At 41.1% G+C, this 105,426-nt stretch overlaps 3 protein-coding genes and 2 non-coding genes across 5 annotated transcripts; 3 read left to right on the top strand and 2 right to left on the bottom strand.

Moving 5' to 3' along the window:
- Positions 1-5,303: 5,303 nt before the first annotated feature.
- Positions 5,304-5,422, bottom strand: LOC145406239 (5S ribosomal RNA). Its single transcript, XR_013898514.1, has one exon. It is a non-coding gene; the product is annotated as a 5S ribosomal RNA (ribosomal RNA).
- Positions 5,423-22,828: 17,406 nt separating this feature from the next.
- Positions 22,829-23,485, top strand: LOC145406169 (carbohydrate sulfotransferase 3-like). Its single transcript, XM_080277366.1, has one exon. The coding sequence runs from the start codon at positions 22,829-22,831 to the stop codon at positions 23,483-23,485; it is 657 nt and encodes a 218-aa protein (XP_080133492.1).
- An 8,980-nt stretch (positions 23,486-32,465) lies between these two features.
- Positions 32,466-45,962, bottom strand: LOC145405990 (nicotinamide phosphoribosyltransferase-like). The gene is made up of 12 exons (XM_080277172.1): positions 45,882-45,962; positions 44,481-44,551; positions 43,803-43,965; positions 40,419-40,547; positions 38,795-38,914; positions 37,872-37,952; positions 37,352-37,514; positions 35,733-35,890; positions 34,523-34,637; positions 33,932-34,014; positions 33,442-33,627; positions 32,466-32,603 (listed from the first exon to the last, which is right to left on the bottom strand). Exons 1-12 carry the CDS (start codon positions 45,930-45,932, stop codon positions 32,469-32,471), a joined length of 1,455 nt encoding a protein of 484 aa, XP_080133298.1. The 5' UTR covers positions 45,933-45,962; the 3' UTR covers positions 32,466-32,468.
- A 5,404-nt stretch (positions 45,963-51,366) lies between these two features.
- On the top strand, positions 51,367-89,767 carry Exo70 (exocyst complex component 7). The gene is made up of 15 exons (XM_080277433.1): positions 51,367-51,462; positions 54,622-54,787; positions 57,164-57,357; positions 59,177-59,291; positions 64,681-64,838; positions 65,710-65,846; positions 66,874-66,983; positions 75,964-76,031; positions 76,638-76,769; positions 77,896-78,075; positions 78,765-79,002; positions 81,070-81,286; positions 85,572-85,683; positions 86,636-86,769; positions 89,079-89,767. Exons 1-15 carry the CDS (start codon positions 51,409-51,411, stop codon positions 89,179-89,181), a joined length of 2,118 nt encoding a protein of 705 aa, XP_080133559.1. The 5' UTR covers positions 51,367-51,408; the 3' UTR covers positions 89,182-89,767.
- On the top strand, positions 53,899-54,017 carry LOC145406229 (5S ribosomal RNA). The gene has a single exon (XR_013898507.1). It is a non-coding gene; the product is annotated as a 5S ribosomal RNA (ribosomal RNA).
- Positions 89,768-105,426: the final 15,659 nt, after the last annotated feature.

Raw genomic sequence — 105,426 nt, 5'->3', positions numbered from 1 at the left:
TGTGTGGGTTATGTCTTTTCTATTTTGTAATAATGGAAGTATAATTAGTACACTGGCGATCCGTTACTCTCTCTCTCTCTCTCTCTCACACACACACACACACACACACACACACACACACACACACACACACACACACACACACACACACACACACACACCTTTATACCTCCCTTATTTCTTTATTTTCTTACAGTTTATTAAGCTGAATAAAATCATATGACGGTACCAGAACTGAAATAATAAAAACGTCTTTGCACTGAGAAATTGATGAGGCAGGAGGTGAGGTAGAGGGGTAAGGCAGAGAAGTGAGGCAGGGGAGGTGAAACAGAGGGATGAGGCAGAGGAGGTGAAGTATATGGGTGAGGTAGGATAGGTGAAGCAGACTTAATGAGGCAGGGAAGATTAGGCTGGGAGTTGAGGCAGGGGAAATGAAGCAGAGGGGTAAGGCAGAGAGGGTGAGCGTAGGGTGAGGCACGGGAGATGAGGCAGAGAGGGTAGGTAGGTGGTGAGGTAGAGGGGGTAGACAGGTGGTGAGGTAGGTGTCTAAGGAAAATTTGTGAAGGTAAGAGAGGTAGAGGATTTAATATAAAATGTTAGGGTAGGTGAGACAGGATTAGGTAAGGGAATGAGGTAGATTGGTGTGGGTAGATGAGACAGGTGAGTAAGGAAAGGCAGGGTGAGGCAGGTGAATGAGGTAGGTTGGTGTGGGTAGTAGAGGTAAGTGAGCAAGGAAAGACAGGGTGAGGCAGGTGAGTAAGGAAAGGCAGGGTTAGGCAAGTGAATGAAGTGGATTGATGTGGGTAGGTGAGACAGGTGGGTAAGGCAGGAAAATGAGGAAAATTTGAGAGTCAGATAGGAGGGCAAAAAAAAAGTGTGAGTCACCGAGGAAGGCAAGGACAGGCAGGTGAGGAAGGAGGTGGCAGGTGGGTAAGGAAAACTGGTGAGGTTAGATAAGTTAGGGGAAGGCAGGCACAAAGATGGGTGAGGTAGCCTAGGTGAGTAAGGAAGATTTCTGAACCAGGTAACGTGAGGCATAATGTGAGGTAGGCAGAATGGAGTAGACAGTGGGTGATGGTGTTTGAGGCAGGCAGATGGGTGAGGCAGGTTGAGGCAGGCAGGTAGGTGAGGTAGGGTGCGCAGGCATGTGGGTGAGGCAGGATGAGGTAGCAGGTGGGTGAAGCAGGTTGAGGCAGGCAGGTGGGTGAGGCAGGATGAGGTAGCAGGTGGGTGAAGCAGGGTGAGGCAGGCAGGTGGGTGAGGCAGGGGGGAGTGCGAGGGGTTAACCATATTAGGAGGCAGTTCAGTCCTCTACCCACATCTGTGTCAAGGCTCTCACTCTTACTCTCACACGCACTCACTCTCTCACTTTCTCACACTCACTCTCACCTTCTCACACTCACTCTCACTTTCCCACACACACTCTCACTTTCTCACACACACTCTCACCTTCTCACACTCTCTCACTTTCTCACACACTCTCACCTTCTCACACTCACTCTCACTTTCTCACACTCACTCTCACCTTCTCACACTCACTCTTACTTTCTCACACACACTCTCACTTTCTCACACTCACTCACTTTCTCACACACACTCTCACTTTCTCACACTCACTCACTTTCTCACACACACTCTCACTTTCTCACACTCACTTTCTCACACACACTCTCACCTTCTCACACACACTCTCACCTTCTCACACTCTCTCTCACTTTCTCACACTCACCCTCTCACCCACACATTTACTCTCTCGCACTTTCATATCTTCACACCTACTTCCCTACAATATACTTTCTCTCTCTCTCTCTCTCTCTCTCTCTCTCTCATTAATACAGTTAGTCCGAGTACAATCTTTTTTTTTTCTTTTGATTTCTTTTAATTTTCTCTCTTTGCCAGAAGGAGGGGGGACGATTTTTTTTTCCAATCATAAGCGACCTCTATTATCTAAGGGGTAAAGATCACTCACCATTAACCCCTTCAGTACCATGACGTAATTTGCACTTTGTTTTTTGTTATACCGGAAGCCTTTTTCTTTCTTTTTTTTTTTTTCATCGTGTAAATGACCTCTTAGTGAAGGGGTTAAGTGTGTCCTGTATGTTTTAGATTTTTTGGAGAGGGGGGTGGGGGACGATGACGGTGATGGTGATGGTGGTTGTGATGATGAGGACGATGATGATGATGATGATGGTGGTTGTGATGATGAGGGCGACGGTGATGATGATGGTGGTGGTGGTGATGGTGATGATGGTGGTGGTGGTGATGATGATGAGGACGACGATGATGATGTTGGTGGTGGTGATGATGAGGACGACGACGATGATGATGATGATGATGGTGATGGTGATGGTGGTGGTGGTGGTGATGGTGATGGTGATGGTGGTGGTGGTGATGATGATGATGATGATGGTGATAAAAATGATGATGGTGGTGATGATGTCTCTACAGTATTATTACACTACAGGAAGGGGGGGGGTAATGGAAAGTCAAGCTACAAGTAAATACGAGAACAAAACAGGTATTATACATATCGCTTAGGAAATCATTTTATTTTATATTTATTCATAGGACCATTTCATTCCGTCACTAAAAAAAAAAAAGTCGAAAAACACGAAAACCATATAAGAGTTAGTATAAAACCGTCGAAGAAAATCAGTTAGAGAAAAAATAGGGGGAGGGGGAGTGGTAGGACAGATGCTTGTCTATCTAAATATTGACTTAAATAGCTGGCGTTGACAAGAAAGAGCAAAATGATTCTTTTTAATGCAAGGAAGAAGGTACCAAAGGCCAGGAGCCCGCAAACCGTACCTTCCAAGAAAAAAAACATACGACAGAGAGCCAAATTCAAGATCCGTTCATTTTGAGAAGCCTGGAAGGACAGTTTCATTTATAGGAGAGTGCATATGGATGAATTATTATTATTATTATTATTATTATTATTATTATTACTTGGTAGATTATTTATTTACCATTCAGTAAAGCCTCAACTCTAGAGAACGTTGTCGTTGAAAGCCAGACAGAAAAATACATGAGAGCAGAGCGATACATTGATGCTTACGGGTAGCCTGCATGGGTCAACACTTATGTACTGATTGCAGTTACTCGATACTACATAAAAAAAGGAACAAATACAACAGAAAAACATACAAGTGTTGAAAATTGTGTGAGGGTGAAGGATCTCAGCTACTCAGTTACTGGGACCGGCTCAAGGAACTGGGATTATACTTGCAGAAAAGTGCACGATATCGAGCCATGTCTAAGTTGAAGATACCAAAAACTTAGTGACTCAGTACTAAATAACTAGCTCCTGATTCCACTCCCTCTACACTACAACCCAACATTAACTCACGCACTGGAAGCAAGCGTGAATGAGTAGCCCTCCCAACAAGAGCTTGAGAGAGAATAAGAACTCATCTCGCATCCAGTCTGTGCCACAAACGGCCACAGAATGTTCAACTCGCTCCCGAAAGAAATCAGAGGAATCACAGACTGCTCAGTTGGCAAGTTCAAGCCCTAACACTGTGGAACATTGTCACTGAAGGCCAAGCAGGATGGGTGCATGAGAGCAACCAAGTAAAGCAACCAGGCAAGTAACTAAGTAACCCTTTCATTTACCAGGCGACCGAAATAATAGTTTTCTATGTTAAAGTTACCTTAAGATGGAATACTATTAAAAAACGGGAGACCATTTTATCCCTTCCTCGCAGTACCCTTCATGGTTAGCCTTCAGCGACAGTTTCCAGAGTGTAGAGGGTTGGGGTGGGGGAGGCGTGTACATTCCGCGTAGAGTTAGTTGGCAGGCAATGACACAGCCATCCCCACGTCATGCATGGCCCCAGACGGAGCGTGCATACCCCGTAGAGACTTCAAAAGGCGGTAGATAACGTGAAAGATAATGTGTGTGTGTGTGTGTGTGTGTGTGTGTGTGTGTGTGAGAGAGAGAGAGAGAGAGAGAGAGAGAGAGAGAGAGAGAGAGATTGTGTGCACGCGCGCTTATACTGTATATGTATTGTGTGTGCATGTGGGAGAGAGATTGTGTGCACGCGCGTATACATGTAATGTGTGTGCATGAGAGAGATTGTGTGTGTGTGTGTAAGAGCAGAGAGGGAGGAAGGGTGGGAAGGAGATTTTGTGTGCGTTTGTTTGTTTTAATTATAGCCACCCACGCCTTGCGAATAGACTGAAGGAGGGAAGTCAGTAAGGACTAAGGAGCCACATTATTGATCAGCCTCCTCCTGACGGTCATAGCTGGAGGTTGTCCCCCCCACCCCCCGTCACTCTGACACGTTAACTTATCCTCTTTCTCTCTCTCTCTCTCTCTCTCTCTCTCTCTCTCTCTCTCTCTCTCTCTCTCTCTCTCTCTCTCTCTCTCATGTATTCTTAGTGAGTGTTAACTTCATTCATTAAAAAGAGAGAGGAGGCGGGAGGGAGGGTGAAGTATTGAAGTAGTAACAGCTCAGTGTGTATTTCTCTTTAATTCTCATTTTTTTCTCTGCAATTCTTAGGTCCGTATCCTGGTCGGTTGAGGAATCTCCCAAACACCATTTCCTAAGCGATTTATTATTACATCTTACTTCCTTCTGTGTTACATAAATGCTTCCAATATCGTCATTCTCTGCATAAATAACGTAAAGAAGGATACTAACCACCCTAGGTCAAAAATAAATAGATATGGAAGCGGTGTTAGGGAGCTTCCTTAACTGAGGGTGACGAGAATGAGAAGACGAAACAAACAAAGTACAAACCTCACTGCTCAGTCTCCCTGTAGCTGTCGAAGAGGTAGGACGCGTAACCTAGCTTTTCCGTCCTTCCCCCCCCCCCCCTATTCCGTGTCTTATATGAGTGAGTATTATTATAACTGCTATACTACTGTCTATAACTTTAAACAGTTGACAACTAGGATTTCTATCATCTGAAAAAAAATCGTTAGTCAAAAATTCCTAGTTGTTACGAGATATTTTTTTTGAAGCCTTGGAATGCTTTTTTTTTTTTTTTTTTTCTAACGAGGCTTAAGGTCTCCTCTCAGGCAAAAGATTAAACACTAGACTAGAAAATGTTCCTTGTCACGAAGAAGTGCTTTGGGAAGGATGTAGAGCTGTAGCATTATCTTTTTCTGACAGAGCCTCTTGAAATAAACAGCAGAAAAGACAATAATCGCCTAATTTAAGCTACCTGTATGTCATTCATTCATTGCCAGACGCCATGTATCCCAAACGGGGTGGTCAAGGGCTTAGAGTTCATTGTTTTACAGGGAGGGGCACTAATCCTCCACCAACCCCACTTGACACGTAGGGAGAACGTTATGCCAACAGCATCTGGTGTTCCCAGGCGGTCACCCATCCAAGTACTAACCAGACCCAACGTTGCTTAACTTCGCTGATCGGACGGGAAGCGGTGTACTCAACGTGGCATGGCCGTAGCTCAGTGGCAGAACTGGACTCCTACGACTTTACATCCTTTCAATAGAACTCCTTCGTGACTAGCACAGTATTCTAGTGTTCATCTCTTGTCAATTCAGGATTCAAAATGGAGACATGGCAGTCTTACGCCTACAATGATCTTACTCTAACTTGGCCCTGATTTTCGTCCTTTTGCAGCTTATTTCACATAGTTCGGTGGCAGAAGACAGTGCTATGGCTCTACATCCTTTCGATAGCACTTCTTCGTGACTAGCATTGAATTCTAGTGTTAATTTCTTCCTACAGCTCTGTAATAGAGATGACAATATGCCAAGTTAGATTGAAGGCACTATAGTTAAAATGAAGAGTGGAAGGGTTAACTTAAAACTGCTATCTTTCCATGCATGCTTAGCTGTAACAAGGGGTTAGTCGGAGAATTTTGCGCTAGTCACTAAGTGCTTTGGAATTAATATAGAGCCCTTAAAACTGCCATCTCTCCTTGCATGCTCAGCTGGAACAAGAGATTAGAGGGAGAATTTGGCGCTAGTCACGAAGAAGTGCTATGGAATGAATAAAGAGTCGTAGTATTGTCTTCATCTGCTATTGGGCGTGGGGAAATAGCCTGCAAAATTACCAGAATCTACGCAAAGTTTAGGTGAGGGGTTAGTCACGAAGAAGTGCTATGGAAAGGATATAGAGTCATAGTATAGTCATATTCTGCCATCCATTACGGGAAGTGAAGTGTAAAATGAAGAAAATCTACACCATGTAAAATAATAAATAGGTATAATATAGAAGCGGACAAAGTAGAGGAGGGAAAATAATAAATGAATAAATTAAAGGAAGGGAGAAGAAAGAAAAAAGAAATATATGGCATAAAGACTTGAGGAAAAGAAAGAAAGGAAGGGAAAGAAAAAATGAAAACGGGAAAGGGGGACAGAATGGAAAGGAAAGAGAGAACTGGAAAGAGAACTGAAAAGCAAGAAAGAACGAGAAAGAGATATCTGGAAAGCAAGAAAGAACGGGAAGGAGAGAACTGGAAAGCAAGGAAGAACGGAAAAGAAAGAGAGAACTGGAAAGCAAGAAAGAACGGGAAAGTAGGAAAGAAAAAGAAAGAAAGAATGAATGAAAGAGCGGGAAAGAGAGGAAGAACAGGAAAGAAAGAATTAGAAATATTATGAAGTAACGTTGGACGAAAGATAGGACGGGAAAGAAAGAAAGAATGGGAAAGAAAAATAAGGAATGAATGAAAGAAAGCCTTAGAAATAAATGTTGGTGCAGTAGCTACGTGACCTGTTGATTAGCCGAGGTGGTGGTTATGCGGTAAGACGCGTGGTGCAGTCTAGAAGGACGCGGGATCGATTTCCGGCTGGGGTACGGAGTCATTTGGAGGCTTTTCGTGGCGTAAGTGGGGAAGGGACGATATCCAGGACAAGTCAAAGAGAAAAACATATAGACACTTTGAAAATCAAGATCAGGTCAAAGGGAAAAGAGTATTGACACTGAAATTCCAGATCGTCAAAGGGAAGAGTATAGACACTTTGAAAATCCAGATTAAGTCAAAGGGAAAAGAGTATAGACACTTTGAAAATCCAGATCAAGTCAAAGAGAAAAGAGTATAGACATTTTGAAAATCCAGATCAAGTCAAAGGGAAAGGAGCACAGTATAGACACTTTGAAAATCCAGATTAAGTCAAAGGGAAAAGAGTATAGACACTTTGAAAATCCAGATTAAGTCAAAGGGAAAAGAGTATAGACACTGAAAATCCAGATCAAGTCAAAGGGAAGAGTATAGACACTGAAAATCCAGATCAAGTCAAAGGGAAGAGTATAGACACTGAAAATCCAGGCCAAGTCAAAGTAATAAGAGTATAGACACTATAAATAAATAAGATTATGCGTGAAATTAACTACAGTTTATTCCATTTAATTTGGCGGAAATTTTCGTCCATTAGCATCATATTCCCGTAGTTCAACATCTTATTTCCCGTAGTTCAGTCATAAGACAATACTGCGACTCTTCATCCTTTCCATAGCGCTTCGTGTTATCTCTTGTCATGGTACAACATTCGGGATGGAGAGATTGCAGTTTTACGCAGTTAAAGTGAGCAGACTGTAGGCAGAGATTTCTCATCCTTTTGAGTATTATATTCCCTGCTTCAGTGACAATAAGACAATACTACGGCTTTACATGCTTTTCAGTAACATTGCTTTCGTGACTGCGACTCTTACGTCCTTTCCATGGCACGTCTGTGAGCGAACAGACCCATCAACAGCAGGCAAACAATTTCCCCAGTAGGGCCGTCCCGTGCAGTGAACTGTTCTCTTGCGCTGGGAAGTGTGGAGATTTGGTTTCCGGATGGACGCCGAATTTGTGTCCCCAGTTAACAGCGGCACCATAGTAGGCTCCTTGTCATCCTATTTGGTTATATGATTATCACCCAGTGTTGTAAATGGTGTCCTGGGTTGCCGGAAACCACTAGCCTGGTCGCTTAGTGCAGAGCCACCTGAAGTGGAGTGAAGAGTAATAAAAAGTGACAGGAAGAAATAGGAAGAGGCAGCACTACGTCAGATTAGTGTATGATGGTTGCCATCTACCATCACCAAGTTAGAGTGAGAAGAGTATAGTTAGCTGTTATGGAGCGGTGTGTGTGTGTGTGTGTGTGTGTGTGTGTGTGTGTGTGTGTGTGTGTGTGTGTGTGTGTGTGTGTGTGTGTGTGTGTGTGGAGTTTTAATTCGATTTTAACCAAATTTTGTGGAAAGGTTGAGGGTCCGCCCATAAGGAAACTTTATATATGTGCAGTATTAGGCTATCCCTAATCAGAGTCCGCTAACGTGTTTTTCACTTTAATCATCACCTGAGTATTTTATTCACTGTGATGAAGGATGATCTAGTAGGGAAGGTGTAAATGAAGGCTTTATCTAACCCCTCCAGTTCGCAGAGTCTCCTAAGATAAGCAAAATAATCTGGTAGTATCAGGAAATACTGCCTTTCCGAATCAGTGAAACGTTGTAAATAAATGAGCACAGATGTACACTAGCATCATTAATTAGAGGTGTCCACAGCGCATGACAGTCAGGTAGTGAAGGCAATGGTACCCCTATTTTTTCTTTCATTTTTACGGTATCGATGATTTTAACCCCACTTCGAGAAACCTGCTTTCATTGGGATGCATTATTTTCATGACTGTGACTGAGTTTCCCGGAGAGACTGTTAGCAGAGAATTATTTTGATGGTTAGTAGGTAACTATTTATCTTTTTGGAACATCACGGGCTAAATCTATTGAAAATTTCAGATGCCTTCGGAGACCTTCTGAATGATAATTTGGAGCTGTAGTTCATTCACTTCAACTAGGCAGAGATTTTCGTTCACTTCCAGCTTATTTCCCGTAGCTCAATGGCGGATAAGACAATACTACGGCCGTTTCCTTGCCACAGCACTGTTTCATGACTGGCACCATATTCTAGTGTTGATCTGTTGTTACAGGTCAACGTTCTAGATACAGACATGACACTTTTACGCCTAGTTAAAGTGTTCAGAGTACAGTGCACAAGATGTAACGTGTGGATCCAGAGGCCTCTCTCTCTCTCTCTCTCTACATATATATATATATATATATATATATATATATATATATATATATATATATATATATACTGTATTCGTGTTCTCACCAACACTCGTTTTCACTGCCTCACGTCTTTGTTTCTGTATAAATTGGCCTGATTATTCTATGCATGTAGACTCTTACTATTGAATGTTGTCACGAAATCCTCTACAAATTCAGTGTGATTTGTTACATCACTTCCTAGCACGATTGTACAGTCAGATATGAAACTCCCCTCGTCTCTCCTGCCTCTTCCATTATCGCTGACGTCATAAACACTTAAATGAACCTTGGTGAATGTACATTACTCACAGATAGATGGTCAGATGCAACTTTTTCTACTGTGGCACATTTCTGGGGTCATAGATGCATGAATGAAACGTAGTGGCCATCATCATCATTACGCTTATCATACTTGTACTATTATTATCATTATTGTTATTATTAGTGTTGTTTGTGTTATTTTTTATTATAATTATTTTTATATTTTTACGGTAGGACAATTAAAGCCTTCATTCAGGACACTGCAAACGAGAGAGAGAGAGAGAGAGAGAGAGAGAGAGAGAGAGAGAGAGAGAGAGAGAGAGAGGAAACGCGTCATTGGCATGAAAAGATTCGGTAATGATAATCTTTAATATTTTCAGAAAGGAGGGAGGAAGTGTAAAGAGAGAGGGTGGCGATGCTCAGACGGGGGTTGGCAGTGATGCGAGTAGTGTGCACCGTGCTACTGCTCACACTAGTCTACACACTCTCAGGTTAGTACACACACACACACACACACACACACACACACACACGACTTTATATACATTGCACCGGAACACGTACGCGCGCTCACAATTACGCACAAGGACACTCACACATTTGCACGCACATACAGGTACTTAACACACATACTACATACCGTACTGTCCTGTTCTGTGATATATATAAATCCTTCAAGCATCGCAGTACTCAGCACAGATAACGCACAAAAGGATACTAACCAGCCACATCCAAAAACAAATCGCTAGGGAAGTGGTGCTAGGGAGCTTCCATACCCGAAGAGATTGCGGGCCATAATTTTTCTGTTCATTCCTGCTACCTCCGGCCGATTTCACTCTTGCTCCTCTATAGACTCTTTCATCTGACGGAACTGGGCCACTCTTAACTGAATTTAACGTGAAATTCGGTAAGCCTTTGTTATCAAGTGGGAATGAGTCTTCTTGGTTATTAGTCAAATCAGCCCTCCAGTCTGACTAAACCTTGCCATCAACTGAACTGAAAGGGGTTTGGGATCTTTCTCAGATTTAAATTTAAAAAAAAGCACTAACTCGAAGAATCTCTCCCATACCAGACAAAATCTTCCAGATGTGACAAGACTAAATTAGTAGTAGTAGTAGTAGCAACAGCATTAGTAGTAGTAGTAATATTGTAGTAGTAGTAGTAGCAGCAACAGCATTAGTAGTAGCAGTAGTAGTAGTAGTTGCAACCCGAGGCTCATCTGGATGTGAACCCAGTGGAGTGCGGGCTGAAATTATCCTTCTCCTGTAGTCCACTATCCTAGTTTTGAGAGACAGTGATGGAGCTGAGGAACGTTTGTATGACCTGGCAGCGGAGCCACCCGGTCATAATGGGTGCTACCACGTGAAGGCGCTCCTCTCCAACCCCAGAATAATTCAGTAAAATAGCATCGTACTGTAGGGGTTAACCTGCCCTTCCAATATATTTCTGTGGCTTGTATTTGTAGCTGCCTTAGGAGCTTTCTGAACACCTCTTCCTTGGCGATTTATTTTGCCTGTTATATTTTGTATGTTACTGATGCAAAGTGTGTTACATTAGAAAGGCATAAGTAGAATTAGAGTATGTGTATTAATGCAAAATAAATCACTTAGGAAGAGGCGTTACGAACACTTATTAGCCATTAACCTTGTGACTTTATTATCCTTTCTGACCGTGCAGAAATGACCCTGGGAGGTGATCCACGTCCCACCCTTCATCTGGAACCTGTTCACGTCCAGGGTAAATGACATTCTCTCTCTCTCTCTCTCTCTCTCTCTCTCTCTCTCTCTCTCTCTCTCTCTCTCTCTCTCTCTCTCTCTCTCTCTCTCTCAGGTAGGACAGATATAGTATTGATTAAAGTCATTCAATACCATAATATTTTCATCCTAACTTGGCCCAGTTTTCGTCCTTCTGCATCTTATTCCACGTATCTTAGAGGCATAATAAGACAATACTACGGGTCTACATCCTTTCCATAGCACTTCTTGGTGAATCGCATCATATTCCTGGGTTAATCTGTCGCTTAACATTCACGATGGACAAAGAGCAGTATTAGGCCAAGTTAAAGTGAAAGGAGTATAGCATTCTTAGTCTAATAAAAATTGCTGGGAGAGAGTAAGCATTAAAATTAAGACAACATGGAATTTAACATATACAGGTATATGGTAGTCCGTAAAGAGCGCTGCACTAGAAACTCTCTTGTTGGTATCTCATGCATTGCGGGTACGGCTCAGTCTGCTGGTGTGGGCATGGAAGTGGCAGTGGGGTCGGGAAATAAATAAAATGTTGCAAGGTACTATGCATTTCGGGTACGGCTCAGTCTGCTGGTGTGGGTATGGGAGTGGCAATGGGGTCTTGAAATGAGTAAAGTGTTGCAGGGTAAACATTGACAACCCTGACTTAGCCATCCCCTCACCACATGACAAGCATCCCGGCGTAGTGTAAGAGGGAGGGTAATGTATGGTCAACCCTGTGTACCTGTAGTATAATTGTGTCACTTCCTCCTCCTACAGGCATGACCCTTGGAGGCGATTCACGGCACGCTGTCCATCAGGAACCCGTCAGCGTTCTAGGTGAGACAGAGAGAGAGAGTCTGTGTGTGTTGGACTGTTAGATGGTATGAAACGTGTTAAGTGTGGATGTGTATGCCTGTGAGGATTCGTGGAGCTTAAATGGTATGTTAATGAGTGTGTGGCCCATTCATCTAGGTGAACTTTGGTTAGTCTCTCCTGTTATTTTTTTTTACCCTACCTCATCCCAGTTTACTTGGGAAAAAAGGTATGGATTATGATGATGATGACGAATCAGGACTTAGATATAATAGCTTTTACCTGAAGCCCAGCATTTCTCTAATTCATTTAATATTAACATGTCACCACTCGGACACTAATACCCGTTCCCTGCAAGCAAACAGACCTCATATAACAAGCCACTCCCACAAATGCCATTACACCAGTCCTGAGTGGAACCGTCCCGGCCTGTATCAAGTATGGACGGTATTATGGTCCTTCTGTTTTATCGAGTCACTTTGGGTGTGGTTCCCTCAGGACTATGACCGCTAGCGATGCTGCCACTGGCCACATCTAGTCCAGGGAAACCAACATTCTCTTTTTTCATATGAATGGGACTCTTCAAAAAGTAGTTTATTTTATTTTTTCTCTTTTGACTTTTTTCCACACCACCCCCTAGGTAAAAGTCTAGGTGTGTGTGTGTGTGTGTGTGTGTGTGTGTGTGTGTGTGTGTGTGTGTGTGTGTGTTTAATAGAGGTTTCTCCAGTAGGAATTCACCTGGTTATGGTGGTCGCCGTCGTGTTTAGCTTGAAAAACTAATTCAGGATTGTTGACGAAACTATCGTTCCCGCGTGGAGAATAATCAAACGACTTCTTTTTTCAAGAGGAGCCTTTATGCCTGTTGCTTGTTGGGATGCAGTGTCAATCCAACAATTTCCGACGGTGTAATTCTGGTTCACCCAAGTTTCATCAAGATAAACAAATGATTGTTTGATCTGCCGCATTTTTCGAAAAAATCTCGTCCGAGCTGCAACGACATAACTCCTTTCCATAAGGAATTTGCGGCCATCAATCTGCAAACTTAAATCCAATTTGTAAGAGAACCTTGCGAAGGGACTCAATGCAGCCATTGAAAGAGATGGTTTCTTTGAGTTCTTCCCTTATTTTGTGCAATGTAGGGATGTCTTTCCTTTCGTAAAATGCCAAGACGGTTCTTATGAGTACACACTTGTCAGTCATCGAAATTCGTCACAGTTGGAAGGCGACTTTTTGTCGGTGAAGAGAATGCATGTTCTTCTGGAAAATCCTGTTTGCTACAAGCTTTATTTATTTCAGAGCAAATTCTCGTCACTGTCCTTTCACTAACGGTGGTGGCTTTGGCTGTTCGTGCAACTGATTTTGAGGGATCTGTTAATGGTCCTTTGTTTGCCTTTTCTTCTAAGAACTACTTATTCACATTGTAAATAATTTCTTTTGCATGGCTATGGAGAATACTAGAGGGAGTTGAAAGAGATGAGTTAATGGCGGGATATTGCTAATAAGTGCCCCGGGTCAGGCCGCATGACTTGCCGGCGTCGCAAAAACAGCCAAGTCTCGTGATGTGTATACAACAAAGTCACTGTTTTCATCCTCGAAAAGCGAATCATTCATGAAAACTATATCGATTTTTTGTAGGGATGAATCTATACAGGGTATCTGAAATACATTTGCAAGTTGCCAAGTGTTATGAAATTTATACAAAGTCACTGTTTTCATCCTCAAAAAGCAAATTATTCATAAGAACTATATAGCTTTTTTATAGAAATGGATCTCTACAGAGTATTTGAAATACATATACAAGTAGTTAATAGCTAAAAATATGAAATTTATTATTTGTAATTAACGATTTGGCATTTACGCATTCTTTACATTCATTAGCCGACTCGCAACAAAAGTGATTTGATAGAAATACCATAGTGCCGAAGCTATAGCGTATTAGGGTGTCTCACCTAGGGCCGCTGGACCTCAGGGAACGGGCTGTGAAATCATATATCTATGTCTATATCTATCTATCTATCTATCCATAGGTAGATAGGTAGATAGATACATAGATATATAAGTATATCATCATCAGCCATTGCAGGTCCACTGTTGTAGAAAGGCCTCCCCCAACCTTTTCCTCGAATAATGACTGAGTCAATGTCTGCAACGTTTTGCCTGCAGACTTCTCTATCTTATCTCTCCATCTCTCGTCTGGCCTTTTTCTGCTGCGCTTACAATCTCTGGGAGTCCAGTCAGTCAGCCTCTTGCTCCATTGGTCATCCCTTACTCATGCTACATGACTACCCATCTCCGTTCCTGTTCTTTTATAACTTCTATAATGTCTTTGACTTTAGTCTGCTCTCTCACCCAAGTTGATCTTTTCCTGTACCGTAAAGATATTCCCGGATTGTCCTTCCCATTACTCTGTGAAGACGAATTAGTTGTTTTTCCATCGGTTTTGTCAGTTTCCAAGTCTCAACCGTACGTCATAGCTAGAAACATACATTCGTTATACACTTTTCGTTTCATGCGTATTGGCAAGCTACATTTCATGATGTCTCTATGTTTACAGAAAACTTTTCATCCAATTGTAATGCGTCTCTACTTCGCGTCATGATAGTTTTAGTATTTACCCCAAGTAACTGTACTCCTTGACTTCTTCAAGAATTTCCTCACTGATTATGATGACGCTCTTTGGTGTATTTGGATTAAACAGTAGTTTTACTCTGGTTCATCTTTAGCCCTCTTTGGAAACTTTCTCTTTTCAGGTCACTTAACATTTCTTGCAATGTCTCTGCAGTTTCTGGGACAGTGTCATCTGGAAATCTTAAATGGTTTAGCTTTTCTCCATCTATGTTTACTCCTTTATTTTCCAAGTCTAGCTTTCTAAAAATACTTTCTAGGGATGCTGTAAGTAATTTTGGTGAAATTGTATCTCCATGGGGCACACCCGTCTCATTCTTATTTTTCTCCGAGTCTTTGTGTATTTAACGGTAGCATATCCCACTGTATATACGTTTCCAAGCAGTTTTACAGTTTACTCATTTACTCCTTGTTCTCGCAATGAATTTATAATTGCTATGTGCTCCAGTAAATCGAAAACCTTTTCACAGTAAACAAAACCCAAGCACAGTGGTTTAGTGTATTCTGTAATTTTCTCTGTTAGCCGATTCATTGCGTGTTATGATCAGTAGTCCAGTACCCACTTCGGAGTCCTGCCTGTTCGCGAGGTTGGTCTTCTAAATCTGTTGCTATTCTGTTCGTAAGGACTTTAGTGAAAAGTTTGTAAATAGTTGAAAATAAGCTAATGGATTGATAGGTACTAAGATCTTTTGAGTTGCCTTTTTTGCAAAGCAAAATAACTGTTGCATTACACCATGTTTGGGGAAACTTCTTCTGTTGTATGCACTGAGTAAACAAGTGGGCGAGCCTGCTTTGTACTTCTACTCTTGCATCCAACAGTATATAAATCAGCTTCAGTTTCATCCTCTCCTGGGGCCTTCCCTCTTTTCATAGTTTTAAGAGAAACGTTTACTTCGTCTGGTGTTACCTCGAGCATTTCACTTGTGTCAGCAGGAAAGTTAGCTGTTGGTACTGTTGTCTTTGATGCATACAGTTCTTTGTAAAATTATTCAGCTCATCACCATCCTATCACTGCATTTAATGACGTCACCGTTTTTTGTCTTTCAGTGATATAATTTGTTGCTTTCCTAGTGCCATTTTACTACGGACTTGTTTCAGACTTTTTCCTTTTTTTTAATGGTTTCTTTGATCAGATCCATGTTTCTCTTTCTTTGTTCTTACTCTCTGTCTCATGTTGATAAGCTTATTGAATTCCGCTCTTTCAGTTTCATATTTCTTTGTGTTTACTTTTATCACCTTTCATATATATGCGCGCACTTTGAGGGGAATCACCTGGTAGACGATTCTCTTTCACAGGTGTCTGCGTTGGCATGCCCAATAATTTACACACACTGAAAGCAAAATTTTTTTTTTTTTTTTTTTTTTTTTTTTTTTTTTTTGAGCGAGACTGATTTACAGTAGGAGCAGTAGTAAAGCAAAATATGGAAATGTTTTTTTCATGTTTGGGCCAGACTGTGAAATACAGTAGGAGCTGCAGCAGCTGTAGTTGTAGTAGTAGTAGTAGTATTAGGAAGAGGAGGAGCAGCAGCAGCAGCAGCAGCGGTTGTGGTGGTGGTAGTAGTAGTAGTAATAGTAGTAGCAGTAGTAATAATAACAGCAGCAGTAGTCTGGCAGTAGTAGTAGTTGTTGGAGTTCTTTTTTATTTTCTTGTAGCCCCAGGTTCATGTGAAACGTGAACCCGGGCTCAATATGACCTTGTCGTGCAGTTCACCATCCTCCAGTTATGGGATAGGTAAGTACGATTAGTTCAGGGGCGTTTGTATAAGCAGGCAGTTGAGCGACCTAATTATGTCGGTGCCACCACATGAAGGCTTCCCCTCTCCGGCACCAGTGAACCGAGAACAGTCAACAACAATCAGTCCTGTGTTTTAAGTGACAGGGGCGGCTCCGTAGCAACTCTCCCTAAGCGACTTGTTCTGCATATTACACTTCAACATTCTCCTCCGTGCTATTTCTGTAATCTTAAAATCGACGTATTTTGAGTATCATACAAGAGGATATTGAGGTGTATTGTGCAGAATAAATAGCTGTGGAAATGGTGCTACGAAGTCACTAGGAATGCAGACCCATGTCATCTTCTGTGGGTCGTGTTACAGGGATAGTTTGGGAGTTAACGACCTTCATTTTTTACTGAAGGTGCTGGAGACATGAGAGGGACGCCTTCATGCGGTGGCACTGATATAACTGGGCGTCTCCAGTGCCCCGTTATACAAACATCCCTAAACTCCCTCTTTATCCCCCGAAAGGAGGAGGATGGACTGCAGAAATGTAGCTTCTTGCCGCAGTCCACTGGGTTCACATTTAGTCGAGTCTGGGGCTGCAACTATCTAATTTGGCCTAAAATTGTCGTCTCTCCATCCTGAATACTGAATTTTTACATTAAGCAATAGAGTATGAGGCTAGTCACGAAGAAGTGCTATGGAAAAGATGTAGAACCGTAGTACTGTCTCTTTTCTGTCAATGAGTAAAGTTAAATAAGGTGCAAAATGAAGTCACGAAGAAGTGCTATGGAAAGGATGCAGAGCCGTGGTGTTTTCTTTAATCTGTCATGAGCAAAGGACGATAATCTGGGCTAAGTTAAAGTGAAAAGGGTATCGTTGGTTGGCATAAATTTAATCTTTTTTTTTCTTCTTCCTCCTCCTCTTCTTCTTGTGGACAGAGAGGCAGGATGGTGTGGGTGAGACAAAAGACAGAAGAGGACCACCGCCTCTCATCCTCGTCTTAGGAGCCTACCCACGTACCGGATCGTCCTACCTTGGTCAGTAGTATGAGTAGTAGTAATAGCAGTAGTAGTTGTAAGTGGTAGCAGTAATAATAATGGTGCTGGTAGTAGTAGCAGTTGCAACCCAGGCTCATTTTAAAGTAAACCTGATGTAGGCCTACTGCGGGTTTACCGCCCTTCGGTCCACAATCCTCCTTTCAGGGGGCTAGGGAGGTAATTGAGGAAGGTGTATATGACAATATAATCTCCAGAATATTGCTGAATTATCAATAAAAACTTTCGGTCAGTAAACCCCTCCTACAATTGCTAATTTAATTTCCTTAGAATGTCGACACACAATCAGAATTTACTCGAAACAGTATCAGCTTTCAAGATTATCGCAGAAATGTTGATGAAATCTCTTGATCATTAACTACACTCTTGATTTTGACAATCAAAAAGTGTCGCCTCCTTCTTAAATGTTGAGGTTTAGCAAGTGATTACACGACTATGATGCTAATCACGAGAGAGTGCTGTGGAAGGGATGTAGAGCTGCAGTATTGTGTTTTTCTGCTACTGAGCTGCATGACTTTAGCTGCACAAGGTCGAAAATCTGGGCAAAGGTAAGGTGAAAAGGATATAGATATTTTACCAATAACCATCGAAATCTGGCGGTAGATAGGCGTGATTATCTCGATTTGAACACTTGCGAGTTTTGACTGCAAGGAAGGTAAGAATGTCGACTTTGATAATTTTCGTAGCATCAACATCAATCGCTTTTAAAAACAAATAAATATCGTGTGAAAATAACGTTGACATAATATCAAGTACTTGCTGAACAATATTATACTTTGATTTAGTTATGAATGAGGAAAATAAATGGCATTTCGCAAACGCTTTGAAAACATGGGCGGTCTTCCATATTGTGCTTTCCTTGTTTACGGCTAAATCAAAGCATATCATTGTTCAGCAGGTATTCAGTATTAAGACCTTTTCACTCGATATTTTTTTTTTTACACGCGATTTTTCCTACTACTACGAGAGCTCTATTAATTCCTGAAAGTTTCGTCTTCCTTGTAGCCCCAAAACTTCGCAAGTGACTAAACTGGCAGCCTAACCCACCATCGCTGCAGTTTATATAATTATACTGTACAGCACTAATGGGAGGTGATGGGTGTCGATTCTCCCACCCCATATTTTTTTTTTTGTACCTTTTTTCTCCTGGTTATGGGTGTCGATTCTCCCACCCTTTTTTTTTTTTTTTTTTTTGTACCGTTTTTCTCCTGGTGGTGGGTGTCGATTCTCCCACCCCATTTTTTTTTTTCTTTTTTTTCCTGCTGGTGGATGTCGAGTCTTCCACCCCACTTTTTTTTTTTAATTTGCTATTGTTTCCTGGTTTCCGGAAAGGGTCCCCCCCCCCTTTTTGTGTTAGTAGTAGTAGTAATTGTTGTTCTTGTGATGGTGGTGAATTCAGGGTCATGCGAACGCAAACTCAGTGAGCCACAGGTTGAAGTTACCGGTGTCCTAATGGTATAAATAATGGCTGGAAGAATATCAAGCCATAATTAGCAAAATGTGCTAAGCAAAAGGCGCCAGAAAGTCTCCCAGACCAACGAAAATACAGACCTTGGACAATTTTGAGTCGAATTTGGCTTTTATTGTGGTGCTGGAGAGAGGTACCTTCATGTGGTAGCACCGATATAGCTGTGTACCTCCACCACACGGTTATACAAACGTCTTTCAACTCATCTCTATCTCCTAAAAGGAGGATGGTGGACTGCAAGAGGAGGGCTACCATGGCCTACTGTCCACTTGGTTCACGTTTCAGATGAACCTGGGGTTTCAGACAACAACTGCTACTATTGTGGTTCAGATTTTGTTGTGAATGACACATTTTCAGGGTTTTAAAAAATAAATCAACCAACACTAGCACAAGAAGCATAACTCCAACCACTAACCACATCGCCACAACTACCACCACCAGGTGCTCTACTCTCCAGCCCCCGTGGTGCCAGCTACCTGTACGAGCCTCTGGTTAACCTGCCGGTGATGCTCCGCTCTGAATACACCAGGCTCATTCCTACAGGTGAAAGATAATAAGAGACAGAGTCAGCTAGACAGTTTGGTCAGGTGCCGATTTTGGATAAGCTATAGAGGTCAAGGCATTTTAGAGTAAAATTTGTCATACAGTTTAGTTAAGATAATTCAAGGGTGATGATTTCAAAGTTGTTGTATGACATTCACTGTTTTTTGTCGTTATTACAGGACAACTTATTTACGAGTCACTGCCAGAATTGCATTTTTATGCTAAATTGCATGCATTCTATACAGATTAGGGCTCAAGCCTGATTGAATGAAGGATCCTCAAACAGAATTGGGATCAGATCAATCATAAAAACACTAATGGAATGTTTATTGAAGGGAAAGGCAATGACTTCTTTTATTTATTTATGTATTTTTTTTGTGTTATCTTTGACACTGACACATTCTGCTCTACATCGGCATATTCCAGTACTGTACAAGGCATATTTGACTTGCGACAGCCACGGCGGTGGGTCATACATGTGGTGGGAGGTATTCCTCTACTACTTCTCCTGAACAAGGTCTTCCTTGCTTAATCAACCGAATTAGCATTAGGGACATTATACACAATGCAGATGAATTTTTCCACGTGGGCAAGTGTGTCTGGTGTTAACGGGTCCTTCTCAAGTCCCTGTAATAGTTCAGGATGACGTGTGAATACTGACAGTGCTGTCCAGCTAAGTATGATGTGATGTGTGAGCCTGTCAAAGCATGAAAGGCTAACAAGGACAGCGCCATTCATCGCTGAAGTTCAAAGATACTACTATGTCATTCACTGGTATATATTTTGGTGCTTTGGCAGTTCCAGCTTTCATTATTATCTCCTTATTTATCGTAGGACTGTGGGCCATAAGCAATAACAGCACATCCGTGTCACGGGACCAAACATCAACAGTATCAAAATAAGTATCCATGCAGTGAAGAATGATCCGCGTATCTGCATCCTCATGTGTACTTCTCAGATCATTTATGTCAATATCTTTCTGGTTGCTAAGCACATCACATTTTTTGGGTTCACCAGCTGTGATGATACATTTATCTGCTGGAGCATTTGCAATCAGTTCCCGAGACAAGAAATTGGCCAGATCAGCTTTGTTCTGGCAGTCACTGAGGAAACCATCTCAGTCATTGGGTACTGGCACATCACCATGATCAGTTACCGTACGGATGACTTTGCCTTTCTTCCTTTTTATTCTTGTACTTTCTTTTATGGTGACTTGGTCATACCTGTCAAAAACAGCATCTATCCTAGAAAATTGCTGACCATACCCAAACACAGATGCATTGAATATATTCGAGAATTCTCCAAATGTTCCTGCATGAAGAATTTGAGGTTTTCCTAGTGAATGGACTGAACCTTGTCCATCAATGACAAGAGTGGCATTTTTGGGATTTTATATTCTTCACTGCAGCTTATGCCTTTCAACAATTCATCCATCAAGATATACTTTTTTCCCTTCTTTCAGACTTCCATCTATTTGTGCTAGTGATAAAGGCACAGGGGGCAGCTCATGCTAATATAATATCAAGCTCAACATTCCTTCCTGCTGAATAGCTGATCAGTAGCCTCTGCAGATCAGACCTGTCTGCTTTCACAAGTGATATTTGGGTATCATGTTTTGTAACATCATATAATTTGGCAAATATTGCAGGATTACTTCTCATCGGAACGTGGAATTTCTTATCTATGAATCCTTCTTGTGGTGGAAGGAGCCTGTCATGGGTGTAAGTCTGATCTTTGCCCAGGTTTTCAACATTTAAGAGAGTTTCTTTAAGTTCATCTGTAGCCCGGTCTTGTGTTTCAGTGCTGACAAGCTCACCAGAGGTTTCATCAGAGAAGACTCCAGAGGCACCAAGCTTCTCAATGACTGTTTTTAGCCTGAGTATCTTGTCTTCGTCTTTCCATGCTGGACTCTTTGTGAGCAGTGGCATGTCCAGGATCGATTCCAAACATCTCTGTGGTATCTTTTGAGATTTGAGACCTCAGATTAAAGGACAAGACCCATCTGGTGAGGGCAGTCAGACTTCTAGTGATTCCGAGAATTCCACCGCCACTTTTTCCAACATCATTTAATCATTCTAGACTTTGGCCAGGGGACACTTGGTTGAACTACATTTCTACAATCCTAACAACAAAGTTTCCATTCATGAATTCCTGCTCAGCTCCTGGAGGTAGCACTTGCATTTGTGTTGTGTCCACTGTGCCATATATTGCATAGTTTGTATGTCCGAAGCGCTGGAAATAAGGGAGCATCTCCGTGAAGGAACTGAGATGTAGATCCCAGATGCCATCTTTGTCGGCACGGGTAAACTTGAGGAGAATGTTGTCCATGTGTAGGGACGTAAACCAAAAGGCATAATTTGCATTCCGACACTTTTCATGTTCAAATGCCCCAAGTTGTTACAATATCATTAAATATGTGCTTATACTCGTTACATACAGTATTATGTTGTCCATGTCTTTAGTTTGTCAGTAAAATGGTTTAATACTTGTTTGAAAAGAAAAAAAACATACAAGATCCATCTAAAAATTTGATAGAATTGGCCATATTCTATATCAGTCCACGAAAACAATGCCATTATCGCTAAAATGGCACCTTTTTTAGAATGGGCTCTCCTGTGCTAATGACAAAAAATAGAGAATGTCATACAACAGATTTGGAATCAGCACCCTTGAATTATATCAAGTGTAGGTCAAATTCTGCTCTGAAATGCCGTGCATTTTTTTTTTTTTTTTTTTTAGAACGACCAATCGACATTTTTTGCACCTGACTAATTTGACCAGATTGGAACGAATGCTGGTGGAAGGTTAAGGATTAGGCAAGGCTGAAGTAACTTAATCATTAATCTGCTGAAGGTGAAGGTCGCATTCACACCTATACACACACACACACACACACACACACACACACACACACACATATATATATATATATATATATATATATATATACCTTATATATTATATTGTAGTATATTATATTATACATTAACTTCTACAAAATTAAAGTGATAGGAAACGATGGCCTAACTGTGGGTGTCGGGGTAGGGTGTGGGAGAGTGCATACAATATGATGGACATTGCAGGCTGGGTGATACTGGCACTGTGCATTTAATATTTTATATATATATATATATATATATATATATATATATATATATATATATATATATATATATATAAGTAGGAAGATGAGGAGGAGCAGGAGGCAGGGGGGAGAATGATGATATTAATGTAATTATTTAATGTTTGTATGTGCTTGCTTTTCATCTTGCAATATAGTGTAGGTAAAATTGGATGCATAATCTCTGTCTGTCTCAGAGCACGTGCAAGCGGCAGTGCAGCGGATGTTTCTATGTCAATACAGCAGTGTCAAGTACCTATTCCATCCACGCCCTGCGTCTAATATTATTATGAAGCCGCCGTTAACAGGTTTGTGTGTGGATGTGGATACGTGTGTGTGTGTGTGTGTGTGTGTGTGTGTGTTTTACTTTCACTCTAGCTATCTTGTTATAAATTTCCTTAGTACAGTCTCTCTCTCTCTCCTGTATGCTAACCTTGATATTACGCTGGTGGCACAGGTCTGAGGAAGGAACAGATGATGTCAGCCGAGAGGGCATGTGAGGTCGCCAGTCCTCGGGTCATCAAGTTGGTGAGGGCAAGGTTAGGTCAGGTCACGCCTCTGTTGCAACCCTCCGCCTGGGCAGACCTCACCAACAGGATTAAAAACAGTGAAGGCAACGGCAACAACAGTATAAACAACAGTGACAACAGTATAAGCAACCCAGGCATCAATTTCAAGATAATATACTTGGTGCGTGACCCCCGTGCCATCCTCACTTCCATCTACGAGCGAAAAGAGGACTTCATCAGGGAGCGACAGGACCCGAAAGCTCTGTGCGAGTTCCTGAACAGCGACTTGGAGGAGCTGGAGGCCTTGGGTGCGGAGCAGGAGAGGGTGAAGGTGTTGCGCTACGAGGACATGGTGGCAGATCAGAAGTCAGCGCGGGGACTCCTCGCTTTCGTTAATGTCCCCGTGACTGAAGAAGTTAGCCTGTTCTTGATCAAGCACAGAAAGAATAACACCGAGCATGTGAATCGTAACAACTATTACTCCACCTTCAAGAGGTTCAACAAGCCTGTCGAGCGGTGGCGGTGGCAGCTTCCGAAGGACATCAGGCGCCAGGTGGAGATCGAGTGTCGTAAGGTGCTCCTCCACTTCAGTTATGACCTCGACACCACACATGACAACTATTAGTCTTTACTGGAAGGACAAGGGATGGGGAGTGCAGATGCTTCCTATAACCCTGTTCTACCTTCAAAATAATAATAATAATAATAATAATGTTATGAGAGGAAATTTATTTGAACTATATATTCATTTACTTTCTCACGGGAAGGACAAAGAATAAAGAGTGTAAAGCTTCCCATTCTTGTGTTCTTCCAATAAAAAAAATGTTAGTTATGAGAAAATGTAGACAGAGCTTGTTTATCTTTTCAGGAGGGACAAAGGATGGAGAATGCTGATACTTCCCATTTGTTTGTTCTTCCTTTAAAAAGTTTGGGGGGATATTTACTTTTTTTTTCTTAATAGGAAGGACGAGGAATGGAAAGTGCTGCAGGTATACACTTCCCATATCTCTCGTTCTTCCTATAAATCGAAAGCTAAGTTACGAGAGGGTTTTGAACTCAGGTTTTCCCCACTTGTAAATATAATCTTTTTTGCAGGACGAGTAGGACAGAAGAGTATACAATCTTTTCTTATCTCTAGTTCGTCCTGTCAAATCAAACTGCTATAATTTCCTCGTAACTATAATTTTTACAAGATATATAAGAAGCAAGGGAATTTTCTGCACTGGTTTTCCCTTGCCCCTCGTACAGAAAGAAATACTTGGTTATTGCAGGGATGGAGGGGACGAGGTAGACCGAGAATGAGATGAGGGATGGGGTGGAGAGGTATATGAGAAAGGACTGTGTGAGTTACATAGACAGCTTTGTGACAGAGGATATGGTGATATGGGGGCGAATGGTTTGTAGCTACCCCTTCCGGGACTAAGGTGTCTAGCAATAAATAGACTGACATGATAGATAAATAGACCTATAGATGAACAGATGATAGACAGAAACAAACAGATAGACAGGTAGATGATAGATAGGCAAGGGATGGGAAACGCCTTCACGCTGTGACACTAAATTAACAGGGCAGCCAATTATGAAAACGTCCCTCAAATCCCTATTCCCCGAAAGGCGGATGGTGTATAGCTGTAAGGTAACTTCATCCTGCAGTCCACTGGGTTGACGTTCGGATGAGCCTGGGGTCACAACAACAAGTCATATCAACACACCGCCATGCTCAACCAAAATTATGAAATTTCATATCATATATGTAAATGTGTTGAATTTATAATCATGCTAAGACATAAGGCTATTGCTTTTCCAAGTAATGATTCCCAAGCATCAGAAGTGCCTCTTCCGCTGCAACGCTTTTGTTTGTGTCTGTATTTATGTCCGATTTATGGCAGTCTCGGATTTATTACTGTTAGGCTTATTGTTAACGCTTACAGTATGATAATCTTTATTCCAGTCCTCTTTGTTTTGTATTTTGGGTGTCAGTATTAAACTTTAAGGATGGTTTGAGGAATGATGTGTTGTATTAGCGTCAAAAATAAAGATGAATCAATGACAACGCACTGAACGAAGGTCGGAGCCATGATGGGTACCACTGACGTTCAGCATTTCAAGGTTTTACGTTTTATGCTTCATTTTATCGTCTGTTAAATATACTGCAGTACACGGAACTTAAAAATGATAATCACACTTTTTTTTTTTTTTTTAATGAAATACCTTCACATATACATTCAAAATATAACATGGCCTTCCTGTTGGTCCCCAGTGTAATATGCCTCAGGTGGATGTTTGTTTATACGTTCACTAGAGGATAAAATCTCGGAGGGCTGACATGAATATCCAGAGGAACAGGAGTGGTGTTGAAAGGTATCCGTGCAGTCAGAAGGTGACATTTACGCTGTTTCGTGGCGTTACAAAAAACACCTTTTTTTTTTTTTATGTGTCCGACACTGGGCATGGGCTTCACAGCCTGCACTCAAGGCCCAGTAGTCCTCCTACATACCATGCACCTCTACATGTCACCACTTCGGCGTTAACACCCACCGTCCATATTGAATACAGGACTGATGAATTGGTATTAACGGGGGTATTTTTACGACATGTCGGCGGGTCTTCTGGTAGATTGGTAAAGTCTGCTTTTATGAAATTCAAATCCTTAAACTTCCCTGTCCCAGCGGGGATTTGAACCTGGGTCCGGTAGGACTGCAGGCCACCTCTCTACCGATTGAGCCACCGCCTCTCTACACTAAATAATCCTGAAAATGCTTGGTCAGTTTTATATGGAAACACACACACACACACACACACACACAATGAGGTTTATATCTCCCTCAGTCTGGTGATACTTTTTTTTTACTGTCTTCTTGCAGTCTCGGGAGATTTTACCCAGTTTCGGGGACACCTTTCAGACTGGAGATGTTTTATCGTCCTCATAAAGCCTTTCATGTGTTTTATAGTCATCATTCATCTTTTCAGTGTTTAAAGCCATCGTTAAACAGATTTCTATATTCCATAATTACCCCTTTCATTGCGGGAGGCCTTTCCTGAATTGAATATAATTATCTGTTGACAGTGAAAAATACGAATGTCATTGCTGTAACTAAACAACGGGAAAGTACATATATCTTTTCAGTACTTGATATGGCGAGAGATTCGGGGGTTTGGGTGGTTTTAGGTACTGTACTCTTTTTACTTTAACTAGGCCTAAAATTGCAATCTCTCCACCTTGAATCCCGAGTTGTAACAAAACAGTCATGGTGCTAGTCACGAAGAAGTGCTGTGGAATGGATGTGCAGCACTGTCATTTTCTGTCACTGAGTTACGTGAAATTTGGAGCAAAAGGACTTAACTAAGCCTAAAATTGCAATCTCCACCTTGAATCCCGAGTTGTAACAGAACACTAGAATGGTGCTAGTCACGAAGAAGTGCTGTGGAATGGATGTACAGCCTTAGCACTCATTTTTTGTCACTGGGCTACGTGAAAAATGCAGCACGAGGACGAAAATCTGGGATAATTTAACAAGGAACTACATCGTCGTTTACCAAATGCCAAGATTCAGTTTTCTCCACATGGGCTACAAATACTGCAACAATTTTTTTTTATTTAATGTATTATTCATTTATTTATTTTTACCGTGACCTTTCGACTAATTTTGTATAAGTACTGTAAATGGACTTCGCAAAAAAATATATATATATGCTCTCTTGGAATTCGCTTATATTTCTGCCAGTGTTTCTATTTTAAGCCACTTTCGTTTGATATACTTCGTTTATATTGCAATTAGCTAATCACAACAATTACGGGTCCAGTTGATAAGCCAGTTATGTGCCCTTGGAATATTTATACTTTCACTGGCTTAATTTCTCTCTCTCTCTCTCTCTCTCTCTCTCTCTCTCTCTCTCTCTCTCTCTCTCTCTCTTTTTCAACTGCAGCAATCAGATGACGTATTTTTGATCTGGCTGTGTCCATACGATTTATTTTGACGTAGGAGATACTATTTAAAACTATAAATAGAAAGCACTGTCCTAACCCTTCAGTACCAGAGCTGTATCCCTAACTTGGTTAAAATCGTCAGGAGATAAACTTCATCGTATTTAACTACAAAAGCATTTGCACGAGGGGGGAGGATTGGGGAATGTAATAAAGACACGTTAAAGTCAGTCGAAAATTTACCCTGAGTTATTTATACCTCTTTATGGAATAATAGTCAGCATTAGACGCGGTTAACTTGCATGCCACTGTTTTGTCATGTCCCCAGTCTCATCTGAACGTGAACTCAGCAAACTGCAGGCTGAAATTACCCTGCTCCTGTAGTTCACCATCTTCCTTTCAGGGAGTAGGGATGGGACTTAGGAACATTTGTAGAACGGGGCAGCTTCACCGGACGGTCATATCGGTGCCACCATATGAGGGCGTTCCGTTGAAACTAAATTCGCGTCAGTTTTCCCACAATTTTTTCCGGGTTGGAATGTTAATCATTTCATCGCTCGCCTTTACCAAGGCACAGCGATAATGTTTATGCCAACGTGTGTGTGTGTGTGTGTGTGTGTGTGTGTTTTACCAGTATATCTCATGAACGGCTTGAGCTATCAACATGAAACCTTTCGGGTTCTTCCGGCCCTCTCGGAGTGGCGTCCCCCGGCTCCTCCAGGGAGGGGCGCCGCCCCCCAGCCCCCCGAGGGGCCACGCTTGTAACATGGCCAACAGCATATTCTGGCGGGAGTTTAACATTCGGTTCCCGAATGCTTTTCTTTCATTATTACAGTAGTTTCAGAGACGTGAAGCAGGCAAAGTTGAAGTAATACATACTAAATAACGTTGCTCCAAGAACACCCACCAAACTCATTTCATTAATCGATTTTTCGCAGTTCTTGCTTTGTTGGAATATTGATCCTTTTTATGACTTATTTCAGAGACGTGAAACAATGAAAATGGAGGTGATAGATAACGATGATTACCCCTCACACACACCACACATCAGGTGTTGTGAATGTAATTGCTTTAACAAACTTAAACATAGGCTGTTTTACAACTAAGAATAACTATAGATAGTGAGAGAGAGAACTTGTAATTAGAATGATTGATGGATAGATATACAGATAAGTATTACTTTCAGTCGATTGATTTTAATCCAGTTAAAATCTCAGTGGTGCAGAAATTGATCATCTAACCCCTCCTCTTCGAAAGTATCCCGTAACTCCTTAAGTAAGATGATAACCTTTGTTTTCTCTGTCTGTCTCTCTGTCTGTTTTTCTATCTATCTCTTTGTCTTTCTGTGTCACTGGTTTTTTTCTCTTAAGGAAAAACCCAGTATCAGTATATACAGTAGATCTTTCTGTTTTAAAAGTTTTAAGCCTTTCCTGTCTCCTCATCTCTCCTCTGTAATTCCGCTTCACTTTCCTCTTCCCTTCCCCTCTCTCCGCTCTCCCCGTCTCTCCTTTATATTTCTCCACTTCCTTCTCTTTCTTCTTCCCTCCACTCTACGCTTCCTTCGCCCTCTTTCCTCCCCCCCTCCCCCATTCTCCTCTTCTCTATAATTTCCGTGTTTCAGCTGAGACTGTTGGAGGACCCGAGGCCATCAAAATAGAATTTAAATAAAAAAGGTTAAATCTGAACATAAGGAAATACTCATTCACACGGTAGGGTTGTTAACATGTGGAATAATCTGAACATGTTATTAATATACCAAGTGTAAATATATTTGAAAAGCGTTTTGACTAACTGGAGTATACCCGTTATACGACCACATAACAAGAAGCTTGGAGCAAGAGTCACAGGCTGCCTACACCTCATCTAGAATCATCTCTCCGTAAGTCTACATGATGAATGCCATAGACACTTATGCCGGAAAAAGTTATATGGTAGTTTGTGTTTTTACAACCAGAGAGTATTACGGTTTCGTTTTGTCAGTTGATATATCACATTGTGCTAACTGTAATTCTCAATGAAATCTGCTCGTAGATGAATCAGCATTGAAAATTCCTTTGAAATATACTCGAGAGGAGAGGGTACGGAAGGCAGCCTGAACAAAGCGAGGAAGGGAAGGAAGGAGAGGGGGGGGGGCAATTACTTTGATTTATATGTGATCCTCCAGATTCAGTGGAATTTGGCTGTCTTGTGACATCAACGGCTTCCACTGGTGACTAATTTCATATTGTTGAAAAATGGCTGGCCCAAGAGTTGAATGCCCTCCCAGTATTAACCAGCCTTTTCATAGTTGTCGAAATTCCCTAGTTCTTACTGAAAATACAAATCATACTTACGACAGGTATCTTAATTTGATCGTGGAACAACTGACACGAGAAAAATGCACACACGTGAGCGGTATGACACAACACCAATGACGCATTTTAGTGTTCTTGCTACCAACAGACAGTTTTATGCAGCTCTGGAAATACTTTTCGAACAGGAGGCGTTATAGATATAGCCTTCATTAACTCCCTCGCTAGTCTTGAACTGGCTCAAATCATCTGGTGGTAGCAAGAGTAAATTCAAATTATGAGCGAGGGAAATAAGCGATGCTCCTCAGTTCTGCCATGAACTTCAGAACGATCGCCCAAACCAGTTTAACGGACGTAACATGACCGTGAAGCATTTGACTGTATGACTAAGTACTTCAAATTGGTATTACACCACCATGGCACATTCCTGCATGTGCAGCATCGGATGAACAAGCAATCCTACTCCATAACGTACAGATACTAAAGTCCATTAGCCTCCGACCGTTATTTCTTGACTGGATTCGTATACGTTTAATGTGATGTAGTGGACGGAGGTGGATCTGTGGATGGTAATAACTTTGTCCACCATGGCCCGTATTCTCGACGGTTACAGAAGTTTCCTAGCACCCTTTCCTTAGCGATTTATTTTCTATTCTACACTTAGTTGACCTGTATGTTGTCTGCGTCTTTTTAACACCAACATTAAAGTTAGAAAAGAAGAAGAAGAAGAAGAACGAGCTATATGCAAAGTAAACTGGTAAGGAAAAGGTGCAAGGTAACTTCCTTAATCGATGAAATATGGGCGTATGTCTTAGTCAAGCATCTATGGGGAGGAACAGACTAGTATTTGACTGTACGTCCTTGGTCCAAAATCCATTTGTCACCAAACTGAATGGGCTGAAGCCGTTTTCTGCCAGGATTTCTCTTGGATTTCATCTGTGTGGTATTAGTAGAGAAAGTTATTACTAATAGTTTTTTGAAGACTGTAGAGAAAGAGTTATTATCGAAAAAGTTTTTAAAGATTTTGACCACTGTACCCCATTCCAATTTAACATTTAACTTGGCCTAAAATTGCCGCCACAGCATCTTGAATACTAACTTGCGACGAAGGATTATCATTAGGATATGATGCTGGTTACAAAGTGCAATGGAAAGAACGTAGAGCTGAAACATTGTCCTCTTCAGCGACATAGCTACGTGAAATGAGCTCCCAGGTGACGAAAATCAGGACCAAGTTCAGGTAAACCTGGTTTAGGATTTCCCACTATTGAACATAAATCTGATGTTCACCGAAATGTTATTACTAATTATTTTCTTGTGATATTCCAGACTAAAGTTATTTACTCAGTTTATTCTTAATGGTTTACTTTCGATATTTCAGACTAGCTGTGACGTCATTTACTCAGTTTATTCCTAATTATTTACTTGTGGTATTTCAGACTGTGATGTCATTTTCCCAGTTTATTCCTGATGATTTACTTGTGATATTTCAGGTGACGTCATTTACACAGGGAAACAAGATTCCTGTCCTTGCCCATCTGACGCTTGCTTTTGTCACATGCCATAGTCTAGGGCAGTGGTAAGAAAGTTGAGGATGTATTGAATTTTGTAGAAGTTTATTATTACTTGTTTTATGTAGGTTGCTGTTGGATTCACTTCAGTGTTGCCTCTTGTGGTGTGATTGATATTAAGTTTAGCCAGATTACCGATTTTTGATGATTATGAAACCATCCTTGGTATTACTAATAGCCTTGTATTAACCCTATCGCGATCGGAAATAAAATATGGTATTATTGCATTCCAGCTAACCTGTGTTAATAGAGAGTGAGTCATAAGAGAGTGAGAGTTAAATATAGTCACCGTTAACCCTCTTATGTCGTATCAACTCTATACCCTGTTCACTTTAACATGGTTTAGCCATCTCTCCACGTACAATTCTGAGTTGTAACAGTAGATTAACACGAAAATATGGTGCTAGTCATGAAGAAGTGCTGTGGGAAGGATGTACAGCCGCAGTATTGGCTTTTCCTTCTCTGAGCTACGTGATCTAGGCTGCAAAAGCACTAAAACCTGGCCCAGGTTAATGTGAAACAGTATTTTTTCCCTATATATATATATATATATATATATGTTACATCGTATTTGAGGTTAATAAAAGTTGGACTGAAACATGAACAATACTTTCATACTGCTGATGGATACATGGCATGTCAGGGATATATATATATATATATATATATATATATATATATATATATATATATATATATATATATATGTATATATATATATATATATATATATATATATATATATATATATATATATATATATATATATATATATATATATATATATATATATATATATATATTTATTTATGCGAGGAAGAAGGAACCAAAGGCCATGAGCCCGCAGTAACAGTTCCCTCCAAGAGAAAAACAAAATACAAGACAGAGCCAAATTCAAGATCCGTTCATTTCGAGATGCCTGGACACATTGCGTTTGAAAGACTGGAGATCATAGGCAGCTGGAAATACAGACAGAGGGAGACAGTTCCAGAGTTGACCTGTTGCATAAATGAAGGACTGGGAGTAGCGGTTAACTCTTGCATTGGAGAGTTGGACAGAAAAGGGATGAGAGTTTGCTGCTAGACGGGTGCTACGCGCCCGTCGTAGAGGTGGAGGAATGCATGCAGAATATATATATATATATATATATATATATATATATATATATATATATATATATATATATATATATATGTGTGTGTGTGTGTGTGTGTGTGTATATATATATATATATATATATATATATATATATATATATATATATATATATATATATATATATATATATATATATACATAAGTTACATTGTATTTGAGGTTAACAAAAAATGGGTTGAAACATGAACAAAACTTTTATACTGTTGATGAATACATGGCATGCCAGGGACGAATATACGAGAGAGAGAGAGAGAGAGAGAGACGAAGTGGCAGGGGGAAATATCATAGAGGCGTTAGGAGGAGGGATGTCAGGTACACGGCAAAGACGATGAAAGAGAAGATAGTAGTAGCAGTAAGTGATATGATGAAGATTATGGTAGCCATAGGGGGTTGGGAAGAGGGCAGGTCAGATACAGGTGAAACAGATACGGTGAAACAGAAAATAGTGGTAAAGGATAATGGTATGGTGAAGGTTATGGTAGTGTAGTACGAAGAGGAGGGCAGGTCAGATACAAGGCAAAGATGGTGAAACGGAAGATAGTGACAGTAGACAGTGCTATGGTGAAGGTTAAGTCATATGGGTTAGGACAGATCAGACACGAAGCAAAGACAGTGAGAACGAAGGTAGTGATACTAGAGGGACGACAGTTTCCATCATCAGTCCTAGCGTCCGGCATCACTGCGCAGGAACTCAATGACGTCAAAATCGCTTGGCACGTTGGCTGCTCTCTCCTGAACCTCGGTAAACGTGTAGTCCTTCAGTAGCTCCCCGTCCTCGAACACCGTCACCAGTAGGTCCTGTGGGGGTAGCAAGGGGAGAGTTTTTTTTTTTTTTTTTTTTTTTTTTTTTTGAGAAAGTTCTCAGCAAATGTGGACTTTATTCACTTATCAGTTTAACCTAAGTTGGTCCTACCTAGTCCAGCCAGACCTGACCTGACCGAGCTTAACCTGATATACGGTAATTAAACCTAACCCACCACAACCAAAGCTAACTGACCTTGGCTTAACCTAACTTGACGAATTTATCAACCCTTTGCCAGATCCCCATCACCTCCACATACCATAACCAGATCAAAACATTCTTAACTCATCCACATCAGACCAGAGCTAACCTACTTTGACCTGACATAAACCAACCTGACCTAACGACTTACTATAGCCTAATTTGACCAGATGTAACCGGTGGCCTAATTTGACCGGACCTAACCCAACGTGACCTAATTTGATCAGATTAACCTAACGTGACCTGATCTGACCAGGTGTAACTTAACGTGACCTAATGTAAGCAAACGTGACTTAATTTCACAAGATGTAACCTAACGGTACCTGATTTTATCAGATGTAACCTAATCTGATCCCCTAATCTTGGCCGGATACCCGATTTGACCAGACATAATCTAACGCGACCCAATTTGACCACATGTACCCTAATTTAATCTTATTTCACCGGACCTCACCGAATTTTCCCTCTATCCTTGGCTGGATACCTTATTGGACCAGGTATAGCCTGACGTAATTTGTCCAGACACAGCCTAATTTGACTCGGCTGGACCTAGTTTGACCCAATTTGTCCAAGTTTGATCCAATCTAACGTAATTTTGAGTCAGTGACCTGATTTCACCCGCATTAACCTAACCTTGGCCGGATCTCCCTTGCCGCTCTGCACGGTGACACATTTGCCGTCTTGGTGCTGGAGTGTGAGGCGGCCCTTCTTGCTGTTCTTGCCAGTGTCCGTGATAGGCTGCTTGTACACCTCCACGCCCTCGCCGTTCACCTCCGCATAGCTCACCTTGTACGCGCACTTCTGGGTGTCTCGATCAACCTAGAAAAAAAAAAATGTTTTCAGGCTTCATTCTTATCATCATCGTCATCATTAGCATCTTCGTTCTTATACAGATCATCAGCAGCAGCAACAGTATCTTCAGTCTTCATTTTTTTCGTAAGCATCACTATTACTACCATCAACTTCTTCATTATCTACTAGTTGGGTCATTTTTTTCTCCTGAATCAGGCCAATTTTGCTCTCTTTTTTTTCCATTAAAGTTTTTTTTCATACAGGCTTTGAATGTGCCAATATGTAAAGAAATATCAAATTCCTGGATAATCAGTGTGGTCAGGATACCTACTTGTTGAAGCAAAGCGGCCCCCGCTCCGAAGAACGCACAGGTCGTACTCCAGCCGTGCTTTTTTATGTGCTCTAAGATGGCCCCTGTGAGAGAGAGTATTAATCATTATCACTGTACAACAGCTACACAAAACAATTCAGTGAGTACAATTTTAAAATCAGTGTCTTGAGCGCCAGTGAATGCCTTTGGAAGAACTGTCGCTTCTGAGGTACAAAAATCATATTATTATTATTATTGTTATTATTATTATTATTATTATTATTATTATTATTATTATTATTATTATTATTATTTTATTATTATTATTATTATTATTATTATTATTATTATTATTATTATTTTATTATTATTATTATTATTATTATTATTATTATTTTATTATTATTATTATTATTATTATTATTATTATTATTATTATTTTATTATTATTATTATTATTATTATTATTATTATTATTTTATTATTATTGTTATTATTATTATTATTATTATTATTATTATTATTATTATTATTACGTCATCCAGATGAAGGTGATAATGTTACCTATAATGATGGTAACCCTATAGTAATTATGATAGACAAGGAACGTACAGAGACTATGGTGGTTGATGCCGTCCGCTTGAATGACTCGCACACAGGGTGGCAACATCTTGTAACCTTTAGTGTTGGTCTCCGTTCCGAACGCTTTCCCCAACGCCTCCAGGGACTGTGGGAATTATATAAAAGAATTAGAACCGAAATTAACACCTCTAAGGACTGTGGGACTTAGATAAGAATTAGAGTCGGTATTAACACGTCCATTGCCACCCTGAGACCTCGTGAGCTTTGTGAGTGATGAGTAAAATCTTAACCTGTTAGCCAGAGGAAAATAAGACAACTCAGGGTTAAGCTTGATAAAATTATGTGGTGCTAAATTTCTCTTTTCTAAGAAAAAAAATTAGTTCATTGTCTGGATCATAACTTGGGGGTAAAATTGCCATCACTCTATGTTGCATGGTGGCCTATAGTAAGATATGAACACTGGATTATAAAGCTGATCATGAAGGAGTGCTATGTAAATGATGCAGAACAACAGTATTGTCATATTTTGTCTCCGACGTGCGGGAAATAACAAAAATAAGCGGCCAAAGAACGAAAGTTTCCTTCTAGTTAAAATTAATAAAATGTAGCATCCTTCGCGCCTGTATATTCATTTTTACATCACAGCATCATTGCTTTGTGTAGGTCGACTGTATATATTACTCTGTCCAAACCCAAACGATTTTATTCTTCAGTGGTAACTCCCTCCTCCTAGGTCATCTCTGAAGGTTAAATTTTCCATCACTGAGGTCCATATGTAATGTCCTCGTCTGCTCTGCGTCCTACTTACAAGCGATTCCCACATGACCTCCTTCTTACACTCCTCTATTTACAACATACATACATCGAAAACCACCTCAGTTGTTACAGTCTCCTTTGCTAACTTCCGCCAGTGTTCTTGCTTACAGCGTACCAGCACATACCCTGAGAATAATTTACTTGGAATCTCAGGAGTCAGGGCGTAAGGTAGATACAGACTGGGTCTCTACTTACAACCTACCTACCACCTTGTCCGTACTTATACTCGTACACTTGTACGATAGTTCTTTTAAAATACCTTGGTCTAGATGTTCGTTCTGTTGCAGCTTATTTCATGGAACTCTGTGTCAGAAGAAGAAAAATATACGATTCTGCATTCTTTCCACGGCATTTCTTTGTTACTAGCTCCTTCTAGTGTTGATTTAGGCTATGTTAGAGTAAAAAGAGTATAACAGCGTCTTACCCTGAGAACTACCTCCTTGGGATCACCAGAGTCAGGACGTAGGTAGACACATCCCCCTCTCTTGCCCCTCTCCAGCACCATCTCCTTCAGTTCCCCTCCCCAGGTCTCCTCCAGGCACTTCCAGATGTCGTAGGAGTCGCACACACACCCGGCATCTCCTGTAGGGAAAAATATATCGTAGGGAGTTTGATATACTTTGCCAGACGTCAGTAAAAAGTGAGATATGAAAGTAATGTACCGTAGGAAGTTTGATAAACTCGCCAGATGTTAGTGAAAAATGAGATATGAAAATAATATACCGTAGGAAATTTAATATACTCGCCAGACGTTAGTAAAAAGGGAGATATGAAAGTTGTCATCTGGTGAATGGGTTGTCGTACAGTGGATGGTATACCGTAAGGCCTCCCTTCTCAGCGAGAGTGTAGCCCTGATAGTGCATCAGATAGTGTTATCCTCTTTACTAGGATGACGTCCAATTTCATTGTATTCTTGCCACTCCCAGACTATTTTATTTAATTTCGGCAAGATTTCTCGGGCGAAGTTCACCACTCCATTAAAAAAAATAAATAAGCAGTGGTAGGTAGGGGCGCTCACCATCCACTCACTCGATATAGTGCTGCTTTCGGGTGACTGCCTTTCCCCTCTCTCTTCCTTCCTTCTTTCCTTCCGTCCTCATCTGTCTGTCTTTCTTTCATTCTTTCCTCCTCCTTATGCCTACGGATGACTCTACATTCCCTCTTCCGTCTTTTTTCCCGTCATTCTTTCCTCTTCCTTCTGCCAGTGGGTGACTGTACACAGAGTGACAAGCCAAATGGTTTCCTGAACACCAGGAAACCATATACTACTCTGGGTGGTAACCATAGAACCAGATTATGGCGCCTGGTGGTGTAATGGGTAATTAAAGCTCTCCAATCGGATTGAGCCTGTGCAGGTTTATATCCAAGGAATGGTTTCTTGTTCACGTAATGCCAGTCAGGGATGAGTGAGGCTGATCAGTCTCATCTTAATTGTCAGGACAAACTTGTCTAGCCCCAAGCTTCTACGCTCCTCATGGGGCAACACAGGATTAGGTGATGAATAAATTCGTCTGCGCATACAAAAAAAGAATTCCTTGAATAAATACTTCATATCAGCAAACATTGGTTGGTTGAGGAAAGGTGTGTAACTGTTTTTAGTCGCGTGTATCTGTCCCTGGCGTCTGCTGTTAGTTTTTAAAATACTTGACCCAGAAACATTTTCGTTACTGGTTGGTAAAAATGTTAACCCCTCCCCAAGTCATTCTCGGATCTGAAGGTCTTTGGTCAATTATTAATGTTGCTGGATTGAAAAAAAGAAAATGAAGAAAACTTAAGTGTGCTGTTATTTTTCGTTTGAGAGGCATTTTAGTCATGGATTCGACTTCCCTTCCTCTGAATAAGCCTCCTGATTGAGAACAGGATAGTACACTGGAAAATATGAGGAGAAAGGGAGAGGGGAGGATATTGAGGAAAAGGGTGGAAGATGAGATAAAGGGCTACGGGAAGACAGAGAGGGGGAGGATTGAGGAATTAAGGGGTGAAAGGTGAGACAAAAAGGTATTGGAAGAGAGAGAGAGAGAAACACTGCTTCGTTTCACTGACCCTGATGGTACACCTCAAGCATGTGTCTGTGTGCCTCCGCCTCCCTGTCACGCCCCCATGTGGTGACCGTGGAGTGCTCTGACGATGGCGTGGAGAAACCCCCAACGCCCTTCAGGTGGTAGAACTTCCGCAGGAGGGAGGTTCCGGCCACTGTGTCTGAGGCCTGAATGAATAAGATAGGAGATAGCAGATGATTAGAAAAAGCTAAGAGACATCGAATGTTTACAGAAAGAGTGGATTACTAAGAAGAGATGGTGATAGCGGATGATTACAAAAAGATAAAGGTGGTGGATAGTTACAGAAGATAGAACAGGTAACGGATGATATTATGTAGTGGGCGCTTACGAAAATATTGAGAGCGAATAATTAGAGGATACATATGGATTGTTACAGAGACAGACAAAAAATAAATAAATAAATAAATAAAGGCAGACATACTAACCGTGATGCTGACCCTATGTGCAAGACCTCATACGGCCCCAGACTCCACTGAGAGAGAGAGAGAGAGAGAGAGACTAACCTTGCAGCTGATCATATGTGCAGCACCCCCTAGAGCAGCAGATTCCACGGAGGATACACCACGGTACCCCGCATCGTGCATCTGTTAACCGTATAGTGAGGTTATACACACTTGGTAAAACAACACACACACACACACACACACACACACACACACACACACACACACACACACACACACACACACACACACACACACACACAGCAAACTTAAAGCATAATTCACTTTCACCGCGAACTCTGTATACATAGAGGACATATACGGTAAGGTTCCTCGCTAGGTTTTTGAGAAGCTTCAGGAGAGACAGAGAGAGGGGGTGGATGGGGGGAAAGAATACTATAATAAAAAGGATGCAATGCTGAACAGTTACTGAGCCACAAGTATTGATGACCATATGAGGTGATGATAATGAGGAGACCATTTTCACCCAAAAGGTCTTCAGTAATTGTAGCTGCGTAATGGTGGAAATTGGAACCATGTTGATGTAATATTTCTCAACTCAAAATTAGCCCTACAGTAACCTTCTGAAGTTAAAAAGAAAATCTTGCGTGACGCCTTGTATATCATATGTGTAAAATTTCCCGTGATACAAATTAACTGAGAATTATCCCCAACGGCTAAGGTATTTTCCCATAAGTTTCCCTACGAAGCGCGTTTTCGTGGTGTTAGTAACAGCAGTAGTAATAATAACTAGTGGCACAAGTGGTAGTAGCAGTAATAGTAGCAGCAGTAGTAGTAGTAGCAGCAGCAGTAGTAGTAATCGTAATAGTAGTACTTGTAATCTCAAGTTCATCTGAACATAAATCCGGTGCAGTGTAAACCAAAATTGCCCTCTTCTGGAGTCCACAATATATCCTTAAGGGTCGTATCGGTGCCACCACGTGAAGGCGTACCTCTTCAGCACTTTCCTGTCCTTAACTTACCATAAACTCGACAAATTCTGTGGAGTCTGAGGTTAAGGAGGCGTAGTGGTGGATGATTTGCTTGAAGATGTGGGAGTTGGTAGCCACAGTCATAGGGTACCATGTTTGTACCAGTATTGTCTGTGAGGTAGAGAAAAGTGAGTTAGCTTTAATCTCTCTCTCTCTCTCTCTCTCTCTCTCTCTCTCTCTCTCTCTCTCTCTCTCTATCTCACACACACACACACACACACACACACACACACACACACACACACACACACACACACACACACACACACACACACACACACACACACACTAATCTGTTGAGCTACTATGACAGAGTAACAAACACAATACAGGAAAGAGAAGGATGGGTGGACAGTATCTATTCAGATTTCAAGAAAGCATTTGACAGTACCACACCAAAGACTTTTATGGAAACTGTACCATCAAGGAGGAATTCGAGGCAAACTGTTTTGTTGGATGCAAGATTTTCTCATAAAAAGAGAAATGAGAACAGTACTAAGAGGAAACTACTCATCATGGAAAGAAGTGACTAGTGGAGTACCACAGGGTTCAGTGCTGGCACCAATCATGTTTTTAGTGTATATAAATGATATAAACAGTAACACTGGAAATGAGAGCTATCTGAATATGTTTGCAGATGATGCAAAAATACAAAGGAGAATTACTAACACAGACTCTTGTAAAGAGCTACAAGAAGAATTAAATAAACTTCATGAATGGAGTAATACATGGCAAATGGAATTCAATGTGGACAAGTGTCATGTAATCAAGTTTGGTAAAAGTGGAAAAAGACCTGATTGGGATTATAAGTTAGGAAATAAAACCCTTTACACATCAGAAAGAGAGAAGGACCTAGGCGTGATTATCAATAACAGACTATCTCCAGCTGACCACATCAGCGAGAAGGTACGGAACATGTATACACTGCTTGCAAATATGAGAATAGCATTCACATACATAAATGAAGACATGCTAAGAAGGATAATAACATCATTCATTAGACCAACCCTGGAATATGCATCAGTAGTCTGGAGTCCTCATCTCAAAAAACACGTAGACAAGATTGAAAAAGTTCAAAGGGCCGCTACAAGATGGATACCAAGCTTAAGGGACCTAAGCTACGAAGAAAGACTAAATAAACTGAACCTACCAACACTACAGGAGAGAAGGAAAAGAGTTGACATGATAATGCTATATAAGTGCATATCAGGGAAGAAGAAAATAGACATAAATGATTACTTAACATATGGAGAAGCATCAGCAAGAGGACACTGCAAAAAACTGCATCAGAAGAGAGGTGATAAAGACGTAAGGAAATTCAGTTTCCCAAACAGAGCAATTGATCAATGGAATGCACTACCGAATGAAATAGTGTGTGCCAAAAAAATTCACAAATTTAAGGATATGTACGATAAATATGGTTTAAGACACGGGACAGTACGAGCTTGACTCATACCTGTAAAGATACAATTAGGTAAGTACACACACACACACACACACACACACACACACACACACACACACACACAAATATGAGCCCATTCAGCAGTCCATCAATAATAATAATAATAATAATAATAATAATAATAGTAATAATAAACCTCTCATCACCCACCTCAAAGAAATTAGTAATCCAAGGCACAGCGGGATCCGTGTTCTCGACGGTGAAGAGAACATTCCTGGTGGGGAGAACAGTGCCCTCTGGTATGGCCTTGATCCGTAGGGGTAGCCGTCCCCCGTGGTGCTGTGGGAGGAGGCCAAGGGAGGTCAGGGGTCGCAAGTGACAGGAAAATATGAGAAGGATATAGAACTGTGCTTTCTGGGTAGGCCTTGATCCGTAGGGATATTCGTCCCCCTTGGTGCTGTGAGAAGAGGTCACTGAAGTCAGGGGTCGTAAGTGACAGGAAAAAGTGAGTAGGAAAATATGAAAGGAATTTTAAGGAACGATCGAAACAAAGATTTATTATACATGAATAAATTTTGAGGGGATGTGAGTGGCACAAATTGTTAATTATTATAATATGAATTTTTTAGCTTTTTGCCCCAGCAAGCTAAAATGTCAGCCATGAGGAAGTCAGAGGGTGGAAGTGATGGAGGAACAGCACCGGAATCGTCTAAGGTAGAATTGGAGGAGAAAGTCTGTGCGAAGAGATCTGCTTTATCTGTAGCTATTTCTTCTACTGATAAAGCAGATCTCTTCGCACAGACTTTCTCCTCCAATTCTACCTTAGACGATTCCGGTGCTGTTCCTCCATCACTTCCACCCTCTGACTTCCTCATGGCTGACATTAAAATTTCTTCAGTTGATGTATTTTCTGCCATCACTGGCCTCAGTACTAACAAGGCATATGGGCCTGATGGGGTCCCTCCTGTTGTTCTCAAGAACTGTGCTTCTGTGCTTACACCCTGCCTAGGCAAACTCTTTCGTCTTTGTCTGTCAACTTGTACCTTTCCTTCTTGCTGGAAGTTTCCTCTCATTCGGCCAGTCCCAAAGAAGGGTGACCACTCCCAACCCTCCAACTATCGTCCAATTGCTTTAACGTCCTGTATTTCAAAAGTTTTCGAGTCAATTCTTAATAGAAAAATTTTAAGGCATCTTTCCTATCACAACCTTCTTTCCGATCGTCAGTATGGGTTCCGTCAGGGACGCTCCACTGGCGATCTTCTCACCTACCTTTCAGACTCCTGGTCATCCTCCTTTCGGGACTTTGGCGAAAGCTTTGCCATTGCACTTGACATCTCAAAGGCTTTCGATCGAGTCTGGCATAAATCTTTAATTTCCAAACTGCCCTCCTACGGTTTCTATCCTTCTATCTGTGCCTTCATCGCTAGCTTCCTTTCTGGTCGTTCTATAGCCGCTGTTATAGACGGCCATCGTTCTTCTCCTAGATCTATCAACAGTGGTGTTCCTCAGGGCTCTGTCCTATCACCAACTCTCTTCCTTTTATTCATCAGTGATCTTCTAAGCTGTACATCTAACCCTATCCACTCATACGCTGATGACTCCACCCTTCACCTTTCCATTCGGTTCCCGCAACGCCCATCTCAACAGTTACTTCAACAAACAAGGGATGAGGCTATGGCACACCTAATGTCTGACTTGGCTCGTATCTCTGACTGGGGTAAAAATAATATGGTTGTCTTTAATGCATCTAAGACTCAGTTCTTACACCTTTCAACCCGACAAAATCTTCCACAGGTATACCCACTAATGTTTAATAATATTCAGCTTAATCCTACATCATCCTTGAACATGCTTGGGGTTTCATTTACTCGGGACTTATCTTGGAAAGATCATATTACATCTCTTGTAAAATCTGCTTCCAAGAGATTGGGTGTGCTAAGCCGACTCCGCTCTTTCTTTACCCCTGCGCAATTGTTGACTCTATACAGGGGTTTTATCCGCCCCTGTGTGGAGTACAACTCTCATGTGTGGGGAGGCTCCCCTCATACAGCTCTTCTCAATAGGGTGGAGTCAAAGGCTTTTCGTCTCATTAACTCTCCTCCTCTTACTGACTCCCTTCAACCTCTGTCTCTTCGCCGCACTGTTGCATCTTTATCTCTTTTCTATCGCTACTTTAATGGTCACTGCTCCTCTGAACTGTCTGCTTGCATTCCTCCACCTCTACGACGGGCGCGTAGCACCCGTCTGGCAGCAGACTCTCATCCTTTTTCTGTCCAACTCTCTAATGCAAGAATTAACCGTTACTCCCAGTCTTTCATTTATGCAACAGGTCATCTCTGGAAATGTCTCCCTCTGTCTGTATTTCCTGCTGCCTATGATCTCCAGTCTTTCAAACGCAGTGTGTCCAGGCATCTCAAAATGATCGGATCTTGAATTTGGCTCTATATTGTATTTTGTTTTTCTCTTGGAGGGAACTGTTACTGCGGGCTCATGGCCTTTGGTTCCTTCTTCCTCGCATAAAATATATATATATATATATATATATATATATATATATATATATATATATATATATATATATATAATCCTGTGTTGTCCCATGAGGAGCGTAGGAGCTCGGGGCTAAGCAGGTTGGTCCTGACATTTAAGATGAGTGACCAGCCTCACTCATCCCTGAGTGGCATTACGTGAGCAATAAACCCCAACCACCCCATGGATATAAACCCGCACAGGCTTAATTCGATTGGAGTTCCTTAATTACCCACTAAACCACCAGGCGCCATAATCTGGTTATATGGTTACCACCCAGCGCAGTAAATGGTTTCCTGGTGTACAGGAAAGTATTTGGCTTGTCACTCAGTGTAGAGTCACCCATAGGTAGAAGAAAGGGGAAAGAATGAAGGGAAAAATAGACAAGAGGGATTTGCTGATTTGCCTAATTTAACTTGTAGAATACTGTATCTGTGAATGTATCAGTCATTTCAGGTATGATCTGCAGTACCGATCATCTTCGCAGAGGGAGACCGATAGCCAGAGTTTACCCTGTCTCATACTGTTAGCCTGTGTTTATGTAAGTCCTTGTTATCTGTTATCACCATGAACTAACACCCTTTTTTTTTTCACTGTAACTCGGGCCAATATTGCAATCTATCCATCTTGACTACTGATTTGTACAAAGACGTTTTAGAATATGGTGCCAGTCACGAAGAAGTGTTTGGAATGGATATAGAGCTATAGTTCTGTCTACAGTAATTGTGCCACTGAGCTACGTGAAATGAGCTGCATAAGGACGAAAGTTTGGGTCATGTTAAGATAAAAAATTTCATACATCAGGAGACAAACGCAATAACCACCAAGCCACCGCCCATCCTTTATTACTCATTTATTATCCAAGTTTATTGTTGTTGGGTAGGCAAAATGTCGATAGTACTTTCATCGTTGAACACCTCTCAATAAAGTTCTCCCCTTCTTCGTTGAACATCTAGTTCTCAAACACCTATACCTCGTTGAACAATCCTCACCTCATTCATTCCTCGTTCAACACCCCTAGCCTTGTAGAACACCCCCTTAGCCTCTTCGTTGAACATCTCTTACCTCCAGGATGTAGTTCCATCCCTTCTCGTTGAATACATCCTCCCTCTTGAACACAGCATCTATCACGCCCTTCGCCTCCTCCACCATGGTCTTCGTCAGCACCGGCCCGCACAGCCATCGCTTCAAGAGGTATTGCAGCCCGAAGAACACCGTGTAGGGAAACCTGGTGGGGAAGTTTGAGGGATTTAGAGAAAGTTTTAGGGGAGTATTTTGTGATTTAGGGGAAAATTTGGGGAGATTTGGGGAATGTTTTGTGGTGCAGGGGAAATTTATGGAGGTTTTAGGACCCCCCCCCCTCCAATCTCTCTAAAGCCAGAACTTGACCGGATTGCCGTCGGAATTGAGATATAGATTCAAATACCAAAAGTGCCACCGGAATGGACCTGCTTTCAGACAGTGGTTAATTCTGGGGTGGGTGGGTAAAAATTAAAGATTTGGGGGAATATGGGAAAATTTTTGGTGTAGGATTTATGGGGGAATATTTTAAGGTGAAGGGAGACTTTTATGAGTTAAATTTTGGGCTTTGATATTTAAGACTTTAGGGTGTAGAAAAATGTACAGGGGTTAATTGTGTAGGGTTTTAGACTTTCGGGTGTAGGGGAACTTATGGGGGAAAATGAGGTTGTAGGGAAACTTTTTGGGGTAAATTCTGGGTGTAGACTTTCGTGAGTGACTTACTTGCCTCCCCTGGACTCGAAGTAGGCGTAGAGCTTGGTGGTGCCGGGAGGGTAGGCCTTGTAGTGACTCGACTGAAATAATAATAATAATAAAGTCATAGTTCTTCGAACATAGCATCTTCACAGTTTTTCGCCAATTCTTGTGGCAGTCGGCAAGAACAGAACAGCAAAACATGGGGCGATTTCTTTTAGACATTTTCTCGTACTGATTCGTAATAGTAACCTCTGTAGCGCACTTATTGTGCACCACACAACCTCCATATGTGATCACCACATTTCCTCCACACTTTGCACAGGGCACAGTGGCACCGAAGCTGGGATGACCTTTTCAACCCTCCTAAAACCGCAAACCCACGGCGAGGGCGTGCCTGATCCAATCAGTTCACATTTAATCCACGCCGTGAGCCTACGACCAGAGGTCCCAGTCACAGTCGACCTACTCGAGTGCACACGGCACTAAAGGCCTATGTGTGCGTCACGTGTACAAAAGCGCTTGAGGCGTTGCCTGAACCGACTCCGTCCAGGCAACAGCTGTACCTCACGCCCATACACACACCACGCGCTATCTGTGACATAACTGTCGAACACCTGCACTGTCTGACTCCCATAAATTACTTATCCCCCGCTAAATAATCGTAGAGTCATGCACCCTGGTTCCAGCTCAATTATTATGTAATTCTCCCGTGTGAATGTGTGATACTGAGACTGTGATTATTAATACACTCCTCAATCTCCCGAACTGAGTTTACTATCATTCCCGTTGTGAGTATATAACATATAATGTATCTTTTACAATAAATACAGTATATCAATTCAGTAGCGAACTACCTTACTCTCTAAAGCTCTACACAGGTAACCAGCTCACTCACCTTAAGCACTACACAGTAGCAAGCAACTGACGATCCATAAAAATCGCTACACCTCTGCGTTGAACAAAATAATAGAAAACTGAGTCATTAATCTAAAGTTGGGGGGAGTGCGGTACCTCACTGGTAGGGTGTCGGGCTTGTAATCGTGAGTTGCGAGTTCGCTCCCCGCCCGGTGGCTGCTGCGCAGGGAGGGGTAACGCTGTCCTGCAACTCTAGCAGGGCTATAAAACCTGATGAGGCCTAGCTCGGGGGACCGGGCCAATATAAGGCCCGATCCTCTCCACAGCAGAGGAAAATCTTTAAACAACAACAACATAGCTCGGGGATTATTCTCCTAATCTGAAGATCTAGTTCCATCGTCACAGTTTTCTTTATCACTCAATAAGACCAACTGAGCATTCCGCCAGTGTCTTATCGATTCCCCCATCCCCCAACTGGTGTAATAGTAGCCTCTAAAGTAAGCTACATCGTAAATTTGAAGTGTGGAGATATAATATGCAAATACTTTTTTGGGGGGTTCGCTATCGCAATACCTTATAGCAGTCGGCCAGAAGGATAATGTTGTCAACTGGCCCCTGTGCCATAGCGGGAGGGGTGATGAGATACGGAGCACAGGACAGGCGTTGTGGTACTATCTCTGTGGTGCCCCGTTAAAGGGGAAGTTTGGAGTTGCCTATTTTCATTGGCTCCAAAACTCACGCGCTCGGTAACCTTGGGATCAAGGCCTTGCTTGTTTTGCAGTGGTAAAATCGTCTGGCAGTAATGAAAGTAGCATTGATATTATTTTTCTCTAGTTTTGTACACGTCAGACGATTTTATTCGGCCAAATGATAATTTCGTGAAAGTATTGAAACAACCAACGATGTCCGCATTACTGCTGTGTTTATTCCATGTTACTCTTACGTCTGTACCCCTAGACGAATTTTATTGATCTTCATTACTCTCTCTCTCTGTAATTAACATATATATATATATATATATATATATATATATATATATATATATATATATATATATATATATATATATATATTGAGGGTGGTTGATGTTTCATCAGCCTCCCCCCGTCTCCCCTTCCCTCCCCAGACTCTCATAATTATCAAGGTCGTAATCGTACTCCCCTACACTTCCTCTCCCCTCCCCACCTCTCCCTTCACCTTTTTCCTTCCCTATCCTCTCCCCCTACCCTCCCTTCGTCAGCCTGATCACTCCCTCTTCTGTCTTTCCCTTCTCTCATTTCATTGTTACTGTCCTCCTTATCTTTCTCTTCCTATCCTTTCATCCCCTTCCCTCCCTCCCACCACTCTTCCCTGTTCTCCTCTCATCTTTACTATCCTCCTCTTCTTTCTGCTGTCTCTTCCTCCCTCATTCCTCCCCTCGTCTTTACTATCCTTTTATTCCTCCTCCCCCTCTCCCCTTCCTTCTCTCCCTCCCTCCCTCATTACTCTTTCATCCCTTCTCACCTTTACTGTCCTTTTATTTCTTCTCCCCTCCCTCCCTCATTCTCTTTCAGTATTACTCTCCTATTCTTTTCTCATCATCCTCTCTCATGCACATTCCTCCATCACACCTTCCTCTCATCATCTCATATTCTTGTTTCGTCCTCCCCCCGCAGCTGTCCCCTCCCATTCTCGTTCAGGGAGGGGAGACCTTTGCTGGTTAAGGGATCAGCATAGGACTAATGAATCTTAATGTATTCCTTTCACATTAACTTGGCCCAGGTTTTCGTCCTTCAGCTTAGTTCACGCAATTCAATAGCAGAAAAAAAGTGCTACGGTTCTACTTTGTTTCCCTGGCAAGGATAAAATAAAGAACACGACATAGCAAGAGCAAACGAACACGCGAGATAGCAAGAACAAAAGAACACGAGATAGCAAGAACACGTGAGATAGCAAGAACAAAAGAACACGAGATAGCAAGAACAAAAGAACACAAGATAGCAAGAACAAAAGAACACGAGATAGCAAGAACATAAGAACACGTGAGATAGCAAGAACAAAAAACACGAGATAGCAAGAACAAAAGAACACGAGATAGCAAGAACAAAAGAACACGATAGCAAGAACACGTGAGATAGCAAGAACAAAAGAACACAAGATAGCAAGAACAAAAGAACACAAGATAGCAAGAACAAAAGAACACAAGATAGCAAGAACAAAAGAAAACGTGAGATAGCAAGAACAAAAGAACACGAGATAGCAAGAACAAAAGAACTCGAGATAGCAAGAACACGTGAGATAACAAGAACAAAAGAACACGAGATAGCAAGAACACGTGAGATAGCAAGAACAAAAAAACACGAGATAGCAAGAACAAAAGAACGCAAGACAGCAAGAACAAAAGAACACAAGATAGCAAGAACAAAAGAACACGAGATAGCAAAAACAAAAGAACACAAGATAGCAAGAACAAAAGAACACGAGAGCGCAAGAATAAAATAAAAGGTAAAAAGTTAAATTTAAAAAGTCATTAGCTGGAAGGGTTCGTCATACTGGCCTGGCTGTGTGCTGGAGTGAACGGTATCTCAACTGCAGCGTTTGGTTTGGTGTTGTACTGATCCCACACTGAGGCTGCTGTTTGTCTGTGGTACCTGGTATGGGTTTGTAGACATCATTATCATCATCATCACTATCACCATCATCACCTTTATCTCCACTGTCTTCCCTTTCCCCCCTTTCCTCCCTTCACATTCCCTTCCCATTCCCCTCAACTCTCCCTTTTTCCTCCACGTCCACTTCCTTTCCCTCTGTCCCTCACTCCTCCCACTTCCCCCCTTCCCTCACTCACTCCCCTCTCTTCCCCCCCTTCTCTCTCTCTCTCTCTCTCTCTCTCTCTCTCTCTCTCTCTCTCTCTCTCTCTCTCTCTCTCTCTCTCTCTCTCTCTCTCTCTCATACACACAGGAAACACACCATAGACCCATATTGAGCTAGTTAAGGCGCATTTGGGAGAGCAGTGCCCGTTTCAGATTTGAACAGGGATAGGAATGATGGTGGTGGTGATAATTATTAAGAACTACACTTTTTCTGTGGAGTTCGTATTGATATTGTAGGTTTTTTTTTTTTTTTTTGGGGGGAAGGGGGCAAGATCTAGAAGGGTAGCATTCCAAGACCGTTCGAGATAGGCTTGAAATTTTAAGGAGTGATGTATCTTGGTTGCAGGCTTCTTTTAACACAAATTTTTTTCCCTAGAACTAGCACCGCACTAGCGCCTTTTTTTTTTCTTTTTTTTTTTTTTTTTTTTCGCAGCAAAAACGACTGATTAGATTGTTTTGCAAATGCTCCAGTGTGTAGTCGTCAACATATACTTGTGCACCTGGGTATTGATATTAGGATCCAACAAATATACATAACTTCTTGAGATACTGAGGAAAATCAAAATGGCCGCCTCATGCCTGAAAGTGCTAAATCGGAAAGTATTTGGCCGATTTTGACCTAACTTGGTAGGAATGTAGTGGGTCATGGGTGAACATGATTTGCATAGTATGAATGACCTTGATCTCAAGGTCACAGGTCAAAATCCGTAAAATATTTTGAGTCGTATCAAAAGTCCCTTAATATTAGGTCTACAGTGATAACAAAAGTACTTTCATCTGAAATGTGGAGAAAAAATGGGAGAAATGGAGTTCCCCCGAGCTAAGCCCTGTATTGGACTATGTAGCCCCGCTAGGGTTACAGGAGGGAGCTACCCCTCCCGGCACGGCAGCCCGGGCGAGGCTCGAACTTGCAATCCCCCGATTATATTTATTACCGTATATTCTGACCGAGACTGTAATTTGGACAGATGTTGAACAGGGATAGTGTGAAATTGGTTGTGTATGATGACTGTCGTTTCAGTGTGAATGTAGTAGTGTGGGATTTGGAGTGTGGGATGTGGCAGTGTGAGATAGTGTGTAGTGTATCAGTTGTGGCTGTATGAGGTGTAGTGTGACTGTGTGGTAGTGCGTAGTGTGACTGTGTGGTAGAGTGGCGGTGTGATGTGTAGTAGTTTGACTGTGTGTGGTGTGGTATTGTGTAGTGTGGCTGTGTGAGGTGTAGTAGTATGTAGTATGGCTATGTGAGGTGTAGTATGGCTGTGTAAGGTGTGGTAGTGTGTAGTAGGTCTGTGCAGTGTAGTGTAGTGTCATGCTATTGTATTCCCCGCTGGTGTGGTAGGAGTATGGTATGGCATTGGTAGTTATGTGATATGGAGGCTGAACCCGTTATAAGAGTAGTGAGGTGGTGTGGTGTGTTATGGTTGGTAGCATGGTATGGTAGGGGTAGTTATGCAATGGGTTGTGCTCTGTATAGCTTTTTGATGGTGGCGGTAGTGTAGTGTACTGTGGTGTGGAAGGCTGGAGGTGTGTTAGTGTGGTGTAATGGTGCGTTGTGGTAGTGGGGTGTGTGGTATGGTGTGGAAATGTGGTAGTATGGTATGTTATGGGGCAAAGGTATTTGGTAGTTTGGCTTGTTGTAGTGTGATGTGGTGGTGTGGTGTTGATGGTGTGGAGATGTGGCATGTTATCATGTTATGGTGTAGAGATGTGGTACCGTGATGTGGTTTGGTCTGGTCTGGTAGTGAGTGTGATGTATGGTGTGCCAAGGTGTGGAAGTATGGTACGGGGTGTATTGTGACGTAAAAGTGTGGTAGTGCGGTATGTTTTGGTGTGGAGATATACTGTAGTGTCGTATGCCCATGGTGTGGAGGTGTAGTAGTATGGTTTGTTTGTGTAGTTTGGCCTTGCTGGTGATTGTTGTACTGTGGTGTGTTGTGCTATGGTAGGCTACTGTGATGGCGATGGTAGTGCCATGTATTATGGGGTAGGGTTGTGTTAGTGTGGTTGGAATTGTGTCGGGTGTTGTGGTGTAAATGTGATATAGTGTGCTATGGAATGGCGGCTGGACGAGCCTGCCTGTTGCATTAATTGTCTGCATCCGCTTACGTCTTATTGCTTGCCCACACGTGTGCTCAGAGAGGTGCTGCATGGCAACATGAATGCAACACACTGACGAACACACGCAAACATGTTGGGAACAGCAGCGTTGTCTGGTTTAGACACATCCCGTCGCCTCTGCTGCCAGTGTTCGAGGCTGTGCTAAAACATGTTTGCATACGCCTGTCCAAATACTGCTGCATACATGTACGCAGACATGTTGCCAGCCTTATGGACGTGCACTTAGAGAGAGAGAGAGACGCTAGGGCAGAGGAATGGGTGTGAAGGTTACAGGTAAAAAGGGAGAGAGGGATGGGTGAGGGAAGGAGAGAGGCGGGATAAAGGGAAAAAAAAAAAAAAAAGGAAGGGAAGGAGACAAAACTTAGGAAGAGTAGTTATGTTTGGGATGAAGGGAGGCTGTGACGGGGGGGGGGGGAACTTTGGGGTAGATAAAGGAGGAAGAGAGGGAGTTACGATTGGAAGGAAGGGAAGCAGGAAGGTAGGGATTAAGGAAGGGAAGGAAGCAGAGAGAAAGTTTGGAAAGGAAGTGACTCGCCACCCCTGAAATGGCTTTGTTGGAATGTCATGGTTATTTGGGTGTAAAGAGAGAAAAGGAAAGACCTAAATACAGTTCAGTTCTCACATAAATAATCCCCTCTCAGATTTAAGAATTCATGTATAACCATTTGAATAATGCTCAAGTTTGTGCGCCCGCCATCACTGTCAAAGGTGACTGGAATCTGAGTCCGAGTGAAGTTTCGGTAGTTTTCTTTAGCAAAAACCAGAGATTGCGGAAGCTGCATTAAGCAAGCGATCCTCCCCCCTAGAAGTTGTAGTTCTCACTTTCGGGACTGTTTGGTCCTCGATTATCTCGACCTCCTCTTCGTAGAAACTATTCCAATTATGCTACATTTATCCTTTATTTACGTGTATTTATTATCTATTATTTTATTTACAAACCTTTTTGGACCCTATGAAATGGGTATACATCGTTCGTAGAACTTACTACAGCTTGTAAGATGTCAAAAGCAAAGTTGTTTTGACAGCTCACAATCTTGCCCATGTCCTGAGGCTGGAAGGCAACAAAACGTGACAGGCAGCATAAAAGTTCGTGTGATCAAATACAAACCATTAGTGTACGAGTCAGCACAATGATTGAGCAGAACATTGAAAAGAAAATTGATGTTTCGCGAAAACTAGAAAAGGTAAGTATCAGTACACTGGTTTGCTGAAGCTCAGCATTGCTTCTTGTTGGATTTTCATGCTCGAACGGTTTCCTTGAACAGCAGAAATATACTGCAGGTATTTTGTCATGTTCCAGCACTCTTCAGTAGGATGTCAAAATGATCAAGGCTTTAAAGTAAGTTTAACATAACACTCGAGGATGAATGAGGCTGGTCACTCTCATCTTAAATGTCAGGACCAACTTGCCTAGCCCCGGACTCTTACGCTCCTCATGGGGCAACACAGGATTGGATGATAGATGGATGGATTAGTTGAAGGAGTAACTTCCCCTCATTTTGTTTTCTTCGTGCTGATATCAAATAATGAATTAGTGATAAACGTCATAGTGAAGTCCCAGATTTTGCCCATGTCAAAAGAAATAAAATGCTGGATTTGGGGCAAAAACTGAAAATTTACTGAATTATATACAAGAGGAGAGGAGGTCAGACACACAAAAAAAATGATAAAGGTTAAATCAAAAGTAGGCAACTCTACATAAGCTGCCGGTGGGTGGATGGTGGTTGCCACCACCAGACCATGCCTGGCCCAGGTTGAAGCATGAAGGAAGTAAGAAAATGTTGTGTCCTAGTATTTACTCAACATTAAATTTCTGCCCACATAGAGACAGAATGAGTCAAGATACCCACCAGGTGTAATTTACAGCCTGAATAAACTATGTATTAAGGACCCAATTTGCAATAAATGTAGCAGAAATTAAATAAGATAGGACCACTGAAACAGCGGGTTGCCATCAATGATACATTAATTTCTGTTTATGATAAATATAAACAATTCATGCTACGTTATATATACATTGTGTGTTCTATTTATGTTATTTATATTACGGTATATGACATTACTATGATTCACAGTTTCACAGAACGGTGTAGATATTTAACAAAGAAAAATATGCTTTTTAAACAGTGCAGGAACTGTGTTTGTCAAAATCGTGGAGCCATCTACCGGAATGCTAGGCTCTTCAGAAGCACCCCGTTCACAGAGTTCAGGAAAGAGTGGTATATGAAGATAGTCTTCCAGTGTATGAAATTTTTATTTAATTTGATTGCCTGTCAGGTAGGTATATTATATGAAGCTACAGATTTTTTTTTTTTCTCTCTCTCTTTTTTAATGGAGCCGGATTCCGTGGGCTTGAATGATGAGTGAATGGAAGTGTGGTCCATTGAATTGGGCAAACTTAGGTTGTCTGGATGTTGCTACTCCTCATCCTGTCCCAGTGGCATAGCATGGGCTGCCAGCATCGGGGGCAAGGCAAGTATTGTGCCCCATAACCCATGGACTGTTAGCACTCCCTGAGTCCCTTCCACAGGCCCAGTATTGAATCCCTTCATTGTATAACCATTTCTTCACTTTTGTAAATGTTTAAATTATTAAAAAATTCTCTCTCTCTCTCTCTCTCTCTCTCTCTCTCTATTACATAGTTGAAACAGAAGAACAAAGAATAAGAAATGACCACCGCATTAGCAAAAGAATTATCACAGCAAGAAAATGAAAACCAACCTGTCGACAAGCAAGAATAACAAAATTCATCAAATGATCGAACTACCATCGGCACACTCACACACTGGCAACAGCATCATGTTTTAACTGTGTTGGAACACTAAATTGGCGGGAACATTACTTGGCGGCGATATTTCAAGATTTTGACATCTTAATTTAATGATCGGACTGTCACCACATGCACAACTAACGGAGGCCATAGCATGTTTCACAAATACTACATGTACCGGTAACACAAGTTTCTGCAAATATATGTAGAGGTGAAAATATGTCATTCTCAGTAGAAAATCTCCTACACACATATGCATTTTAAGGATTACCTTGGCGTGAGGTGGATTTTAAAAATTATGCAGTGCAACTATCAGTGTCACACACACCATGGAGACAAGGCATGTAGGGGAGCTTTAGCGAGGTTATGTAGGTGCCCGTTGCAATTTGGCAAGATTATTAATTTTATATGTTATGGATGTTATGGAACATTACCGATATCTTCAAATGGGAAAAAACGCTATTAATAAGCATTGTGTAATATGCCGATAAGGATTACATGAGGACAGTATGGCTGTAATTAGCAAGAAAAATACTGTAAAATGTTACGTGGCAACATTTATTTGCCCCGTCATGTTGAAAGCTGTGTAGAATGTTCAAACATTGGGAGATTATCTGTGTGAGGGGGAGGGCACACTATTTTTTATTATTACTACTTTATTTTTTTTCTTTTGAAATTTTGCGCTCCTAAGAATTCTGCACCCAGGGCAACCGCCCCTGTGGCCCCTCCCACGCTATGCCACTGTCCTGCCCTAGGGTGGGAAAGGAGGTCTGGATGATGATGATGAAACTTAATCTTTCCTGTGTCAAACAATCAAGTAGAAACATGGACAGTACTGTAAATATATAGATGCAACGGCCATACCACGTTGAGTACACCGCTTCCCGTTCGATCAGCGAAGTTAAGCAACGTTGGGTCTGGTTAGTACTTGGATGGGTGACCGCCTGGGAACACCAGATGCTGTTGGCATCCCTACATGTCAAGTGGGGTTGGTGGAGGATTAGTGCCCCTCCCTGTAAAACAATTACTTTAAGCCCTTGACCACCCCGTTTGGGATACATGGCGTCTGGCAATGAATGAAAATGAATTATTGTTGCAAGTTATTTTATAGGAATAAATTGTATACTTTACAGCAAGTAGCTGTTTATTTCTGTTTTTTGGACATTATTGAAGGTAGAAAAATGAAATATTATAAGTAATGGTTTAACCCCTGCCTCGCTACATACCTCATATGAGCCACAGTGAAGATCTGCACATCATGGTGTAAGCTCATGTGAGGTACAGTTTACATTGGTTATAAAACAGTGACTCGAGGGAGGTAAACTACATCACAGAGAATCTGCCATCAGGGGTTAATACATGATCTGCTTGGAACAGTGCTACAAGGAGTCTTCATAACACCAGACTAAAGGTCACTTTTCTCTTGGCTTTTCTGCATGTGATAGAGAGTCTGAATTTATGGGTTTACAGTGACATAATTTTCTTTCAGATGGCACAGTCACCCCTCAGGCCCGAGATGCTTCATATTTCATTAGATGTAAGATTTTGAAGAAAGAAATTTTGTTCATTGCAGGAGATGAGCCAGGTGGCTAATGTGCGTGAAATATTGTCACGATCAAGTCAGGTGGCAACCAATGTAGGCAGCATCCTGGATTCGTTTGAGCACCGCCTAGCCCGCCTTGAAACCACCATCCTTCCCCTTTACCACCAGACTGGGAACCTACAGCGTCGCCAGCTAAGTTAGTTACTGTATTGTTTATTGTAGTACATGGACTGTGACAGATAATGATGGTGAAGGTGGTGTTGATAATGGTGATGGTGATGACAGGGCTACTTTAGTTAACCCCTGCACTCTGATGACATATTTCAAGCTGCCACGAGGGAATTTTTTCAATTGTAGTAAGGATGGGAAAAACTAAGGTCATCGCTAACCTCTCCAGTTCTGAAAGTTACTTCTGAATAAAATTATTTGGTACCCACAAAAATATAATAGAAATAATGTTCATTGGCTAAGAATATTACTACGATTCAGCTTTTATATTGTACTGTACTGGATATTGTTGGAACACACTATCATATTCAGAACTCCCAGACCAGCTCTTGAGTTAAAGAAGTACATGCTGATAGATGTATGTCATCCCACATTATGAATTGTATCCTAATATTGTTGCTAAAACATGGCCCTCATCACCATATACCAGACTTAACATTTGACTTAAAGTTCATGCTGGTATCTTGTACGACTGATTTTTTTTGTAAGTTTTGTTAATATAGTACTGTACTTTTGTTTATGGTGTGGCTATATGTTAACATTAGATGTTACCATTCCTTCCAGTACTCAGCATTTTCTTCCAAATTACTCATAGTGAAGACAGCACCACAGCTCCTGACAGCTTGCCAAAGTTGAGAACTTCTTTTCATTGCACCTTATATATATATATATATATATATATATATATATACACCAACTGCCTAGCCCCAGGCTCCTACGCTTCTCATGGGGCAATGTAGGATTGGATGATGGATGGATGGATGGATATATATATATATATATATATATAAGGAGCCTCTGTGGTACTGTGGTAGAGTGTGCGTTTTGTACATGGGCGAGCCAGGGTTTGCACCCCGCCAAGGTAATTAACTTTGGGAGTGTTCACCTGGCCATGTACTACATTGGCGGACACCAGGGGTGCTGTGGTTGAACCAGTGTCGCCTACTATAAAGTATGCTTGCACCCAGTTGGCTTGCGCGGGCCGATTACACTTGGTTCACAGACTACACACACATCCAAAGCCACTCCAACACGACAATTACACTAACAAGCATTTCTCACACTACATACAATCTCTACTAGACAGCCTAAGCCACTTGGTAGAGATACATTGGCTGTATTGTCCCGACTTCGGTCGGGATAGGCCGGTCCTGCAGTGGATGCTCAAACGGCTGATGATGATGGTGATATATATACCGGTATATATATGTCCACAATCATAAGGTTTTGTAACTTCATGGAGGGAAACGGCATGTTCCATGTGCTGTACACAGCTTACTAGTGTGAATGACAGTAATATGAGACTGGATGTTTCCTGTACACCAGGAAACCATTTACTATGCTGGGTGGTAACCATATAACCAAATTTTGGCGCCTGTTGGTGTAGTGGGTAATTATTGTGCTCCAATCGGATTGAGCCTGTGTAGGTTTATATCCAAGGGGTGGTTGGGGTTTATTGCTCATGTAATGCCACTCAGGGATGAGTGAGGCTGGTCACTCTCATCTTAAATGTCAGGACCAACTGCCTAGCCCCGGGCTCCTACACTCCTCATGGGGCAACGTAGGATTGGATGATGGATGGATGTTCTAAAGGTGAATGTAGGGAAGAGTAAGGTCATGGTCTTCGAGAGAAATAAAGCCAGTGAATGTACAGTGAGGCTGGATGAGAAGACAATGGAAAATGTAAGTGCATTGAAGTACTTGGGTAGTGTGATGGGTAAGGATGGAAGTTTAGAGGATGAAGTGCTTGAAAGGATACAACAGGGAAGAAAGGTTGCTGGTTCTTTCAAGGCAGTGGTAAGGAACAGGGAAGTGAGCATGGATGTAAAAAAGTCACTGTAAGACATTATTGTGAACCAACCCTAATGTATGGAAGTAAAGCTTGAACCTTGCTGGAAGGACACAAGTTAAGAGTGAGAGCAGTGAAAATGTGTTATATGAGAGGAGCATGTGGAGTTATGTGGAGAGACAGACTGACAAATGAGGAAATGAAGGAGCATTGTGGTGTGGATGTGGATGTGATAGAAAGTGTTAGGAGAAATACATTGAGGTGGTTTGGTCACGTGGTGAGGATAGAGGGCAAAAGACTAACGAGGAGAGTGTATGCGAGTGAGGTGGGGGGGGAAGAGGGAGGGGGAGGCTGAGGATGATGGAGGATGGCGTGGAGAGGTATATGAGAGAAGGGGGTGTGAGCCGGGAGCAGGGCAGTGGGATGGCTTTGGACAGGGTGATTTGTTTGTGGCCATCCCTTACAGGATTGAGACGTCTGGCAATAGATAGATTGACGTTCGTATCCCATTGTACTGATATGATACTTACCCTAGACCCCGTTCTCTTGTACCAGACACCGAAAAGACACTACAAGAGCTGGATTACGTGATAAGCTTCTACAATGTTGCGGGTCAGGTGGAGAGTGTGGTGAAGGAGCGCCCCAGCAGCATTGGGGTTCCCCAGTACCTCAAGGCTATGGACCGCTTAGCTGAAACATACAGATACTTCGAGCAAAACAATCCTCAGAGTGTTGAGATTGAGAATGTGGTAAAGTACTGGTTTATTGTATTGCATTATTGGTACATTTGTGAGCAACAGTTAACAGTCCCTTGCCAGCATTGTATTCTGCCTTCCATGTTTGTCTTTCTTTGTTAGATGTCATGCTTCATTGTTGAGTGCTTCACATTGCTATCACAAAAATATTTCATGCAGTGTTTTCCATCACTTCAGTTGACAGGGAATTGTCAGCAGACTTTTTACCATGATAGTGCATTATACAGTAATATAGTACAGTAGGTTCTCACCAATAATGTCTAATTGGTGCCAGAAAAATGCCGTTATTAGCGAAAACGTTATTTGCCTGACATTAAAATACATGTATAAAGGGTTTATTGGTGCCGCCACTCCAGGACTTTTATGCACTTTTCCCACCTGGAGCCCTCCTATCACTTTTTTTTTTTTTTAGCTGAACTAATAAGATTAGTTATTAAATCATCATGAGTAATCTAAAATTCACCTTAAAGGAGTTATGAGGTGTTTGGTATGATGATTGTTTCGAAGCTTGTGTATGGACGCTACTGCAGCGTACCCCCTGACCCCTTGCTGGCCTCGTCCCCACTCCTGCCTCTCACACCAGAGTCTTCCACTTACATCTACACTTCATCAAACCCCATAAAGTCAAAATCTTTAGGAAAGTCCTCATTGTCATCATCTACTCAACCCTTCTCTGTTGTTCTTCCTCGGCTGGCTAGCTTTGTGAGAGTGATGAGTGACTGATGGCGGGCATTCATTCGATCGTGATACCGTTTCTGGTATTTTCTTGAAATCTGATTTACAAGTCCAATCATTAGTCATTAATTCTGATGGCTGCTCTCTCTCTCAGTCTCAGCAGACTTGAGTTCTCGCTGGGTGCCGACCAAGCATGTTCAGTGGTTGCCAATATTGTATTATTCCAGGCATTGACGAAGAAATTTATGGCTCGTTGAATGTTATATTTCTTCCAGAATGCAGCAACAGTCATTATGTTGAGGGTTGAAGGTATGCCAGGTGGAGCAGGTGAGTCATGTGGGGCTGTGGAGGTGGAGGGGGGAGGCAGATTGTGAGTCAGGTAGGGCAGTGGAGGTGGAGGGGACAGCGATGGCCGAGTCAGGGGAGGTGGCAAGGGGAGGATCCTCCATCTTCTCCTCACTATTGCTCACATTTTCGGTGATTTCCGTCATCTTATCTTGTCTGTCAGTTTCATTCCTCATCATTTTATGAACATATCTGCGGTATAACAACTTGGCATTCACGAAATAACCGTTATTCAAGTGAATCCAAACATTATTATAGAAACTGGGTATCAATTCTAACTTACCGTTATTGCTGAAAACTTTATTGTCGAAATCGTTTTTGGTGAGATCCTACTGTAAATTCATCAACATAAGCGAAGAGTTAGGATTTAAATGACATTTTCCACTATTGTCTGAGTGGTTTATTCACCAACATAAGCGAAGAGTTAGGATTTAAATGACATTTTGCACTATAGTCTGAGTGTTTTATTCACCAACATGAGGAAAGAGTTAGGATTCAAATGACATTTTCCACTATTGTCCAAGTGGTTTAATCTTCAGTAGTCTGATTTAGTGCCTCACAGTCATATTTTTTATGGAAATCCATAGCATAATTCTGATCTCATTAAGAACATAAAGAAAAATGCAAGGCTCAAGCACTGTTTGCCTTGGTATATTTTACTGTTATGATTCCACTAGTATGTGTTTATATTTATCAGTACTAAATATTAATTATCACAGTTACATGCCTTTATGTGTAATTCTTGCATATTATTATTTCCGTAGTGTGATGTTGCATTATGACTTGTTGTCAGATGAGTCTGTTTGAAGTTGGGACTGATGCACTGAGCAAGGAATTCCGACATGAGCTCGAGAAGTACAAGAAGCCAGTCCCCCCGGTGGTCACAGTTGAATTGCTGGAGGAGGAAGGTTAGTGCTAGAGCAAGGTCCACACATTATTATTTTTGTCTCATAAAGATTTTTTCTCTCTCTCTCTCTGTGGTAAGGAATGTTTCTTACAGCAGGAAGAAAGATGATGGCAGAATTTTCTTGAGTCATGTACAATTGAGGATTTTAAAAAAAAAAAAAAAATCACCTCCTTTCTTACCATTTTCCTTTGCATGTCAGTAACCTTAAGTTGAGTGGACCTGTTATGTTTCCTGGCGCATTGATGGATCCCCCTGATATGATGCATCCAGAAAGAAAATCTTGCAAGTGTGGAATACTGTAGAGAGAAACTGGGTATGTTTCTCTGCTCATAGATGATTGAATATCTGACGTGACTTTTCATGGACGAAAGTATGAAGTAGGTCAGCAGAATAATAAGGATTTTTTTATACCCCCATGATGGTACCTCATGCTTCATTGACTGTGAAGTGGTAAACTAACAAGAGAAATATGAGATTGATACAGAAACAGAAAATTGACATGGGAAGATGCAGTATATAGAGAGATTTATCGACACTCCGTGGGTTACATAAGGCTTTGCATGAGTCAAAGTTTGCATAATTTGGATTTATTTTGATTTGTATTTGATTGATGTGGCGTGTTTGCAGGAAGTCCGGTACAGGGGTGGATCAGCCAGAAAGATTGTTGGGAAGGACTGTTGCTATAAGTTGTTTTGGCAGGGGAGGACAGACGGATATGGAGGTGTTGGTGTGATGGTTGCAGAGAAATGGGTGGAATATGTTATGAATGTTTTGAGAGTAAGCGATAGGATATTGGTAGTGAAAATTCTGTTGGGAAGAAAGATAGCTGCGATTATATCGGCATATGCTCCACAGGCAGGATTGGATGAATCAGAGAAAGATAGATTTTTGGATGATTTAATACGTGTAGTGGGTGGTATGTGGGATGATGAGATAGTGATTTTGGGAGGGGACTTAAATGATCATGTAGGTGAAGCAGCACAAGGTTATGAAGGAGTGCATGGGGGATGTGCGTATGGTTTAAGGAATGCAGAAAGGGAAAGGATACCCGAGTTTGGGGAGGCAACGGACATGATTGTGTGCAACATATATTTTAGGAAAAGAGACAGTAGGTTAATTATGTATGAGTCTGGGGGAAATAGCAGTCAGATAGATTATTTTCTGGTTAGGAGGACCGATAGGAGGTTAGTGAGGGATGTTAAAGTTATAGGAAGTAATGAGTGTGTGCAGCAGCACAAACTATTGATTTGTGATATGGTGCTTAAAGAACAAGTGATGAAAAAGGGACTTATGTACCTAGGAGGAAAATATGGAAGCTGAAAAACCAAGTAGTATGGGATGCCTTCTATAGCGAGTTGAGGAGAGTGGTGGCTGAACAGGGAGCTGTAGACAGAGGCGTTAATGAACAGTACAGAGCCCTCAAGAACAATTTCTTGAGAGATACTGATGTAACATGCGGTTGGACAAGAGGACCACCAAGACATAAAGTAACTTGGTGGTGGGATGAGGGTGTAGAAGCTGCAGTTAAGGGGAAAAGGAGGCTTTTCCGGGAATGGAAGAAGGGTGGTAGCAAAGAGGAATATTTGGCTGCCAAGCGTAGGGCTAGAAGAGAGGTATACAGGGCAAAATCTGAGTCACAGAGACAATTACTTGATAATCTAAATCATGGGGAAAGGAAAAATATATTTAGGGTGGCAGGTCAGGTGAAGAGGGATAATCGGGATATTATAGGTGAGCAGTGTGTAAAGAATGATGAAGGAAGGGTAGTGGTGAACAGTGAGGATATTAAAGATGCATGGAGAGAGCATTATAACCAGTTGTTGAATGAGGAGTTTGACTGGGACAGGGAAGGTTTGGAGCCAGCAGATCCAGTGTCTGGCCCTTGGCCTTTGATTGATACTGCTACTGTGAATGAGGCAATAGGCAGGATGAGGGTGGGGAAGGCAGCAGGTGTGTCTGGGTTGACTGCCGAAATGTTGAAGGCCTCAGGCGATATAGGGGTGAGTTTAGTCACTGACCTGATAAATAGGATTATTTATGAGTGTGTTGTCCCAGATGATTGACTGAAGAGTGTAATTGTAAATGTGTGTAAAGGGAAGGGTGATGCCCTGGAAAGAGGAAATTATAGAGGTATAAGGCTTTTAGATCAGATAATGAAGGTAATGGAGAGAGTTTTAGAAGATATGTTTAGAGAATGAGTGAATATTGATGAGATGCAGTTTGGGTTTATGCCAGGTAGGGGGACCACTGATGCCATATTCGTTGTTCGACAGCTTCAGGAGAAATATATTGGTAGGAGAAGGGATCTTTATATTGTTTTTGTTGATTTGGAAAAGGCCTTTAACAGAGTCCCTAGAGAGGTGGTGAAGTGGGCAATGAGAAAGCTTGGCTTGGAGGAGTGGCTGGTTAGGGTGGTTATGGCCATGTATGTGGGTGCTCACACCCAGGTGAGAGTGAATGGAGATTTGAGTGATGAGTTTTCCGTGAATGTTGGTGTGCATCAGGGGTCAGTCTTGAGTCCCATGTTGTTTATCATTGTACTTGAAGCCCTTTCACGTGACTTTAGAAACGGACTCCCGTGGGAGTTGTTGTATGCTGATGTTTGGTGTTGATTGCAGAGAACGAAAGGGAGGCGGAGGAAAGGTTTAGGAAGTGGAGAGATGGTATGGGGCAAAAGGGTTTAAGGGTAAATGCAGATAAAACAAAAGTGATGATATCTAGGGTTGGTGGCGGTACTGTCAAAGACGAGGGAGAGTGGCCATGTGCAGTTTGCCACAAGGGCGTGGGAAGTAATTCCATCTTGTGCGGTGTGTGTGATAAATGGGTGCATAAGAGATATAATGGTATCAGAGGTAGACTACGAGATAATGCTGATTTTATGTGTACGGTGTGCCGGGGTGAGCAGGTGGAGATTGTCAGATGTGAAAGGATTGAACTTGCTGGTGAATCTCTTGAATGTGTGGAAGAGTTTTGTTATTTGGGGGACATGTTGTGTGCTGGAGGTGGGGCTGGAGCTAGCTCTGTGGCTAGGGTGAGAAGTGATTGGAAGAAGTTCAGGGAGCTCTTGCCTCTCCTGACATTGAGAGAGCTTTCCCTACGTGCTAAGGGGTCTTTGTACGCAGCATGTGTTAGGAGTGTAATGCTGTATGGTAGTGAGACCTGGGCAGTGAAGGAGGAAGATATTCGCCGGCTCAGACGTACAGAAATGACAATGATTGGATGGATGTGCAGTGCGTCCCTGCGTCCAAGGCCTGGAGGGGCTGAGTTTATGATGGAAGAGTTGAGAGGTAGGATGGGACTGGAGTGTATTGGTGTTGTGATGAGGAGAGGTGGATTGAGGTGTTTTGGACATGTGGAGAGGATGGGGGATGATAATTGGGTGAGGAAGGTGAGAAGTGTATTGGGGGTGAGGTTATGAAGGGTAGACCGAGAAAGACATGGGACGAGGTCATTAAGTGTGACCTTAGGTTTAAGGGACTGAACAGGGAGGCTGCAATGGATCGTGCAGCGTAGAGAGCCGCCATTAGGTGACCAAGGCCGACACATGCAAGCATGTTGGAGCCTTTAAAAACAAAAACAAAAACAAAAACAAAAATGATATAATCAGTGAACACATTCTGTAGCCACTGTTTGTAAGTATAGTAAGACCTCACAATAATGGACTAATTGGGGCCAAAACCATTCCAATAAAAGCGACATCCAGACTTCCCCCTGCTAATCCGGACTTTTTCCGATATATCAGACATTAGTCCGGATCGCATGAACAGTTTTTAAACTGTTTGGACTACCATTGTGGTACTGTACTGTGTTATAACTTCGCTACATTAATCAGATGGTATAATATATATAATAATACTGTACTATATACTGATAAACATGTCTTTTATTTACCTTATTGTGGTGAACATAGCTGAAGTGGTCAGGCAGTCTGGACTGCTTCTGCCTTTATCAGACTTTTTCCGACATATAGGAATGTAGTCCGGTAGCTGCTCGAGTCCAATAAAAGCGAATTCCTGTCTATTGAAGTCCGTTATATCGAGGTTTTACTGTATATTGTATACATTGTCCATCCATCCATCCATCAGGTCCTTTTTTTTTTTTTTTTTTGCCCCATCAGGATCATAGGAGACTGAGGTAGGCTACTCAGTCCTGACATTTAAGACAAAGGTGACCAGCTGCACTTACTTTGTGGCATTATGTGAGCAACAAGCGCTAGCCACAGATATAAACCCATACAAGCTTGTCTGGTTGGGCTGCCTTAACCCACTAGACCAGCAGGCACCATTTGGTTATGTGATTACCACCCTGTGTACTAAATACAGTAGTTTCCTGATTACAAGAAAACATTTGTTTTGTCACTAACATAGGCAGCTGAAGGTAGCACTACACCAAATGGGTGGATGATGGGTGCCCTGACCTACCACATATATAGTTTAATAAATAGCTGAACAGTTTTATATATAAACATACTGTACATGCTGCAGTATTAATGAACATAATGAACACTCCATAAGACCTTCCCACAAGGTTGAATGTCCAAAAGTTAAGAGAGGATATAAAACTTATGAATGTGTGGGGACAGCTTGTAGTTAACATCGCAGACAGTTTGTCAAGTTCCCTGTGAGACATATTTTTAACCCTTATAGTTTACTCTTGCTACATTTCAGACAGTTTGATTCAACTTAAGAGAGCATCTGAGTAGGAAAAAGGTTAATGAAGGTTGTACCTAACCTGTCCAGTTTAAAGATTCTCTCCTAAGCTGTGTATCATGTGGAGTTAGTAGGAATATGCTAAGGAAGAAAAAAAAAAAAAAAAAAAACTGGATTCAAGAGGTTAATGTAGGAGCTGTTAACTAGCTCCCAACTAGAACGTTTCAGAAGTGAGTGAGGAAGAGTGGAAGGGGTAGAAGTGACAAAAAAAAAACAAAAAAACACTTTCATCAAATTGAAGGGTCTATCACAGTTGGTCATGTCCAGGATGTGTGGTGAAATATTACATGTATGAATTTCCACACATTTTAATGTAAACTGGGGGAAGTGGCAAATCAGGTTTATAGGTATGAGTGAAACTTTTAAATGGCAATATTACTGTAATTTCATGAAGAATAGCACAAAAAATAAAACTAACCAATAGAAAAGCTGATGAATCATAAATACAGTACATATCACCCCCTAAAACAAAAAAGTTGATGTATGATAAATACAGTACCGGTACTTATCTCTCCCCATTTTTTTTTTTTTTTTTTTTCCAAGGATGGGATGAAATAGGGTCTGCAAAACAAGAAGTCAGCAGCACACCTAGTGAAATGCAATACACACAGTTACTCACCAATCAAACCTGTAGAATCTTGACACCACCTTACAAACCAGTTCCATACAAAAATGTTTCAGAAGTGAGTGAGGAAGTGGTGGGTGCAGTGGAATTAGTACCACCAGGTGTGAGGGAGGACCTGCGTGCCATCGCTGCCTGGCTTGACAAACACAACAACACTGGCCGTCTCACCGTATATGCTAAATTGCGCTCCGAAGCACTTCATCAGAGCCTCAAGGTCAGAGTTGCTATGAGTTGGGGATGGGTTCCAGAACATGATTCCCCTCCCCCAGTTGGTGCATTTAATTAACCACCTGTGAGTTTGAGGGTACAAGGAAGATCAAAACACAGGTATTGACAGTACTTTAATAGTTTTTGTAGTACACTATTAGCACTAGGTGCATTTTAAATTGATGAATATCACTTGAAAATAGCTTTGACATAATATTGAGTACTGTACTTGCTGAACAATGTTTTGCTTCAAAATAGCCATAAATAAGGAAAATAGCAACTCAAACATTGTGAAAATATGAATCATTTTGATATTTAATTTCCATGTTTACGCTAAAATGGGAACATGACATTGCTCAGCGAGCGCTTAGTATAGTGTCAAAGCTATTTTCAAGTAATACAGTAATTTAAAAAAACACACACACAATGTGTGCTAATGCTACTAAAATTATCAATGCCTATATTTTGAACTTCCCTGTGGCCCAAAACTTGCTTGTGGGTAGATGTGAGAATCTGGTAAATCAAGTGTTTAGATAGTAATGGGACTAATGTGAACAGGTTTTTTGTAATTTGTTGTGGACTTAATAGAAAAAAAAAATGACAACTAAACAACAAAGATATAATTTACAAGCAGTTCTCATAATAAGTTAGGAATGTGTTAACAAAATGTCATTATGTTCTCCATACAGTATATACTGTATTATTGAAGGAACGGTCAAACCAGCCTTATAGACAGCAATGAAACTTTAATAGGTAATTTTTCTGTTTGTGTACTACTGTAGATTTATTGTGAGAATGTCAAGAAAGGTGACATAATGAGAATCATCTGCACACTTTTTTACAGGTTGCTCCTTTTTAAAATAGCATGACATTTTCAGGCGTTACGAGAATACCAGCGCAGCAGCAGCATGGAACGTGGGGGCATGGCTGGTTCCCTCAACTCCCCTGCATTACCTAGATCCAGGTTACCGAAACTGGACCCCACAGTCAGTAGAACACAAAAATTCTCAGACAGGTAGGATTACAGATTTGTTCAGAAGAATACAAAAATTCCCAGACAGGTTTTGGCCTGGATTCACAAACTAACTCATGATCAGTTTCCTGTTGTAAATGAGATTTATTTTTGCATTAAGAATAAGAAAACCAGAGTGCAGATCTTTTGATATCTTATTGCTCTTTGTGTAGGGGAAAAAAATAATTGTAAGAAGGGAAATTATTCATTAAACTGTTCATGATTCAGTCTCGTGGATTTGAAAAAGAGCTATGAAAGCTACCAAACAGGTGTTTACAACAAATTAACTAGTCTGTAGAGGTGTTTGTTTGACATTTCATTTGCTGCCTCGCAAGATACTCAGTCCAGTACAAGGGTGTTGTAATACCAGATTATGTACTCATATAGTACAGTAGAGGATTTCAGCATATAATCAATGTGCCCATCCTATTAAAACTTATAAGAGCAAAAATCTGTCGCTAAAGCACAATGCTTTCATGCAGAGACACCAATATAACCAGGCAGTTTTGCTAACATCCTTCAACTCCCTCCTTATCCCATGGAAGGAGGCTGAAGAACTGCTAGAGAAGGGTAACGTACTGACTGCAGTGCACTGGATTCAAGTTCAGATGAGCCTGGCACCAAAGCAAGAACAACAGCATGTAAATCTAAAGCATAACACAGTTCTCATATGCTGTAAACTTTGGAGTGCTGAGAGGGAAGTTGTGATTTGTGACCTGAGGTCACTAATCAACATGATGGCTGTATGCTAGATACAGGTTTGAGTCCCCAAGAGGTTGCTGGAAGGGTTTGTGATCATGTTACAGTGTGCCACATAGGATGTAGTCCACTTACTTTAGAGTACCGTTAGCCGAACGTCAAACTCCTATACCTTACAAGGAATAATACGTGACTGGATTATATGTTTCTATTTGATACACCATAAACTGGATCATTTTCAGTGTCAGAAAGCATTTAATGTATTTTTAATATCCCCTTTTTATTCATCTAATAACTTCCTACAATTTTTTTTTCTTTTTCATACTTTCAGGGCGACAGGCATGATTAAAAAAGCCATCCACGGCCATGCATCATCAAGCAGACAAGGTTCTCCCGGCAATGCCTCGTATTCCCTGCATGGCTCCCTCACACCCTCGCATGGTAGCGTGCAGTAGCCTAATGGTTTGCTACATACCATATACTCTCTAGCCTGTCTTGTTGCAGTATAAATGGATGAATTATATCCCAGTTGCCCAGATTGTGTTTACTGTTAGGATACACCTTACTGTACAGAATTTTGATTGAACTGTATTTATAAACCTTCCCAGGCTTGAATTGAGTACTGTGTAAGATTGCTTGCACATTTGTGGCCAAAGTCATTGCAACCACAGCCAGAACTGGAACACAGATACACCTACATCTTTGTTGATCGATCATTGGGGTTAGTCACTGATACCCATTGACTGATTTTCTTTGTTGCATCATTACTTCATGGAACAACCCTGGTTGTAATTCACTCCCAGCTCAAGGACTTTCAACCGCGCATGTACATAAATTTCTCTTACCTCATGCAGCTACCAGACACTTCACAATCACATTAGTGTGAATATTAAAATGACAAAATACAAAAAAACACACAGTATGAGATGGTAGTGAATGGTTATAGAGACTTACCATTTTAACTGATAAAGTATTTATAAAAAGATCTTAGCCAATTTAAAGGATATACAGGTCCCCTTAAGTTAACTGTTATGCAGTGACACCAGTATAGCCAGGCAGCTCTGATGCCCAGTTCTACAAATGTTTCTCATCTCCCTCCCTGTCCCTTGAAAGGAGGATGTTGGACTGCGAGAGAAAAGTAACTTCAGTCTACAGTCCATGAGGGTCATGATTCAGATGAACCTAGTTCCACAAGTACTATAAGTAGTATATATCTATCTATCTATCTATTGCCAGATGCCCTAATCCCTTATGGTGTGGCCACAAACAAATCACCTCCACGTCGCCCTGTTCCCCACCATTTCACTGCCGTGCTCCCAGTTCACACCCCCCTCTCCCATTTACCTCTCCACCTCATCCCTCCACCTCATCCTCGGCCTCTCCCTCCCTCTCCCCCCCTCCACCTCACTCACATACATTCCTCGTCAGTCTTTCACCCTCACTATAAGTAGTACTGCTACAGATTATTTTGTTTTTTCATTCTTTTTTCATTTTAGTATTAACTCTGATTTCATTGTGATGTGTTTGATAGCTTTATGGTTGAAGGCAGATTTATATACTGGCCAAGCAATCTTACACACAGCTAAAGCATAAGGGTCCCTGGACCCTTCAGAACTGTTTCATCATTACTGTCAGTACTGGTAGTACTGGTTCAGTCCACAAGCATTAATCAGTGGTCAGCTTTCCTGGCTAGGAGACAATGGGGATGCAGTTTGAATGCTGGATAAGGATTGGAATGATGATGGGTACATAAAATTTATCCATGTGTACTCTCTAGGATTGCATTGCAGTATACCATAAAACCCACAATAGCACAGGGGCTCTACTCTGTGGTAATCTCATAAGAAGTAGGAGCTACCTTTTATCTGTGTATTTTTAACCCCTTCACTATAGGTCTTCCCAAAGCAGAGGAAAATCAGTGGGCAGTTGCAGGAGTAAGATACTGGTACACTGTACTTCATCAGACATATGGGGATAATGGAGATTGTTTCTATCCCTGTCAGTGCAAGAGATCTTCCCTAAGCAGAATATAACTACTTAGTGGTTGCAAGAATATACCAGTAATAATAAGATTAATTGTACCAACTGAATACTTACTGGAACCATGTAATTACATTTGAATAATAAAAACCTGGTATTCCAAGGTTACTAGCTGATGGAGAATAAGAGAATGCTTGCCACTAGGTCATCTGATTCTGCATAAGGAGACATCTCATAGTGATGGGTTTAGAAACAATAGCCCTTCAGTCCATTTATTTATTTTGTTTTTGCAGCCATCTGTTTTATTCGGCATAGGGGAGACTTTCCATGGCAAAGGGTCAGGAATAATGTCTTGAGCCCATGAGCACATACAATAACTTCCCCCCACCCACCCCTGCCCCCGGCCATTAACCTTCTCAGGAAACCTGGCCCTACCCAGCCAGATATTTCCCCCTCGCTGAAAGTAAGGTTTATACTTTTCGTTACAGAACAGGCTCTAATACAGATACCAGTTATTCTTTTGTTGCTTGCATTGGAATGTTAAAGGGCTGTAAATTCGTAAACTTATAAATTTATGTAGAAATAAGCGTGTGAATACCTTGTTCCATTCATTAACGAAAGAACTGAAACTTTTTGAGGAAGTAAAATATCTATCTATCTATCACCAGATGCCTCAATCCCGTTTGGGGTGGCCACAAACAAATCGCCTCCACGTTGCCCTGTCCCCCACCATTTCACTGCCCTGCTTCCAACTCACACCCTCCTCTCTCATATACCTTTCCACCCCATCCCTCCATCTCATCCTCGGCCTCCCACTCCCTCTTCCCCCCTCCACCTCACTCACATACACTCTCTTCGTCAGTCTTTCACCCTCCATCCTCTCCACATGGCCAAACCACCTCAGATATCATTATATTATATACAGTCCCTCTTCTGTTTGACTTATTGTGCATTGTCATCAAATTTCTCATGATTTAGTGTTTAGAGCACATGAAAATTTGCTATAGCACTATTTCCTGGTCCCAATCAAAGCGAAATTTATTGTAATATATTAGCCACAAAAAGACAAAAAGATTGTCACTTGCAACATGGACTAGTGAGACACGTTTACAGTTAGGCACACCAATGCCTGACATATGAGCCTATAATGCGTATGAAACAGATCATATGCCTTTTCCTTCTTGTGTTTTTTCATCCAATGGTTCATACGCGTCTAAATGCACATAAAAACCGTGAGGGGGGGATAAGTAGATTATGTGCGTCAAATGCGTATGAAAACCGTGAGAGGGTTAAATGATTTTATTCAGATTGGGAAGTACATCTTGTAGTGAAGGAGTTGATGGAGACCATAGCAAACTCTTTCTCAACAGGAAATTCTTTAAGCTGTTTAATATCTGTGGTGTGCAGCAGTAAAATGAGTCATCATCATCATCATCATCATCATCCAGACCTCCTTTCCCACCCAAGGGCAGGGTGAGGAGTAGCACATCCAGACAGCTTAAATTTGCCCAGTTCAATAGGCCACGCTGCCCATCATTCATCATTCAAGCCTATGGAAGCCTGGCTCCATCATATAGGCCAGAAAACTTTCACCACACACTGTAGCCACACATATACCTATCTGATAGAGTCAAGCCGAACGCTGTCACATTCAAAAATGGGTGCCAAATCCCTGGCTATGCATTTCTCTGCACAAAATTCATCCAGCCAGCTCCGTCTCTTGTCAGTCCCTTAGCCTCACCAACTTCCGTACCTCTCTTCCTCACACATTCATCCACCATATCTCTCCAACTTCTTCTTGGCCTACCTCGCCACCTCCTTCCTTCAGATTCGCTCAGATACACCTTTTTCACCACTCTGTTGTCATCCATTCACTCCACATGACCATACTCTCTCAGTACACTCTCTCAGATTCTGGTGTCCACAGACTTCCTCACTCCTTACCATTCAGGTATCATTATTCCATATCCTATCCACTCTCTCTACTCCATATACATTCTTCAGCAGTCCCATCTCCACTGCCTTTACTCCTGACTTTTCATTTTCATGCCACACCGTTGTCTCACATCCATATGTTAAAGTGGCACGAATACTCCTTCATGTAAGCCTTGTGCAGCTGCAACACTCAAGCCTCTGTTTTATATCAAGGCCATCATAGCACATGCTACTTTCCTTCCTTGTGTCACTCTACTTTCCACTTCTTTTGCACATTTCATGTCTTTTCTGTCACTGTACCTAGGTATGAAAACTCTCTCACCAATTCCAGTTTCTCTCCATTTGCTGTAACTTCACACTGGGAGTCACCTTCTCTCTCAGTAAGTATCACTTTACTCTTTTCTACATATACTCTTAAGGCAGGACACTCACAGACATCTACAAAACTCTGCACTAGTGTGCCAAGTTCTTGTCCGGCATTTGCAATTAGTATTGCATCATCAGCATACAACAAATTTGGGATATTCCATCCATCACCATTCATTACCAGTGCCATCCCTCTCTCCATTACATGTGTTTTTACTTTTCCCATCACCCCATATATATATATTGAACAACCATGGGGACATTACACAGTCTTGTCGCATGCCCACAGTGATCATGAACCAGTCACTAATATGCCCATTTACTCTTTACATATGCCTCACTACCATCATAAAAACTATTGACGCCACCTAGCAGCTTACCATCTGCACCATACGTGTGTAAAACTTTCGACAGTCCTTTTCTGTTAGTCATATGCTTTTTCCAGCTCCATTAATGCTATAAACGCCTTATACTCCTCACATGCCATCACTGTCTTACTGCAAATATTTGATCCACACATCCTCTGCCACTCCTAAAGCCACCCTGTTCATCACTCACTAGGACTTCTGATCTCTCTCTTACTTTCTTTGTAATAATTCTTCCACATACCTTCCCTACCACATTCAATAGACTTATGCTACGATAATTCGTGCACTCACCTCACTCACCTTTATTTTTGTACTGGGGTACAATCACTTCCTTTTTCCGCTCTGCTGGCACAGTGAACCACTCTGCTGGCACAGTTTCACTCATCCATGCCTTCTTATATATCTCCAACAAGCACTTCATTCTGCCCTCTTCAGTACACTGAATCATCTCTGCATACACCTCATCAACCCTAGCTGCTTTCCCATTTTTCAGCTGCTTCACAGCGTTCTTCGCCTCTGCGAGTGTCAAGTTTCCTGGCACTGCATTCTTCCTTTGTATACCCCCAAAACCAATCATGTTAACAGCCGTTTTGCTCTCTTCATTTCCATTCATCAGACCTTCAAAATAGCCTTTTCATCTGGTCCTTACTTCATCCTCATGGGTTAATAATCTACCACTTTCATCTTTCACACTTTTACATTCCTTTCCACTGTCACTTCTACATTTCCATACCTCTTTCCAGAATAACTTCCTATTTTGAGAGTAATTTGCAGTCATTTTTCTTCCTAGATCATTTACCTCCTTTTTCCTCATCACTAGTCTCTATGTGCTTCTTGATCTCAGTATATCCATCGTTGTCTTTAAGAGACTGAAGAATGCAGGACTCATTTATATTCCTGATCAGTTACTGGGATGAGATTCAGAAAAGTTTCCTCTTGTAATTAAGATTAGTGTTTGTAGGAAAAACAAGAGACCAGGGAAGATCCTGCACTCTTTCTCTGTCCTTCTTGAAGGGGGGGGGAGGGGGAGGACAGTCATGAGATGGAATTTATTGTGAGTTTGCCTGTGAACCCTGACCCAGGTATCCGAGTTGTGGCTTCTTTGTCACCCTTAGACCGTGGACATGTGGGTATGATTCAGGACTGACCAGTGTCCAAAATTGTTATCTCTTTCACCTACCCTGAACTACTGTAGCTTAGCCTTGGACCCCTACACCTTCAGTTTATATATATATATATATATATATATATATATATAATATATATATATATATATATATATATATATATATATATATATATATATATATATATATATATATATATATATATATTTATATATATTATATATATATATATTTATATATATTTATATATATATATATATATATATATATATATATATATATATAATAAATAGTGCATATCCATCAAAATTTGTAAGTTTTCTGTGAATGTGTTCCACCAGCACAATTGCACACAGTTTCAGCTTCAGAAAGGTCTGTGGCATGAAGAAAGATAGATTAAGATTCTAAATATTTATTAATCTTAAAACTGTGCTGATTACTGGTGTTTGTGTGGAATGTGAAGAGTGTCATGCTATGAAAAAAATACCTAAATTAAAATGAAAGTTGCTTCATCAGCTTTGAATGACAGCTTGCTTCACGCAGCATGGGATAGAACACTAGCACAGAAATGTGTCATGGAAATGATATAAGATAGCATTTCCAACTTGGCAGATTATGTTGCCCTAGACAGAGTCAGGTAATTTGAGCATGCTTGTTATGACTCAAAAAAATAAGAAAGACTATGCAAGAAACCCTTGTATAGATAGAAAGAACTGAGTGGAAAAGAATACTGACCTTCTGGAATCTCAGCTCACATAAGGCAGTTTTATGTCAAGGGCACAGCCAAAGGAAAAAAATATTTTAGCTTCACAATATTATAATTTGCTGTTTTGTATTAGTTGGCCCACACAAGTTCATTTTGTTTTATATTGATTGGATGTGATTTTAAATGATAGGTCTGCTGTTAAATTGTCCCTATCACTGACTAGCTACTGCCCTGGAGAGTGGTGCCAGCAGTCTGCCAGTTATCAAGCCATATGCTTGATGATCTACACGATATACTAAATTTAATCCCGTGTGAAATGGCAGACTGAGCATAACCTCCTGCATGGTCAGGCACTGTGCACAGGATAGCTGTATAATGTGTGAAAACTTTTGACAGATTATTATACTATGTTAATTTTGTAATGGTACTGTGTATCAAAAAAAATACTTAAGCGCACTGTCATTACATTATAGCTATCATCCAGTTACGTGTGCATATGATAACCGTGAAAGCATCAATGATAAGAAATGGATGGGTGACCAGTTACTTTTGGCACTGTGTTGTTAGCTTCATTTTTCTTTTTTCTTTTTCTGAATTTTTGGAGTGTACTCATACCATTGCAGTTGTTGAACCCTTCCAGTAAATTGCTGGTACCGTACTTAGTTTGCATTTTAAGTAGGCTGATATAAGCTAACTTTTCAGTACTTGAGAGAAATCCAGGGCTATCATAATGAGCAGTTTGGCAGAGAATACAGAAATTCATGTTTTGTTCCAGCATATGAATGATAATAACATTCATCTACAAACGTAGCACTGCTAAAGGGTTTAAATATGGCACGATATTGATGCAGTCCTGACTAATGAGATTAGGTGTGTAGTCATTTTCCCTTTTACGAGAAATTACGTTGAATTAGGGAGGGGGAGAACAGTCCCCCCCCCCCTGCTGCGGTCTGTCATAGCATCAAGAAAAGGTTAAGGAGTAAAGTGATGGAATAGATGCACTGTACCTTTTTGGTTTTTACATTACAGTTTGCATGGTATACCTCACAGTTATTGATGTTTAGGATTCATTTTGATAGCACTCAGCGTATCATATTTCACGTATGTAAGGTGATATTGGCAACATAACTATCACTTTTCTGGCTTTTGTCTCCATGGGCTCTGAAATCTACTTGTTCTGAATCTGCAGCAGATGATAGTGATGACAGTGATCTTTTGGTCAGATCAGGTCGTCAGTATCAGGTGCTGCAAATGCACTATCTTGATTTTCAAAGTTCGCAGAGAGAAGTAGGAGAGGTGACAGCTTTTATTGCTGATGGTGCAGCTGGGGACATACTCTCTACCTACATTCCACTTCATCTACACACTTAAGATATGTTAATTACTTCATCCCTGTGGCATCATATATGCAAGTCATTGGTGATCAGACAGTTGCAGTAAACTCTCAGTTATCCATGGTCGCAATATCTGGGGCTGTTGGTTCAGCTCTATTAATGAAATGTCCAGCGAAATTATGCAATATCCAGTGCTGAAACGGGATGTAACTGGTGATTTTATGCAATATCCATCATCAAGGTGTATTAACCGGCTCATAAACAGTAGCCAACCAGCACTTTGTTACTGTATTGTATGATTATTGTATTTCATGCTTAATTTTTGTCTTTTACTTATGGGAAAGTTTTTAGGATAGAAGATTGAAACGGATAGTAATACAGTATCCGGCTCGATGCGGAATATTGAGCCAGTGGGGTTACGATGCGATATCTGGCGTTTCATGTTAGTAGGCATAGGACATGGCTGAATTATGTCCGATAATTGAGAGTTTACCTTATATAAAGCCTTTTTCAGTTGAGAAAGATTTACCAACAGAGAAGTGGTCAATGGAAGTGGTGAAATACTTGGCAACCTTTGTCCCTGACTGCATCATAGCGTGTGTTTTGTGGTTTTAGAGTTGCTTTCCATGTATCCTTGATGTACCTCACTGCATCGTGCCCCATTTATGCTAGGCTGTCATGTATTGAGAGCGCTTTTTTTCTCTTTATTTGTTACTTTGCTATTTGCGAAATGTATTCATTGCTAAGATTCCAACATCTGAAGAAGTTAGATAAGGACTGGTATCAGGACAACAGTGCAAGACCTTAGGTATATTGATTTCTCTACCTGTACAGTGTATTATGGAAGTGCAATATTAGGAAATAATTTTTTTCTTTTTTTCCAGAAAAAAAAAAAACTGCAAAATTCTTCCTATATCTTCCACAAGTAAGGTAATGCAGTTACCAATCCCTGCTGAATTTCTCCTTTAATATTATTCCTCTTACATATCACAGCTGATTAAAGTAAATTTGTGATATTGTGTGAAAGATAAATATCCCAGTTGATGTAAAGTAAATTTGGTGTTTTGCAAAATATCATCATCTCGACCTCTTTCCCACCCAGAGATGGGGTAAGGTAGAGTCAAGAAAGCAGAAAGAAGCAGAGAAAAAACATGATAGAGAGAGAACTAAACTCCAGCATGCCAAGTGAAATGGGTCACACTCACTCACTCACTCACTCACCACTCAGGGCCCCAGAATCCTTACTGTACCTAATAGATATCACATTCCACACAAATACAATGAATTTTTTTAAAGATGAAAATTTGACTCTACCTCAAAGACTTAAACTTTCACGCAAATGAAGTTAAATGTGTATAAATTAAAAGCAATACTGAACTCACAAGGGCATCTTTGATATGTGTTGCTTTCAATTTTTGCTTGTGTTTACACAGTCACTGGCACCAGTTATTGCAGGAGAGAGTCTTCAGTCAACTTTCTCAGTATCTTACTTCATAGGTTTTTAAAAAGTGATATGGGATTGAATGTCATTTGTTTTATTTATTTATTTTTACTGTACTTTATGTAATTATTATGCTATTTTCTTCTTTTTTTCTATGGGGGCAGGTGTAACCTCAGGAACACCTGGGGAGGAAGGACTCGATGACAGTAAAGTGGAGCTCTATCTAAACCAGGTAAACCACCTTGACACATGGTACTTTTTGTGTTTGTGTATGCATTCGTGTGTGAGAGAGAGGTGTTTTGTCAAATTTCACAATTTTCCTTGCAGTTTCTACTATAAAAAGGAGTAACTGGCAAATCAGCTTTATAGGGTGCAGTTAAACTCCCAGGTAATGTTCCTGTAATTTTTGTAGGCTTACTCCTAAAATAGAATGTCATGAGAAGCAGCTTGTTGTGAGGACCTAATATAGTATATTGTTTTTTCTAGATATCATCACTGAATTGTGGGGTTTAAAGCAAAGAAAAAAAATGGGCAGGTTTAAGGAAAAGAAATCCTAATTTGACATTATAATGAATCATGAGTAGCTGATAGTGAAAAACAAGGAATTCTTCACCAGTTTAATAATGACACAACATCAGAAGAGGATTTAATTGTATTTTCCCCCTAAAAAAAAAAAATAACTTGCTATAAAGCTTTCTAAACTACACAACATTGCTTGTTAAAGTCTCCTTGTTATATACATAGCTAATTTTCCATTTTCTCACCAGATTACAGTATTTGAGGTTTGAAAAACATTTATTTTGTATCACATAAAACAAGGAATAAATGTTTATTCTAGGTGACAGCACTGCATCGCCTGGGTTTGGCCGAGTACTTGCTCGCTCAGCAACTGGTACCAGAAGACAAAGTTACACAGACCTTTGAAATCATCATCAGGGATCCCATGGACCAATTAGTTGCTGATGGAGAGGTGAGGAATAGGAAAATATCACACAATCTGAGGAGAGGTTGGGCTTTATTGCTCACATAATGCAATTTGAGGGTGACCAACAGATGACTTGAGTATGTGGATTAATTAACCTAGCCCCGACTTCTTACATTCTTGATGGGGTAGTAAAAGAAAGAAAAGAGGCCTAAGACTGCATTCTGTGGTAATCCTCAAGACCTTTTTTCCAACAAAAATGAGAGGTAAGATCCAGAAAACAAGGGGGGAAAGCATGAAAGGAAAACTGTCAACAGCATGCTCAATCAAATGATGATGACAAATAAAGGTTAGGATGATAGTGGTGGTAAGGGTTAGGATGATGATGGTCATAATAAGGGTTAAGATGGTAGTGATAAAAAAGATTAATGTGATGGTGATGAAAAAAGACTAAGATGATGATGGTGAAAAGGGATCAAGATAATGATGGTCATGAGCAAGAGTTGGATGATGATATAAAGGTCAGAGTGATGGTAATGAATAAGGATGATGATGATGGTTGAGCAAAAAGGTGAGGATGATAAATAAGGATTATGATGATGGTTGAGCAAAAAGGTGAGGATGATAAATAAGGATTATGATGATGGTTGAGCAAAAAGATGAGGATGATGATGATGGTTGAGCAAAATGGTGAGGATGATAAATAAGGATGATGATGATGGTTGAGCAGAAAGGTGAGGATGATGATGATGATGGTTGAGCAGAAAGGTGAGGATGATGATGATGATGGTTGAGCAGAAAGGTGAGGATGATGATTAGTAAGAGTTGGGATGAGAGTGATGGGAGAAAAAAATGGTGAGTATTTCGTACTACAGGGTCTAATGAGAGAGGTGTAGATATGTATTAGAGGGGATCAGCAGATGGTACTGGGTGTGCTGGTCGTGTTAGAATGTTGACAGTGTGGAGGAAGTATTGATGATGATGAAGAGGAGGAAAAGAAACAAACGGTCAGAATGGTGATTATGATGATAATTAATGATTGGGATGATGACAGTGTTAGAAAAAAAACTTGATGATGATGATGATGATGGTAGAATTGATGATCAGTGTGATGATGGTGACAGAAAAAAGGCCAGGATGGTGATGATGATGACGATGATTATTTGTCCTCCAGGCATTGGCAGGTGAAGCACGTCGGTGTGTAGGTCGTGGAGATCACCAGGCAGTACTAGGTGTGCTGGCCATGCTGCGTCACGTCACTGCCATGCAGCCACACTACCACAAACTGCTTACCAACTGCCAGACATCTATACGCTCTAAGTTTGCTGCCATTATCAACATGTTGCAGGAGACAGTAAGTAGTTGTTGCAGGGAAGATGTCCTTTTGTAATTAAGACTAGGCAGGGATGTGAAGTGTTTGTAATCATGGCTTTATTTCTTGTACAACTTTATACACTCAAACCTCCTTGATTGCAGTTAATTGGGGTAAAAATACACTTTCTTCAGTACTTGAGATTAGATTTAGCATACTAGTGGTCAAGAATTGTCCCACATATTATCATCATCATCATCTGGACCTCCTTTCCCACCCTAGGGAAGAGTGAGGAATAGCACATCCAGACAGCCTAAGTTTGCCCAGTCCAATGGGCCACACTTCCATTCACTCATCATTCAAGCCCCTGGAATCCTGGCTCTAGCTGATATGCTGAAAACATTCACCACATTCTGTAGCTTCACATAAACATATCCGATAGACTCAGTCCAGACACTGTCACGTTACAAGAAGATAATGGCGATTTCACTGCCATTATTAATATTGATACCAAATATTGTTCAAGAAATCATTCCTTTATTCTTAATTTTTGAAATATTTTGAGAAATAGTGCTGTACTGTACTGTATTTGTTTCTGTAATTACATTGTCTTCAAACTATGTGCAAGGCCAGCCATGATTCATAAATTGACTTTTATTACATATTGCTCTAGGAAGAAATGATGCAATTGTAACAATGCCATAACTTTAAACCTGAATTTTGTGTAACAGTGTGTGAAGGCACTAGAAGGGTTCGTGGACAGTGTGAAGAGTGAGGGTGAGCGTGGACTACCTCGAGATGGTACCGTACATGAGTTGACCAGCAACGCACTCTTCTTTACGGAGCAGCTGCTAGAGTATGCATCCACTCTGGCACCCATCCTGCAGCAGCGTGACACGAGCTTCACCTCCGCCATGACCACACTGACCCGAGGCCTGGACCACAGGGCATTATTAGGAGCATACATTAGTGAGCTTATACTGATGGCTTTACCTGGCATGTATAAAGTAGTAGTGGTAGTAGTAATAGTAATAGTTATAACCTTTTTTAAAGACAGGTGTCCGCATATGCTGTCCGAGGGTACTAGGGCCAAAAAGACAAACATCCGCTTGCTGTCCAAGGGTACTAAGGCTAAAAAGACAGGTGTCTGCATATGCTGTCTGAGGGTACTAGGGCCAAAAAGACAGGTGTCCGCATATGCTGTGTGAAGGTACTCGGGCCAAAAAGACAGGTGTCTGCATATGCTGTCCGAGGGTACTAGTGCCAGAAAGATGGATGTCCACATACAGTATGCTGTCCAAGGGTACTTGGGCCAAAAAGACAGGTGTCCGCATATGCGGTCATGTCCCCCCACCCCCACCTCCTATGTCCCCCACCACCCTCTACTCCTTATCCTCTACTCCCTCCCTACCCCACACCCCCAACCCCCCACCATATTGCACCCACCAGTTATGCCCGTCCTGGGCGTATGTCTTGCCATTCCGGTGCCCATCTTAAAGAGTTAATGTGAACACAGTGGAGTTAAGGCTGAAGTTAGCCTTCTTCTGCAGTCCACCATCCAAGGCTGAAGTTAGCCTTCTTCTGCAGTCCACTATCCATGGCTGAAATTAGCCTTCTTCTGCAGTCCATCATCCACCTTGCAGGGGACAGGTGGAGATTTGAGGGACTTCTGTATAATGGGACAGTGGAGCCACCCATTTCTATCAGTGCCATCATAAGAAGACCTCCCTTTCCAGCACTGCTTCTACTATGTAAGACTCTATTAAAAAAAAAAAAAAAAAAAAAAAGGTGATTTGGTCAATAAGTACAACCAGGATTCCACAAGCTTGAATAGTTTGTGAATGGTTGGCCGGGAAATATCTTGGTCTGAAGACAGTCATCTGAAGATAGCAAGAATAGAATAAGGCATTATATTTCACTTGAAGTATTGATAGTTCTTTCTGGCCTTTTTTCATTGATTTGTGAACCTTACCTCACTACTCACTTGATGTAGTGCTGTTTTGGGCGTCTGACCTTTCCTCTCATCCTTCCTTCCACTTCTGCCTTTCTTTCCTTCATTCTTTCGACTTCCTTCTGTCTGTGGGTGACTTTACACTCCCTCCTTAGTCTTTCTTTCCTTCACTTTTTCCTCTTCCTGCCCATGGGTGACTCTACACTGAGTGACAAGCCAAATGGTTTCCTGTACACCAGGAAACCATTTACTACACTGGGTGGTAACCGTCCATCCATCATCCAATCCTATGTTGCCCCGTGAGTAGCATAGGAGCCCAGGGCTAGGCAAGTTCATCCTAACATTTAAGAAGAGAGCAACCAGCCTCACTCATCCTTGAGTGACCTTACATAAGCAATAAGCCCCAACCACCCCTTGGATAACCTGCACAGGCTCAATCCGATTCGAGCTCCAAAATTACCCATTAAACCACGAGGTGCCATAATATGGTTATATGGTTACCACCCAGTGTAGTAAGTGATTTCCTGGTGTACAGGAACCATTTGACTTGTCACTCAGTGTAGAGTAACCCATAGCCAGAAGGAAGAGGAAAGACTGAAGGAAAGAAAGGCAGAAGAGGGAGTGTAAAGTCACCCATAGGCAGAAGTAAGAGGAAAGAATGAAGGAAGGAAAAAAAGACAGAAGAGGAAGGAAGAGGGGAAAGGGCAGGCACCCAAAGCAGCACTGCATCAAAAGAATGGATGGTGAGCTCCCCCACCTAACCATACAACCAAATTTTGGCACCGGATGATTTTGTGGATAATTAAAGTGCTCCAATCGGATTGAGCCAGTGCAGGTTTATGTCCAAGGGGTGGTTGGGGTTTATTGCTCACATAATGCCATCAGGGAGGAGTGAGGCAGGTTATTCTCATCTTTAATATCAGGACGAACTTGTCTAGCTCCGGGCTCCTGTGCTTCAGAAGGGACGACATAGGATTGGACGGTAGATGGATGGACCTCACCCTGTCTGTAGGTAGGAAAAAGAATGATGATGATTATGTCCTGAATGGATTAACTACGAGATTTCTTTATTTTCCATGTTTCAGAAAGGGTGCTGGTCAACTTAGGTCTTGCATTAGTGAGTCGCAGCGAGTCGTACAGTGATGTCACGCTACGAGCAATATTCCGCCTCAACAACTACAACTACATTCTTAAGACACTGCAGAGCTCTGAACTTCTAAGCCTGGTTTCTCTTGCTGAACCACAGTGTGAGAAGATGTACAAAGACCAGATTATGGAGCAGAAGGGATTGTATTCACAGAGGTAAGTGGCACCTGTAGGTCTAGTGATCAGAACAGCCCAGTAAGTGACTGGTGTGACCTCACTTCAAGTTGTCAGGTTTTTGCATGTTTAACCCATTGGATGGGGTGTGTTTTTTAGAGCTGAATTAGTCTGGTGTTAGCTGTACTAAAATACAGTGGTCTTATTTTGTGGACAAAACACTGAAGATATTGTTGCATAGTTGGTGTTGTAGGTTTTTGAGAAATTATTAGATGAATGAATGAATTAAAATCTTGAGACATAAGCTGGTACTGTATATACAGAGACCTTGCGTCCAGAATGGTACTGTCATCGGACAGCACTGGTCCACTGGACTGATTCCATACTGTACAGAAAAAATAATAACCCTTATAGGGAAAATTATTTAGATAAGATTAATTTAAGGCACAAAAATACCTAGAATGTTGCAAACAGTGATGAGCAAGCATAAAAATCAATCCATCCATCATCCATACCTATGCCTCCCAATGAGGAGCATAGGAGCCCGGGGCTAGGCAAGTTGTTCCTGACATTTAAGATGAAAGTGGCCAGCCTTACTCATCCCTGAGTTGCATTACATGAGCAGTAAACCCCAACCACCCCTTAGTAATAAACCTACACAGGCCCAATCCAACTGGAACTCCATAATTATCGACTAAACCACCAGGCACCATAATTTGGTTATATGGTTACCATCCATCATCCAATCCTACGTTTCCCCATGAGGAGCGTAGGAGCCCGGGGCTAGGCAGTTGGTCCGAACATTTAAGATGAGAGTGACCAGCCTCACTCATCCCCAAGGGGCATTACATGAGCAATAAACCCCAACCATCCCTTGGATATAAACCTTCACCAGCTCAGTCCGATTGGAGCACAATAATTACCCACTAAACCACCAGGCGCCAAAATTTGGTTATATGGTTACCACCTAGCATGGTAAATAGTTTCCTGGTGTACAGGAAACCATTTGGCTTGTCACTCAGTGTAGAGTCACCCATGGGCAGAAAGAAGAGGAAAGAATGAAAGACAGAAGAGCACCCAGCATAATAAAGGGTTTCCTTGTGTACAAGAAACCATTTGGCTTGTCACTCAGTGTAGAGTCTCCCATGAGTGACAAGTCAGTTGGTTTCATGTAACACCAGGAAACCATTTACAGTGCTGGGTGGTAACCATATAACCAAACTATGGCGCATGGTGGTTTAGTGGGTAATTAAGGCGCTCCAGTTGGATTGGGCCTGTGTAGGTTTATATCCAAGGGATGGTTGGGATTTATTGCTCACGTAATGCCACTCAGGGATGAGTGAGGCTGGTCACTCTCATCTTAAATTTCAGGACCAACTTGCCTAGCCCCAGGCTCCTATGCTTCTTATGGGGCGGCATAGGACTGGATGATGGATGGATGGATTTTTGTGTTTAAATTTCATTGTTCAGTAATATTAATTTTCATCTCTTCATGTGTGAGGTTTTGCCTTTTTTGTGGGTTGGCTGTTAGTATGCTTGTCATGACAAATAAGGGTAGATAGCACAAACATCACAATATTACTCTCCAGTATCCTCTTGTTGTGTTGGAGAGATTGGCTTTCAGTGATGTCGTGCTCAAATTAGGTTTTGATTCATCACTGCTCCTCTCCCGGCCAGTGCATGGTCTCCCGGCTATGGCACCTCTCCCAGGACTTCACAAAACTCGTCAGATTTCACACACATTTGTTGAAGTAAACCATACTAACATAAGTGCTCTGTGCCCACCCTCCTCCCACCTTCTGTCTTTTGAGTGTCTTACTTATTAAAGGCAATCAGTACTAAATAATTGTGTGTTGGATGCAAGGCCACTGTAATACAAATTTTGTATCTTGCAGTCAGAGAGTTAATATTGTGTGAAACAGTTATTCTGGGTAATGGTAATAAAGAAAATATTGAGCCATGAAAAATAACATAAGAGAGCCGTCTTCAAAAGGCAGTGGTGTTTCAATAGTTGGGGCTCAATACCTTTTTATGTATGTGTAGGACATCTGAACACCAGTGATGTAGTATAAGCTTGCTAATCAGGAATTGTCAAAATATTCTTCAGATAAGCCAGTGCCATGCCAGTGTTAGGTTAGGCCATGGTTCTTCAAAGTTTAGGAGCAAAGGATACAGCTTTGATAGTAAGGTTATGTCTTGTTTGGTTTAGTTTGAGTTATAGTTTCAAGGATCTGGAAAAAGCATACGACAAAGTAGACAGAGAAGGTTTGTGGAAGGTTTCACGCATGGATGGCATAGATGGTAAGCTGCTAGATACCATCGAGTGTTTTTATGATGGTAGTGTGGCATGCGAAAGGGTAAATGGGCATCTAAGTGAATGGTTCACAATCAGATTGGCCATGTGACAAGGTTGTGTGATGTCTCCATGGTTGTTCAGTATATATATATATATATATATATATATATATATATATATATATATATATATATATATATGTGGATGGGGTGATGAGAGAAGTAAGAACACGAGTAATGGAGAGAGAGATGGCATTGGTAATGAATGGTGATGGATGGATTTGTAAATGTCCCCATGGTTGTTCAATATATATATGGATGGGGTGATGGGAAAAGTAAAAACACATGTAATGGAGAGAGGGATGGCACTGGTAATGAATGGTGATGGATGGAATATCTCAAATTTGTTGTATGCTGATGATGCAGTACTAATTGCAAATACCGGACAAGAACTTGGTAGACTAGCCCAGAGTTTTATAGATGTCTGTGAGCATTGTGCCTTGAAAGTAAATGTAGAAAAGAGTAAAGTGATGATTATTGAGAGAGAAGGTGACACCCATTGTGATGTTACAGTGAATGGAGAAAGATTGGAATTGGGGAGAGAGTCCAAATACCTGGGTACAGCGACAGAAAAAAAGAGGCAAATGTGCAAAAGAAGTGGAAAGTACAGTGACACGAGGAAGGCAAGTAGCTGGCACTATGAAGGCCTTGATAAGAAACAGAGACTTGAGTGTTGCAGCTGCACGAGGCATACATGAAGGAGTGTTAGTGCCAACTTTACCTTATGGATGTGAGACTTTGATGTGGCATGAAAATGAAATGTCAAGAGTGAGAGCAGTGGAGATAGGACTGCTGAGGAAAGTATGTTGAGTACAGAGAGTGGATAGGATACGAAATAATGTGATTCGTGAAAGATGTGGAGTGAGGAAGTCTGTGGACACCAGAATCGAAGAGAGTGTACTGAGATGGTGTGGTCATTTGGGGAGAGTGGATGGCAGTAGAGTGGTGAAAAAGGTATATCTGAGTGAATTTGAAGGAGGGAGGATGTGAGGTAGGCCAAGAAGATGGTGGAGGGATATGGTGAATGAGTGTATGAGGAAGAGAGGTATGGAAGTTGGTGAGGTTAGGGAACGGACAAGAGATCGAGCTGGCTGGATGAATGCTGTGAGAAGAGGTGCATGATCAGGGATTTGGCACCTCTTTTTAACTGACAGCATCCGGATTGACTTGGATTTATGTTAAGCTACAGAATGTGGTGAATGTTTTTGGCATATCAGATAGAGCCAGGATTCTGGGGGCTTGAATGATGAGTGAATGGAAGCATGGCCCACTGAATTGGGCAAACTTGGGCTGTGTGGACATTGCTACTCCTCACCCTGCCCTAGGGTGGGATAAGAGGTCATGATGATGATGATGATATAGTTTCACCCATAGTTCATAATTAATTGAGTATTGTATAAAGTACATATCACCATGAAGTGGACAGCAGACCCTTTCTTTAATCACTAGACGAACACTATTGAAATGTCAGCTTTATTCGGGGAAGCAGGGGTTTGATAATGTAATCATCTGTTAATATGTTTTGGTAGGTGGGGGCACCCATTATCAACACAATCATTGTACTGTACTCTATCCCTCTCTCCACTGAGTTACAAGTCATTGTATACCAGGAAGCCATTTACTGTGCTGGGTAGTAACCATATAACCAAATGACACCCGGTGGTTTAGTGGGTTATGGCACTCCAACTGGGTGAGCTTGTTATGGGTTCCATCTGAGGGATGGTTGGGGTTTACTGTTTATGTAATGCCTCTCTGGGGAAAATGAGACTGGTCGTCATTACCAGGACTGACTACCTATCCCCAGACCCCTATGCACCTGTTTATGTGGAGCAAAGTGGGATTGATGATGATTAATATAATAACTACTTTAAAAAATGACAAATTAGAGAGAAAGTAGATTCATTTATTTACTTATTTTTTGTTATGTTACTAAGAAGATATAGTTTTACCAACATTTTTACTTTCATTCCAGCTGGAGTAGAGTGTTACACTATCTTGTGAACCATGAAGATGTCCCTCTCTCAGTCATCCAGGCAGGCAAGTTACGAGACAGAGATCGACAGCTCATCAAGGATAAATTTGCCGTATGTCCAGTGTTGGTTTGCAGAGTTTGATGTACAGGTATTCTTAAGCAAGTTTTTGTATACAGCCGCCATCACACTCATGTAGCAGAATAAGTTGCAGTGTCTTCTCTTGAAGCTGAGCCCTTAGGTCTGAAATGACAGGATGTGTTATGTAACATACAGATTGAACAACTCTTGACTGTTTAATGACGTGAGGTGGATATAAACTCCATCCCAAGGTAACATTTGACATATCACACTTTGACAGAAAGAGTACCATATTTCTCTTGCCCATGTGGCTGTGTAGGCTTTTATATGTAATGCAACAGAAGGCCATGCTTTTCTCTCTTGTTGGGAGTATCTGTAATATCTAGCAGTTTCAGTGAGTTCAAAGAAAGTTTTGAAAATCTGCAGCAATAATTGCTTTGTTGCATCAGGATTCAGTTCATCTGTAGATCAACCGAATAGGGAGGCTGCCAGAGATCAAGCAGCATGGAGAGCTGTCATTAGGCAACCAAGTCTGACACATGCAAGCATGTTGCAGCCTGTATGAGAGTAAATGATACAATACTGTAAAGCACAAACAAAGCCAGGCTGTAATAAGAGAAAAGAGATTCTGAGAACACTGTCAGGTTCAGTAGACATAAGGTTATGAGCAATCCAGGGACTTTTGCCACTTATCACTCTCATCCTAAATGTCAGGACTAACTTGCCAAGCCCCGGGCTCTTACGCTCCTCATGGGGCAACGTAGGATTGGATGATGGATGGATGGATGTACTGCTTAGTTTATGGGAGGTTTTGGATAGTGAAGGGATTAATGAAGTGAACATCTGACCCATAGAGCTTGAAAAAATATCCCCAAACCGAATGAAATATTCTGGGGGTAACACGTGTGCACACACACATGCACACACACACGCATTAAAATGTCACCAGACTGAAGTGGTTTAAATTCATCACATAATATTTCAGGGGTTCAACAAGGAGATAGAAGAGATGTCCAAAGTGCAACGAAGCTACTCCATCCCTGACAGAGAACTGCGGGAGAGTCTGAAGAGGGACAACATGGAATACATCCTACCCAAATACCAGGCCTTCTATGACAAGTTAGTGATAATGTTTGGTCTTTGCAACTGCAAATAACCTTTAATCTCTTCACTCCAGTGATATATTTTTCGTTTGATTCATACTACCTCCTTAGGATTGTATATAGAGGAGGTGCAGTGATTTTTGAACTACATTAGATGTAGCCTTCCCTAACCCCATCAGTATGAGAGAACTTCCCCAAACTGAATGCAGTTGTCAGGTGGTAGCAAGAATAAATGACCCTCTAAATGAACCTTTTCAGCCAAGGGTCTTTCTGAAGCTGATTTGTAATAGTTCAGTAGTAGCTGGAATTAAATAAATGTCCTTGAGCTAAAAAGTTAATGGAGATTATATTTAACCTCTTAAATCAGAAGAGTCTTTCTTAAGTTTAAGAATTCTGTAGATTATGCTGTAGACATTTCAAAATGAATATTATAAAGTCTTTATCATCAAAAAGAAAGATGCTTCTGAAGCTTAAGGAGTCATCTGGTGGGAATTTTACTTTAAGAAGATGGTCATACTGAAAGGTTCAAGAAAAAGTACTGTTCAGATCAAAAATAATTTTGCATTATAAAGCCAGGATGACATGGTGACACTGTTCATGACCACCCCTTAATGTATGGGATTAAGGCACTTGGTTGTAGATAGATACACAGTTTCTCCATACATTTGTGTGCTTTAAAGATTATAGGCAAGTGGATAACAAGCATCAGGTTAAATAATTGGCAGGTTTAAGGAAAAGATAATTTAATTGCGTGTACGGGTTAGTGCCTCAACAGTTGTATATCCATAATGTGCTAAGATCAGGCTTGCATCTCAGTTCCTCTAATTTAAAATATATACCATATATATATATATATATATATATATATATATATATATATATATATATATATATATATATATTATGATGCAAGTTAACCCCATTGGCCAGGCATTGAAATTAGCAGGTTCTTCAGTCATATTCTAAGTGATAGGAGATTTTATAGCACCTTTCCCTTCAGCAATTTTTTCTGGACATTACATCTTGATACCCACTTGTACATCATTGATGCATATTGTGTTAGTAATGGTTATATCAATATAATGTGCAAAATATATTAACTGAGGAAGAAGTGCTATGAATTTTAAGCCTCCAGTGACACTTAAATTCTTTCGTATCATTTGTAAAGGCTCCAACATAAATGCTTGCATCACCCTTTTAGGGTATGGTAAAGCTGCTCTTCCCAACTCTGACCTCTGAAAGGCCTTGAGTACTGTAATCCACTCGGCAGAGAAATGAATCTCTGAAGAACACCAGCTAGGCACATGCAGTCTTGTGAACCTCCTATAGGTCACCTTTTGTAGAGTTCAGCAGAGCCATCTGTAGTAAGCACTTGCACAACTCAGTTGTTTACAATGTTTTTGGGCCCAGTGCTCCCCTCCACAGTTTTTTACTTTGTACCGGATTTCCGAAACCATCAGAGAGGTCTCACTTCTGAGACAATATACCGTATGCTTCAGAGTTCCCTCTGGCATTTCCTGTAGTCAGGGTACAAATCTCTCTCTCTCTCTCTCTCTCTCTCTCTCTCTCTCTCTCTCTCTAATGAATACAGTACAGGTATTCAAGGACAACTGGCTTGCTGGTATGCACATGGGATTCTCACTTATGAGGACAGTTTGAATGCATGGAGTTCACTTGATGGGTATCTAAAATGTCAGTTTAGTTAACCTGCATTTATTTATTTATTTATTTATTTTTTAACTGGAACAATTAGGAAATGGAACTGCCTAATCTAGGTATATTATCGATACATAGAGGTTTACAGCCTAATCCTTAAGAGGCTGTCCCCCTAGGGAGGAGGGATGAATTTCCCAGTATCCCTGGTCTTCGCAGGAGGCAACTAAAAGGGTCCTTTTTGTCTCCAGTCTTTCTCTCCATGCTTTCCTCTTCTCTTCTTTCCTACCACTCTTTAGTACTGTATTTACTCATTTCTGGTGGCTTTTATATTTTACTTTGCTCTTATCAGGTCCGACATCTGGTTTTATGGCATGCAGCTTTAGGACCTCCCTTTGATGTTGACCCTTCTTGGGTCAAGCTTTTTCAGTGAACTGACTAGTAAAGTTACTGATCGCCAAGCCACTTGATGCCAAGCTGCTTCACTGCAAAGTCACTTCATTGTCAAGACCACTTCGACATTTACATTGTTCAGTTCCTAAAGAGGCTCATAAATGCTGAGTTTCAGAACTTAATAGCAAATTGTATCCTGCACTTACTTTGAATGTAGGTGAAGGCATTTGAAACTTAATTTTTCATTAAATAATCATTGTGTTATCCATTTCTTTTCAGATATGCCTCAATTTCCTTCACAAAGAATACTGAAAAGTACATTAAGTATACACCAGCAGATGTGGCAAGTATGGTGGACAAGTTCTTTGATGTTGCTGCCTAAGTTAGAATACTCTCAACCTCATCCTACAATTTGACAACCCATTGGCTGTGGTAAGATTCTAGAATGATCTGTTGTAAAGTGGAATAGCATAAAATCAATTATTCTTGGCTGTATCACTAATACTGAGTTGATTATTAAATGTCTGGTGCTGCGGGTTTCTACTGAGCTTAGTAAAATAAACCAGTAACAGCCTAATTAAAATGTAAAAGAAGGTAATTCAGTCTGTTACAAAATAAATGTTAACCCCCTTCTGTCTGATGAGTTTTTATTTTATTCTTGCTGCCTTCCCATGATGTACTTCATTTGAGACTCTTCAAGCTGGAGGAGTTAAATATAACTTTCACTTGTAGGGTGTTCTCATAACTTTAACATCATTTGGTACTGGCAAAAATAAAATATAACCCTCTCGTTGAAGGGGTTAAGTACTAGCCATGGTTTCCTAGCTGGTTATAGGAAACATTGCTGGACTAACAGACCACTGCTACTGCTATTGATTATTAGGACTGTTCCTGGCTGATACACCTTAAGGCCTAGTTTCTTTATCAGTCACAGCATGAAGCTTGGCTGTACTCTATTTATGTATGAGACAAAGATGTGAATGTATAATGTATACTTTGCAAGTTTATTGATAGAGAGATAGATAGATGCAGTATACTGTATACACGTATTGCAAATTGACTTAGAACCTACACACAGAATTTCTATGAGAGAGTTGTCTGTCTTTGCTTTGTGTTTCCACCTCTACCAAGTGAATTTGGGGGGCAAGAAGTAACTGGCAATGCCTATGGTGTCGGTGGGAGGTGGTGAAACACTCGTCACGTCATTGCTTGCCCAGAAGCGAGAGTGGGAGTTTATGTTCCCGTCACTCCAAGCTTGCACTTCCCTCTTTTTTCATGTGCATTATTGTTTGCCCAGTTATTTTCCTAGAGTTGAGTTGTCATTCCTGGAAAGTACTGCTTAAGGGATGAGAGGGTCCGTATCATTGCATGGAGGCAGGATAATGTCCCTATCAACACGATTTGTGAACGTGCTGAATGCACAAAGTTGACTGCCACCTGATGTTGTACCAGAGCACAAGCATGGCGGTGGAAAGAATAGGACGACTTCTAGAGGTACAGATATGCTTCTGAAGAGGGAAGTAATCAAGAATCCTCGACTGACTGCAGCAGAAATGAAGATAATGCATCTCCAGCTGTTACAAGACCTCTCAATTCGAACTATCCAACACCGCTTGCAGGAGGAGCTGGGTTTGCCGAGCCACACCGCAGCCAAGAAACCGCTTCTCACTGACCGCATGAAGAAGCAGCGCATTCAGTTTGCCATGAAGTATGCACACTGGACATCGGATGAGTGGAGAAGAGTTATGTTTTGCGATGAAAGCACATTACAAATGTTCCATGTGCGTTCTGCCAAGGTTCGTCGCCCTGCCTCTCATAGTTGATATGACCCTGCCTAAACAGTGCTGACTGTTAAGCACCCACAATCAGCAATGGTATGGGGGTGTTTCTTAGGTGAAATGGGAAGGGGAGGCCTCTACTTTCTTCCTAAGAACTTGATAATGAATGGTGGCCAGTACATTCAAGTTCTGAAAGATCATTTGTTTAAATTTTTTGCTATTCATCGGTGCGACCTTTTCATGCACAATTCAGTTCCGTGTCATAAGTCAAGCAAGGTGACAAAATGGCTTCAGAATAATCGGATTGAGGTCCTCGAATGGCCTGGCAACAGTCCAGATCAAAATCCGACATAAAACTGCTGGGCAAAGATGAAGAAAATCATGGCAGCAGTGGTGTACCTGAGGGGGAGGCGGGGGAAACTGTTTGAAACTGCACCCGCCGGCCCCCAATTGAGGGGGACCCCCAAAAGGCTTAAAAGTTTTTAAGTATTTTATTAATATTTAAAAATATATATATTTATCATCCCAACAATCCCGGCTGAGATATTAGATAAGATTTGAGAATGAGATATCTGGCAACTTGTAGCCAAGTGGTAGGCCTAAATCTTCCAATACATTCCAGACACATCTCACGGTTTCAGTCGTCACCTGACATTGGAACCGGTGGGTGCAATGCTGCCGACTCCTGAAAATTGGCTTTTATAACAAACAACAGTACTGTCTACGACTAATTGTGATATAAATTATTGGAAATACTTTCTGTTGTAATACTGTATATAAATATATATATATATATATTTTTCGTTTTTGTAATTTTTTAGAGTTGAGAGGATCACGGAACAGTACTTAGAAGTTGCCATAACTCGTTTTTAATGACCAAAATACATTTTCCTGATGTGTTTTTCAGTATTATTAATGCTTTAATTAATCTGATAATTGTTTTTTGGTGTTGATGAGTTAGGTTTACCATAGATTAGGTTAGGCTGGGTAGGGTGAGGTTAGGTGGGTTGCTACATCATAACATTAGCATCATAAATTTTTACCAGTTTCATTAATACCACTGTAAAACACACCAGAAAAATGTACTTTGGTAATTAAAAACCTGTTACGGTAAGGATTACGAATGTTAAACTGTTACACTATAAAGCCTGCCCACAGTTCTCTTACAATATAGCTATGGCAGGCCCTAGCTTTTGGGGGGGCCCCCTATATTTAGATGTTGGAGGGGGGCTCCACAAAGAACCTAGCCCCCTGGGCCCCCAAATCTCTAAGTACGCCCCTGCATGGCAGAGAAGAAGACACCCAATCTGGACAACCTCAAGGTTGAACTGACAAATGTCTGGTGCAAAGAAATGTCCTTAGATTACTTAAGAGATCTCAGTGATTCCATGCCAAAATGCATCCAACTGGTCCTGAAAAACAAGGGAAACATGATTTCATATTAATGAATGGCATTTAATGAACAAACAGTGTGATATACTATGATTTCAGTGTTTTTTAATGCCTTGTGTGGGAGGTCCTAAGTCAATTTGTGGTAGCTATATATATATATATATATTTACATACACAGTGAGCCCTTATGTTTCGCATGATTTGGGCTCACGAATTTAGCTTTTGCTGAAAAGCCCAAAATTCCAAGAACTTATGTCTCACGATCAGGAATTCACTTTTCGCGTCAGTGTATGGTGTGCCGGTGGGCAAGGGGATTGTCAGCTCTTGTCTGCCATGTTGTTTTCACAGTTCCTGCCATCTGTGAGACTTTGTGTGTGGTGCTCTGGTAGTGATCACAACCATGGTCACTTTTTTTTTTTGGCCTTTCCCTTCTTTCAGCTATTGTTCTCATGTGGTTTACCTGCACTGTATTATGACTTCCTTTTCATTCATTGGAGGACCAGGTAATAGTGGTTACGGTGAAATACTAGGAATTTCAAAGTGGCAAAAAGAGAAAAGAACGTCATGAGTATCGAGTCTGTGTGAATAAGAAAAGGTATTTGGAGTTGGATAAGACAAAGATTTTTCATGCTGGTGATCCATTTACTTAAATGTTTTTTCATTTTTATCATATTCGTATGGTTGTCAGTTATTCTGGTATCCTGTTTCATGAGAATTACATCGCAAAAGAAAAAAAGAGTGACTTTGGGAGGTACTATAGAACCAGTTAGACTTTTTACCATTGTATTAATACTTTTCAGTTCACGAAATTCAGGTTTCACGCCAAGTTCATGGTACCAGTTTGACATGAAACTTAGGGGCCAATTGTATATATACATTCCTCAAGAAATTAATCTGTTGTACAGCAAGTTTACTCTTACAGACTATATAGTATTGGTAAATACAGGCTTTGTTTATAATTGCCTTTATATTTATATACTGTATAGAGGAAACATCTGGTATTGTAAATATTGTGTTGTGCTAGTGTATTAGAATATAAACAAGTGGATACTGTACATACTTACTTAACCCCTACACGCCAGGGGTTTTCCAATATTGCACACTCCTCCCTAGGGGTGATATCCGTGACAGAAAAAAATATTTTTACTTCAAACCCTAATATCTGCCAAACTATAACAGCTAGAGAAAAAATTAAAGATACATAAGAATCAACAACTCCTCCTTTTTCAAATGAAATTATCCCCACATTTCCAGGTGGTCCCGTCAATGAGTAAGGATAAGTTAAAGTTCAAAGGGTGGCAGGAAGATGCTTGTGGCTATACACGTCAACCGGCTTTGCTTTGTGCCCAAAATCATGACAGCTGTACACGTCAGCTGGCGGTTAGGGGTTAAGGAATAAATGTAATATTTACACACAGCCTATTTGATTAACCTTCCAATCTGACTTTTATATTTTGTTCTTGATGCAATCATATGCAGTTATGCAATTAAGGAAGGACCACTGTTAATGACGATGCTCATTAGGGCTGTATCTAAAGTTGAATAAAGTCATCTGAAGGGAAAAACAAGAAAGAAAATTGTCACCTAATAATGTTCGTTACAGGTATTACTGTATGCTTCATCTGAACTTTGGTGGAGATTTTTGTCCTACAGGAATTATTCATTCAGTAATATGCTGGGAGGAAGTGGATATTGTTAAGAATGAATCTGTATAATTTCTGTGCCTAGTAAACAGAAATAAAGAAATCACAATGAAACGGACAACTTAACCCAATAGCTGCGATGTACATCACATGATGGAAAACTTGTAGCTGCGACATGCATCATATAAGCAAACTTTATTTGAAGCGGGCACTCTACATCTTTCTCCCATGTGTCCTCATTACTTCACCATGGCTGAACATAGGTAAATAATGAACTCATAATTGTTTTCCCTATGCTTTTCCATGCACTCTTTCATTTCATATGAGCAAAAATTATTTTTTGTGCATAGGGGGGTAGACCAAGAATGGCCTCATTACTTCACCATGCCTGAACTATGGTAAATAATGAACTCATATTTGTTTTTCCTATACAGTACTTTCCCATTTCATGAGCAAAAATTATTTTTGATAAAATTTCTTCCTCATTTTTTTTGGCGCATGGGAGTGGGGGAGACAAGGAAAGTTAACGCCGCAGTTGTCTGGTTAATGTTGCAAATTTTATGAAAGTACGTCCACTGTAAGTCAGGGTTGTACTGTAATATGCAAAATAATTCACTATGGAATGGGAATTTGATGGCACAGCACAAGTACTGGGAAGTAGAGTTGCCACATTCCTACACCAATACACAGACGAGGGATTCCCAGCCCTTCTTACACTTTTAAAGTACCGGGTACAAATTAACTTAGTTAAGATGCTTATGTGCCCGGAAAGTGTTGGTCCTTGCAGTGAAAGTAGTAAGAACATAAGAAATCTTAAGTATTTACCCCATGAAAATGTAAAAATATTGGACGAAGTAGTACTTGGCATGGGAGCTTTGTGTGAATATGAGGAGAGTAACACATCTGCAGTCAGGAAAATGAGCCAGCTGTCTTTACAACGTAGATAGGCTCGTTGGAGACAAAAACTCTCAGGAAGCAGAAAACTTCACGAGTTATCATGTTTAGTGCAATAAGTGTGAACGGGGTTTCATGACTCGCTTTTATGAGCAGATGGAAACAGTCTGAAAAATTAAGCTCTTGTGGTATTTGACGAGTTTGTGTTAACATAAGTACTGTAGTTACATAAGATGATTATGCAAGTTTAGTTGTTGTGAATTATATTTTCATACAAAGCTATACAGCTTGGTTAGTGTGTTTATTCAGGTTACTGCTAGCATGTTTAACTTGATTTTGTAAGAGTTCCGAGTTTGTTTGTGGACAAGGATGCAATTCCAATGACATTTCATGGGGATATATATATATATATATATATATATATATATATATATATATATATATATATATATATATATATATATATATATATATATACTGCACACACATACACACACACACACACACACACAGCAGTGGTAACGTTCTCGCTTGCCAACTGGTGGACGGGAGTTCGCACCTCGCTCAGGTTGCGAAAAGTTTCACTGACGAAGTGGGTGGTTACTGTCCCCCTTGAGCAAGGGGACGGGTGTATGCGTGTGTGAAGGTCACAGCCTTACCCTTAGATCGGACACTATGAGCTCTCAGCTCCCTTCCGGGAGGGTAAAAGTTGACGATCACGACCATCAAGTGATCCTGACCGACCCGGTGAATTACACAGGTATACCTCAATGTACGATACCCTGGCTTAACGATGGAGGTAGAATGATTAATATCACCATACCCCGCCTAACAATGGCCAAACCCTGGCTTAAGGATAAGTTTTTATTTTTTTTTACCAAATTTGATGATATTTTAGACTAAAATTAATATATATAACCTGTTGGGAAGCATCAGCAAGAGGACACTGTAAAAAACTGCATAAAAAGAGAGGCGATAAAGACGTAAGGAAATTTAGTTTCCCCAGTAGGGCAGTTGATCAGTGGAATGCTGTACCGAACAGAAGTGTGCCAAAACAATTCATAAGTTTAAGATGTTTAATGAAAATGTTTTAAGACACGGAACAGTACGAGCTTAACTCATTCCTGTAAAGATACAGTGAGGTAAGAACAATTAGGTAAGAACACATACACACACACACACATACACACACACACTATCAGGTACAGTGATAAGGTATGAGAAGCAGGTGGTAATATGGTATGAGAATGTGCCGTTCATACGGACGGATGAACCACGGACAGCAACATGTAAGATGTGTTCTTTAACTCCAGCCATCTGGTTATTTATTCTTTCTGCCTCTAGATCATTTCATGTAGATATTTGGAAGACCTCTTGCATTGAAGGGATGGTAGTGGTAGTAGAAGTTGTGGTGGTGGTATTAGTAGTGGTAGTAGTATTACAGTTGGTTGATCATCATATGAACCCAATGGACTGCTGGCTGAAGTTGTCCCTCTCCTTCAGATCACCACCCTTTTTTCGAGGGATGGTGAGGGGAGATGAGGTAAGTCGGGCAGCTCCGCGCTAACTGTACCGGTGCAGTAGGCCTACTGATGGAGTAAATGAACACCATAATATCTCCAGTTCGAATAGTCTCTCTAAAACTGAATAGTTCTATTCTGTGTGTCTTGCCAGACGCCTCAGTCCCGTAAAGGGTGGTCACTGATAAAACGCCTTCATGTCCAATGCCAATTAACTGCCTTGCTACCAGCTTACACCCCGCCGGTCTCATATACCTCTCCACTCCATCCCATCCTCGGCTTCCCCCTCCCCCTCCCCCCTCTACCTCACTCGCATACACTCTCCTCGTTAGTCTCTCGTTCTCCATCCTCTCCACATGGCCAAACCACCTCAGTGTATTTCTCCTAACGCTTTCTGTCACATCCACATCCACACCATGGAGCTCTTTCACTTCCTCATTTGTCAGTTTGTCTCTCCATGTAACTCCACATGTTCTCACCTCATTTCTACTGCTCTCACTCTTGTGCCCTTCCAACAAGGTCCAAGCTTCATTTGTATACGTTAGAGTTGGTATTACAGTACTGTCACATGACTTTTTTTTTACGTCCATGCTCGCTTCCCTGTTCCTTATCACTGCTTTCCTAGCAACCTTTCTTCGCCGTTGTACCCTTTCAAGCACTTCACCCTCTAAACTTCCATCCTCACTCATCACATTACTCAAGTTCTTAAACGGACTCACATTTTCCATTTCTTACACATCCAGCCTCACTGTACATTCAGTGACTTCATTTCTCTCAAAAACCATAACCTTACTCTTCCCTACATTCACCTTTAGATCCGTTTCTTACACTCCCAAATTCATAGTCCTGAGGAGAAAAATCATATTAGCTTATTTGAGTGGTTGAATGTAAAAAAGTATTAAAGATAATTGAAAAAAAGTAGGCAGTAAACCAAGGGCATAATTGTTAGTTATAATTATTAATGCTCTCTCTCTCTCTCTCTCTCTCTCTCTCTCTCTCTCTGTATATATATATATATATGCTGTGTTGGTCAATAAATGTCTAGTACGCATAATGGCTTGTGTTTGGCAGGGACGGCAGAACAGTGACTACCTGGATCCCCTGCTTTGGTGTCCTCCTGCTGGCCGCTGGTGTAACCGCTGCCCCTCCCCCTGCTGATCAGCGTCATGGCAGTGGAGGGCAGCAGACGGTGACAACCCTGCTGCTCCGGATACAAGAGGCAGTTCATAATTCCCTTGACCTGTTAACGAGTAATGGTATTACGAAAGACCTACTGACCGGTAAGGGCGACACGAACGGTCTGCTGATTATTAAGGGAGTCACGCAGGACCTGCTGACGAATAAGGGCGAAACGATAAGTATGCCGAACTTGATGAAGAACGAAGATGCAAATCAGAAAAACCTGCTAGCGAACAACGAAGACACGAAGGGCCTTCTGGATGATCTGCTGGTCATCTTACACCTCTTGGGCATCACCGACGAGGAGATCCTACAGGTAAGTTGCTGGGGCTCGCTTAGCCAGTGGGAAAATTTGTACATATAGATAACTTCTACCCTTCTGTGAGAAAACTAGACAGTCCACTTTATGGAAAAGATGTTGAGCCGCTGTATTGTCTTGTTCCGCCACAGAGCTACAGGAATTAAGCTGCTAAAGGACGAAAATCTGTCTAGGTAAAATAAATGAACTATATTGTATCCTAGTGCTTGTATATTATATCATCAGATCCCCATTCTTTTACAGTGGTTGGACAGTTTTGTAGATGGAGTGGAGAGCATCTTATCCCAGTTACCACCACAGGAAGTAATGTTGTGAGTATCCTGCCTATTGCAACGTATTAATTAGCTATCTTAATTTTACAGTAACAATTTCAGATTTACCCAGAGGTCATGAATTAGCCTCATAACCACCTTCAGTCCGATGTGGCACAGATATTTTGAAGCATTGTTTTTTGTTCTTCTCAATCTTGTTTCCATTTTGTCGTACCTTGTTCTTTTCCCATGTTCTTCATTGTTGTTGGTCATTTTCTTTTATCGTTGATTTTTCTGTTCTCTGTCGTTTTTCTTTGTCTTTTCTCTACTGTGGTTGCTCGTTGTTTTTCTCGTTTCGTTCCCCTTGGGGATGGGGGGGGGGAAGAATGCTTCCCCAGTATCCCTGCTTGTCGTAAGAGGCAATTAAAAGGGGCCTTTTTGTCTCCAGTCTTATGATCGCTCCTCACTGTGCTCCTCTCTTCTGTCCTGCCTTTCATCTTGATATTTCCTTTTTTCTTCCGGCAATTATTTTCCCTCTGCTTCTGTCAGGTCAGACATTTGGTTTTATGACATAGATAGTTTAAGGACCACCCATTGACGCTGACCCATTCTCTCTTTCCCTGTGTGCTTTATTGCCACACCGTTTCATCACCAAGCCGCTTCATCGCCAAAACCACTTCAACGCCAGCCTTAGTGTCATTTAGCCAATTTATGGCTTGATACTTGTTCTTCATTAGTCCTTTCCTTCCTTCCTTGTTTCGTTGGTCTTTTCTTTGTCGGTTTTCTGCCCTTCCTCACCACTGCTCTGTTCTGCCGTCAGTTTTCTTATTTTGTTTATTTCACAATTTTTTTTTTTCTTTTTTTTTTTTCTATTCAGCGTGTTCTATTGTTTTTCTACTGTCCCTCCACCAGACTTGTTTTGCTCTTCGTGTTTTTTTTTTTTTTTCTGTTCACCACTGTTCTGCTGTCCGTGTGTTCTGTTGTTTCTCTGCTCTCCCTCCACCACTGGCTTATTCTGCTCCGTGTGTTCTTTTGTTTTTCTGTTCTCGACCACTGTTTTGGTTTCTGCGTGTTCAAGGGTGGAGATGGCTGCCGGAGACATACTAGGGATGCTTCAGAGTGGGGACGTAGACGCAGTACGGCTCGAGGGGGACCTACGGGTGATCTTTGACATCATGTGGCCGTACGTCGACGATGGAGCCAAACCCACCATAAAACTCATCATTACCATCATTCTCTGGTTGCTAGGAGGGATTGTCACGCCTTGAACTTACATATATATATATATATATATATATATATATATATATATATATATATATATATATATATATATATATAACATTGCCAGTTTTCCTGTTTATGTCGTGACCTAAATAAAGCTTTCACTCTTCATGTGGTTACGAGGGCGATTGTCTTTCCTTGAACTAACGTTTTGTATATAATATCGCCAGTTTTCTTGCATATGTCGTGACCTAAATAAATCTTACTCATGAGTTTTCTGTGGTTACTAGGACGATTGTTATCCCTTGAACTACCTAAATTTGCATTTTTGTATTTTTTTTTTTTTTTTGTGGTAGGTGGTGGCGACCATCATCCACTCACTTGATGTAGTGCTGCCTACTTCTTCCTTTGCCTTTATCATTCTTTTTCTGTGCCTGCCCTCCTTTCTTCCTATTTCTCCCATCTTTCCTGTCACTTCTTATTACTTGCCTTTCCTTTACAGGTGGCTTTACATTGAGTGACAAGCCAAATGGTTTCCTGTAAGCCAAGAAACCATTTACAACGCTGGGTGGTAACCATATAACCAAACCATACGTGCTCCCTACGTGTCAACAAGTGGGTTGGTGGAGGGTTGGTGCCCCTCCCTGTAAAACAACTAACTCAGTGTCAAATGGCCACCCTTTGCGGGATTGTGGTGTCTGGCAATAGATAGATAGATAGTATTTGCTATCGCTACAGGTCTTATATACAGGGTGGGCCAAAAGTTACTATACCATAATATTATTCTGTTAACAGTTATATTCCAACTAAATAAAGTGTACACCAGTTATATTTCAGCTGAATGAAGTTTACATTAAGTAAATTAAAAATCAAGTTAAATGTTCAAAATGACCTTCTCCTTCCCCTGAACCCCTGCACCTCTTCGGCACAGTGACAAATTATTATTCTCAACTCATGATCATTTTCAAGTTGTCAAATTTTGCTGTTAATCTTTCTTTCAGTTTTTGAAGACTTCTAGGCTTTGTCTTGTAAACTTTCTCTTTGATCATCACCCAACCTGCGGAGTCACAAGGCGTTAGGTCAGGTGACCTTGGAGGCCACTCAGCAGTAACATTTCTTCTAACCCATATGTCGAAGGTGTTGCCGAGAAATTCTCGCACATTCCTACCATAGAGAGGAGGTGCACCATCTTGCATCTAAATTAATTTGGAAGCTGAATATGGCTGTGTTTTTGTTGTAACTGTGTTAATCAAATAATATTATGGTAAAGTAACTTTTGGCCCACCTAATATATCTTGTCATTACATGGAGAGATTGTCTCTTGAACAGCCTTTTTTTTTTCCTCGTACATAACTGTTTTCCATACATTATCTAACTTGACCATCACCACCGCCACCATTTATCATCATCACCATCATCAGGTGGGGGGGTATGTTGGGTACAGATAGTCAGGAAAAGGAAAGAATACGATAGTAGGAGAACTAATCGGCAGCAGGTCCGATGAAACGGCCCGCACGCATACATTCACCTTTCAGGCCTCCGGAATCCTGGCGTCACCTAGCCTCACTTGACCACACACAGCTTCAGTATATACCTATACGATGAGTGTTAAGTTAAAAAAGGGTGCCAGGTCCTTATTGTACACATCTCTGTACTGTGCAGTGTTCTTCCAGCCGTCTCATCAGCGTCCGTACCTCTCTCTCTCTCTCTCTCTCTCTCTCTCTCTCTCTCTCTCTCCACATTCTTGTCCTCTCACGCCTCTCACCTTCAAACTTAGATACAGGCTATACATTTTCACCAATATATTCACAGCCGTTCCACACTATACCATCCAAACACGCTCTCTTCTGCTCATGTGCACATAATTTCAGTGTTCCTGACTTTTCTTGTGGGGTACACCTGTTTCATTACCGCTACCTTTCGTTACTTAATCGTTGTAACGAAAAACCCGTTTCGTAATCTGGTGCTTGTGCAGCTTTGCTTTTTTTTTAGACAGTGGAATTCAGAATTTTCTCGATCACATATCCTTTAGCCTGAGGATGTAGATTCAGGGGTTTAAGTTCGAGGAGGGGTTCCAATCCAGAATTTTCTCGATCACAAATTCATAGGACATGGCTTCAGGGATCTAAGTTCCGGGGATGATTCGCATCCAGAATTTTCGAAGTTGAGAGGATAAATATAGATACACAAGCAGACATAAGTAAATACAGATATGTAAATAGAGATATGCAGACAGGTAAATTAACCCCTTCAACCCCAGGATGCCATTTTTATATTGTTTGATACTGCCACAATTATTCCGTTTATTTTTCACCTTAACCTGGCCCAGATTTTGTCTTTTTTTTTTTTTCAGCCTATTTCGTATATATGGCTTTACAGTTTTTCCATAGCACTCTTTGGTGGCAAGCATCATTTACTCCTCACCTAAACCTGGCCCAGATTTTCGTTCGTTTGCAGTAACAATAAGACAGTATATCCTATGGCTTTACATTCTTTAAGTGACACCTCTTCGTGATTACAAATGCTGAAGCATGGGGGAGAGATAATAGAATGGATAAGGAAGATGTGTAGATTGGCCTGCGAGGAAGATAGAGTCCCTGAGGATTGGAAGTCAGGTATAATTATTCCCCTGCACAAAGGAAAAGGGGAAAAAGAAGTGTGTGGTAATCATAGGGGCATTTGTCTTCTTAATGTAATACGAAAAGTACATGGTAGGATATTATTGGCAGAGTTAGATATATAACAGAGGATAGTTGGGGAAGAACAGGGAGGTTTTAGGAAGGGAAGAGGTGTGATCAGATATTCATTCTTAGATCTTTAGTGGAAGAGTTTCTAGAGAAGGGAACAAAGTTATATACGGCCTTTATGGATATGGAGAAAGCATATGACAGGGTGGATAGACAACGAATGTGGAAAACATTAGAGAATGTATGGAGTAAATGGGAAGGTGTCGAATGCCGTGAAGGGCATGTATGAGGGGGCTAAGGATGCAGTGCGTGTGGACAGTAAATTGAGTGAATTTTCCTATTTGAATGTATTGAAACAGGGATGTGTCATGTCTCCATGGATGTTCAGTCTGTATATGAATGGTCTTATAAAGGAGATACAAGGTAGGGCAGTGAATGTTGAATCGGGGCAACGTTTGGAAACTCCCTGTACTGTTTTTTTGCAGATGCTTCTGTATTGTTAAGTGAAGACAAAGAGGAACTGCAAGGTTCGGGTGAATTAGTTTGAAAGACTGCGTAAGAAACGGAATCTGAAGGTGAATGTAGGGAAGAGTAAAGTTATGGTCTTCGAGAGAAATTTAGTCACTGGATGTACGGTGATGTTGGATGGTGAGGAAATGGTAAATATAAGTGCATTTAAATACTTTCGTAGTGTGATGAGCTTGGAAGGGTACAACAGGGAAGAAAGGTTGCTGATTCTTTGAAAGATGTGATAAGAAACAGGGAATTGAGCATGGAAGTAAAAATGTTACTGTATAACAGTATTGTGATACCAACTCTAACATCTGAAAGTGAAGCTTGGACCTTGTTGCAAGGACACAAGAGTGAGAGTAGTGAAAATGAGTTGAGAGGAACATGAGGAGTTACATGGAGAGAGAGACTGACAAATGAGGAAGTGAAGGAGCGTTGTGGTTTGGATATGATAGAAAGCGTTAGGAGAAATACATTGTCGAGGTGGTTTGGCCATGTGGAGAGCATGGAGAGTGAGCATGGGCGTCTGGAGGGGGGGGGGCAAGGGGGGGACAGTTGCCCCCTTTGGAATTCGACGGCTTCAGTTCTTGTTCCAGGATGATTGAGTGATTTAAGTTGATTCATGCATTCTGTCACATTATGCATTTGATGTAAGTCATGTAACTCATGTAAGTATATGCCTATGCCTATTTGGAGTGTGTATTTTGATATAACTGCACATATATGTATAATTTCTTTTATTCCCCCCCTTACAAAAAATCCTGCAGACGCCCCTGAGAGCGAGAGACTAATGAGGAGAGTGTATGCGAGTGAGGTGGAGGGAGGGGAGAGGGAGGGAGAGGACGAGGATGAGATGGAGGGATGGAGTGGAGAGGTATATGAGAGAGGGGTGTCTGAGTTGGGAGCAGGGCAGCAGGGCTCTCACTATCGCTTTGTGAGATTTCCTTAGAACACTGACAAAATTTCCTCAGATACAGATAAATTTCCTCAGACCTGCAAATAATGAATTTAAAGGTTTATAACTTAAATTTTACAGCAAAACTGACTTACTAGTGGAAATTGCTTTATTTATAATGCTATAGAACTTTTAAGAATATATACATGACTAATTGGGTGGTTTTTTTTTTTTTTATAAAAACTCATATTATGAGTTCTCACCGATCCAAAAAAGAAAAAGAAAAATCCTTTGTAGAAATAAAAGAAGATTTGATAGGCTCTTAAATTTAATACCAAAGAATAGAGTCCACAATGCACAAATAACCACCATGCAAACAGATTGTTTTATAAGTTCTAACCACCATGCAAATAGATTATTTTATAAGCTGTTAACATAAAAAGCAGAACCCATCAGGATGCAAAAATCTCTACTACATATGTAGAAGATTTCAAGACTCTAAATAGCATAGAACAAAATAAACCATAATGCAAAGATATTCACCACATGGGACAGAACATTCTATTAAGCAAGCTAGTATAAGCTTTGATCAATATTTGTGACAAGGTTGCAACTAAAATGGCATTACACAGCAGCTGCATTACTATTGCTAAAGTGCATTTGTTACTGCAAATCAAATAATATATAGCCAGACTTTGGACATATTAACTAGGTTGTGAAAATATTCATTCTGGTTTGGATAATAGAATTATAGAACAAAGAAGATTTTTTTTTTTTTTTTTTACATTGCAGCTTCTTACTTTTGATACCTGTCTCTAAGAATGTCTTGGCATTCAGCATCAGTAGCATCATGGTCAACATTTGAAATAGCTGCTTTAAGATTTTCATCCATTTTTAATTGATGGGCTGAAATTCCAGCTGTATGTAATCCATTTTTAACATGAAGCAGACTGACAAGGCTGGCAGATTTCAGTGAGTTTCTCATGGCAGTCTTTATGAGACTAACCTGACTGAACGCACGCTCAACAGCTGCATTTGAGTGAGGAAGAGCAAGGACACAACCAACTACTTTGCATAGATTTGGGTACTTTGGACTACCATCGACATCTTTTAAAGAAAACTGTTGCTTCCAAAACTCTGACACATCTTGTACTTCACTGAAAAGTCCCTCTATAGCCAGTTTTCTCCATTCAAGATCTGCACTCTCCTTGTCACATATATCAGACAGATATGGAAAAGCTTGAAACACCTCCCTCAGACTGTTGGGCTTCAGATTTAGAGCATTCTTCGGTTCCAGAAATGATAGGATTTTAAAGGCTCTTGTGTCAAACCGGGTTCTTATTTGGTCAATGAATTCTAGAAGAAATGCCCGACAGCTTATTTTGAACTCCTTTACTCTTTGAAGGTCCTTGCATAAAACAGAGTTTTGTATTGTGTCTGTGGCAAGTATACCAAGATAAATCTGACTGACAGGTACTTGCAAGTGAGTGTTATGAATATCTATGTTAAATGGATCACAGCGGAACATTTGAACATTAGTTCTGCTTGCATTGTGCAGTTGTGATAAGCTTAATTAGAGTTCTTAAGCATCACATTTTTTATGTTTTCAATTTCCTTAGACAAATGTATAATTTCCTCAGATTTTCCACCCATTTTGTTCTCAATTTCCTCAGAATTTCCTCAGAAATGTCATTTCCTTAAACTTTTCCTCAGATGGCTCCAAATTTCCCTATCTGAGGAAATTTCCTTAAAAAGTGAGAGCCCTGCAGGGCAGTGAAATGGGGGAGGGGGGACCGGACGACATGGTGGCATTTTGTCTGTGCCCACCCCTTACGGGATTGAGACGTCTGGTAATAGATAGATAGATGGATAGAACTCTAAGGGGTTAGGTTTGGTCTTCATTAACTCGTTCATAATAATATTTCTTAGTTTATTCACGCTATCTCCAGACGACTGTGTGTGTGTGTGTGTGTGTGTGTGTGTGTGTGTGTGTGTGTCCTCTCTGTTACATTTTCGTTTGGAGAAAGAACTAGACACATTGGAAATTTTTGCCATTCCCTTTCCTCCTTCAGCCTACTAAAATGAAAGAAAGGTCAGGATAATTTTTCACGCATAACTGTTTTTGGTGAACGAGAGACACGGAAAGATTCTCTCTCTCTCTCTCTCTCTCTCTCTCCGCCGTTTGAATTCGCCCCCCATATTCGAACCTTTAACTCCGAAATACCAACTTTTTTCGTTTAGAGAATTGTTCCATGCTCGGGAGAAGCTTAGACCGCTAAAAAATACTGTCTCGAATTGTTGGGCCGGAATACAGATTTTGTTCTATGTCGCAGCT

This window comes from Coenobita brevimanus, chromosome 69 (assembly GCF_032717465.1).
Source record: "Coenobita brevimanus isolate Jiangsu-jjx chromosome 69, ASM3271746v2, whole genome shotgun sequence".
Taxonomy (NCBI): Eukaryota; Metazoa; Arthropoda; class Malacostraca; order Decapoda; family Coenobitidae; genus Coenobita; species Coenobita brevimanus.
The sequence above is the reverse complement of the archived record's forward strand: the minus strand, read 5'-3'. Positions and strand labels throughout refer to the sequence as shown.

Bases quoted from the DNA above. Each gene is read 5' to 3' on its own strand.
- LOC145406169 (XM_080277366.1), top strand. From the start codon at position 22,829: ATGTCAGCCGAGAGGGCATGTGAGGTCGCCAGTCCTCGGGTCATCAAG.
- LOC145405990 (XM_080277172.1), bottom strand. From the start codon at position 45,932: ATGGCACAGGGGCCAGTTGACAACATTATCCTTCTGGCCGACTGCTAT. The intron at 37,515-37,871 runs GTTAGTCTCTCT...TTATTCATTCAG, and splicing joins CACATATGATCAGCTGCAAG to GCCTCAGACACAGTGGCCGG. The intron at 34,015-34,522 runs GTACGTTCCTTG...TCTCTCTCACAG, and splicing joins CATCAACCACCATAGTCTCT to GGGCCATCTTAGAGCACATA.
- Exo70 (XM_080277433.1), top strand. From the start codon at position 51,409: ATGATTGAGCAGAACATTGAAAAGAAAATTGATGTTTCGCGAAAACTA. The intron at 57,358-59,176 runs GTAAAGTACTGG...ACTTGTTGTCAG, and splicing joins GTGTTGAGATTGAGAATGTG to ATGAGTCTGTTTGAAGTTGG. The intron at 81,287-85,571 runs GTAAGTGGCACC...CTTTCATTCCAG, and splicing joins AAGGGATTGTATTCACAGAG to CTGGAGTAGAGTGTTACACT.